The sequence below is a fragment of the Argiope bruennichi genome, chromosome 10 (assembly GCF_947563725.1).
Source record: "Argiope bruennichi chromosome 10, qqArgBrue1.1, whole genome shotgun sequence".
In the NCBI taxonomy this organism is placed as follows: Eukaryota; Metazoa; Arthropoda; class Arachnida; order Araneae; family Araneidae; genus Argiope; species Argiope bruennichi.
The window spans coordinates 117,351,798-117,473,693 of record NC_079160.1 but is presented as its reverse complement, the minus strand read 5'-3'; the positions used below and the strand labels follow the sequence as shown (position 1 = coordinate 117,473,693).

Sequence of the window (121,896 nt, the reverse complement as noted above, 5' to 3'; positions counted from 1 at the left end):
TATTAAATTATTATTAACATCTTTAGCACGTATACTGAAAATTTACAGATCTTCAATGATGAACAATTGACCGGAATTCCAAAGGGCACGCCTGTAGTTTCAGGAAGCTTTATGACAATTCAGAAAATGCATTTGTATAAATATTAAATTGAACTGAGACAAGAAAATGCCATACTTCTCAAATAAATTACATTGTGAATGTTGTAAAAATAGATAATTTTCTAAACCATATGGTTTTCTAAATTCTCGTCTCTATCTTCGACATATTCGAATAAAACTATGTCAACTTTCTTTCTCTTCCTTTGGTATTACTGGTTTAAAATTGTGGCAATGTTTAAGCTCATTATTTCCTATTAAGCTTTTTATGCAACAAAAAAAGATTTAAAAAAAGAGACATTTTATTCCATGCACAGGATTTAATGATCGTGTCTTCGAATGCTTTTGTCAACAATTTTCAGTGCTAAAATGTGTTTTACACCAGAGAAAATATGCTGCTCTAGAGTGACAAGTGTTCAACCTTTCCAAATATACCGTTAGGAATTTAAACACTATGGATCTTTTATTATTTAAAATTATTATACTTAGAATTCTATTCTTTTATTTCTCAGTGTTCAATTATTATGAAAAGACCAAGAAAAAAAGTCACTGAAAAGTGTGAAATTGAACAAAAGTTCGTCAGACAGAAAACGAAAGCAACTTCAACTACTACGTTTCTTGTTAAGTATCTCCAGTTATTTTATAAATTTTGAAGTTTGAGAAATTGTTTGTTCGATAATATTTTTGTGACAGTTTTTTTTAAAAAAAAAATCTCCTTGTGATTGACTATTCTTGCATCATTAAAAAGTGGTATGTGACAAATATTTATTATATTTGCATTGTGTTTTATCACTGACCGGTAAAAGCTTTCTTCCTTCCGGTAAACACTGACGTTTTCCTCTGGCTTTACAGCAGGCTATCGATTCTTTTTTATGATGCATCTGTCATAAAATTTAGTAAAGATTGCTTCGACTCCTATGAAATGTATATTAAACACGATCTCAAAATTTTTCGTTTTTCACATGAACTTTTAAATATAAAAATTTCGCTTTGTTGCTTGTTAAATGGTATATTAAAATGCTTCGAAAAATATTTCCATATTTATACTTCAAGTTTCATAATTTAATTGCTTTCCATTCTAATACAAATTTTGATTTAACATTAGTGCTATTTGAATAGCTGATATGTTATGTCGTAATTTTTTTCGTAAATTCCAAGATCGTATTTATTTTTTTCCACTAAATTATGGCATTATAATTGTACATTTCATTTTAAAACGATTCATAAACTTAAAATTAATGAGCCTGAAGTTAGTTAAGTTAGATAATGCACTCAATATGCATTTAAAGGAATCAAATCTATGAAAGAAACATTAAAAGTGTTTATAATAATATAGACAAAGTCTATTCTAAAAATGCATGTGTTTTTTTGTGTGGGGGTATATGTGTTTTTCAATATTAATAGCTACTTGTTCTGATAAAGAAGTTATAGTTAAACCAGTTATATTTTTGTTTTTAATATTTTAAATTAAACTGATGTGATACGTAATTATTCTGATATTTATTTTAATGTTCTCTAATAATTGATATTTATAATGTGACTAGAATTTTGTATCATTTATTGAAATGCAAGTTATAATATTGATATGCTGATAAAGTAATGAAGTTTTTAGGCACTCTACAATGTTTTATATTTTCCATTAAAATAAAAAATATATGATTTTTGAATATTGATTGTATAGTATTCTCTCGCTCTCTCTCTTTTTTTAATGTTAAAGTTTGACTCATTTTGCATTTTTAATTATTTTAGAATTTGCAATTTTAATTTTTCTGTGGATTGCAATAATTTTTTTCGTAATTTCTTTAATGTCTCATCGAAGCATAGGGCTATAACTAAAAATTTGGAAGTCTTTGGACAACAGATAATAATGAAAAACTTATTTAACATTTTTTTTTTTTTTTCAAATTGTGATTGATTATTTTCTAAATAATTAAATATGCTGAATTATATATATAAGAATTTACATTTCTGCTTAATTTATATATCAATTTCATACTTATCTTTAGTATTTACTTTGAAATAATTTTGAGTCTATAAACATTTTTTTTTATCTTCCAATTAGTAAAAAATAGATTTATATCAATTTCAAGTATATTTGGCAATTTCTAGCAAAATAAGATTTTTTATATTAAACCACACACTCTGATTAAATAAGTTTTCAACACAAGACTATACTGCTCATTTTTTGAGAATGATCTGATGTTTGAAATAGGATTTCATTTTATAGTCATATCTCTAATTAAATTTTCTTTTTTAACTTTTAATTTTGCAGCTATTGTACTATTTAAATTGTTAAAAGTGATGATTTCCTTCCATTAAATTTATAAAACTTCTCTTGATTATTCCAGATAATGTTATATAATTATATTCCAAAAAATGCAACTTAATAAATTTTGTAAATTCTTGATCATTTCTTGCTTACTCATGGTAATTTGCTTATGGTTTCGTTATCTAATAATATTTATTACCTACCTGTTTCTGGCATTTGAAACGATAATCAGATAAAATCCTTAATAAATATTATATTTTGATTGCTTTAAAATAAGATAAATTTTTTAATATAATTTTTAAACAAAATATTAATATACTTTTTTTTTTTAATTATCAGCATATGGCTATTCATATGTAAAATTATAATGAATTCTAAAAGTATATACATTCAAAAATATGTTCATTTTGGCTTTTTTTTTTTTTAAATTTGAGCTTAATTGCTTTTAAAATTACTGATTTAAGTGATGAAAAAATTTAATGCATATTAATATAAACTTAGTGAGAAGTTTTATTTTTTGTTAGTATTAGCAATTTATATTTTTAAAAATAACTTTAAAAAATTAAATTGTAACTGTAAGTTTAGATTTATAATTACCATGGATAGATACTTGATAATATTAAATTTAAAAATCTAACTGGCTTAAAGAAAGCAGCTGAAATTTAAATGGGATACTAGAAGATTTTTTTTTTAAGTTGATGCATACATCTATAAAAATTAGCAACTAATTGGATAGAATATATAAAAAATTTGCAATCCATTATTTTATTTGTAATTTATTATTTGCAATTCATCATTTTAATGAATATTGACTATAAAAAATTTGTGAAAAATATTCCAGACATGTATTTTGCCTTCTTTCATGATATTTTGTGGGGAAACTTGCTAGATTAAAATCTGTTAATATGACAAATGACATACAAATGCTCACATTGACTTTAGTAATTATTGTTTTAAATTTTATAGTATTTCTGTTAAAAAGTGAATATTCCTGATGTAAACATACTGGTTGAAAATTTGTATATTGTTATGCATAAAATAAGTTCTCATAGAAATTTTATTACTATTTTTTTATACACTGGGAAAAGAAAGAATAATTTTAAGAGTGAAGAATGGAAATGTTTAAAACTGGGTTTCTTAAACTATAGGTCACTCACAACTGGTAAATTTCTCATCGATTATTGGAGGGCTACATATAAATCTTGAAAGTATTTTTATCCTTCCGCAACTTGCAAATATGTGACGTAGATTTCAAATCTTCATTAAACCATTAGTAAAAAAACATAATAGAAAGAAATACATAAACATTAAAAAACAAGTTATTTTGAATGCATACAACTCTTTCCACAACTTCAAATATGTGGAGAGACCTAAAACCTTCATTAAGCTTTATGATAAAAAGAAATACACTAAAAGTTAGGATCAGACTACTCGAGTTTGCTTAAAACTTGCCCTCCTAATCAAAAACTCCTTTTCACTATAAATATTCAATTTAATTTACATGCACATTTCAGAATGTTTCATTGTTAGTTGTGTAAAAATTTATTGTATTTAATAATATATGTTTTTCCTATAATGGAAGATTCTCTTTGGGCCATAAAACTTTTGTAAAGAATTTGTGCCCCTTGTTCAAAATTGATAATAACAATTGCACTGAGGATGAAGTGGTTCAATGTAAAATCCATCTTTGAAAATTGGATCACAATGTTTTAAAGTTTGGGAATCCTTGTTTTGGACTATTTAAAATCCTCTCATTGTATTTATTTTTGATGAAAAAAAATTTGATACTCTTCTATGACTGGAACCTTATTCTCTTCCGATCTTGACTGATGGCATTATTCCAAAAGCACCCATTTTCATGATTAAATTTTTAGCTAGCGCCATGCTAACAAAAAAGTATGGAACACTTAAATAAATATCAATTTGTTTCAAAGAATGACTAGCAACTCAAATATATAATTAAAGAAAGTTTTTGGTTCTTATTGTCGAAAGGACAATAGAGTATATTTTATTATTTGGAAAATTTGTAGCGTAAAATATTGTTGTGCAATGAAAATAGAAAGACAAATATTAATGAATATTTTCAGTTGAATAAGTTGCAGAAAATGCTTACATACTTGATTTTTAAAAATTTGTTGGAGTACCTAACAATTATTAGGTACATTAGATTTTATGGAAAATTGTGTAGAGGCCATATTAAGTATTTTGATATCTGTTTTTGCTAACAGCTCTTATTATGTGTGAATAATAGAACTTGAATGTAGTTATTTATAACAACATGTATACTATTAATTGCATCTAAAAACATCAAAAGTATCAATATAACAAGTATTTCTAGCATTTATACTAAATGTTACTAAATTGAATGCATCTCAAATTCAAAATATGATAAGTTGTATCTTGGCAAATGTTGTGCTGAAATTAACATGAAATTGGGTCTTAAAAATTACTATATTAAGAAAAATTAATTTTGTAATCATTATTATTATTTGGTGAGAGGCATATAAAACAGTTTTAGATGTCCTAATAATTGCATCCTCAAATATATATTTTTTACTCAAAACCTTTTTTTATCATAATTATTAATTTTCATTATTTGTATAATTTTCATTCAGTTTGATGGCTGGTTGATATTTATTATATTTTATTTAATGTATTTTTAATTGCATTGTGAAATTATTTTATTTTTCATTTTTAAAATTTACACAATACCCCAAAATGTTTGTATGTATTTAAATTTTGTAATTCAGATTGTTGCTAATTAAAGTTCTCCAAAATTTTTACATAAATACAAATCTTTCTTTTCCTAAAATTTCTATGAGTTTGCCAAGTATTTTGAAAGAATTACTGTTTCTTTAATTTTTTTAAAATTTTTACTGATTTCATCAATTTTTTTTTCATTGCTTTTTCAATACTACCATACTATTTTTTTAAACCTATATTTTTAAAAGTCTGTTTGAAGTCATCAAATGGAATTCAAATCTATTTCTAAAAGATAAATATAAAATATTATTGTATAAAAAATAATGATAAGGAAATATTCTTATATCACAGAATTGTAGATTGCCTGTTCATCAGTAAATCTTTAAAAAAAAAAAAAAAAAGTTTCATATCAAAAATTGGATTATAGTTGAATTTTAAAATGAAAACTATGTGATTTTATTTATTTATTTTTGAATTTTTTATAAACCTGTGATCATTTATTAATTTATTGATTAAATGAAGCACATTTCATAAATTGTCATTTTTTTAAATTCTATTTGAAACACTTTATATTAATAAGGCTATCATTCTTGGTAGGGCAAATTCTGAAATTTTTTTAGATTGCATTGAAATTATTGACTACGTCATTTTTAGGTTCTGTATCTTTTATTATATAAATATGTACATGTTAAAAATGATTGATTTTTCTACCTTCTTTTATTTATGAATTTTACTGGAAGTAGTTGAGACTTAGGCAGAATTATATGATAATCAATTAATATAGATAGGATGTTGATGCTATGCTTAAAGAGTGTTTTTTTTTTTGGAGGAGGAGGGGGAAATGTTATATGCATCTTATAACCATTCTAAGAATTATTTTAAAATTCACCAGACCATGCTTTTTAAAAACAGATTTTTTAATCTTCACTTTTTATAATTTGCAATTTAAATATTTCAGATTATTTTGTTCCTGTTTAATATAGATTTTTTATTTATAATGCATAAAATTTTTTTTCTATAAATGCAGAATTTTAATTTCAAATTTCTTTTTACATAAAGTTATGTGAGGTTTTTGAAATATAAATTTTCGGAACATTTTTTTTTTTTTTTTACGACCAGCTAATTCATTGTTTTTGCTATGTTTAATTGAGCATTCACTTGAATTAATTTTTGAAATTTTATTTTAATCATTTACATTATGAATTTTTTTTTCAAAATCTTGAATTTGCATGTTATTTTTTATCTGTTTATATTATTAAATGCCTATAAAAATTAATGAATATATTTTATCATAATGAATGTATTTAATTCAAATATTTATTCTTTTTCTGTTGGATTATCAAAAAATCATATGGTAATTTAGAAATTGGCCAATTGTTCTATATTTTAAAAAATTTTAGAAGATGATTATAATACTTTAGTCATAAGTCTTTTTGACTAAAAATACTTTAGTATACTTTAGAAGTGAAATAATAAATATTATTTCACAAATACATAATTCTTTTTTTATATATATAATATTGATGGTTTCACATAAAGTTGTAGATTTACTTTATCTATGTCAACCCCTAAAAATATCCAATCTTTTCTTTTATCCATGCAGTTCAGTGAAGATAAACTCAAGTGCCATCATGTTTTCAACTAAATTATGCTTATCTGACTGATAAGACAAGACATTCTGATATGTAACAAGTCTTAAGATTTCAACAAACTGATTTATGTTAATTCTTCTGTTTTAAAGCTTGGGAGGGGAGGGAATCTAAGTTTAAAACACTTGCTAGGCTCCTATTGTAATAAAGCATCATTTTTGTTATTATCAGTAAAATTATTTTTGTTGTTAAATTGAATTACTTTTTCAAAATAAAATTGTTCCTTAATCCCATAAAGAACAAATTAATAAAACAAGGATTTTCCCCTCCTTCTGGAGTATTGCAGTTTCTATCAATGTTTTCCACAGTATTCCCATATTTATTAACTTGAATAACAACTTTAAAAACTTTCTGATTAAAATAGAATTATTTATTTAGAATGAAATGAATATGTATCTTGTAATTATCTTTCTCATATGGCAGTTCAATGGAATAACATAAATATCTTTATAAAGATTTGTTGTGTTATTTATTTATTGAGGGGTGGCGGTGGAATTGTTATGAAAAAATAATTGTTTCATGTAAAATAAACCAGTATTCTTATTGTGAACATCTCCAGATTTTTTTCTCTTTAGCTTTTAATTTGAACTGGTTGAATTTATTTAAATTAACTATACCATATCCCATTGCTCAATCTTTTAAATTTTTTCATGCATTAAAAAATATGATGTAGAGTTTTTTTTATTCTTTTTATAGATATACTGACCATAGTGATATTTAAGATACTTTTCCAACCAGAATTTTTGTACATATAAAGAGATACCTTAAAGTTAAAACAACAGCATAAATAAGCAGTTGTGGTTATAAAAGCAGATTATCTATGAATTTATTCATTTATTGTCTTAATTGCTATATTATATCCAACTGCATGTTTCTTCTGCTCCTATACTAAGGCATAATCTTCTGTCGTGCAGTAAATTTATCTTCAAATATTTTCTGAATCTTGATCAGTTTCTTTGAAATCTATTAGATTAATGTTATGTCAAATATTTTTGAACTATTGTTTAGCTATTTCAAGACTTTGATATTCTTAAATTATGTGCATGAAAATGCTTTTTTACTAAGCTTTCTTATTGAAATGCAACTGTTGATTCTTTGATTTAAAAAATTATTATGAAAAGTTATAGAAATCATAATTAAACATAATAGAGAAATAAGTAAATTGATTTTGTCTGCTTTTCTTTTAGGTGCTCAATCAGCTTATGGTGAATAATACTTTTTTTTTTTTTTTTGTAAAGTATTCATTGGAATTAAAATTATTTCAAATCTCCATCCCCTTGCTTGTTTGGTTAGGATTAAACATATCTTTGATTTTTATTTCTTTCAGTACTTATTCCTTTATATATCCTGTAGTTTTTTCTATACTATAAAATTTTTAAATATATACTTTTAATTTGAAAATGTGCAAATCGAGCATTAAAAAAACAGTTTATTATAATTAAAGGTAAAAATGGCGGGAATAAAAGGAAAAGAGGATTATATATATCCTCTAATTTAACAATTAAAACAAATTTGTTTTTATAAGCAATTTTTATCATTATTATAATGATTCTTATTTTTTAAAATCCCTTTATTATTAATATTAAAACTTTTTTTTGTATTAATTACATCCTTTCTGAAGAGATTAAATATTTGTAATAATATAGTGAATTGTTGTTTCATTGATCTTTGAATGACAGTAATATTAGTTTAATTAATGCCAACAAATATTTCATGAATTTATATTTGCGTAATACAAGATATTCCTTATATTAATTATATCATTACTAAGGAGATAATTAAATTAAGAAAGAAAAAGATTTATTATATTTATCTGTTAGGTTCTGAAAAATAAAATAGTGAAATCTACTCTCTCTGCAGAAAAAAAGCCGGCCGAAATTTATTACACTTTTATAAAAGCCAATGTATAGAATTTATTTTAAATTCTTCACACAGTATTTGATATACTTTTTCTAATTTGTCACATTTTATTGTAATGTTCTTGGAATTTGAATAATTTTTATAATAGTTTTTTTAAACCTATAGATTAAAGTATGGGGAATGTAGGAATCCCACCGAAAGATCGTATTAATCTAATTTTCTTCTCCATTACAAAATTTTTATTGAAGAAGTGGTTTTGGATGAAGAAAGTTGGAGCCACTATCGCATTGTATCAATTGTGCGAATCATCTATAGGGCATCCTTTTAGGCAGATAGATACTTTTTATTATTTAAACTACCCACCTTTTGCGACCAGCCGGTTCGCCAATCTTTTAATGCTCGTTAAAATTTTAATAATTAAATATTTTATATAATTCCAACTTTAATAGATTATTCATCAAAATATATTAAAACTTCAAATTTTGATAGTCATATAATTCACTCATAATATTATAAAGGCCTTCATTCACAACGTAATATGTATCTCTCTAATTTTGTTACCTCTCTTAGAATTTATGCTTTAAATTAAAATGGAAAGAATTAATCTGCAATTAACATAATAATATTTTTTACTGAAACAAAGCATTTTTTTATATGATTACTGAAAACAGAGTCACTGAACATTTAAGCCTTATGGACACTAAAGAATATCTTTTTCAATTTATGTAATGTCTCAAGAATTTGTTAACAAAGTTTTCTCAGATTCATCATGAGCAGATCGATTCATTAATAATGTTTCATTTTAAATGCATCAAACACTAAGAAAATAAACATAATCGTTTAAAATAATCGGTCGAAAACAGGTTAAAAAAAAAAAACTACTTAAAAACGATGTTCTTTAAACTATAAGCATATACAAAAAATATATAACTAACACAAATTCAATTTAATTACAAAAGCATACAACTAACCTAAAAATAATTTAAATGAAGTCCGCCGTTGAAAATAGTTGTCAACAATCAGAACACAATGCGCATGCGTGAATTTTCAACGCGTTATGGTAACGCAAATGCGTGAATTTTTCTACGCCAGTTGGGCTAACGCTATGCAGATTAGAAATTTTTAATTTCCTTTATTCTGTTTTATTTTAATTCCAAAGTACTTCAAAATGAATCTGAAAGATCGATTCATTAGCAATGTTTAATTTTAAATGCACCAGACATTAAGAAAATTAACAGAATCGTTTCAAATAATGGATCGAAAAATTTCAAGCCTAGCCTCATTAGCGTGGGGAAAAAAACTGAAGCCTTACTCATTTGGCGGTGGAGAATTGAAGATTTTTTTGGCGGGAAAGTTGGTTATGAATTAATACTTAAAATTCTAATTAAAAATTTAAAAAAAAAGGGACCCTATGTGCACATTCTTGACCTCCAAGCTATGCGTGTACCAAATTTGGTAGCTTAGGTCAAACGGTCTGGTCTGTAGAGCGCCAATGCCCACACACACACATTGAGCTTTATTATAAGTATAGATCAAACCTTACTTAATCCAAATAACATATATAAAATTAAAATTTAAATGAAATCTACGATCGCAAATTTCATCATTTGAGAACATTGTTATTTTTAAGTCATTATTTGTCTTAATTCATTTAAGTCATTAACCAGTTTAAACCGGTTTGAAACAATCACAAGACTTCTATATCGGTCTCTTTCTCTCTCTCTCTCTCTCTCTCTCTCTCTATATATATATATATATATATATATATATATATATATATATATATATATAATATATATTCATTTTTTTTTAAACTTTCATTTTCATTTTTTCTAGTTGGCAAACAAAGTTTTGGAGTTCGACTGATTTTGAGATGAAATAACAGCTATGATGTCATAATTGGCTGGTGAACCTTTTAAAAACACATCTGCTTTCAAAGAAGCATACATAATAATAAAGCAATACTGGTAAAAGAAGATAAAAAAAAAATATATGTGATTAAAAGATGATGATGTTGAAAATTGCCATTTATACTTTATTCATTGCTTACGCGATTTCGAGATCAATATTCATTGTCTACGCGATTTCGAGCTTCAAAACCCCCTAACCAAAACAACTTCATGTTGTCACATGATAATAAATAAATGCTGTCGGTTTTTGAGCTTATTGTTAATATTAAGTTTTTGTAATATTTAGATTACAATAAGTTCATAAATTTTGTTTTAATTTTTGAACTAGAAAGAGAAATTTTGAATCAGTTATTTGAGAATAATCCCTACTAATAATAAAGGAGATTATATCTACAAGGTACTGCGTTTGATTTAGAGCCATCGGACTTAACAATAATGTGCTTTAAAAAATGAAAATGTGCAACTCGTCGCCTTTTTTTTTTTTTTTTGAAATTTCAATTTAAAACTAAGCGAAATTTTTGCTTTTCGCTATAACTCCTAAAATTTCTATTCTGTGAAATTGATTTTTAAACATTTTTAATTTAAAAAAAAAAAAAAAAATGTCCTCTTATTTTACCGTGCTTACCTTTGAAACTTCCTAAATCAGCAAAACTTAGATCCTTTTTCCTAGTCTTTTTTCCAACCCAGTAATATATTTCAATACTTACTATTAAGTAAAATTGTCTAATATTGGAACTCATGATGATTGTGTAAACTGCATATTCGGAAGTGTCTAATAGAATTTTATAAAAGTCCTGGTCCAAGTTTGTCAATGCAGGTTCCGTCCCACCTGTGAATGATTCCTGAATAGCGATCAGAAACAGGGATGTGATATTGCCGCGTTTTTCCGCTTTTTTAAAATAAAAGAAAAATTTCAGCAGTTTATCACACGGTAGGAACCTTTTTACCTCTTAGAGAAAACTGAAGTTCTTCCTTTCTTGATGCGCTTCCCTCTACACCCTATCTGACAAAGCTATGAAACTGCAGAGAAATATTCATCCGAAAAAATAAAGTACCAGGTATCAGAAATTTCTGCAACATCTGTATCTTGTGCACAAAAGGAAGCTGTTTGCGCCAGTGTGACTGATGTTCTAAAGTTAACCTTGAAACTCCATCGAGTCATGCCGATAAAAACCGAAAAAGGCAGTAATGTGTTCGAAATATGCCTCAAAGGTTCATTGAGCATTACAGAAATGTTTACTAAAATATACTAAAGTACAAGCTTTCCCCTCATATTTTTTATCCCATAGACATACAATTTAAATTTGTCCTGACAGTACACTTATTAAAGTGTTTGGAGGGAAATCATATGCTATGGATTTCTTACTTTTATAAATATTTTAAAATGAATATAAAAGCCAGTTGAACTATAGTTTTGATCATTTTTCTCTGTACATTAACTATTTAATTCAGAATTTCTGCATCTTTTTCTATCGTGCGTTGTGTCGTGTCACATTTCTGGATTTCCTCCATTTTGCCTTTTGGGTTAATCTCGTCCCTTCAGAAAAAACTAGATCATAAATATTTCTTCGTAGAGAAATGCACCAGGATAAAATTTAAAAACTTAAAATCCCATGTGCTTGCTGCATTGCTCTGTAAATTGTAAAATTAAGATTTTGTTGCTTATTATATAATTCGGATCAGAAAAAAAGGATGATGTACGCTGAAACATACACACAAACACAACTGAGTGCAAAACATGATTACAGTTGGATGAGATTTTTTTTAATATTGAAAATATAGCTGTTGGTTACTAAGCATTTATTTTAAAGATATTGCTCAAATGGCTTCTATTCGTTAAAGAGAAAGAAAATTATGGTGGCATTTTAAAGGGCAGATTGTTTTACCTTTAAATATCGGATTCGGTGCAATTATTCTTTGGAAGATAGAAATGTGAAACCCGCGGTGATTTTAAAAAAAAAATTAATTAATTTTAAAAAAGCAAAACTAGACGTCCCCCCCCCTTATAACTTCCAAAAATAATGTTGCGCGAAAATGATTTTTACTTTTTGTTCAATGAAACCAAAGTAGTTGTACTATTTTTTCGCGATTTTTATGAAATATTTTTAATTTGCGAAATTTATTTTACTTTGGAATCCAATTCGAATAGCTTTCATTATTTATTCAAATATTTAATCACTTGCTTTTTCCATTGTTAAAAACTATTGAAGGAATAATCAGTTTACATTTTCGTATTCTTTAAGAATGTCGTAATGATTTTTTAAAATTATTTTCGTTTTGTAGGTTATCTATAAACAAAGCTTACCATGATATAAATATACTAGGAAATAAATCTATAGTATTGAATATTGTACTTTTTATTCTTTAATTTTATAGCGGCATGTTTCTTTTATTAACAATCTGTTTAATGTAGTTACAAAATATATGTGGAATTCGTGGTACCAGTTGATGTTGAACATTAGAAATAAAAAACGTGCAAATAGTTGTTGGATAATGGAATGCGACTTCACTTCATTAAAATGATTCATTCTTAAAAAGAATAACAGAGCGGGTGTGAGATTACTTAAATAACCCTTTTTTAAATCCCTATCTCAATTTGAAGTTTCAGAACACTTCATGGAAGGAACCATGAGTGAAAAAGAGATTTTAATTAAAAGTAAAGACAATCAATATTTCAGATTGACCAGTTGGTCGTCAAAGGCTGCTAGTTAAATAATATACATGTATTGAGGAAAGCTTTGTCGTGGAAAGGCTCACACATCAAAATCAAATCAAATCTTGTGTAACATTTCAGAAAACACTGGATTTGAAATCCGGTAGAAATCGAATTTAAGCCATTGAACTTGAAATGGAATTGCATTCCATTTGGATGTCCCCGTCCTTTTTTCTGTTTAAGAAGATTTAGAATAATGCAGTATCGATTTTGTATCGGCTCGAAAAGCTCGTACCTTGGGAACAACCCTACGGGTTTTTATGGGTAAAGAGTATAAGACTTTTTTATTTCAATTTGCCAGAAATCCTATCATCTGCATGTTTTAAATTTTTACAAAATCGTATTATTCTTCAATGTTTCGTTAAAAAGAGAGAGAGACGAAGGTAAAAGGAAAAGAAGTTCACCATTTTTTTTATTTTCTTGTACACAAAGAAAAAATATTGTAATTGTCAAAAATATTCGAATTCGAGACTCTTGCGAATCTCCATTTTTTAGACCACCCTGAATCCGAAAAACATCTTTTTGAAATTTCATCTGTCTGAGAACACGATAACTCAAAAACGCTTAGACTCAAACAGATGGAATGAGGTATGTTGTCTTTATACTAAATTTATAGATTTCTGTCAAACTTGGTGCGAAATCTATTCAGAAGTACGTCTCACCGGGCTGAGGCAGACCGAATATGTTAATTCAGTAATTGCTGAAAGAAGAGAACTAAATAGATAGAATTTGATACACAACTTTTTATAATTGAAAGTGTAGATATTCATTAAAATTGGAACTAAATCTGTAAAGAGATTGACCGTTTATCGGTCTATGCTTTAACAAAATGCTGTTGTTTCTAATGGCACTTGTCATAGATAAGTCCACTGACTTTAGAAGTCGGTGATTTTAAGCCAAGGGTGCGTCTCCTGTTTTTCAGTAGCGCCATCTAGGGCCAAGAGTACGATTTAACTACATGTACGTCACAACCCTTTTTGCGGAGCGGACTTCATTCATGCATTTCATTCATTCATCCACAGAGCGTAATTTAGACCTGAATCAGAGAACGATCAGCCCTGATCCAGTACCCCTAGTGGTATTGCTCTCGACATGTAGGTCTTTGTGACCACGACAGATTTATGCGTGCTCCAGCCACCACACAGACACACGAGGAGTCTTCGGCCGGCGGGGTTCGAACTCGCAACCCAAGGGACGCGAATCCAACCGCCCTACCAACCAGGCTATCCCGGCCCTTAACAAAATGTAATCGTGATAACTAAAAAATGTTATAGCTTAGACAAATGAAAATGAGTACCTTTTTACATCTAATTCTTATCAAATTTCAAATTAAATCTATCTAAGGATTGGCCGTCGGTCGGTCTTTACTTTTTACGCATGCAAAATTTATAATGAAAAATGCAGCAATCTGAATAAACACAATTTGGAATTGGAATGATGAATTTTACTAAAATTATAAAGCTTAGGTCGTTGTGAAATTTTGATTGAAATCTGCAAAGGGCTCGCCGTCAGTCCATCTATACATTCTCATGTATATAGTTCAAAAAAGCAGCAATTTAGATACATGAAATTTGGTTTGTTGTCTTGTTAATAAAACAGTAATCATGTATCAAATTTTGTTTTCATTCGGTCGAAAAAAAAATGACATCCAAAATCTATACTTTATTTCCTTCGCTATATTGCAAAGCGTGGAACGCTTAATGTGTGAGGCTCTGAAATAGCACTCATGATTCGCTCGACACGAATTACCAACCTCCCATAAGAAGTGTGGATATTATCCTGTGTTCACATTTCTTATTGAAGCGGGGAGGGGGGCATTATACCTTTATTTATGGAATATACGATGAAGCTTCGAAGAGACTACGTCCATGGTTTCGCGTGAGTTAGATTTCTTCATTTCAGCCAGAGTAGATGAATCATTATGCATAAATTCAGATTTCTTAAATATATTTTTCTAAAAAAAAGAATGGTATTAGGAACATTTTTCGAAATATAATTCATCCAGAGCTTTTTTTAAAATTTCACATTACCTTAGAAAAAAAAATATCAGGGGTGAACTTTCCAATTGCTGAAGTCATAGAGAATTCATAATCAAATAAATACCTTAAGATCTAATGGCTGGTCTTCCCTAAAGATTGATCTGTTTTATCAATTTCTTAATAAATGAAAGTGTCTCAGTTATTCACAATGGCATTCTGAATGATGAAATTAAAATGTTTTATCGATTATTTGTCTACCAGCAACAATTTCGTATTCTAAAACAGGGATGAGCATTAAGTCGATCGCGATCAACCGATGGACCACCAAGACATTTTGGCGTGACCGCCTTTACTAAGACCTAAGACGCGCACACTAAAAGAAACATATGTATGGAATATTATATCTATATAGGAAAAAGAAATTTTTATCTTTCAAAATAACATAACTTTTAAAGCACGTAATTCAAAACCTAACTAGGGGAAGGCACGAGGTTGAAAATTAAGTTCGGGATGAGATTTAGTTTAAAGGTAGTATACATTTAGAATGTTCACTCATGAAAATATTAAAGCGCAATAACCAGTCAATTTTGAGAAAATGGCCCTGAAATTTTCGGCATAGCTTATATACTAATAATGTGTCGCCGTTGCCGTTTAGCGAATAGTATAGTGGTTAAGACACTGGCATAACAAACAGGAGACCCGAGTTCAATCCTAAGCTAGCATTTTTAACTTTTTTTTTCTAATTTATTTCAAATTAATTTTACAATTTAAGTTTTTTCATTTTTTATGCAAAAATAAATATTTATTCCCTTAATTCCTAGATTACAATTAATTTAATTTAAATAGCTAGTAAAAAAAAATGCTAGGGCAGGTTCGAACTCGGGTCTCCTGTTTGCTATGCCAGTGTCTTAACTACTATACTATTGGCGCCACGGCAACGGCGACACATTATTAGTATATAAACTGTGTAGAAGGTTTCAGGGCCATTTTCTCGAAATTGACTGGCTGTTGCGCTTTAATATTTTCGTGAAGGAATATTCTAAATGCATACTATATCATTATACTAAATCTCATCCCGAACTGAATTTTCAACCTCGTGCCCTCCGCTTGTAAGAATAACTTTTGGAATTTAATGGTTGAAGTGAAGTATCCTAATTTTTTAAAAAAAGTTGCATATCATTTAACATCGTTCTTTGACTCTATTATCTGGTGAATTGGCATTTTCAACCATGAATATAAATAAGGCAACATATCGTTCCTGTCTCACTGACGACCACTTAGAGTCCAGTGCAAATGTAGCAGTTAGTTATTACATACCGAGATATTCAAGATTGGCAGAAAATGAGCAAACTTAGTTTTCTACTAACTATAACAACTAGAACTAACTTTAGATGAAAATGATTTATTCTTTAATGTGTTTTGAACTGTGTGATATAAATCGCATTTGATAGTATTATATTTGAGGCTATTATTGTTGTTTTGTATCTTGCCATTATTATTATGTCTGTAGTTATGTAAGTAAGAACATATTCCGTATTTATTATTAAGTTGTAATAAATATTGTAAACCTACGCCACTAAATGGACCGCAACACCTTGAAAAAATTAGAAGTAGCCCGTAACCTAGAAAAGTCTGTCCATCACTGGTCTAAAACAATCGAAATTTCATGTTAATTGATCTTCTATTCATATAAAATGCTATATGTAAAACGATATTCAACTTTCCGCTAATTAATGAAGGTGAAAAGTATTATTAGAAATGCTCTGCGTGAGACTCACTAAAAACTTTATTCTCTCAAAAGGAAAAAGATTGAAAAGAAATAGGCGGCAAGCAAAGTTTGATTGAGCGCGAAAGTAGACTTGACCATTTACATATAAGCAATCGCTCTGTGGAAATTGATGGTCATATCTTCCAAAACTATTATCTCACAAAAATGATTTTTGCATTATCTTAACTCAAAAAATTACCGTTTTAGTGATATCAAATTCCATTTCTGTGTAATGTTTTCTTTATTATTTTTTTTTCTGATGCACGATATGTAGCACTTAATTTTTAATACCATGAAATTCAAAATCATCCGTTAAGATATTCAATTTCGTGCTTTGCCGCTGTTAAGATTTAAAAACGTTTTTCACTTCCGTTTTTATTGGATACTATATACACTTTTTAATTTGAGCGTGTTATAATTTGTTTTGACATATTTAATTAAATTCATGATTTTTAGATATTGTTAAATAAGGTGAATTGTTTTTTAAAACGAGCTCAAAAAGGAAATAATTTGGACGAACAAGCTGGTCGTAAAAGGCGACTATTTCTCTTGGAACTTATCACCTAGCTTGTAAACACTTTTCTTTAATAAGGCGTCTTTTTAAAGAAAAGTGGGAAATAATCCGAATGATTCTTTTTGCTTTTCAAAGGACGATCGAAGTGAACGCAGCTCGTTGTGAATGATGAGGAGGCACATTGTGACGCATTTTAAACCTGCCACGTGCCACTGACGTCTGTCACTTCTTTTTTAACGAGCTCATTGAATTCCGTTGACGACAGAAGGTCGGTGCGAATACTTCTTTCATTCAACTTTTCAGGCCTTCATATAATAGAGCTCTGGGCTGACATTTACGAGCTGAGGATCGGTTTCCGTCAGTGAATTTGACCCAGTGCCTCCGCCTTTTAATAGATTGCAGGTGTATTAAGAGCTATTTATAAATGACCTTAAAAAATGGTAGGATAGTTTTGTTTTGAAACATAAATATAACAAACCGATACCTTTATCTTTTGTTTGTATTTTATAAACAAAATGAAAGAGTATATTTGTGGAAAATGACGCAGAAAAAAATATTGTTATTGTTTTTTTAAAAATTTGACCTCTAGCCATTTGTGAATATCAGCGGTTTAATATGTTCGTCACCGTGGTTTACACCTTATGATTCGTATCATATACATTCGATTCTTTGCTACCACTTAACTATAGTAAAGATGGCGTCATCCAATTAGATTGTAGGTGTGGGCTAATTAGATTGCAGATGTGTATCACAGGCAAGTCACGCGGCAGCCAATGGATTAAATTTCCCCGAGTTTGAAAAGACATATTTCTTTCTTTCATGCGTAGTATAGAGAAACTATAAAAACCGTCAAAAAATTGGAACATGAGATGAAGTCGAATCTTTACCCTGAATTCGAAAAAACACATTTTTTGGGAAATGTGCGTTTATCTGTCTGTGACAAAGATAACTCAGAAACGCTTTCATATAGACGGAAGAAAATTTGGTATTCGATGCTTATACCAAATTTGTAGATTTCTATCAAATTTTGAATGTAGATTAAAAAAAAAATTTATCAATTAAGTGGATTTTTTCAAAAATCCGCTTAGAATCAAAGTCTGTCTGACAAGCTGTTAGCTCTCTTTGTCTTGTAATAGTTTAATACGACCATTACAAGACAAAGAGAGCTAGATAGATAAAATTCGACACAAAATTAACATCTGTAGTCCTGACATCTACCAAATTTTGAGCGTATGCAACAAGGGATTGACTGTCTACTTATCTAAATATTTAGAAACATATAATCATTAACTCGAAGGCGCAATGACTTAAATATATCAAACTTGGTATGCGATTTTGTAACTACACATGTAGTTGTGTTAAATTTTGGTTTCAGTCATTTGGAAAAAACGCATCTAAAACACAAATTCGATTTCCGGATATTATTAACCGCATGCGAGAGCTTAATCGTCAAATAACTCGCCAAGGATGACGCGTAGAATCAGTAAAAATACTAAATTCACGCTAAAGGTCAATATTTCGTAACTATTGTACGCCAATACTATGCAGGGCGTTCTCTGGGATAATATCTTTGTGACAATATATGCGAGAAGGTTAGGAGAGCTGTTTTCATTGTGTGTCGGATCTATCTGTGAACAAGACATTTCAAAAACATAACTGAGTAGATAAATGAAATTTGGTGTGTGATGTTAACACTGATGGTGTATATATGTATCGAATCCAGGCAAGATTGAAAGGGGAAATGGCCAAATGGCGTATTCAATTTTCCCTTGTGAACTACGAAACTAAACGCAAAACGGGAAAGTCGAGAGAAGAAACTTCAGGTAGCTTTTACTTTATGTGCTGTTCGTGATCTAAGCATTAAATATTTATTTTAATAAAAGTTTGTTCTTGAAAGCCATTTTTAAATGATTACATTACCTTAAAATTGTGTTCTGTTGATATTCAAAAGTAAACGAGAATGTGTCGAGATTCGTTAAGTCTAATCTGGTTTTCTAATAAGTTCTCATTTTGTTATGTTCCTTAATTCATTAATATATTGCGTTTATTATTGATAAATATGATTAAAGCAAACAAAAAATATTATCGACATATAAGTATTAACAAAAAAAAGTAATTTAAAAAATCATGTTAAAATCTTAATGTTGCTTAGCACGATAGTACCTATAAATTGTTCTGCTTCAGAGTCGTCTGCGCTAAATTGAAAAATAAAATAATGTTGATTTATAAAATTACAGAAATCAAACTGATATCTTAAAAAGATAAAATTATGAATTCTAAGATGGTATAAAAGTATATTATCTGAGATAATTTTCTCCTTTTTTTTTTTTTTTTTTTTCTGAGATAATTCTCTCTTTCTATAGAAAACAGATTAAGTTTTGATTATTCTTGATAAACTAAAACTGCGGTTGTCATTGAATATCTTTTTTTATTTTCTGGTAAAAACATTACATTTTCTGCCTTCGTTTGACCAATTGATTTATAGTTGCTTTTGGACAACTTAAATCACTAATTCAATACCATTTAAACTGTTGTCAAAAGATATGTATAAAATAAAAGAGAAATTAAAAAAAATAATAATAATAGAGTAGTTCAAAATCTTAACATTGTCCAACAAAGGAGTGTCTACAAATATTGTTTCAAAATCTGCAACAATTTTGCTAACGATTAATAATTGATAACACTAAAAGATTAATAACAGTTGAAAGAAAAATTCTATAAAAAAGAAATTGCTATCATTAAAACGATAATTTTTTGAATTTTATGATGATTTTTATTTATTTATTTTTTGAAATAATTTTCTCCGAAGTTTCTTATGTAAAAGAGGCAAGCTATGGGTTCATTTCTCATTACCTGAAACTGCTGCAGTCAGCCTACATCTGTTTCGCTTGTTCGCGAGCAGTTTGTTTTCCTTCCTTGCTTCGTTTGAGCGATTGACTTATGTTTGCTTTTAAATGAAACAAATAGTTGTCGACGCGCATTGACTTTAATTCGTTACAATGTATTCTTTTTAAAACTTATATTAACTGAAAAAAAAAAGTAACAGTTGAAAGAAAAATTCTATAAAAAAGAAATTGCTATCATTAAAACGATAATTTTTTGAATTTTATGATGATTTTTATTTATTTATTTTTTCAAATAATTTTCTCCGAAGTTTCTTATGTAAAAGAGGCAAGCTATGGGTTCATTTCTCATTACCTGAAACTGCTGCAGTCAGCCTACATCTGTTTCGCTTGTTCGCGAGCAGTTTGTTTTCCTTCCTTGCTTCGTTTGAGCGATTGACTTATGTTTGCTTTTAAATGAAACAAATAGTTGTCGACGCGCATTGACTTTAATTCGTTACAATGTATTCTTTTTAAAACTTACTTTTTTTTTTCAGTTAATATAACAGTTGAATGAAATATTGTATGAAAATGGAATTGATATGGATGATAAAATTTAGAAATTTAAGAGAATATTAAAATATTTTGTGTAAGATTATTTGCTTCGAAATCACTGCTGAAAAACGTCAAACTTTCTGTTAATCTTCTAATTAATTGAATATTTAATTAAATGTTGCGCTTTGAAAAAATGTGAATGTTTTTTTCTTTTGCCTTAAAATATAAATGTGCAAAGTTTGGTTGGAATCAGCCGAATCCTTTAGAAGATGAGGGACTGCATACATAGGTGCATATATATAGCCACAAAGATTTATATATATACAGTACACTCCCGATTATCCGCGGAATTGGGTGGCGCGGCCGCCGCGGATAACAAAAATCGCGGATAATCCGAAAAAAGCTAAAAAAGGGTATAACAAAAGAGAAAACAGTCATTCCAACATTGAAACATCGTTTTATGTACAATAAAACGTAAAATAAACAGCAGGAAATGTTTAACTAACGCTTAATATTTTAGTATATCACTCAAAACTAACCTAAAATGCATTTTGTTAATGAAAACAGAAAAGTGCTTTGTACTTACGAGAGGCGTCAAGGATACACAGAAAAATTAATACATATGTACTGTCTTAATACTGTGATGTATTATGTAATTACAAAAGCATAACTGTAAAACGACACCTTTTTGAAGAAATCAGACATTTGTGTTTGCTTCTTGCTTTGGAAGCATTTTCTCTTTGCTTAAAAGCAAAAAAAAAAAAAAAAAAAAAAAAAATTAGTGCGGCAGGCGCGGATAAACGGGAGTCTACTGTATATTAAGATATCATATCCTATTAGTATTATTCATGAGCAAGTTTCTCTAAGGGCTTACGAATATTTTCATTCATTTTCTGGAAAGTAAAATGAAAATTCAAAACCGTCTTTACAATTCTGTGATATAAAATAAATTGGTTTATTTATTTGTAAATGGAGCAATAGAATATTTCAGATTTATTGTTGTGATTGAAATAATAATTATTTTACAGTAATTGCGTAATACGCTATTGCGCTTTTCTTAAATTTAAGAAATAAAAAGTAGAAAAACTGTTAATATTTTTGTTCACAAAAAATCTAATATTACGGCAAAACAATATTTCGCCCAACTGTTGTTTTGAAATTGAAAAGGTAAACTGATAATTGAGTAAAACCAGGTGAATATTTTTTTTTTTTTTTTTTTTTTTTTTTTTTACAAATAGTAATAATAGAATACAAATTTGAGCTCAGAACTTTATTCAAACATTTTTCTCATTGTGAAATTTCTTTCTAAATAGTCCTTAAATGTTTCTGAAAAGTTTTTAATCCTTCGTTCTTGTTTAATTTTTTTTTTTTATTCCAGAAATATTTTTATTTCAACTACCTCATTTCCATTTTAACTTCAGTAATCGGGTGACCGTTTTTTTCTTCCAACCAAGGGTTGTTTGAGACCCGAGCTCACAGAGAATCCTCGATGTGTACGGAACTGCAGCTCGTTCATTCTAAAAAGAATCAAATGTGATCTCCTTAGTGTAGTATTGAAATTTGGAGCAGGGTGTTCTGCTTCAAGATTTATACTCGTCGTCTGATCATGGTCCAGTGATAAAGGCCAATCCAAACTGTTATTTTGAAAGTGGACATTAGCATTACTAAGATCACCACTGCATTAAACGTTCCTTTGTTTAAAGTCCTGGTCCTCTGTTTATTTAAAAGAACAATAATGAATAAAAGTATGAAGAACTGTTAATCCGCGCCTTTTCCATTTTGTTCCCCGAATTTGATATATTCTGTTTTAAAATTTTCTCTTCACTTCTGTCTCTCTTCACTCTATAAAGAAAAAAGTGTAATTGTTTAAAAGGGGAGGGGATGGAGAGAAATGTAAAAAAAAATAACTAAAATTTTTTCATTTGATGATTCTAGATGCTTTAAAACTTTAAACGTCCTGGGAAAAAAGGGGGTAAATTATGTCTGTTTGTCCATATATACAGTGATGGCCAAAAGTGTGGACATTTTATGAAAGTTTCATGTTTTTCAACTTTGCGTGCTTGTAGAATATATTAATTTTTACTTAAATACAAATGTTTGTATATCAAATTGAAGGTAATTTAATGTAGAATTTAATAAAAAAAAACAATATTACAATATCTGTATTACAAAAAAAAGTTACGTTCATTTTAATAAGATCTATCTTAGAATTGCATTTTTTTAAAGTGATACTTACACAACCAATACTTAGTAGGATAACCCTTATTTTTTAAGACAGCTTCACAGCGTCTTTTCATCGAGTGAACGAGTGTTTGGAGTTATCTTTCGTAATCATATGGTGCCAAGAATCACTTATAGATTCAATAAGTTGTCTTTTATTGGATGGACGTTTTTTTCGTACAAGAATTTTCAAACGTCGCCACAAATTTTCAATTGGATTGAGATCAGGGCTGTTTCCTGGCCGTGGTAATACATCTATGCCTTTATTTTGAAACCATGCTTTGCATACTTTTGGTGTATGGCATGGAGCTGAATCCTGCTGAAAAATAAATGGTGCTTTGTTGGGGAAGAAATCCCTGATGGAAGGTATCAATTTTGGTTCCAGGACAGTTTCGATGTATTTTTTGGCATTCAGGATGCCATCAATCACTTGAATTCGGCCCACACCATCTGCAGACATACATGCACAAATCATGGCATTTGTTGTTGTTTTTATAGTTGCTTCAATGCAATCAAGATGAAGCGCTTCACCTACTCTACGTCTCACGTATTTTCTACCATCACTACCAAAGAGCGATATTTTAGTCTCATCGCTCCAGATTACTTGCTTCCATTGATTTTCTGACCATTTAATGTGTTTTTTTGCCCACTTAACTCGTTTTCCGCGTTGCTTTTGATTTAAATATGAATTTTTTCTTGAAATTCTAGCTTGTAGTCTAAATTCTGAGAACCTTTTTCTTATTGTTCTTGAACCTACTGCAATACCCGCTGCATTCATTTCACATCTAATGGCATCTGATGAAATTTTTCTATCTTGAAGGCACAGCCGTTTAAATTTTCTATCGGCAGTAGCACTTGTGCATTTTTTTTCGGCCTGAAGTGGCCTTATTTTCCACTGATTTCGTTTTTTCATAACGTAAACAGAACTTTCGTACACCAGAACAAGTCACTGAACCACCAACTTGTCTTGCAATTTCAGCATAAGAGAGGACAATTTCTCTCAATATGACAATTCGGCTTCTTTTTGTAGATGTCCAATCAGTTCTTGTTGGTGACATTGTTTAAAATTAGTTTAATTAGAAAAAAGGACTTAAAATATTCAAAAACAGCAATACTCTATTTAATTGTACTTGTATGCATCATTCCGGAAAATATTTCCACAACAATAACTATTTTACATACCAAATAACCTAAACTATAGTTACAGACATTTGATGGGTCCTCAAAACAGTGTTTGTGATTGGCAAGTACGCTTTTATTACAAAACATGTCATTATTCAAAACGATTTGAGTTTGCTTGTTCTACTAAAATGAGCGTAACTTTTTTTCTAATACAGATATTGTAATTCTACTTTTTTTCTTAAATTTTACATTAAATTACCTTCAATTTGATATATAAACATTTGCATTTAAGTGAAAATTAATATATTCTACAAGCACGCAAAGTTGAAAAACATGAAACTTTCAAAAAATGTCTACACTTTTGGCCACCACTGTATGTAAAATTGATGTCTCGGGAATGTAACGAACTTGCATTTGGTACTACACCTTTATTGTGTGTCTGTATCAAATTTTAGGTAAGATCCGCCAGCAGGAAATGGATTGTTTCCTACTTACATATGCAGTCATCTCTAATTTATGACGGAGTTAAACTGAAACCACACCATATTGTCACAAATGTTAAGACGCTTGAGGGGGGGGGGTAGAGAAGCACTTAAAACTCGAAGGTCTTTGATCTTCCACTTGGAATTGAAATGTAACGGTTAGTGACATAATATATGACTTCTGTCTAAGTTATCCGTCGTGGGGGGGGGGGGGCTCCCCAAGACATTCTCGCATCCTCTCTAATAAAAGTGTTATCCCAGCTACGCCAATGCCATACAAGACATGGCATTGGCGTATAAAAGTTACGAAATATTACCTTTGGCGTGTATTTAGCATTTTTACTGAATCTATTGTGTTATCCGTGACGAGTTTTTTGGCGATTAATCCTTGGCATACGGCTAGTAGTATACGAAAGTCGAATTTTGTTTTAGACGCGTTTTTCAAAACGATTAAAACAAAAATTTTACAAAAAAAAAAAAACAAAAAAAAACACATTTATATTCACAAAATTCCATACCAAATTTCATATATTTAATTCCGTTTTTGAGGTATCGCGTTTACATCTATTTGAAAGTACAGACCGACAGACGGTCACCTATTGTTGTATTTGGCTCAAAGTTTGATAAATGTCTACATAATAGATGTGAAATCTGTCTACCGAATTTTATCCATCTAGATCTCTTCGTTTTGTAATTATCGTTTTAATTTATATTCAGACAGCCAAACAGATAGATTTCTCCTGAACGGATTTTATTCAAAATTTTGATAGAAATCGACGAATTTGTTGTCAAGACCGTATACAAATTTCAACTATCTAGCTCAAAGCGTTTTTTTTTTAGTTATCTTTATCGCAGACTAGCGGACATTTTCCAAAAATGTTTTTTTAGAACTCGGGGGTGTAAAATGTGGAAATTCATCAAAATCTCGAGTTCGATTTCTTTTTTTTTTTTTGACAATTATTATATTTCTCTATAAGAATATGAAAGAGGACAGAAAGATAAAAATGCAAATGGTTAAATTAGATGAGATATTTGTTTAAATAAGAAAGGAAATGGATAAGAGTGCATTCCCAGTTGTTAAAGAATTACAAAGGAATAAATGAAGGCCAGAGGCGTTTTCTAAGAGATTCAATGTATCTATGATAAACAGGCACCAATACTGGATATTTGCCAACGAATGTCATGGTTGGTCTACGCAGATTACTGGAAGTAATTTTGACGATCTTCTTTTGAAAGCACATAAATATATTTTAGTAGAAAAGTAAAGGATATCACATGCATTAGATAATGAATTCTTTAGCTGCATCATTTCAAACTCATCAGGGTATCTGAATGAAATATTAATTTATAACAGCGGAGAAAATAATTACTGTGAAATCTTTTGTAGATTATTTGAATGCTGTTTATGTAACTAAACGGGGATAAATGTCTTGCAATCATTCGGTCCACTAATCACTGCGTTTTTCGACCATGAAAAGCTTCAGTGAAAAAATATTCATGTGTGAATAAGTGCAATTCATTGTAAAAACTTTTTATGTTTCTTTTGATTGCTTGTAATTCTGTTGATATCTTGCAAGATTTTTTTTTCTTTTTTTATTTATGGTGGATTTTTAATAAAGCTATGGTCAACCGAGCAATTTTTTTTAGATTTTCGTATCTTTGCAAATGTTGATAAAAATTTTATTATTTTTAATTTTAAAGTAAAATTTGTATTGATAGGAGGCAATCTTAATGCAAATATAAATCATTATGTTTGTATCTTTCGCATCTCCTCTTAAACAACTGGGTCCAATTCAACCATATTTTGCACAATTTGACAGTCATCCTCTTCGTCTTATTTAGATATGTCGTCAAAATACTGTCAAAAATTTAAAACACAAAAATTAAACATTCATTTAATTAGAAATTAATAGGTTTTTTTTTTTTTTACTTTCTCGAATATTTAGTATAGACAAAGTATAGTAATCATCAAACGATTCGAACTCCGAATTTTGACGAATAACAACATTTTTAAACTTTCCCGAGTTCAGAAAACACATTTTGATGAACGTCCATCTTTCTGTCTGCTATCTCTGAAAAGGATAACTCAACAACGCTTTGAGCTAAATGATTGTCTTTACACCAGTTTTGTAGATTTCTATTAAATGTTGAGTAAAATCTGTCCTGAGGGAGTCCGTCTGTCCGGTGGTATGTATTCGGCAAAATGAAGAGAGCTAGATAGATAAAATTAGATACACAGATATGACATCTATAATGTAGACATCTACCAAATTTTGAGCCAAATCCAACGACGAGTTGACTGTCTGTCGATCTGTACATTCAGAAACATGTAAAAGCGATAATTTAAAGCTGTATCTCATATTAAATATATAAAATTTTATATGAGATTTTGCGACTACAAGTGCATGGTTTTAAAAAAAAACGTGTCTAAAGCAGAAATTCGATTTTTGGATACTATTCTCTGTTGCCAGAGGTTGATCGCCAAAGATGACACGATCGAATCAGTGAAAATACTAAATTCACGCTAAAAGTTAACATTTCGTAACTATTGTACGCTAATGTCATGTAAGGGGTTCTTTGGCACTATATATATATATATTTTTAATTTCTTTTTTTTTAAAATACGTCTTGACAATGCTTATAAAGGTATGAAAGTAGGGATTTAACCATGCTTAAAACCAAGTTTAAGTCAAGCGGTCAAACTCAACCGTTTGTATCCTTCAATATTTGTGAATAAAATTTGCAGTACTAATGAAACAAATATTCATAACTAATTGGAGAAGATTAGCAATTGGCTGTTTTCTAAAATCGTCTGATTCAATTGTTATTGAGATTTTATTTTAAGTAAAAATGTTTTAAATTATAAAACGATTTTGCATATAATAATATTTTATACAAAAATAGTTTCTACGTTAAAAATATTATACATGAAAGAATTTTATTCCTGAGCAAAGCGGAATATATCGTCCTTATTGATATCTATTGTATCAAGAATATATCAAAGCGGAATCATAAATCTAAAGAGCCGGTATCTTTTGCCTTTCATCTATTTAATCATACGAAATTTATTATTTACTGTGAGATGGTATAAATGACATGATAAATGTGTACATTTAGTCCTTATTATGACAGTGTTTTGCTTAGCAATAGTTCTTAAATTATTTAGTGGAATAAATGTTTTCTTTTTTTATGTAATTAATTGCTTGTAACTTGATTCGGCTCGCTTATTTTAAATCATTGCTCAAGATTATTCTCTTTTTGTGCGGAAAGCAAATTTTAAGAAAGCAGATCTACATATCAGTACAGTAGCAGCAGTGAAGAAATAGCAATTTGAGGAGTAGCTCAGAAAATTGCTCAATTTTTGTGGTTTATTTATTTTTTTATGTAGTTATATTGCTAGAAGTCTACCTGTCGTTTTCAATGGTTGACAAAACTTTCTTGCCCTAAATATGCATATTCTATTCTCCAATTTGTTTCATTTGGAAATAGCATCGGATTTCTGAGCATTAGTATAATATTTAAATGAAAAAGAAAGAAAGAAATCGTTTGAAGCGCGGCTATGAAATACAGCTCAGCCGTGTGTTACTGGAAATCGTGTGTTTCAAAAATGAAATTATGTTTGGAAAGATGTTTCCTTGAATTTTCATTTTTGATTTTAAAGCTTGTGCGAGATTCATTTTATTCCATTTCATACATAACCATTTTCATTATGAAGTCATTTTGCGTGACTTACTTTCTTACTTTCTCGTGTGCGTTATTTAGAGAAAATATAGTTATGGTCAAAAAATGTGAACTCGAGATTTGGACGAGTCTTCACGTTTTAGACCTTCCTGAGTTCGAAAAACAGATTTTTTGAAAATGTCCGTCTATCTCTCTGTAACAAAGATAACTCAAAAACGATTTGAGTTAAAGCGGTTGGAACTTGATATTGGGTCTTTATATCAAATTTGCAGATTTCTATTAAATTTTAAATAAAATCAATTTATACGAAGTCTGTCTGTCTAACTGTTCGAAAATAAGTTACAAAACGAAAAGAGTTAGATATAAAATATTTGGTACATACCAGATATAAATATTTGGTATTTTGTGACTACAATTGTAATTCCGTGTCACATTTTTGTTTCGGTCGGTTGGGAAAAACACACCTAAAACACAAATTCGATTTTCGGATATTATAAACCGCATGCCAGGGATTTTTTTTTTTTATCATGTGACTATTTTAAGCCAAATTTTTTACTGTAGCTTCTGAGGATAAAGACTCCTGAGCACCCTGGGACAGAAGTCTGACTTCTAGCTCAAATGAAGATAGTACACACATACTCGCTTGCACAACCCCTTTTTACAGGGGGGCTCATTCACACACCTCACAGAGAACACAAGGAAGAGAACAACCAGGTCTTAAACCCAGGACGCGCTACCCCTAGGCCAGGACGTCGGCGCATGGCTGGGATGAATTATCAAATAGCGCACCAAGAATTACCAGATAGATTCGAAAAATTGCTATATTCACGCTATTTGCTATTTCGTGACCGTTGTGCGCCAGTGACATGCAAGATGTTCTCTGAAATAACATCTTTCTTAGAGTGTATGTGAGAAAGTTTTCGGGAGACCACTTCCCATGGTTTCAGATACGTTTAACTGATTATGTTTGATAACATTCAACTGCGTATTATCTAAGTATTTTGTAAGTTCCTATTGTAAGCTGTACAGTGGGTCCTATAATGAAAAAATGCCGCTTAATTTGATATGTATATCATAATCATGAATTGCTACTATTATGTCTTTTTCCACATTTCATGCAATACGACAAAATATACCTCCATCAATTGGTGGCTATGTCCTTGTTTCTTGAATGGACATTTCTAGGTTCGAAGCTCGATTCCACGAAAGTTCAGCTGTGTATGTGGATTTAATGGCATTTTACATCAAAATGCCATCAAATAATAAACCCTCTTTTTTTTATATGGCGTGGAGATCTGGAAAAGGAAGAGTACCATATCAGATGCTGTCCTCGTCATTTGACTTCTTTGCAGAATTACATAGTTCGTATCCCAAAGCAATTATGTATGACTTCGGAAGCATGGCTATAAGATTCAAACTCTACATCAGTTTGTTTCAAGTTGTGATCAAAATTATTAATCTATTCAAATTTTTATCCATCGCCATTCTCACAAAATCGAATATTCGGGGGACTTCGCATCGTTTGCGCTCTAAAATGCATTTCTTAATCCATTTTTCATTATAGAAACATAAAGAATTAATATTTTATTTAACATTAAAAAAATTCCATAAATCTTGAGACTTCAGGCTTAAAAAACATGAATTTTAATGAGAATTCTAAGTCATAAAATTTAATCATTCGTAGCAAATTTTATTGGGCGAATTTAATATTCAGCTTCGAACTCATTATTTTGAATATTCAATAAACGAAAATGTGGAATTTAAATAAATGCCATATAAGTATAAGAATATGTAATAGTACCAAGAGAGCACTCGATAGTTAATGAAAAATATGCGCGTTCGAATACTAACAACGACAACAAAAAAAAAAAATCTTACTCTTTATTTTCTCGTGAATAATGCAATATTTTCTCTAGTTTTAGCATTAATGGCGAGGGAAACAAAACTAGTCCGTTTCATAATTAAATTATTTTTTACAGTTGATACTAATGGAAGTATCCCGAAGTATTAAATATAAGGGATTTTTAAAATATGAATTATTTATTTTATTTTATTAAAACTTTCAATTAAGTATTACTGTAACATTTCAATTGTTGTAGGTATAAAGAAAAATTTAAAACTTAAGCCAGTATTAGAAATATCAACGGAAGTGGTATTTGCGAAACTTTCTCTCATTTCTCTTAATAAATGCATTACCTTCCTCCACATAAAATTTGGTTTCTTTAGGTAAGGCAAGGTAAGGTAATAAGGTTAGATAACAAAACGAGTGTTCCTATTTTAATTCCCAGAATCCCGCGCATGAACGCTTTGTGCTTCATAGTAAAACTGGTATGCATTTTGGAAGCATTTGTTTTAATCGGCGGGTACAAAATTTGGCCCAAAATGCAATTAAAATTAGAAAGTCATATACCAGATTTCATGTATCGAACTTGTTACGTTTTTGAGTTTTCGCATTTACAAACATGCAAATGTACATGCTGATAGCCGGCCAATTCTTGGTGAATTTGGTTTAAAATGTGTACAATTTAAATGCTAAATCTCTGTGCCAAATTTTATCCATCTAACTCTTTATATTTAGTAACTATCGTGCTCTCTTCCACTCGTACCGACAGGTATATTTTCTGTGTATAGATTTTGTTCAAAATAAGACAGGTGTCTCCACATTTGGTGTAAAGATCACATACCAAGTTTCATGCATCTACTTTAATATGTTTTTGAATTATCGTGTTCACAAATATATATAGTTTCAAAAATGTGCTATCTAGACTCGCAGTACTCTGAAACGTGATAGTTTTTCAAATAGCCTAGATTTTTTTTTTTTTTTCATCCCCTTTTCGACGATTACAATACTTTCTCTTAGTATTTAAATAAGAAAGTAAAGGCAAATACACTTCTTTTCTTACTTTATTAACTTATAGCCTTTTTTCTTTTTTCCATACTTGCGGTAAATTCATCAATATCTAATCTCATTTCTTCAGTTGACGCTTCAGACGATCCATCATTTTTGGAAAAATAATTGTGATGATGGATGTGTACTTAACTGTGACTTTTTGCACTGAATTCTATAGTGATGAACGGAAATTTCAGTAGCGAGCCATTTCTCTTATGAATATCTTTTTGGGTAATACATTACACACGTTATGTAATATATATTATAATGCAAATTTTTTTGTGTCATTTCGATGCTTTGTAGTACAATTAAACAGAGCATGCGATTTGTGAAACTAGAGAAAATCATCTCTTCAAGAATTTCTTATATTCTTCTTAATAAGATATAATTCTCCCTTGGTAAAATTTTGAGCAAATCTTGGACAAGGACGTGAATGTTAAAAGTGCTCATATTTTTATTTCCAAAATCCCGCACATGAGCGTTTTGGGCTTCGTATTATAGGAAAGAAAACTGAATGTGTATTTTGGACTGTGTTTTTTCATACAAATATTATTCAGCAACGATATAGTATACCAAATTTCATTTATATTAGATCTTTGTATTTTTACAAAAATTTAAAATATATAGACTGACAGGCGATCCATTCTTTGGCGGATTCGATACAAAAAAAAAAAAATAATAATAATAATGATAGAGACGTTAAAATTGTATACTGAAGTTCATATATTTAAGTCATGAGTTTTTCAATTATATCACGTTTACATGTGTGCAAAAATGCAAATCAACAGATGATTATTTCTCTGTCGGATTTAGTTGAAAATTTGTTACGATCTGCACTTTCATGGCTAAATCTGTGTACCAAATTTTGTCTGTCTAGCCCTTTGCGGTTTTTATTTATTTTGTTCGATTTGGACAACGAGATAGCTTGGGGAAATGTTTAAGAAATCTATAAATATGGCATAAAGACCACATGCAAAATTTCATCGTTCTAGCTAAAAGTGCTTTTGAATTATCGTGTTCGCAGACAGATAGGATTCCAAAAATGGGTTTTATCGGACTTCTATCGGAATCATGAAAATTCGTCAAAATTTCGAGATCTGATTATGAGATTACAATTTATTTATTTTTGTATGCTTCGTATACGAGAAAGTGAAAAAAAAAAAAAAACTGAAATATAATTAAGTAAAATATTTATCTGAGCACAAATACTTATATCGCAAATGTTAGCATAGATATCACAAACACTTAAAATGACTCATTACAATAGTAACATCATTAATCGCCTTAGTTATATACTCGCTCTACGAAATATCCCTAATAATCCAGAAATATCTCACTGTTGCATTTTAATATTCATATTGCAGACAAAGGTATTTCTTGCATTTTTTGTAAAAAGGTATTGGGTTGGCAATTAAGTAATTGCGGATTTCACTCATAAATGGCTTCAGTTGAATTTTTAGGTTTGCAGACGTAGTAAAAATGTAAAACACATTTTGTTATTTGATAGTTGGTAATTCAGCTGTCAATCAGTAAAAAAAGTTTTTTGATCGGTTGTGTAGTTTTCGTTTGGCGTTCGTTGAAAAATGGAAAATCAAAAGGAACATTTTCGTCATATTTTGCTTTTTTATTTCCGTTAAGGGAAAAACGCAACGCCAGCTCATAAAAAGTTATGTGCTGTTTATGGTGACGAAGCCTTAAAAGAACGGCAGTGTCAAAATTGGTTTGCCGAGTTTCGTTCTGGTGATTTTTCACTCAAAGATGAAAAACGCTCTGGTCGTCCGGTTGAAGTTGATGACGACCTAATCAAAGCAATAATCGATTCGGATCGTCACAGTACATCACGTGAGATTGCAGAGAAGCTTCATGTATCACATACATGCATTGAAAATCACTTAAAACAACTTAGCTATGTTCAAAAACTCGATACATGGGTTACTCACGAACTGAAAGAAACGCATTTAACGCAACGCATTAACAGCTGCGATTTGCTAAAGAAACGTAATGAAAATGATCCATTTTTAAAACGACTGATAACTGGCGATGAAAAATGGGTTGTTTCAACAATATCAAGCGGAAAAGATCGTATAGCAGGCCAGGTGAACCAACTCAAACAACATCAAAAGAAGGTTTTGTTATCAGTTTGGTGGGATTACAAAGGAATTGTCTACTTTGAACTCTTACCACCCAACCGAACGATCAATTCTGATGTCTACATTGAACAACTAACGAAATTAAACAATGCAGTTGAAGAAAAGCGGCCCGAATTGACAAATCGAAAAGGTGTTGTATTCCATCAAGACAATGCAAGGCCACACACATCATTGGTCACTCGGCAAAAATTATTGGAGCTTGGTTGGGTTGTTTTGCACATCCACCATATAATCGTGACCTTGCACCATCTGATTACTTTTTGTTCCGATCTTTACAAAACTCCTTGAATGGTAAAAATTTCAATAATGATGATGATGTCAAATCGTACCTGATTCAGTTTTTTGCTAATAAAAACCAGAAGTCTTATGAACGTGGGATTATGATGCTGCCTGAAAGATGGCAAAAGGTCATTGATCAAAATGGGCAATACATTAAAGAATAAAGTTATTTAGTTCCATGAAAAAATTGTCTTTGATTTTCTAAAAAAAATCCGCAATTACTTAGTTGCCAGCCCAATATTAAGATTTGGTTTAAAACCGTGAAATTAGTTAACAAAGTCTCGGCATTCTAAATTTTGCTCGGTGTTTTTCCCCATAAAAAAATATGTATTCAATATATCCTGTAATAAATTTTAAACACATAATCGACTATTTACACAACAAACTAAAAAATGCATTTCTTCAAAACAAATCTATATATTTAAAGAAATTGCCAAAATCAAAAAACAGCCACCCAAATCCTACTTCTATACTGATTTTACCTTTTTGAAAATGGTTTGAATTTTATTGTAACAATGAAAAATACAAAGTATGCATTATTTTTTTTAATTACCAACATCAGAGAGAAAAATCGTAGCATAATTAAAATCATCTTTAAAAAAGCAATTTTTTGAACTTAAAAATGATGTAAAAAGAAAATTGTATAATGTCACTAGAAATTAATCGCAAAAAATGATAAAATTTCACGTTATTTTAATTAATTAAAAATCGAATAAATATTTCTAAAAAAATCTGAAACGCATTTTTCTATCTCATTATGTGCCAAGTTCATGTCAGATGATCTACGATGTAAAATGTCTGGAAACGCACACACACATTTTCCTTTATTTTTAGTAGAAATTCACTCTCTCTCTCTGAGTTTCACTGATTTCCTTTGCCAGTACTTTTTTAGAATTCAGCAACTAAACGTTGTATAAAAGATCCTTTTTTGTTTAAAAATTTTTTAGCCTCTATTAAAGCTTAACGACGCTATCATATAAGACGATGTCTCTTGTTAACGTCGTCAACGAAATCAGAAGCAGATTTCATGCCAGAATCATAAGAATAGAGAGATGGATCCACAGAATTTATCACTAGTAAAGGAAATAAAAATGGAGCAATCCACTCAAAGTTTTATAATAAGAATGATATAAAAAAAGTATTCTAGCGAACTAGAGAAAGCAATAAAATGACCAGACGTAACATGAAAAAGCACTTCAACGGTTATTACAAATACAACAATAGTACTTTTCCTAGGAATGGCAACTATCAAAACAGCCATTCAGGCTGAAGTTCTTCGTTCGTCTTATTTTAAAAAGGTTCGTTTTTCTTTCTTGTTCTGACTGAAAATAATGATGACTTTCTAACATGAATAATATTATTGAAAGAATGGATTGCCTTCATTACTATTTTAGAAATTTGACCCTTCAACTCGTGATAGATGTGTCTTGTTGCTCTATTTATAAAATTAAATTGAAAATATACAAAGGTAAACAAAGCGAAGTTTTTTCTTAATATTTCTTAAATTTTATTTGTAATTTTATAGAATTTATTTTTAGTATCATGTAATTTTCATACTTTTTTTTTTTTTTTTTTTTTACTTACGGTAAAACTCTAATGGTAACTCCAGTGATATTTTGAATTATTAAATTTATTAATAACTGCTATTTGAATAAAAGGCAGAAATTCATTAGCGGTTGTAAGTTATTCTCTAATGATAGCATTTCCAAATTCGAGCCTTGAATTAAAGTTTGTGTAGTTATTTCATGAATATTTAAAATAAGAAATAATAAGTAATATAGGAAGTGATGCTTAGTTATGAAGTTTTTCATTTAAGCTTGTAATATAATTTTTAACAATAAACAAAAATAACTCTAAAATGAATTTATTTTGAAATTGGGAAAAAGATGCCATTGCTATTTTTATAATAAATAGAATTTAACAGTTAAAGTACAATTATTGAAGATTAATTATCTTTTAAAAAATAATGTAAAAATCTGATTTACATGATGCAGGAAAGCGTTTAACATTTTCAGGAATTACTGCAAGTATTTAAATAATTAATTTTTTAAAATTCGCAACGACTTTTTATAAACTATATATTTGGTATGCGAACTACCATCTGTATGTTTCTCTTGAAATGATACATTTTGATATTTAAGTTCAGTTTCTTCGTGATTCTAGAAAGTACTATAAATCACATTTCACGAACAAAATGCAGAACGCGTAAAATGGATTCTCCAACTAGCCGCTTTTGCCGACCACCTTGTTCTTCTTGTTCCGTTTTTTTACGTCTCTGGTTTTACAGTAACGCCATCTAAGGCCAAAAGTACGATTTAGCTACTCAAGCGTCACAACCCTTTTTACAGGGTGGACTTCATTCATTCAACCACAGATCGTAATTTAGACATGAACCAGAGAATGATCACTTCTGATCCAGTACCCCCAGTGGTATTACTATCGATATGGAGGAATCTGTGACCACGATAGATTTATACGTGCGCCAGCCACCACCATACACGACGAGTCTTCGGCTGCCGGGTTTGAACTCACAACCCAAGGGATGCGAATCCAACGCCCTACCAATCAGGCTATCGCGGCCCATTGCCATATGTTATAAGAACGGTTTCTTTCCGTCACGTACGTGAGCATTATATTTTTAAAAATGTTGGAAGTCTATCTCTGGATTTATTCATAATAATGGCAAATGTAACGACAACAAAATCATCCACTAAAGTTCACAATAAAGCCGAAAAGTAACACAAAAAATTTTAAAAAAATACTTTCTAGTATTCAAAGAAAAACGTTTTGTAGTTATGAAAAGAAATTAGACCTCAAAATTTTGATGATCCAAGTCCGAAAAACTTATTTTTGTAATAATGCTTGTCTATGAATACGATAATTTACGAACGCATTCAGAAATGAAATTTGTGCATAGAATTTTTGTCAAATTTTAAACGGAATCCGTCAAAGGGGAGTATCCCCCAGATCTTGTGATCTTAATCATTCAAAAATGCTAAAAGGTAGATAAATGAAATTTAATATAAGATTTTATCACCAAGAATGTAAACGGGTATTAAATTTTCGATCAAATTCATTAAGAGTTGAACACGATCACTCAAAAACAGAAATAGTTAAAGGATAATTGGTTTGCCATTTTATGACCAAAATTGCAGATCTATATTAAAATTTGCACCCTATTATTCAAAAGGAAACTGTTCAAAATTTATAATTATTTTTCTTCATTATATTACAAAACGCTTGGTACTGAATTACAATATGCAGAAATCGATTAAAGGAAAAAGAATTCATTTTTGCTGACTTGCCGTGACCTTAAAGGGTTTGCTGCCTATCTTCACTTGCAATCATGATACGTTTAAGAATATCAGACTTTTATAAGGAGAACCGAATATATATATATATATATATATATATATATATATATATATATATATATAATATGTATTTTGTAAATATGTGAGAAAGTGGGACAATAATTTAGGTGGTTTGTATTAAATGTGGGCACCTTCTAAAAGTATTTGTCACACTTAGCAATATTTGTCTTTTATTCTTTGTTGTCCCATGTCTCTGGAACATAAAGCGGATCTATAAGGTGATGACAAAATTTTCGTTTCTAGACTATATGTGAATTTTGACCCGGCATGAAAGCACGCTCAATATCCTAAATGAATATTTAGTGATTTTTGCGGCAGTGATGAAGATTTGATGACACCAAAATTACGCAAAAGATCATACACAAAGATCAAAGAATATCTAAGAATATATATATATATATAGAGAGAGAGAGAGAGAGAGATTTATTATTATTAGAGTAATGGTTTATTGAAATATCAATAAAATTCTTTCATTCTTCTCTTAAACGTTTTCATGTACTTCTGATATTCTTTCGTCAAAAGTGCGCCGATAATCGAATTTACAGGTCGATTAAGTGAATCCAGGGGTGAAATATTCAAAATGCAATATTCCGATGTCAGATCTATTAAAGGTTGTGAGATTTTTGATATTGAGCTGTCAAATCTAGAAAAATCATGAGGTTTTTTTAGAATTTTTATTATTATTATTATTATTATTAATGCATAGAATTTGGTATGGGCTATATTATATTTCATTTCAATGACTGAAAAACATTTATCTATCAAAATACGCTGACCCAGATCCATTCCAATCGGAGTCTCAGCACGGCATTAGAGCCAAACCGAATTCCTGTCAATCCATTTCCGATTCAACCGCTGATAACTCCCTCATAAAAATATTTGCAAAAAAGAAAGGGACAAAGCATTCCATTCTACCTCTTTAATAGAGCGACTTCCATTTTTCAGTAGCGGATATGAGATAGTATGACTGGAATAAAGCAGGGGAGGGGGAAAAAATCTCGTAGCACCACCCGACACCGATCGATCCACGCTGTTTATCACCTCCTCCCGAATTGTCGATCCTCTTTTTGAAGCTGCCGCCGAGGTCATCCTCTCTCTACAGACGCCGCCGCGCTGCAGTGAGTACCCGGCTACAGCGCTGCCGCAGTGCTTCGCCAGCCTTCGATCGATCCGGGACCAGCGCGCTCTTAGGATAACCGAAATACCTTTACCCTAACCTAAAAGCTAGAATTCCATTTATCGCTTTACTTTTTCTCTACTGCACACGATTCTTATTTTTACACGCTGGTCCACCCCTCAACGATCGCAGCGTCGTCCCCGACGGATGCGATGCTCCTGTGACCGCACGTCGCCGTCGAATGGGCCCGGGACGGCACCGATGGGGTAAGTTCCGCAGTTCTTGCCATCCATCTTCCTAGGGATGATACGCGTTTGCGTGCTAAAATCCAGTGCGCGAGTTTATCTCGAATGTTTTTGGGGGTGCGATGTCGAAATTGAATTCGGAATCATTCTGATATTGATTTGCATGGTACGAGATCCTAAGCGGTCCGTTCCCGATTGGCGGTGTATGTGTCGAGAAAAGCTCGCACATTTCTCTGATACGCTGGAAGTAGCATTTGCGTGTTTGAGGTAGGATTTAAACTCTTCGAAAATCGGAATTGTGTTATGTATTTTTGCAAGCAGTGAGTTCGCCGAATGTATAAGTAAGCGTTAAACTGGTTATTCAATCCGGTGAAGATATAAATTTTCATTGATATCTGTCTTCTTTTATAATCAGATTCTCTCTCTCTCTCTCTTTTTTTCAATCTGAAGTATTATATTCCTATGTCTTTTTAAAAGGCCTGCTATATTTGCAGATCAATAATTTAGAAATGATATACTCTGTATTGTTTTGCGGATGGATAATGATGGATTGGCAAAACCAGATAAATAATAATTTGATGCTAATTTTTTTTTATTTTATTCTGATGCAAATTAAATGACCAATTTGTCTATAAAAGGCAATATTTAAGACTGAAGCTGTATTGTTACAGTTAATTAGGTTAAGTGACGACTTGATCACTTCATTGTAATATTATTGTATAAAGTGTATTGTGTCACATTTAATAGTAATATATTTCTTAACCCGATTTATTTCACTAACTGCCTTTTAGTTACCGCGACATATTATCATACTAAATATATAGGATTGCCTCCAAAATTCCTTTTATTTAAAAAAAAAAAAAAGGAAAGTAAACTCTGAAAAATTAAATCAATTTGGCTTGCTCGTAATAGCTGTTTGTCATGTTTAGCCTTGATTTAATGGCTCTTGAAATTTCACTATTACTGTATCATTGTGAAATAGCCGACACTTCTATATAAAAAAAGAATCATAACTGTTATTAATCCTTAGAGCTGTACTTATTTCGCCATTCATCTAATTTCTCTTATTGAATAATACTAGCCGAAGAGAAAAGAACATATTACCATTAATTACCATTTTAATATTTATGAATATCTTTTAATTGCAGAATATCGTTATTAAAAGAAAAAATTTCCATTCGGATTCAGCGTTATTTTACAACTTTCGTTTTGTTATAATGATTTTAATAGCACGTTAGAATTATGCTATGACTCTATGTCTTTGATATCCAAAATATATAAATACTTAGATGCTCTGTTTAGTTTGAATTATAAAATTAAATGTTGCAATGATAATTGAATGCCTAAATATGCCCAGGATCATCCAATATTTATCACTGATTTCATAGTATATTCTATTAGTGTTGATCGAATTGAAAGTATTTGATAGCTACCATAAAAATTTTCTGAAGGTCATATCATAAGGCTCAGAAATGGTCTTGAATTAAAAATAAGATTTCTCTTCTTTATTGTTTGAATTCAGATAATGTTGTATTTTGTCAATGTAACTTTGATCTTGAATAAATCTTTTTCCTGCTTCAAATTCTTTTAAATTATTGGTGATAAAATTTATTAATTAAATTATGACTTACTTCCTGTATGGGAAAAAATTTATATTCGTATTCTTATTTAGAACATTATTTATTGGCAGCCTTAAAGTTAACCTGCATTGAACGAAACAAACAAACAAAAAAAAAAAGGTTTTCCATTCATTGTTTTAGCGATTTATTAATATTAATTCAAATAATAACGTTAATAAGTTTTCGATTGTATGTGTTTTAAGTCTCCTGTGTTAAAATTTATCACACATATTTAACAGAGTTTTGTCAAAGATTTAAAATGAAAATTTCATGAAATGATTGAGAAAATTTTAAAATTATTTCAATATAGTATTGTCGTGCATTTGCGTTTCTTTCTTGTCTTCCTTGTTTATATCCCTCGGCTTAAGTGGCAATTAACATAAATAATTTTCCACGATTTTATTTTAAACTTAAGTTTATTTAAAAGAAGAATATAAATGGATTCCCTTTAATATTTCCTAAGGTTATTTTTTTGCGCAAGAGTTGTTACGCTAACAGTACTGCGCCTAACTAAACTGTAAGAAATGATAAAGGCATAATTTAAAAAATAAGTTAAAACCGATGCGAGTTTTTAGTCTAAACTGAACAAAACCTGTATAAAATGATAAAATTCTATTTATTTTTAAAATGCATAAAGATGAACTTGTGGAGATTTCCCAATTAATACAGATAATGGAATTGAAGTAGATTTGCAAAAACAAGCTATGGGCATTAAATTTCGGGCACAGTATGTGGAGAACAGATATAGGACATTTGTAGTGTGAGCACACTGGTGCTTGTTCTCCAGGAAATAAATGGCTGTAAATAAATTTTGTTTATCCCACCCATAACCGAGTTAAAATAGTATCAACTTTTCTGTTTGTTAGAGACGGCGAAAACTACATCACAGGTGTGACAGACTGACTTTATTTTTCAGCTCTACGTACCACTATTTTTGTTATTTGGAGTATAAGAACAAATTAATGTTCTTTTTTAAATCATTAATCGAAAAAAATCGTTTGTAGACGCTGTAACTGACTTCTCTAAATTAACGAATATATGACAACTATTCCGCATTCTATTAAAATAGCGTTTAAAAGATACGGTATGCTGGCATTTCATTAAAATTAAACTTTTTTTCTAAAATATAATTATACATTGTATAAACACCGAAATAATTTTCTTATATTTTTAATTGGTAAATTGACATTCAATTCAAAATAAAACTTTTCTAAAAATCACTGTCCTATCTTGCGAATAAAAAAAAGCATTTGTCCATAATTGTTGCATTCCAGTCATTATGAGTAGTCCTTGAATGTAATGTAACATTTTAGTTTTGAGATTTTTTTTTTTATTTTGAAACCACATCATAATTAGGCCACGTTGAAGATATTAAATCATCAACTATTTAATCACATCCCCTTATCTCTTATTCAAAAAAATGTCCTCTAATTTCGAGCCTATAATCCGAAATATCGCAGCTTTATAGCGTTTTAAGCTGGATTCTTCATTATATTCAGCGTAATTTTCGTATTTTAACTTTTACATTCCACGATTTATAGAAAAAATACCAAGCAAAATCTTTCATGTAAATAAAAACGAAAATAAAAATTGTGCTTAATTGAATTGTTCTAAGAAGGCTTTTTGTTATTATAATTTGGCAAAAAGCGCACCAGTAGAAAATGTGATGAAACATTCAAATTGATTTCCTCAATAACAAATAAAAGCATTGTTACAATTTCTTTTACAATTGCTTAGAAAAGAAAACGATAATTTTTTAAGTCTTTTTATTATTATTATTATTATTAGCGTTCCTACATAAAAAGTTACAACCTGTCATATTTGATAATTCTAGATCATACGAAACGTCACACTCTGCATATAACAATTTTCGCATCACACAGTTTGTGGGTGATACACCAGTCTAAAAATATTATAACAATGCTAATAGATTGTTGTAAATTAAATAAAATACTTATACGTAAGTAATGATTGAATCACGTACGCGACGATTTCGGTTTTAAAAATAAAACACATGTTTTTACTGTCACGACGTGAAAGTTATTAAATCAAAATCATAACGCCATTAATGTCTTTAAAATTTCGATTATTAATTTATCGCCATTATAAATTCTAATTAATTAGGTGCCATATTAACTTGTATCTGCTTAGGTAATTAACGAGTGATCCATATTCTTGAAGTTTACTAAAAATAAGAGCGCTCCTCTGTTAAAACGCCTGAAAATGGCCATTCTGTGTCACAATTAAAGTTCCATCTTTGTCTTTGACGGGAATTTTTTTTATCATCACTCATTAGCTGTTTACAGAGAGCCTGCCGTTCTCCAGTCGTGGGCGTGTTAATCATGCCATTAACTCAAAACGGAAGTTTGAGGAGACACGCTGTCAGACCGTAAAATAAGTCCCATTTATTAAGTTCGCCCATCTTCGGTGAAATATCGGGAATTTTAAACCTTTTCCGATTGTTAATAATGTGTAAAGAAATCGTAACTCGCTCTCTTTATGATTGTATTTTGATAGGCGCATGTTTTATGTTAATATTTTGTCATTGGGGATAGTGGAGTTTTCATTCGTCCGTCATCTTCGTGAAAGTGAGTAGAATTTGATTTCCTTGATAAGTGCAGTTTGTTTTCTTTCTTATATTTTGTTATTTCGCATTCGCTATGCTCTTTTTTATTTTATTTTTTAATTTGTGTTTTATAATGCATATTTTTTTTCTGTTACAAATTTTCATTTTAATAACGGGATATAAAACCCCTGGTAGTAATTAAGTTGTTTGTTCTAGCTAAGAGTTAAAAGATGTTTTGTATTAAGTTTGTGAAAAATGTTTGCATTCTTTTTTCTCCGATTAAAACATCAATCTTGGAAAAAAATCTTAACTTTTATGTGCATTATATTTCCCATTTTGTTTGATAACAATGCTTTTCATTATCCCACATTTTCAGAGATTTTACTTCTTATCAGCAGGAAAACTGGACCAAGTACTTTCTCAAGCACAACATTATTTTTGTGGCTGTTACTATTCAAATAGTTTTGCAAAAGCTTTAAATTAATAATTTGAGGGCGTAAAGTTTAGGTTTCAAAAAGGTTGAATGTAACATCTCATCTAAACTGCAATTTTACGAGTCACTTAAGTTGGGCATCACTTTTCGTTGTGATTGAGAAATATGGGTTCCGAGATTTGTTAATCGTTACTCTTTCCTTTGATTGTTTCGTCTAATGTCATTTGTTTTAGATAGTATCTTTAAACTAACAGTTAGATGGAAACTCAAAATACACAACTGTTTGCATATTTTGGAGTTTCTTTAATGACTCATTCTACGGGTTTGTAGCAACACACATTGGAAGCAACTAAAAAAATTTTGGTACATTTGTAATTTCACTAAACTTTTAAGCACAATCTTTTAGATAGTATATTTGAACTAATCTTTACATAGCAACTCAAAATACTTGATACATTTGTAATTTTATCAAACTTTTAGAGCAAACCTTCGTTTGAGAAATTTCAAATCTTGATTCGGTTTGTGCTAGCTTATCAACATTTCTCCTGGATCTTTTCATTTAATATTCTAGCAAACAATTCAGTTTTTATACCTTTTTTAAAAACGAGCCGTTTTTATTAAGTTTAAGGTGAAAGCTGCTGATTTGAAACGATATATTCATTACAACTCAACTCAAATTTCGAACTTTTTAAAAATCCCAACTTTTAGAAATGCCTGTAGATCACTGTTTTTGAAATTTATGTAACTGTATGATTCATAAATACAATCTAACAAGACGACGTTAATGCCTGAGATCACGTGTTGTAAAATAATGTTATTTAAACAATCATTGCTATTTTTATTTTATTTTTTAAATTTAATTTAGCAAATTTCTGTACTTACTAATTATTCTGTTATACCCATAAAAAAAAAATTTATACCTATAGGAATACATCCTAGTTCTTTGATTATTTCTTAGCATTGAGCCGATTATGCGATGTGTAAATAATGATTTTTAGCATACATTATATTTGAAATGAAGTGAACCTTCGTACCAGATTTGCAGTATCGCAGCGATACTATTTTTTATTAACTCAAAATCTCGAATTGTAGTAAACTGGCAGTGATTTTGTGACGTCGATAACTGCATTTTCCCGCAGCTGTTTGGCATGTGTTATCAAAATGTTTTTCTGTAACAGATGTTTTCCAGTTTTGATTCTCCACCCACATTAAAGCGATTCTCTTCTTTTAAAGACGTGGGCATTCAGAATTTGAAAGAACTGCTGCTAAAAACAGCTCTTATTATAATATCTTTCTTTTATCTCGTGTGAATAAAAGGATAAAACCGATTTCTTGGGAAAATTTTGTCCTCGCAACTATCCCCTTTTTATTGATCTGAGTAAAGAATGCTTTGGCGGTTTTTAATTTAATTTGTAAGGATTTTAATTCATCAATGTTGTTTATTTTATTCTTTAAAAAATACTTTATGTCACAGCTACTGCAAGAAAATGAAATATAGTCTCAACTGTAAAAATAAAAACTGTAAAATAAAAGAAAACTGTTGTATTTGGAATTCAGAAAATGACTTCTTGCATTAAATAAGATTAATTATTCTTTTTTTTTTTTACGCTCATTCTTTTGTAACAGAAACAGTTTTTAAAGAAAACTAAGAATTCTGAATGAAATGTATATGCATAGTATAAAGACTATTTTTTTTATTTCGGTTACAGAGCTTTTCAGATTATTCCTTTTGAGTATCAAATTAATAAAATTCGGGGGAGAAAAAAAAATCTGTCATATCGATTTTTTCCGCTATCCCTCTATCCCAAATGAATCATAAATCTAATAAAAAGGAGAAAAAAATATTAATTTTTATAAGCTGGGTATCTTTTTAAATTAAAACAGCTTTGCAAGATGATTTTTATTCATTAAACAAGTAATTAGCCATCCTTCAAGCGTATACTCTTTCTCTTATTTTCTCTCTCTTTGATTTTCCCTAAATTCTATAATTTTTGTTTGTTATCAAAGTTTTTTTAATTTCTGGTTAGTGTAAATTTTGTTCAATACATTTCTAAATGAATAATAATTTTGAAATTCAGAACAGTTTGTGATTTAAATTATAAAGAATTGCAGAAAGACCTAGTCAAAATTTTATAAAGTAGTAAAATTAGTTCATTAAAAACATCCTGATTTTATTATTATGTCTGAATTGAATCTTTGGTGCTGTGCACGTTTTTGTTTGTTTTGAAGCACGGAATGATCATCTTAAGGTATGAGATAATTATGACCTGAATAACGCTCTACAATTATTTCCTGTTATATTTTCAGTTATGTTACATTCTGAACAGAATTATGATTATTACTATTTCATTACAGTTCGTTCGCATTTAAAAGCGTGACTAGAATTTCGTGTTTTGAAAACTCATTTGATACTGAAATTCTAATTCATAATAGCATTTACTATTACCTAGGTTAATAAAGATGTTACACTCCTTCCACCGCACAAGGCCGCGGTGGCCTGGTGGTAAGGTCTCGGCTTCGGAACCGGAGGGTTTCAGGTTTGAGACCCGATTCCACCGAAGAACCGTCGTGTAAGCGGGTCTAGTGCACGTTAAACGTCCTCTCGCTGGTGTGGTGTAGAGAGGGGGGTGCCAGCTCAGGTGTCGTAAATCAGGTGATTACGACACCTCGCAGATCAGGTGTTTTTAAATGGTATAGAATTCATTTTTGTGCGTTAATATGTTTAACTTAGTATAAGCGATAATATGTTTAACTTAGTATATGCGATAATATGTTTAACTTAGTATATGAGATAATATGTTTAACTTAGTATATGCGATAATATGTTTAACTTTTTTCTGAGGTAACTTAATTTGCAATGAATTAAAATTCAAATTTAAAAGTTTCTTCTACTTCGAAATGTATGTTTTTTTTTTCCTCCAAAGAATATACATGTGCCAAATTTAGTAGCTGTAAGTCAAGTGGTTTGGCCTGTAGAGCGCCAACATAGACACACGCACACATTCATTTTTATTACTAGTACAGATAATAATTATGAAATGTGCCACTTTTTATCACTCCATTACGTTGATAGTATCTAGGTCATGCATTGATAGCACATGAGTAATTTTAAATGAAGGACATGTAAACACAGATATTTATAGATGAAATGCTTTGAAAGGTAAATAATTGTAATTTCGAATCAATTCTGTTTAGTGAAAATCTACATGAAAGTCTAAACTGTCTATTACAATGAATATCTCTTTTGTATCGTGCAGTTTCTTGCTGCCACGCCTAAGTCATTCATTTCGTAAATTAAATGCAGTTGATGAGTCGAACTCTGTTAGAAGTGAAAACATTTTAACAACAAAGTAAATCTTTTAGAAACATGTTTTCATATGCCTGTGTTGAAATTAATTAAAATGAATCGATTAGTTGAGTGAATTCACTGGAACTCTTTACATTATTCATGTGTATATACGTGTAGGTAATTATAGAATATTAATTTATGATGTGGCTTATAACACACATACATATGTATTTCTGTTCAGGTGTATTTTATTTTACTTTTTTTTTTCTTTCGCGTAGGATGTAAGCAAAGAGAAATATTAAAATTTCCAATTTTCGGGATCTTGAAGAATTTTCCAGTTTCCGTGTATCCGAAAAACACATTAAATTAGGCGTAGTCTATTGCATTGCGTCATAAAAAAATACAAATTGTTGAATAATATACATACATATAATGTGTATGTATGTATAAATTTTGGTCAAATAGTGTTTTGACATTCAGGAATTGAGAACAGGAAAGTTTACTCCTCTGAAAGAAGAAACTACCTGTAATATTTCGAAGAAATCTAATGTTAAAGCGGTTATATTTTGCTATAGAATAAGTTACATTTTTGATAACTCGGAAGTATAGGTAATTAATTATTCTGTACATTATTACATTAGATTAAAACTTATATCTGGCATATTTTTCCTGTAATTATATATTTTACATCAAAATACGAATACAATCTGAGATTTTTCTATGATTTTTTTTATTGAAATACATCTAATAAAAATTTAACTAAACTGTGAAATTTGAAATGTAAAAATGTAAATACTATTTAGTTAAATGTTCGAAATGTTTTACTACTTTATGCTTTGATTTACCAATGATGCTCTTTTTAAAACAAAAAGGAATGAACTTTTTATATGTGGGCGTACTTGTGCTCTCCATTTTGAAAAAGAAAAACATGTTGGAGATTTGAAATTGAATTTCTCTAAACACCAAGCAATGCAGAATCTTCTGTTAAGATACATTTGAACTTTTAAATTAAAAATTCATAACTCTTCTAAGTGTGAAAAATCAAATATATTGCACTTCAATCTATCAATCTATAGTTCTTTTTATTTAAAAATACAGTAGTCATTAATTCTTTTCTAACTAGATGATTTTGTTGTTGTTCTGTTTGTAAAATATAATTGTCATTGTCTTTTCCATCAATCTATATTGCTTTTATATTAGGACGATTTCAGTACTTCTTTCAAATACTTATAAAATGCACACTATCTTTGTTCCATAAACTTTGTTGCGTCTACTGGTAGTAGAGATACTTCTTTAGCTGTTTTTAATTCTTTAGTAGAGTATCTGAACATCAATGATTTGTACATTAACTTCCATTTCCTGCCAATGGATTTAAATTACATCCCTACCATGGTAAATTGTACAACAGAAATTTTGATGTGATTGGAAGGGGCAACAACAGCATTCGCCTGATCTTCTGGTTTTTTAAAACAGTCATATTTCTTTTAATTTAACTTTTCTTTTTTTGTAATATTGTTCAGTGCAATGATGAGCCTATTTTTCTCTTACAATATCGCTATAAATAGAATTTTAACTATTGAAAATTTCATTTATATCTCACAGATATTCTAACTGAAAAAAAAAAATGTACTTCTTACAGTTTTTCACTTCTCGTAGAACCCTGAAATTGTGTCACAAGAAATGACCACATGAAGGAACAGAAATGAACTCGTGGCTATCACTCGGAATATTAAAATTCTAATAAACTGCAGAATCGTAAAAAATAACATTGTCAGAGATTTTTACCTTTACCTTTTCTGTGCATAGAAATATCTATGTCTTTCAGAGTAACAGCATAAAGTAAAACAGAAAGAACAATGTCTTTGCTAATGACAACCTCTTTCTCATTCTTCTCATATGTTTCTCTTGTAACACGGATAATAAGTACATCAGCATTTTCTGAGTACTTGTGGGTTAGAACTGCGACCAAAATTCCGCCAATTTGGCGATTGAGTATATTTTTATAATTTGGCGAAATGTTTTCTTGGTGCTTTTTGGTGCCATTAAAACTGAATTGTACCATTTTCTGTTACGTAATGTGTACATGTAATAACTAGGTAACTGGTGAATTGTAAATTGAAGTACTCTTTATTAGCAGAACTGCTCGAGAAAGATTCCTATGAGTCAAAAAGAACAAGAAAGCTTTTTCTTTTTTTTTCCCCTTCTTCTTTTTAAATACGCTTTATCGGGCTCCCTTCCAATTTTAAAGCTTAGGTGCTACACGATTCATTCGTCAGAAACAATTGTTACTTCTATCCCGCAGTAATTCTTGATCTAAGATGTATACAAGTTCTATCAACACGACCGTTGGTTTCTTCCTTTGGATAAAGTACTACTGGTACATCTCCATAAGAACGAGATGCAGGTTGTCAGTGCTACCAATTAAAAGTTTTGGAGCTATGCTCAAAGCGCTCTTTCTTTGTCTTCCTCACTACCCACTGTCTTCAATAAAGTCATGGGTACTGTTGCTAGCTCGAATAAAACCTCACCAAAAAAAACTTATAAATTGTTGGGTGAATAAACAATGTACACTATTCTTTAGAGAAGCTGCTTAGCATTAAATATTATTGTACTGATTGAGAAAACCAGATTTTAGACAATGGGCCAAGAGTTTTTGCAAAAATGCAACTTCGTAGTAGTTTGAATTTCTTGCAGCATATTTCGCCGTTGTAAGTTTTTTAATTCAATATGCTTATTACTATTAATTAAGGCGTATTTTAAATGTTTCATAAACATGTTGGGTACAAATTGCAAACCTACTTATTAAGAAAGTTATCATAGAAACTTCTCTCCTTTGTATAACACTGCCAGCGTTTTTAAAGTTTTTCTTTGGCATTTCAGCACCATGTAAGGGCAAAACTGCGCTCTTTCATTTTTAAGCGGCAAATTGTGAAAAAGTTAGTCTGCTTAAGTTTTAAAAATATATAATATTTCTTTTCTTCTATTTCGCTTAACTCTTCTTTGCATGATGATGGAAATGTCCATCATAACATTTAGTGAACAAAAAATTGTACTCAAAACAGGTATACTGTTAATTGGTTGCTACTGACAACTTTTTTCACGATTATTGCCTGTCAATCATTATAGCGGGTTTGGACTTGTCATTCCGCTGTTTGTTGTGGTTGGAAGAAACGTGCGATTTCTTGAATGTTTTTTATAACTAAGGTGAGATTTATTTATTTATTTTGTTAATAAAAGCGATAATGAGTGAAGAAATTTAGAAGAGAGGGACATTGAAGGTTTTGTACTGAGCTTAACATGTAAATTTGCATGATGATGGATATTTCCATCACACTTTATTTAATTATTTTAATTTATATATATGTACTAGGATTTTTTCAAAACATTTTTCTAGAGCATGAATTATATCACCCTGATTTATTTCACAAAAAAATATCGTGCAAAGAAGGGTTAAATGCAATAGACTAGCGAAGGTAATTCCATTTTGACGCTTAACAAGTTGCATCACTTGTCTCGGTTTTTCGAATGTTACAAGAGGAAGCAAAAAACACATTTTTTCAAAACCAATAAAGATTTTTCTTTCTCTCTTTTTTTTCCCTCACATCTGGTGTGACCGAATATTCAGTCTCTAAATGTGACACATTTCCGTAGAAATGCGGATTTCTGCATTTTCGGGATCGAATTTATCATTCTTGAGATCCATTAGTTTTCTTATTACGCAATAATTCTACAATATTTTTTAATATTTCAAACACTTTTTGTATAAATTTGTTCATTTTATTGCTCAATTAATCATGATTGTCATTTTATTTCTCGTGGTTTTTTGTCTGTCCCAATCTATTTGTTTCAAATCTGAGACGTGACTGAGTCCAGTCTGTCGTATTCATATAATTCGTTATTCAATATTCGTTAGCGGAAGGGAAATTTTAAAATTTTCCTTTCGCGGTGGTGGTGCTTATTAAATGACGATTTATTTTATTTATATATCATGGTGATCATTTTTAAATCTCATGAGTTTTTCTTATTTACTTCCAGACATTTCTATGAAATTTATAAAATGCTTTTAATCGAATTAATTATTTTAATAACGAATATTCTAAAATGTCTTTTTTGCTTTTTAATCGGTTTTTCGAAAAACGAGTTAAAAAAAATGCAGATCAAAGTGAATTCAAGGACTGTTTAAAACCTCAAAACGCCAAAGGAAATGGAAAATTCAGCTCATGTATTGAATTTTCCAAATGGCCATATGGAATATGGGGCCAAATTCATTGGTTCTGCGGAAAATCAGAACATTCGAATTAGTCTCCTTGTAAGAACTAGACGAAGGACATTTTCATTTCGTATTTTAACACACTTCTTTTTTTCCTCTTTTCTTCCTGCATGATTATTGTATCCGGTGTACGAGATAACATTGGGCTAATGTCCCAGAAAGTTCTTTCAGGAGGAAATTCGTATTGAAAGGGGAGGATCGCGGACTGGACCGGGAGCTTCAATGATAACATTAACGAAGAATTGAGCAAGATCCGTGCATGTAGAGGTTGATATTCGATAAAATGGGTGCAAACCCTCCAATGGAATGTCCCTTGAAAGAGAAAATCCATTGTTACATGTAAGCTTATAATTGCTTTAGTGTATTTTTTATCGTGCGCAGGTTTGGATTTCCCTTTGTGTCGAGGTTTGGTGATTTCAAGTATAGAAAGAGAAAAGGAAACATGTAAATTGTATCTTTTCACTACAAAGATACAATTTACGTGTTCTGGCCTAGAAGTTTCTAGGGCCAGAATGAAAATTCGAATGAAAAAAAATACTCAAAAAACTGGGTTTAAAAATGAGTGCAGTAGGTGAAAATGGCAATTAGTAGTAAATATTTAAGTATTTTGCAATATTTTCAAATAATAAATTGTGTGTGTGTGTGTGATATCGAAATTAAATTCTAATTAATTTCCTAATTTTTATCTTAATTTAACCCATATTAACTTAAATCTAAAGTGCTCTCTTATTTCTTGATCCAATTCCACCTTTTTTATTTAATTAATGGTACACGAGCTGTTTAAAAATGCTTAAATCAGCAGCTCTCACTCTCCGGGCGAAGGGATAAAATCTGTCAAGCTCAACAAATTCTTTTAAAAGATACCTATAATTAATTCCCTTGCGTAAATCGGCAAGTGTAAATAAATCCCTCTCAGAATTTCATAGTATAAAAACACCGGAAAAAATATTTCTGTCTCTCTTGTGCCGTGCTGTAGATTGATGTATCTCGTCGCTTCTTGCTTGTACATAAATTATGCCTCCTGGGATGGAATAAAGCGAAGTTTAAAATTCAAAAGTGTCTTATTTCTTTCTTCAGCTACGAAGCTGGTCGTATATATATATATATATATATATATATATATAAGTGTATAATTTAAAAATTTAATAAGTTTGCATAAACAAGTGATTGTACAATGAAATAACAAAATAAACATTAAAAATCACATTCAATACTTTCCATATGAAAGTCCTTAAAAAAATCGATATGCTTTGGGAGAAAGAATTTTTTAATATCATCATTTACTTAATCAGTTTTTCTTTATTTAAAGAAGGGGGAAAAAATTACTTTGCTGGCATAATGATGGTTTTTTCGTAATTATGATGAACTTCATCCATTCGTCTGTTTTGTACAATCGTTTTCCAGTTTAAATCCGTAATAAGATATTCTTAATAAAATTCTTTAATTACTTAAAACTATCATATTTTGGGAAATTTTCAATCTTTTTCTGCCAATTAATTAAAAAAATATTGTAGTAAACGATAAAGCTATTTTGCATTGAATTTAAATAAACAAATTCGTCAGTCAACTGTTATGATTTTTTGCTAATACTTTGTGTCTGTGTGTGATCTATTTAAACTTGCGAAAAATAAAAATGGCCGATAAATAAAATCTGAGCGGGAATTTTATGACGTTTATTCAGTCCATTGTTTGAAATAAAATGTTCTTTTTTTTTTTTTTTTTTACGCAATTGTCTTGTACAGAAATAGTCTAAACCTCTGAAATTCTGAATCAATTCTTAGAAGTCTTTATAGAAACCTCACCCATTTATATAGTTATTATAATAAGTTTTAGTTGATCTTATTATGTTGTATTAGTCAAAGGTCCTTTGATTACAAAATTTCACGCTAATCCTTTACATATTAACAGTGGATTGTTATAATGTAATTATGAGCAATTATCCTGTCATAAGAGATGTATGATTTGTAGACATAATGTTATCGAAAAGCTTAAAATGATAGACTTCAAAGGAATACTCGAAATAGAAAACAGTATTGCAATGCATCATCACATACACAATAAGCCTATTACATGAATAAATTATGTTTACCGAGCAAGACCATTCGTTGCAATTAAGCATGGGATGGAAATAAACTATTCAACTCCTTTGGGAATGTTTCGTTTAGAAGCCTCCCATGGTGTTCAGATTCAGGCATTCTTGGATCATTCGAATGTTTTACATTCACTACAGGTACTTTAACATAATTCTGATCTACCTTATATTTATTCAAGATTTTCACCAACTGTTACTCAAGTTTCATCTAATGGTGCTACTTTAATTTACAGTTTACATTTCTTTATTTAATGACGCAAATTTCCCACCTTTTCATTAATCAGTTCAACTTGCACGTTTTGATGAATTCTTTCGTTTTAAAATAGCGTTGCCCTCCCCAATGCCATTTTTGAAATTATGCTTATGTATCGGCCTGTCCATCCGTCTGTATGTGAGCATAGTAACTCAAATTTCCTGCATAAATAGATATATTAAATCTATATGTGGTCCTTACAGTTAAGTATTGTCATTGTTGAAATAAAATGCTATTAATTATTGCCATTATTTGAATGCGCGTTGACATTCTTTCTGATAAATATAATACATTCATTTGTATATAAGAGCCATCATGGTTGTGACTGAAAAAAAAAAAAATCTTTAAAAGGACAGTGAATTTTATTAGGCAGTTCTGCGAATTTTTCACTGAGGTTTATGAAATTTTCTATGCATATATTTTAACATATAAATATGTCAAATAACTTTTTTTAAAAACTCCTTAAACTGAAATATATTATTTAAAAAATTAAAAAATATAAATTTTAAAATATTCGGGAATTTAATGTATAATTTTTTATATCATTTTTCCTTATTATCCAATATAAAAATTCTTAACAAAACTATGTATGACTTTGTAATTTCAATTAAATGTCAATTCCTTAGAAATATTTATTTGCCCACGCATTAAATTTCCATAATAATTTTTTTCTGAACTAAAATTAACTTTTAACTATCTAAAAGAACTCGAAATATAAAGTGCATATCCAGTATTCTTTTAGTGTTTAATCGAAATCTTCATAATCAACTTTATTTATTTTTCTGGAAAATTAAAACACCTCAAACATAAAGATATTCAAATCTAATTGGAATATCGGTTGAGAAAAGTCATTAAATCATTTTTTTTCCCTTTAGACCGTTCAAATATTCATTTTACTAAACGATATATTTTATAATGATACTTTAGTTGAATATAAACATATATTTTAATAATGAAATAATAAAAGGAGAATTTCATATTTTCATCCATTTTTGCTTATTTCAAAATCTATTGTCTCTTTAAGTGTGGGAATCAAAGAAATATACGAGTATGAAAGTTTCTTTATTAATTGGATATTAATTTTGAATTTTAAGATTTCTCTTTTGTTATTATTTTCTGAAGTTATTACTAGAAAAAATACAAAATTTTACAATGTAAAATACATCTTCACTGCTTCAAAGTTTTTTCCGTTAAAATACTTTTTTTTATAGCATTCATTATTATTTCGTGTAAAGTTTAGTTTTCTCTGTTTTATTAATTTCAATTATCACTATGGTGTTGATAAATATTTGTTTGCGTATTTTTTTGCTGTACAGTAAAATTAATTAGATAATAAACAACTGTATCGGTGCAAATAATTTTTCTTTAAAAATATAAAGAAGGTTTTATTGTATCCTTTATCAATAAGCTTTACAAGCGAAAGGATTAATATGTCATAAAAATCAATATTTGGCAAAATTATTAACTGTGGAAAGGAATATTATAGCGAATATGCGCTTCGTCGTTGCGAAAAATGGAACTTAACTGTTTGATGATTAAATATTAACCTGCACCCATAAAAAATGTATTCCTTGCCTGTTGGTTAATGTATCATTTACAAGGATACTTTCTTTTTTTGTATCGAATGTTCCACGTTTGTATTCATTTACTGCCTACATAGAGACTGTTCTGGAAAAATCGATAATTAAAAAAAGTATCACTGCAGTCTCTTTCTCAAATCGACAGTGTCACGCAGCTTGGCATTTTATTCATTATATTTCATGGATATGAAACTTTTTATTATCTGGAAGCAAACACACTTCAAAATCGTCTTTAAACTTCACGCAACTTTTACGGGGTATATTTTTATTCTCGTTCTTGACAGTCTACTCCATTATCAAAAGGCCAACTTGTCATTCGTCCATTTCATTTGAGAAAGATCACGAACTCATTAATTTTCAACGTTTCATTGTAACAACCGTGCCATTAATACTATTTTCGACTTTTTTTTTTTTTTTTTTCTTTTTTGATGTTTTGCTTTTGATGATAATGGTCCTACTACTGCTATTTTAATTCTAGTTTTTCTGGTGCTATGAAGGAATTTTTTTTTTCATTTTTTTGATACTATATGCTTATTATTTTTATGAATTTTCGTATCAGTAATTTAATTTCTGCAGTGAATCATATTTTCGAGATTAAATTACTTCGTCTTTAAAAAAAAGTTTTTTAATTTTGATGCATTTCTGAAGTTATGTTATAAGACATTTGAATTTAACGTTCAGATACTGAACCAAATCTAAATTTTTTTTAAAAAATTCACAATAACACACATTTTTTTAATTGTGTAAAATATCAGATTTTTTTTGTTTGAATTGTTTTCTACTTTAAAAAAATTGTTTCTTTAACTCACTACTATGTGTTATAACTACTTCGGAATCAAAATTTGATTAATATTTAATTTATAAATAAATTCGAAAAATATTAAAGTATTGTATTGTCCCCGAGAATATGTATATATATTAAATCTAAAACATCAATAAATGAGTGAAAAATTGATTACAAGATTTCATCTTTCAAATATAAAACAATTCATATAGGGCCTTTCGGAAAAATTGAAATTTTAACTTTATATAATTTAATATAAACTTTTTGTGAACATATAACTATTAAAATGTTCATATTTACTTGTCTTAAATATGATCACAATTCACTCCCCATTTTATTTCAAATTAAATTTTAACTCTTATCAATATCAACCAGTATAATAACCGGTGGAAATGTTTCCCTCGAAACTTCTCGCAAATCTTCTAAAGAAGGTCATGTTCCCCTTCTCTAGCGTAAAAATTGGAAATCTCGGGTGAGGCCGTGAACACCGTTAGTGCTCAAAATTGTATTATCAGGCTCCAACAAATGAGCGTTTTCTGTTTCGTGATATAGCAAAGAAAAATCAAGTATACATCTTTACCACAGAATTACAATTATCTTAAGGTCACATACCAATTTTATTCATCTAAATCTTCGTGTTTTTGAGTTACCACATTTGCTTGTATGCAAATGTACAGGCCCACAGACGGTCATTGACAAATTTGGTTAAATATTTAACATGAATCACCACCGAAAAAAATTAAATTATTGTTGTTTTCATGATTACACAATAATTTATTTGATAGTGAAGATTGTTGCATGGGTGAAATGACTTGAAGACACATGTTGTCTTTTATGTGGTTTACTGGTAACATCAACAACAAAAGGCACATGAATACGCCATGATGTAGTGGACCTAGAGAACTACACATAAAATTTATCGGAAGAGAGAGAGAGAGCCGAGATCACCCCCCCCCTAGTACAGAAGTCAAATTCCCTTCTGCTAGAAAAAAAGTATACTAACATCAACAGGGAGACCACATGATATTTACATGATAGGCAGCTAGCTCCGCCCAGGAAGACCACGTGGTTAACTGAATTCTTAACAACCACTTTAGATATTAAAATTGTGTATTAAATTTCATCCATAGATAGCTAGTTATAATTGCTAAATTAAATGCTTTGTAATTATAAACCCTTATTTTCCAGTAGTGTTGTTCCTTTACACTCGGACAGATAGACAAATTTCCAATGAATGGACTTCATTCAAACTTTGATGAATATCTTTCAATTTGGCTTTAAAAAAACCATTCACCAAATTTCATCCGTCTATTTCAAAGCTTTTTTATATTCATCGTGTTCAGAAACTATGATTCCAAACACTCAGTCTGAAACGTAGCGATTCATCAAAATAGCAAGATGGATTTTTTTTCCTTGATTGCAGTACTTTATCTCTGCGTACTTCGTACACAAGAAATTAAAAAGGACTGTTTTAAATTGTATGTGGATGTGCAGTTATATTTCATATCCAACAGGAACTCTGTTACTTAATTGATCCCAAATTTCTCATTTGTATGATCATTTCTTAGCGATAGTCTTGCTAATAATTCTGGTGAATAGATAAATATGATTTTTTTAAAATCGTGATCACAATGAGTCGATTCATACTGACGTGTTACACGTCATATTCGCTTCTCCAATTTAATTTTTAAATTTACTATGTATCCTGCGGGAGGTAAATAAGGACGTTACGTCACAGCATAGTGTAAAATGACGTAATGCTATTTATCTTTTCTGTGATACATAGCATGTGATAGATGCAAAAATAATTTATCATATGGCTGCCATTACGTGAATTGATTTCATGGAATTTTTAAGATGGAAATAATATAGAACTTTTTGGAGCTGATGTTTTTTCTTCCGCTATTAATATACTATATAATGGTATTAATCATATTAATATTTTTTGGAGAAAGATATTCATTTTAAAATGTATATCTTTGACAAAATATTAAAAAAATTTATCAATTCGTTAAATTTCATCTTCAGTTGTTTGTACTGCTTTCAGCATTTTAATTTAAACGGTAGGGTTTTTTAAATATCGGAACTTTTTTTTTAATAAGTTGGTTTTTTTCTGTGATAACTCCTAGGCGTTTTCCATGGTAAAAAATTCTGTTCTGGTGAAATCTTTGGTTAGTTTGCTTTAAAAAAAATTACTCTCGCTTTATATCGATGGAATATTGTTTAACTGTATCAGATCGATTCCTTGCCGGTTTATTAATACTTCCCTGCAATCCATCTTTAATTTGGCAGCTTGCAATCTTTGACTTTGACTTCAGCTTCGCAAATTTTGATCATAATGCTCTTATTAAATTATGGGCAACTGTATAAAATGCAACTTATATTTTACTGTCTCAAAATTTATGTCACGATAATATGTAAATAGGCTAATAATAAAGTACAGAAAAATAACTTCTTTATTATTGTTTAGCAGATGTTGATTTTGTTAATGTATATTGCTCAGATTAGGGAAGTCAGTAATTCGATGTCCCATCTATTTGCTTGTATTCAGCATAGTATAATCCTAAAGTAAATATATTATGCTTTTTTTTTTTTTTTTTTTTGTTGTTGTTAAAAATCGCAAAAATTGCATTACATTACCTTCAATTTAAGGGGAGTTTTTGCAAAAGTTTCTTAATGTATTATTGAGACGAGATTACAATGTGCCTAAAAAACAGATTATCTCTCGAATAACTTATTTGTGAGAATCAATACCATGAAGGTGAAAGTAAATAAGAAAGGAAAAAATAAGTTGAAAAGTATCAGTTTCCGATAGAATGCAATTACTTGTTCACTGAATTTCGAAAAACCCTGTAGTTGCTGGTGCATAAGCTTTTTTTTATACTATTTATTTAACGACAGAAAGTAAGTAACATTATTGCCATAGCAACAATCCGAAAAAAAAATGGTGTAAAACTTTTGAAAGAAGGTTGAAAACTGCATTAAGTGTGTTTACAAATATTTTGAAGATATTTGCTTTTTATTAGCCTTTCGTAAAGGTATTGACGTGAATTATAAAATGTTGCTTTTTAATTGCTTTTGTCATACCAGCCGCCTTTGGCGACCAGCTTGTTCGCCCAGAATGTTGACTTTTTAAGCTGTTAAATATTAATGTTAAAGAATAATTTTAAAAAAAAATTCACCTTGTTTGATAAGATTGGCACTCGTGATTTAATAGAATAAGTCAAAACAAATTAAAAATTTTATATACTGTGAAATAAAACAGAAGAGAAAACTACTTCGGAACTCATATTCAAAGAAAGCATTTTCTTTTAATGTTAACATTGGCAAAAGCACGCGATTGAATGTTTTGATGGATGAATTTCAACTTCATAATATTAAAAATGAATTTTTACAAAACTGTGTATTGCATTTAAAAAATTATTAAAAATAAAGAACATATTGTACAGGAAAGAATTTGATATCGTTAAAAAATAACGTTGTGAGTTTCAAGACAATGCAAAAATTATTTTTGTTAAGTAATAGCTTTGAAAGATATGTGCATCAATTTCCATTAGTAAATCATAGCAGTTTTCCACCTAGCAACGGTTAAGCCTATTTATGCGCTCCATTAAAATTTGACTCGTGATTCCTTTTACATCTTTCCTCTAAGTGAATATAGATTTTGATGAACTCTATCCAGAGCATTTCTAATAAGATTTTGCAGCTTCATTTAATAGCGCTCGGTGAATTATGCTGTAAAAACGTTCTTGGAGCAGTCTAAAACGTTAGTGTTTTGCATTTGATTGTGTCGTTCGAGAATATGTAATATGAACAGTTTAATATTCTGCAGATCGTAAAACAATAAAGAAAACCCGGAATCCTGTTTTTTGATAGAAATTAAATTTTTTAAAATTTCTATAAAATATACTTTTTAATTATGTAATTATTAAACTGTACAGTATTAATGTATTTGATATAATCGCAATGCGCGTGTGTAAACCTAGTAACTAAAACAGTAAAAAGTATTGTTGTAAAATATTTTTAAATGTATTAAAATAAGAAGAAGAAAAAAGTGCTCAGAGATCAAATTGGTATCACTAAAAAGTTAGTGTTTTGAATTTTAAATTGAAATAAAAATGGTTTTTGTGTGATAATGCTCTAAAGTTATTGAGGGTAGATGTTAAAATTTCGATACTTTAATTAAGAATTTTGAAAATGATAGTCATAAAGACAGTCTATTAAAGAAGTAACTGCTTGGTAGTTTGGTAGGTCTATATCCAACGGTCCTTCTAAAACATTTAGACCGATTTTTTCATGGCGCCGCACACACGATACATTTTACAAGATAGTATTCAAAATATAATTAGCATGCTAAAATGATATGAAAAATAACCGCTATCTTTCATAAGATCGAGTACAGTGGCCTTAAAAAATGAGCATCGTACTATAAAACCATTCATCAATAGATGGTACGACCTCTTATTTGCAATATAGTCAAGTACTATATTGCGAGTTGACTCGAACCTAACTCTAAATACCATTGAATTCTTAATCACATGATCGCATGTTCCCGTGTGTGGTTAGAATTTCAAAATTTCAAGTCGAGATTTTTATTTTTTACTGCAACAGAGAAACATTTGCTGTAGGAAATCCGATCAGCCACCAGTATTTGACGAAAGCTATTAATTTGGAATGAAAATCCGAAATTGGTTCAAGAATACGTTATTAATACAAAGATCTTGGTTCTTTACAAATTATACATTTTCCTATCTTTTCTTCCTCTGTCACACGCAATGTCTCATGCACATTTGTAATCGGTAAAGAATGTTCTCCACTCACATGAAGTGCTTTAATCTCTTACATCTCTATTCCATTACTACTTTAATTCGTTTTATCATGTGTCTCATTGTGTTTATTTGTCAAAGTCCCTGTGGCTTCAATATACAGCTACATGGTTGATTCATATTGAATTGAACAAAAAGAATAGCATAATATGAATTCGATAATTGATTTATTTAGCTGAAACAAATTTATTCTGTAACTACAATTATTAGAGTTTTATCTGGCACACAGAGAAAGTTCTTCCAGTAACAAAATCGCTGCTAGAATCCGCTAGGAGAAAGAGGTCGTCGCCATTGTTATCAAAATTGCGTCATCCCTGTAAAAGAAAGCAATCTGTGTTTTGGAATATACGAAAACATTTTCATTGGTCGTCGTTCAAAGAGATTTTCACACTGAATTTGGAACAATCACATCGTCACAACATCTAATAGTAGATGAAGAAGTTTCAGGACACAGTGTTCTTAAGTAAGAAAACCAGCCTGGAATGAACCCCGCCAAAACTAAAGATATTGAAAAAATTCGTGAAACAGTTTCAAAAATCAATGCTTCGTGCAAGTGCAGAAGAGAATGTGCCTCAAACATCGATGTGGCATGTGTTAACTGATGTAACAGGTGATATTCTATTACGAGTGTAACTGGAACTGGAATTCCGCTTAGATATTTGCCTGGTCAGCGGAGGAGTATAATAAAAACAATAAGAAAACTTGGAGAAAACGCCTTGCATAACACTAGCATACAATAGCTATGAAATATTAATTTTTTGGCATGAATTTAGCATTTTTACTGAATCTTGGCGAATTTTTGCGGTTAATCTTTGGTATTTGGTTAATAGTATACAAAATCGATTTTTATTCATTTTACCAACTGAATGAAATTAAAATTCGACTCGGAACTAGAATTGGAGTTATCAAATCCCATATCAAATTTGATATATCTAAGTCATTGCGTTTACATGTTTTGAAAATAAAGATCCATAGGCACTCAACCCCTTTTTGGATTTGGCTAAAAATTTGGCAAGTGTCTACAATGTAGATGTTAAATCTGTGTACCGAATTTTATCTATTTGTCTCGATTCTGTAGCTATCGTATGAATATATATTCGAATAACTGTACAAACAGACTTCATCAGAATAGATTTTGCGAAAATTTGAACGAAATCTCCAAATTTGGTTTAAAGACTGTATACCAATTTTATCCGCAGAGCTTAAAACGTTTCTGAGTTATCTTTGTCGCAGACAGATAGACATTTTTTAATTTAGGGAGCTCTAAATGCGGAGATTTGCCAAAATCTGGAGTTCGAATATTTTGACGCTCAAAATACTTTTACAATACAATAGAGGAGATACGATACTTTTACAATACAATAGTGAAGTATAGAGTCGATAATCGTGTGAATAATTATTGGATAATCCTAAAATAAAATAGGAGTAAGAAAGCCAATATGTGGGAATTGTAAATTCAAATCTGTTACATTATGCATAATTCAGTACGATATTAAATAGGACAAGTCTGGCAAATTGCAAAGAATGTCTTTTTATTATTATTATTACTTAAATTTATATACACGAAACATAAAATTTGGTTGCGTAGTGTAGTTACTTTAGGGAAAAAAGAAAAAAAAAAAAAAAAAAAAAAAAACGGCAGCCATGAAAATGCAGAAATTTTAGATATTTATTTTAATTAATGCAGGTTTTAATAAGAATTTAAAAAATATTTTAGATGATAATCCAAAGACGACGTGAGCAGTACATTCATAATAGTTTTTAAGCATGAGAGAGCTGGCAAAGCGTCCAAACCTTATCTGAACTTGTTTAGAAAGTGAAATTAAAAATTGCTTGGACAATAATATAATACAATTAAATTTAAAACAGTTCTATTAGGACGAGTGTCAAAACCCAAACCATGCGACTGAGAAGTTACAGTACTTTAATATTAGAATTACAGTGTCGAGAAAAAGAATCAATTTTAAAAGTGGAGATAAATTGAATTCTCCCAAATATAAATTTAGAATTTTATCAAATAGCACTGTTCCGTTAACTAAAGCTACGGGTTGAAATTCAAAAAATTCATATTACTAAAGTCAAAATAATTTCTGCAAATCATGACAACTGCTACAAAAATTCATTGCAAATAATAGGGCCACGATGGCTTGGTGGTAAAGTCTCGTCTTCGGAACAGAGGGTTTCAGGTTCGTGTCTCGATTCCACCGAAGAACCATCGTGTAAGCGGGTCTGGTGCACATTAAATCAGTCCGGATCAAACGTCCACCCGCTAGTGTGACGTGGTGTGGAGAGAACGGGGTGTCGGCTCAGGTGTCGCCCTCGTCATCTGGCCGCTGTTCAAATTACGAGGTCCGTCCCCAAATAACCCTAGTGTTGCTTTAAAATGGGACGTTAATATAACTAAACTAAATCATTGCAAACCAAACTATTTAATAAAGCTTGCATTTTGCTTGCAGGCGTAAATCTTGGAATTTCCCAAGAATGCTCGCTTTCTCTCCTTTTTCTTTAAATTCTAAAACCGCAACAATTTCATTGAACAAGATTTACGAACAGCAGAAAGTTTCTGCTTTCGTTACCTCAAAGTCGCTTACTCAGACAAAACATTAAAGAAACAGACAAAACATATTCGTTGCGGTTGGTACAGTCAGAGCTATTAGGGAGTCCGTCAAGTTCCTGAATCTTTATAGATTGATAATTTTAACTTTTGAAATTTTGGTTTGGCAGAGAGTGCAGCAAAACCAAGGAAAGAGCGAGGCGAATTTCCCTGCTCATTTTCGACTTGTTGAATGATTCATCCCATTTCTCAGGCGGCGGCGTTTTCTTTAATTGAAAGGTCTAGTCGAGGATAAACGCAATTTCTTAGAGCAACAAACAACATCTATCACTAGTATAAGGCCTTGTACATACGACCATAGGTTTTTAACTATTTTTGTGAATTTAGGAGACAAATTATATTATTGTTGAACATTTGGACAATGGTAAGAATATCCAAGTTAAATAATAATTGGTATTGACTATATCAATATCATTAATTGTTTCTTAATTCACATTATCTTATCTTATTTGTGATTATATTCGCAGATAAATACATAATTCACAATTAAATATATTATTAATGTCTTATGAATTCACAATGGCAGAATAAGCTAATATGTCTCGGACAATTTATCCTAGTTTTTAATTACATTTTTATATACTTGCACGATTTTATGAATAAAATAGCTGCTGTACCCGCAGCTCCACCCGTATCTATTTGTTCTATATGCATACAAGAAAAGATAAACACACATCTCTTCGAAGTTTTTATATTCAATCTATAAAAGATTTTTACAACCCTAATTAGTTATTGCTCTAAAGAATCCGAAAAAAAAAATTACTGTCAGCTTTTGATGCAAATATAATATATCCACCCCTCTAGATTCTTGCTACACATAATTGGACATGGAAGAAACAAAGAATTTCCAGGTTTATAACAGCCTTTTTAAGAGATTAAATTTTAACTTAAGACTTTAACAGTATAAGGAGAAAGTAACGTAAAACTCTTTAAGTTCATTTACTTAATATTCTTATTACTTAATATTAATATTTACTTAATATTTTTTTCTTCTTTTAATATATTAATTGGGATCTGTAAGGATAAAAGACGAGATGCTAATGCCAAGAAACCAAAAATAACGTAAGCCTTCTTCAGTGATCGAATTTGCAGATAACGTTTATTAAAAACTTTTTTCTGGGGGAAAATTTTGACAGACGATATTAATCTGTGTTTATGTTTGTTCCATGACTTAAATATTTCAAACAGATCGAAGGAAATATCATCAATGTTCTTTTTATAGTTACAAGATTATCAGTAAGGGTTGTCATAAGGTCCAAATTTATTTAGTAGGGTCATAGTAATAACCATATGTGTAATTACAATTCCTTCTTTTTATTCTTAAATCATAGAATAAGTGCGGCTAAAGTAGAAGAAATATCCACTTGAGTTTCTTAGTACTTACTATTTTGATAAGTTTGGTGTATACATTAAAGAAAGACTTTCAAACTGCAGTCCTTTCAAAGCACAGGTTCAATTCTGTGATCGTTTTTGTGAGGGATTTCATCGTTTTATTCCAAAAAATACTCCTAAATTTCAAATCATTTCGATTTTTTTTTAAGTTTTGCTCTGATCAAAACTTTTTAAAACTATTCTGTGATTAGTTCGCGGTGATTTGAAAAATAAACTTTTCAAAGCTCGAAGAACAGAGAAACTGCTTATCCGCAACAGTCATTTTCTTTTTCTGTTTCTGCAACTGAGATGTCATTAGTAACTTGATGGATCACTGAAGATTCGGACATAGGATGGAATGAATGGGATGAATTCAGTAAGAGAAAGTTCGAACATTAAGACATGTTTTTTCACTGGTTATACATTTTCATATTAGCGATTGCCAAATTTTGATAACTCGCAAATACATAGCTTTCATGGAGTAAGAAGCTATATGAGTTTTGACAATGTCAATGCATATAAAAAACATATATTTTGAAAATATTTTCATTGTGTTCATATATTTTAAAATGTATTTCTATTCAATAAATTAAAGACAAAAACCAGTTAAGAAAAGATTTATGGTTATCTCATTGAGGGCATCAGAATTTTATTATTATTAAAATATGAGACAAAGTGAGGTCAAACAGTTTTAAAAATTGGAATAATTTTAAAAGATAAGTTTTAAATCAGTTACAAATGGAACTCAAATGCGATTTAAAAAAGCTGCGACGCAAAAGCAAAGGTAAAACTGTCCAAAGAAAATGACTTCATCGTGTGGAAAATTTGCACGAGCTATGCAATTAAAAAGCAAAGTAGGTTTAAAATTTAATTGGGGACTGGGAAGAGGCATTGTTAGAAAATGTTTTAAATTAATATTTACAAAGTTGATTTAAATGAGAGAAATAGCTATTAAGAAATAAAAAATTTATGGCACGAGAATGAAAAACAAAAAATCATTTTTTTTTTCTGTGTTCTTTCAAAAAAAATGTGTGTGTGCGTGCATACGCGCAATGATTTGTTTAGAAATTATGGTGGAAAGGTGTAAAATCTTTCACCCTCTTAAGAGAATCGTCGAAAAGTTTTAATAGTACGATAAATACTTCTATGTGTTAAGGAACATTGTACCAAATTTCTGCATCCGTTAAGAGGTATGGATACGTATAAAGTGCAAAGATACATTTTTAATTTCGCCACTAGGGATTGAATCTCCGAAGGAATCACATAAAACGCAGTTATTTTTGCCTAGTATTTTGAGATCAAAGTTTACAATCTCTCATTTCAACAAAATCGCTTTACTATACGGCTTTTCGTATGCACTACCATGAAAGACAGAGAGAGAAAGGTTCTACATTTATGGTTTTATCCACCTCTACATATCGGAATTACCTTCGCCTTTAGACATCAAAATTTAAGAATAATGCATTATTGAATGGAAGGAAAAAAAAGCAATCCTATGAACGCTGCAATTATTTTATTTTGATGAATCAAATTTACCATAAAACCATAATTATCCTCAAGGTCCGCAATTTTTAGCGAGGGGTAGGGACTAACAACTTTATTAGACAGTATACGAGAAAGTTTTGTCGAAACTTCACTTCCTGATTTACATCTGAAAGCATAACTGTTTTATGCCGTATGAATTCATACCCGTGATGTTTACTGATTTTTCTTTTCGTAAATTTCCTTGAGAGACGTGAATGTGATTTGCATTATACTAATAAGAATTATTCTGGTAACTATCTGATGTTTATTTTTACATATTCAATGAGAATTTTGCGTGCCGTCGAAAGCAGCTTCCATTTAAAAAATTCAGAAATGAATGATTCTTTAGAGGACACTGCTATATGCAAAAGCAAACCTAGAAAATTCAAAGCACATTCGTACTTATTAGATAAACAAAACAAAAAAAAACAAAAAAAAGTAAATGTTTATTTCTAATTTCGTGCTCTTCAAGATGTTAGTTTATGTGATCATTTCGCCATTTCTGGATTGACATCGTTGCTTAAAAGTGGATGCCACCCAGCGTTCGTAATGTTCTGCCGTATGTACTCATAAATGGTATTGTATATTTGTATTCATATCGTGTTGAATTTTTATTTAAAATCTTTAGTTAAAAAGGCCATATGAAATATTTTATTTGAACTCTCTTTAGAAAGAATTAAATGATTGACAGTAAGATGTGCAGTACTTGTTATTTTTTAGGTCCAAGAATTGTAGCTTCAAGATTATATTTTACTTAAGATCTCCTGCATAATAGCAAATATCAGCTTTCGATTTTTTTAAATATTTTAATTTGCTTTTTTGGGGCGATGACTATTTTGTTTGCTTTATATAAAAACGAAAGATATGGAATTCAAAACTCAAATTAAAAACACATTTCGTTAAGTATTTCTCAGTTGCTTTATCTAACTATTTAGCAATTAAACTGGAAATCAAAATCGTTACATTTTTATTGTTAAATATATTTTATAATCAAAATCGTTACATTTTTATTGTTAAATATATTTTATACTATTCATGAAAAACGTCTCTGAATTCCACTATATATATATATATATATATATATATATATATATATGAATTTTAAAAATTTGTGCTGCTTTAGTTGTGCTTATCTACATTTTCATTACTTTATATTTGTGTACTCGAAATAAAAAATGCCAATTCCATTTCTAATTTCTATTTAAATAAATCATATAAAATTATTTGCATTTTGCCATTCCTTCGTTGTAATCATATATAATTTAACATTATTAACTAAATGAGTTTTAACCTTAAATGTGTTTGTTGTTTTAATTGCTTTTTATTCACTTAAATGGGATTTTTTTTATGTGAAGAATAAAAGTAATGAAAATTGTGGGAAAAGCGACTTATTTTGAAACAATGTAAAGAAACTAAGAATGTCACTTTAGGAATCTGTTTTCATCAGCATTGTTTCTAATTTATTCATTTTGGCACCTGTCCATACCTTAAAGAACTAAATTCCTAACCATATTTGGTGAATTCTCCCTAAATGTTTTATTAAAATACCAAAATATTTTTAAAGCTTGCATTTGCATTTTGGCAACCAATATGGCAAAGGTGGAAATGAAGTTCCAAAATAGACTACTTCAGTCACGCATTGTACTTAATGTTTTTAACCTGCTACTTTTCCATAAAAAATATTCTGTATAGTAATAAATTTTTCATTTATTAGGCAAATGAAAACCATTTAATCCTTATTTTGGAATATTCATTTCTTTGTTTTTTGTGACGCGATTCCGTGTAGGAAATTATATTATTATCTGGCGGAAACACACTATTTCCATCACGTCATGGACGGTCAAATAGATTAAAACAGAAAAAAAAAGTTTTAATTGACTTTCAAACTTAATTAACCTCTAGAAGAGCCATTTTGTGTCTTGGGTAATGTTTTGAAATGGGGGAATTCTTTGCCTTAAGCGTGCTTTCTTCCTATTTCGCATGTAATTTCCGGTTTGTTCTTTATTTTAGTTTCTTCTGTTTTTTGCTATCACCAATTCATTTCGCATGTACAATTTGAATCCTGCAAATATCATCGTGTTTTTTTAACTATTTTCTCTGAAATACAAAATTGTGTTTTTCATAACTGATTAAAAATTCAATAATTATCACCCCAAGTTAAGCGAAAACGTAAAATAAAATTCTGAACGTTATAATATCGAAATAACTCCCCCCTACTTGTTTAATAAATAGCTTATTTAAACTCTCTGGAAATGCCTAATTCCATTGAGCTATTTTTAATTACAATGCCATTTGAAATTTATTGAACTTTATTTTTTATTTCAATTTTGTTGTCAAATCAACTCTTTCAGTTATTTTTATTCAAAAAAAAAGTCGTTCAATGGTTTCTCAAAGTTTGCTGGAAAACAACAAATAAGTGTTTTTTTTTTTTTTTTAACTTGTGTACTACTTCATTGCTTGAATCTTATTTTAACAATTATTTAAACAATATATATTTTTATTTTAACGTTTTAATTTAACAATAATTAACTATTCATTTAAAAATCATGAGCATTAAAAGTTTTTATTCTTCTTGATTTTGTTGTTGTTATTGAATCACTGCAAAATGTTTTTTTTAAATGTCAGATTCCTCTTGTATTTAGTGTTAATCAGTGTTTCAAATATTTTGAATTTAAACTTGGAGATAAATTTCTAGAATGACTTCCGTTTTTTTTTATTTATTATTATTATTAATTAATTTATTTATTTATTTAATTTTTTTTATTATTATTATTAACCTTCTGTTTTTGATTTGAAGTACATTATTCAAGAGTTAAAGTACTTCCAATTTTAATTCATTAATTGAGCAATTTTACATTTCTAATCGGCGCAACTCTCGTAAAACGTTTTTTTTATATATATATATATATATATATATATATATAACAAAATATCTAAAGTGAGCAATGTATACAAAGATCAGTTCTTTATATTTAAAAAAAATTAATGCACGAATTATTGATCATATTAATATTGGCAATTGAATATTCTAAATCCAATGAATAGCGTAGTAGCTCGTGGTAAATTAAATGCGCATCGGCTTGAAAATAAAAGCACGTGTATGTCATTAATTTTCTTTTGAGATTGGAATTAAATATATCATTTGAGTTTGGTACTTCTCTTCGACAAAGTAAGCAGTAGTCATTTTGATTAATAACCTTTGAATTCGTTTGTAATTAATTCCATTTTGTTTTTGTTTTTTCACCGATAACAATGATTAATCCTATTCTCATTACATTCTTAATAGTTATAATTATACATATTGCTATTAATCAGTGGAAAATGGTCCCAGCTGAAGTACTTAAAAGTAGAGGGGGAAATGTCTTTTAGCTTTGTGAATCTGAATATTAAAAATTACTTCAAAAATTTTGTAAGAGGATTTATTGTCAGTGGCGATCTTGTGTGAAGTTTAATCAAATCATTTAATCATTTCGGGTTACGATAATTATTATGATTATGTAAAATTCTCATGGTCGTTCTTCTGATCTTGCTATCACTAGATCCTTTATGCATTCATATTTTTCACTTCAATTGTCTGTGCAATCTCTATCCGAATCATACACTTTTCCTTTTTTGCGACTAGCGAATGTGAAATTTAAAGGATGATAATCAGTTTTGTATCACCATTTAAGTGATGTTATTGTTAAATTTCGATTAGTTTGGCATCTATGAAATTAATACCAAATGATGATCTGTGAAATTGAATGTAGTTCTGGCTTAATGCTTGAAATTTAAAATATTGTATACCAGCTTTTGCAAAGCATGACAATCATCTTGTTTCGGTGACATCGGTAAAAATTTTAACTTAATTTTGAAATCCAATTGCAACTTTGAGAACACATTACTGTTACCAGGCTTAAATTTTTTTCCTATGATAATTCGCCAAATTTGGCGTTAATTTAACACGGATAAGACTTAAAATATTTTGAACTTGGCTAAGAAATTAAACTGTGGTCTCGAGTCTAAACTTTATTTTTTGCCTAAGGTTCTACATATCATTATACACAATTTTGTATTAATTAATAATAATGTATGCATTTATGTTTTACTTTTGCACTTGTCACAGACAAGCCCGCTGACGAAATCAGCGATTTAAGCCCAGTTTGTGCCCAGAGCACCCGAGGGCAGAAGTCTGACTTCCAGCTCATATGAAGATGACACTCACTCAATCGCTTGCACAACCCCTTTTTACAGGGGGGAGGAACAATCAAGCCAGAGCCGGGACTCGAACCCGGGACGCTTTGATCACGGGGAAGACGCGCTGCTAAATCATGTTTAACTATTATCTCGTTTAAACTTTTGAAAATGTTTCAAAAATGATTCGAATATTTCATTTTTTTTAAATTTATTTATTATAGAAGAGCAAAAGTTTGAATCCATGTTTTACTGAAATGCATCATTTAGAGGAGGATTTGATGTACCAGTTTTTGTTAGAATATGAAGTTTCTTCTCTAATAGAAAAATATTTAAGATCCTTTACAATTTTACAAGAATACAATATTAATTTCAAAAATATGTTGAATTTTCTTTCTTTTTATTTGCTGAAGTATGAAGTATTCAAAAGAAGAAAACGTTAATTTATTCTTAGCATGTAATTAATGACCAAATAGCGCCCAGCTGAAACGAAAACAACTTGGATTTTGACCTCGTTTCGATGGTACCTTAGAAAAAAAGTATGGCCGAGAGAGTGTGCAATTCTTTTTTCTGAGTACTTTAGTGAATCCATCAATGCATAAAATATTAATTCCTCCCAGTTACACCCTCTCTGTATCGTTGCCATTCCCAGGAAATTTGCAGCGAATGTTTAATGACAAACGCTTTGGCAATGGTTCAAACATTCCAAAGGTCTGCTTCCCATGCAGTGCACTATACTATAGTGGAAGCCAACGACATGATTATGAGTTGCAGTTTATGATTCATTAGAAACGTCTTCACTAAATGATCGTTAACCTTCACCTATGGGGAATGTTTCCCTCTGTCGGGCATGTAGATTTAGTACGGAATTGAGCGATGGCATCTCGCTTCTCAAGGCCGTTCTTGTTTCTATGACGACCTTTAAACACCAGCTATTCATCATCTATTTCGAGTGTTCCCGACGCTTGGTTTGTTTTTTCTTCCCTTGCATGAAGCGGGCTTCCCTTGTGTTGCATACACGTTAACTCACCGCAAGTATGTATGCTTGGGGGGGGGGGGATTTACCACACCTTCGTGCATTTGGTTTGACCTTGATGAATAAAAAAAAAAACGCTTTTATAATATTAAATATATATATTCTTATTGATTAAAAGTATACTTGGTTACCATATTTTTATCTTATTAATTTTTTGAAAAGAAAAAAAAAGTTGACTTGGTGAAGTAGATTTTAATTCGCGATGATTACCATGATGCATAGCTAATGAAGAGCTGCATCAAATCGGATTGGAGAATAGAAGCTGGTTGATTAGCCAATGGTGGCTGCAATCCAAACTGAAAATAATTCTAAGTTATCATTTTAATTTAATTGAAAATACTAATCATTCATTTTGTACTTTTGTCTCTCGACTGGAATCTAGCGTTCATTCAGTTCCGGATTTTCAGCGAAATGTCATCGAATGTTTATATATTTTAGTAATAATTCATACTGAAAAAATTTTAATTTAACATGAATTAGTTCTTTCTAACTTTAGCTATTAATGAAATGAATATATAAAAGTTGGGAATTAATCTGCTGATAATTCAATGGGAGTGAATGAGTATTTTGTATTTTTGCACTCTATTTATTTATTTTTACTTACTTTTCGTATTTGAAAAAAATGTTTGTTTATTCAAAAACATTTGAGGATATGCTGGATTTTGCGTCATTCGATGTTCTAGACCCCCCCCCCTCCCTCCTATTCCATCTTCTCAATTTATGTTATGATTCCAGACTTTCGAGTGTCCAGGTTGCTGTTCAATCCTAATGCCAGTGTGTTTTCTTTTCTTAGTGAAATTCAACTTTTTAAAATGATCTAATTTTAAGTATATAATTTTTTAATTTTTATTATGATCTAAAAACTAACGAATGTATGTCTAAGTATGACCAAACTGACCCTTATGTCATTAAACCAAACCAGACCAGACCAGGTTGTTGTTCAAAAAATCTGATGTTAGTGAAATTAGAGAGTTCCTTTCTCATTTTTGCACTAAACACTTTTTTTTCTGTTAGCCGTCATGTGAAACCGAAGAATGATAATTCATAGTTATATTTTCAGTTCTACATTTCGGAAATAAACTATACTGATGTCCGTATCTACAGGCCAAATTTGTAATTTATTTAATTTATTCAACAATAGAATTTTCTCTGAAAATCTTGGAAATAGTGACAGAAGATTATCTTTTTATTTTAATATTTATAATTGCTTTTATACGAATTGTATGCTACACATATGTAGTTACAAATTTCAGCCACTTTAAATAGATAATAATTAGAGTTTCGAATAATAATAGATTACTCGGAACTCTAAAAAGATTCTTTTCTTCTGATAAATAGTGAAATGCACGGAAGATTGCGATTACGAAACGTGGAATTGCATTAATCTAATAAGTGCGTGACTGCTGCGAGTTAATTAAAGACGTAACAGTACTTATTTGAAAGCATGAGAGAGATTTTAAATAAAACTTAAAGGTACCCTAACGTTATTAAGTGTTGTTAATCAAAGGTAAACGTTTCATGAAGAGAAATTAATAAATAAAGTGTGGATAAAAACTTACATTCTTTATTGTGTTCTTGGTGGAACATGAACATTTTGGTATAACGGAAATCTTCAGGTGCCGTTCTTTTGTGTTTGAGGTAATAAAAATTCATCCAATCTTATATTTTGTTTTTCGGTGTAAATATTTGTAATCCCTTACAAATAAATACTTTCCTATTGAAACAAAGTAGGGTTTTCGAGTACGTCGAATTATTTATAATCTTGAAACAAATGTTATCTATTAATGAATTTCATAAAAGTTATATTCGAGTTATATTCATGTTGTGTTCATGGAGTCATGTGAATGGACTCCATTTAAATGTTATCTTCTCTTTTGTAATAAATTCTATAGAATTTGCAATCTGTAGGTTCACTAGATGTAAATTTTGTGTCTATTATCCATTAACCTATCATCAAGCAAATTCATTACTTGCTTCATTTAAAACAGCGGTTCCGAAACTTTTAAACATTACGTCACATTTTTTTATGAATCGGATTTAAATAGATTCATTTCATGTTCACAGTAATATATAAAATATAATATTGAGACGATCAGGTTGGGTTACTTGGAAGAAAAAAGTTTTATTAATCTAGAAGAAACTTCAGTTAAGATTTTGGTTTTTGGTTTTGGTTATATTAACGTCCCGTTTGAAGCAACACTAGGGCTATTTTGGGACGGACCTCGTAATTTTGAACCGCGGTCAGATGACGAGGACGACACCTGAGCTGGCACCCCCCTCTCCACACCAGCAGGAGGACGTTTGGTCATGACGGATTTAACGTGCAACTGACCCCCTTACACGACGGTTCTTAGGTGGAATCGGGTCACGAACCTGAAACCCTCCGGTTCCGAAGCCGAGACCTTACCACCAGGCCACCGCGGCCCCTTCAGTTAAGGAAAACGGTTTATAGTGAAATATAATGAATGTTACATGATTGATAACAAATTGCTTCAAATAGCGAAAAGGAAGATTGAGCTGACACAAATCAATTATTTTGCCGGGGGGGGGATTAAAATATATATTTGTCTCTCTATGGCTCGATGAAGATTTTAAATCAACTTCATATTTCTGCTAATTGTGGAAAAATGCATATAAATGTCCCAAAATGAACGTAAAATTTTAATTTGCCATCATTCGTGCAGTAAAGTGTTGGTAAGCCTATTAAAATAAAACATTTGACAGCTGAGATTTAGGTTTTCTAAAAATGGAGCGTTACAAGATGGAACAACGTGTTAACGCGAGATTTGAATTAAATAAAAAACATAGTTTTTTTTCTCTGTCTCTCTCTCTCTTTCTCTCCTTTAAATTGTTATATTTTTATTGAATCGTAAAGTACACAAAATAGGGTTATGTATGGAATAACACAAAGAGGAAATGGCCCCCACGGCTTTGCTGACACATACGCACTCTTTTGTCGGAATTTTCATGACAATTTTGTATAAAAGTGGCTGAATTTCGTTGATGTCGCGTGAAGATGAATTTCATCTTCTAATGTACGCGTGCTTGTGGACTTGTTGACATAAACCTTTGACTTCAAATAACTCCATAAAAAGAAATCCTATGATATTAAATCACACGTTCTAGGAGGTCAATACTCAACTTTTCGAACTGTGTCCGCCAGACTTTCATTATTTTTGAAATATTGTTCAACAATGAAAACACGTTGTTCTATCGTGCAACGTTCCATTTTTACTAACCCTAAACTATCAGCTGTCAAATGTTGTTGTTTTTAATAGAGTTGTCAACATTTATTTTTCCGCACGAATGGTGGCAAATTCAAATCTAGTGTTTGTTTTTTTTTAAAGGGGGGGGGGAAAACTGTAATTTTTGTAACACATAATTTTCTTGCTCTACGAAATCGTCCCCAATTTGTAATCCTGTCCTACATGTGATTAAATTAGCAGTATCATCTCTATAGTGGATATAAAGTCAAAAGTAATTGCATCGCCAGTAAAGATATAAATTTCTTCGTAATGTAACTAAAGACTAGAAATAACTCAAATTAAATGCTTTTGTCTCAAATGTAAAACTATTTTATTATGCCAAATATTGATTAATAATATTTGAAAGTTGATTTTCTATAAAAATATGTTATATTGATAAGACTTGATAACATTTTTGCTATCGTCAGACTGGTGACACTTTCAATACTCTTTATGATGGCCACCATTGTAATGATTTTCGTCGTAATGTTGTTTCTAAGTTTATGCGTATAAAATTCAGAATTATTGAGCTGAGAATAGTAATAATAAACCTCGTGAGCTTTTATTTAAACATTTTATTTTAGCTGTTATTGTCTATGTCATCTTATTTTCTGATTTCAATTATTTATTTTGCTTATGAGTAAAAAGCAAATGACCGGTTGCATTTTTTTAAAACTCGTATTCAAATTTTTATTACAAGAGGTTTTAATTTCGATTATAGCATTTTGTATATACATATTTTGCATTCTAAAAATTGTCTTTCTCAGAATAGTTAATAAATTTATTTATATACAAATTTTTTTATCATTTTTTAATTATTAATTTTAATTTTCAGATTTTTGAATACTTGACGACAATTTTTTTGGTCTACAATAGGACTTGGTATGTATCCTCTAAAACTCTGCTTCTTATGCAATTTGATGCTTAGTATTTTGTAATTAACTAATGTTGCTCTTTTTTGTTGTGTATTATTTTGATGTTAAATCTATATCTTTTGATATTGCATGATATAATAGCATTTTTCATAATATCACCCATTTTCATGTCCCCTCTCTAAATTTAAATCTTCTGTATAATATGATATTTAAGCATTGTTCTGTTTATCACAGTCCTAGAAATGAGGGTAAGTCCAATCATCGTTGTAAATTATTTCAATCTAACACATACCGAGATCAAATTCCCCGAACAATATGTAACAAGAAAATAAAAGCCTATGAAATACCTTTGTGTAATCATCGCCGGGCATATTGATTATCTTTTATTCTAAGAAGTTGAACACTCAAAAAAGCTTAAAGAAAACTGATGTTGGATTTCCTACTTGGCAAAAATCTGGGACGATATGGCAGATGGGGAGCCGCAAGCAACAGGATTTAAAATTACTGTTTATTACTTGGTGAGAATTTTCTACCACGGTCAGAAAATAAAAGTTCTTTCTTTTTTGCTGCATGTTTTTCTGCATACTATCTAGCAAAGCCCTCAAATTGCAGATAACTATTCATCAGAAAATATGAAGTTCCAGGTTCAAAGAATCACATCCCTGTTAATAAATAAAATTTTATTTTTCATAAATCTATTTGGCAATTAAGTTTTTAAGATAATAATATCTTGTATACAAAAATGAAGCTGCTTGTTGTATCAGTGTGACTGAAGCTCAAAACAAATTATTAAACGCCTATTAAATCATGCCAAAGAAAGATATTGTTACGAATCTGTGAGGCGGCTTCCCAGCATAGTTGGGTTCCATGGGAGGTCCCAGAGCTTGGCGACTTTGGCGCCAAAATAGATTATACCTGAAACATCGAGAATTTTCCTGATCCGTCCAGTAGGAACGGAGATACGCCTCGAACATTCCTGATTGGTTGAGAGGCTTCTAGCCCCGTCTCCTGAGACCTATAAAAGGAAGCACCCGCAGCTGCCGGGCAGTGGTGAGTCTAGTGGTGAATTGAGTAGTCGGAAGCGACAGAGAAGAGTGGTGTGGACCAGTGGAGTCGAAAAGTAGTCGGAAGCGACGGTGAAGAACTCGTCTTCCAGGGACTAGCGGAGCAGCGACGGAGTAGAGCTGCTGTGTATACTGTTGTATGCTGCACGTCTCGGCTGAAGATAATCGTCTTCTGTGCTGTATATAGTTGTCGTCTTTGTGCTGTCCTGTGTGTCTTCGTGTAAATAAACGTCGTTGTTTTATTTTCTACTGCCGCCTGCTGATTGAGTGTTCTCCACACCATATAACATCCACTATCCAAACGAACCCCGGGAAGATTTCGTAACAATATGTACAAAAAAAAAGGGGAGGGGAGTTGATTATGTATTTGAGATATCCCTCAAAGGTCCATTGATTATTTTAAAAAAATATTTGCTAAAATATACTTGTGAGGTATATTTACTATGAAATATTGACTTTCCCCTCATATCTGTTTTCCTATGTGCATGCATTTAAATTTGTCCTGGCAATTTACTTCCTGAAGCAAAATCATATGCAGTTTTTGGCAAAATTGTTTGCTATTGATTTCTTACTTTTAAGAATATTTTGAAATAAATATAAAAGCCAATTGAGCTGTAGTTTTGATAATTTTTTCTGTAGATTGATTATTTAATTTATATTTTTTGTACATTTATCCATCGCCCTTTGTTTCTTGTCGCCTTTTTAGATTTCCTCTTTTTTTGCGTCTTGTTTAATCACATTTCAGTATTAATTATATAGACAGTACTAATACTATATCAAATATAATTGGTCAGATTCCTGTTTGTTTCTTTATGGTTATTTAGTTATTTCAGTATTTATAAGCATAGAACATCTGATTAAATAATATTGAGTACAGTTGTAGATATTGCGCGGGCATGAGTAATAATGAAATAAAAAAAAAAACAAATGCAAACATTTTTACAAAGTTCCTGATACAAAGAATTAGACTAAAAATGAATAAAATAATTTCTACGCATTTTTTTAATATTGAATAAATTAAAAAATATGTAGAAAAGTGGAAGTAAATTTATTATAAACAGAAACTTCATAATGCGCCTTACCTAGGGTTGCAAAATGCCTAAATCTGCCACTGAAAAATACTAGCAACTATAAAGATCCCTTTTTTGAAGAAAGCACATAATGTAAGAATGAACAATGAGAATGTACACCAGCATATTATAACATTTTATCGGCTGAAATCAAGTACGGAGCATCATGATACATTCTTTTAAAAGGCCGTTAATTAATAGATAAATGTGTCTTCTTTTGCTGGAAATTTCTTTAATAAAGATATTTCTCTTAAAGAAGAATCTAATTTTTTAATATTATTTACGAGTCGCTTTTGATGACCAGCTGGTTCTCTCAGTTTTCTCCTCTGCTTCTAAAATATGATGCCTTTTGTGCTTAGCCTTTCCTTTTAGTGAAGGGAATTGGATACGCATTTTGAAAAGTGCCAATTGTCGTTTACCGAAACGGGTAAAAATTATGTTCGGAACTACCATTTTAATGTAAAAACCACATCCCAAATTTCATTCATATATCTTGTTGTGGCTTTGAATTATTGCGTTTCACATACACATATTAACTGGTATATTAACTTAGATTGTATGATTTTCAGTCATAAAACTGTTAATCAGTGGTCTTTTGACAACTGATTGAAATACTGATAAGAATCATGTTATCTATAAACGAGATTTTGGCGAAATTTGTCATAGTTTTTAATAAAATATTAATCTTAATAATTTCTACATTGTATTTTATGAAATATTTTTCAATGAATTAACACAAAAAAAAAAATGTACGAACATAATCAAAAGCAAATGATGCTTCTCCTATGTTGCACCTACAAAGAAACACTAAACATTTCTTCTATAATTTAACTAGCATTTCAACTATCACTTCATTATTTTATTGAAATATAACAACTTCATTTATCCAAAGCTATTGAATTTTATTAGTTTTTGCTATATTTCTTCTAGATCCATTCGCTTAATTTAATTAGCGCGAAACACAAAAATATATACTATTTTATTACGACTACATAAAAAAAAAGTGGGGTTTTTTTTTAAAAAAAAACTTGAAATATAGTTAGGTGAAGTTAGTTATTTTGGAATGATTTAAAAGAAGGAGGTAAAAGAAATGCAATAAATAACTAGTGCAATAAATAATGAAATACAATAAATAGTTTGAGAAAAATCCAAATACAGATTTTAGGCTTTCGTGAGAGGGCATGTTAAACCAGTTTCAAAATATAAAAGTATGCTGTCACAAATTTAAACCTTTCTGTTTTCTTTACACATAGAATTTAAATGGCTTTAATTTTGTAGCTTGATTAAGAGAAATTATTTGTTGGTTATAAAATTTTTCATTTCGTATATTAAAAATTGTAAGTACAGAGTACATAATAAATGAGAGCCCACTGAAACAGAAATATATTAATATTTTGCTAACTGACCATTTGCTGTGATGAAAATCTGATAGATATTAGCTGAATTTAAGCTGTAAGCTGAGATTTGCTGTTCATTTTTTCTTCTCAATGGGCTATTAATTAATAATTGAAATCTACTGCCAAAAAATGAAAAATGAAAAAAAAAAATTAATTGTACATCATAACATGTAGTAAATATTTTTCATGAATTTTTTTAAAAACTTTAACGATCTTTCTTATAATCAAAAATCACCATGAATGAAGTTCTGATTACACTTTAATAATATACATTTACAGTTTTACTATATTTTTGTTTATTCATTTGCTATATTTTTTCAAGGCTTAAAGAACAAGAGATCTGATAAAATTACTGAAGTCCAGTTTCTTGAATTTTTAAACTGTTAATATGGAGTGCATTATATATATATATATATATGTATATGTATTGTTGCAAAAAAAATTTTCTACAAATACCGCCAATCAATCGTAATAACGAAGCGCATTTAATCGCTAGTTCAGCAGCTTGCTTGCTGTCTAATCCTCCAAATTTTTACTTGTCGGCGACTCCGACTACTGTCATACACGACTTCTCTGCAGCTTCAGAGTGCCTGTCTTTTATAGTTCCGGGAGGCGAGACTAGAATCTTCCAGACCAATCAGGGCGTATTTGAGTGTATCTTGGTTCCTACTGGATGGATCGTGAAACTTCGCGAACTTTCCAGTATGATCCATTTTGTCGCCAAATTCATCGTCAAGCCGCCAAGCTCTGAGGTCATTGACGCGACACCCGCTCAGCATGCACAGGACAGGTCGTACAACGGTCTTTCTTACGATGACACTATTCGTAACGGGTAGCAAAATTACAGATTTGTAACTATATATATATATATATAATATGGAGTGCATTATATAACACAAAATTTTTGGAGCACAGTCGTGGCCAAAGTCAGAGAAGACATTTTGAATTTTTAACTTCGTTTTATTTCCATCCCGGGAAACATGGCAGCGAAGAGCACGACACAAAACGAAATGAGGAAAAGCTAAAAGAGAGGAAAAATACTTTTCCCAGTGCTTAAATACTATCTTTGTTATTTGATGCGACTGAAAAGCAGAAGTCACAAATTAAAAGTTTATATGCTACGAAATACAGACAGACATGAAAATCTTTTTTGGAGTTAAAACATAATTACCTTTGATTTTAAAATCGACAAAAGCCTACGATTGAACATTTTGGTGAAAGAATTTGAATTTCATAAGATTAAAAATTAATTTTTACAAAACTATCCATTACTATTAAAAATAAAGGACATATGATATATAGAAAGAAAATTGATATCATTAAAAAAGCAACGTTTTGAGTTTTAAGAAATGCAAAAACTATTTTTGTGAAGTAATAATTTTGGAAGATATGCGCATAAATTTCCATAAGTAAGTCATGGCAATTGCTCATGTAGCAACGATTAAGAAATATTTACATACTGGAATAAACTTTCTGTTTGATGTTTTACATTTTGTTTCCTTTGACTTAATGGAGTTTGAGCTTTCCCCTGAGCCTTTCTGAGAATAATTCGAATCTTTCTTCATTTGAGGAACGATCGATTAAGTGTAGTTATAAAAACGTTCAATAGAGCAATCTGAAGCGTTCATTAGCGATTTGTCCACGTTTGATTGCTGCCATCCGACAATAAGTAATAAAAACTATTTGTGCTACGTTGCTATTTCTGAGATAAAAACGATTTCTTTATGTTTAAATGTCCGAATTTAGTTCAAACACCAATGCATTCCTCATTGCACCTATTCGTGAGATATTCTTGCTTCAATAAATATGTTTAGCAAACTTAAACTAACAGTCCCCGGCTTCTCATTTCAATGAGCTATGGATGTTTTATAGGACGTTTATGACCCGTACACAAGAATTCCAATACCGTTTATCCTTTTACACGCTCTAATATAAAATTTGATTCAGTTTTTGCCAATTTCATGTGAAAACCCACTTGTCAACTTACCTTTATTTAGCTCGTTTTGTTTTTGAATTATGTTTACTTAGATACACAAAAGCAGTCATATTGATGAATTTGATTCAAAATCTGAAAGTGATTTATTATTTTGGTGTAAAAAAATCATAAAATGAATCTCATCTGTCTGGCTAGTTCCATTTATGACTTAACATGTTCAAGTACATTAACAATAATACTATTACATAAATCCAACTTTAGAACCGAAGAGTTGTCTAGAGGATATACACAGAAGAAACAGCAGCAGCAATTATCAAATGAAACGCGAATTATTAAGCTAAAACTATTATTTTGTAATATAGTTTTACGTTAATACTTGTATAATGATATATTACTAATATTATATTATTTTTTTATTCCTCTTAAGTCAAAAAGAATGTGAAATTCAAAGCTATTTGGTTCCACACAGTAATGTAAGAAGGTGCGTAGCGTTCTAAAAAGTGCTTAAATTTCTAAACCGTTTTTAAGCACCTTATAAATGTTTAATATTGAAAAAAGCACCTTATACATATATTCTGGGAATTAATTTTCCCAGAAGTGCGAAGAAAGATTTTGTTTTGTTTACCCGCACGTAGAAAAGCATTCGAAAGCATTGCTGTAAAGGTTGTAAAAAAAATCAGCAAAAGAGAAGAATTCCAGGTTGAAATAGGTCCAGGGGTTCCAACACATATTAATATAACGCTTAATGAGCATTACCGTTTATTGAAATACTGTAACAGTTATCCAGAATACGATGTGCCATTCGTGTTATGATTCGAAAAATGTTCGAACTTCAATTTTTAGTGTTTTGCATGTTAAAGAAATTATTTAAGTTGTGCATGAAGATAATGTTTCTTTTATTTATTGTTAAAGAAGAATACATAGATTGGTCCGATCAACGGCAATAAGAATACAGCAGAATGAATTTGATACGCGAAAGAGATATATTAAACATTTAAAAAAACATTTACTGTGAAGCAATGCAATATATTGATCGGCCATCCATCTTTTTCCTTCATATTTCGCATTAAATCCTAGCATCGCTCAGAAGCCTTCACCTGGGTCGGGATAGCCTGATTAGTCGAGCGTTGGATTCGCACCTCTTGGATTGTGAGTTCGAATCCGCCAGCCGAAGACTCTCCGTGTGTGGTGGTGGCGGCTGGCGCGCGTATAAATCTGTCGTGGCCACAAAGTCATCTATGTCGAGACAGTACCGCTGGGAGTACTGGTTCAGAGATGATCGTTCCCTGATTCAGATCTAAATTACGATCTGTGAATGAGATGCTGGAATGAAGTCCGCCCCGTAAAATGGGTTCTTGCGCTTGAGTAGCTAAGTCGTACTCTTGGCCCTAGATGGCGCTACTGAAGCAAAGAGACGCTCTCTCGGTTTAAAATTGCTGACTTCGTCAGCGGGCTTGTCTATGACAAGTGTCATAAGAAACAACAACAACCTTTCGTCTAAACTACTTTGTATCGGGATGCCATCTAGGGTCAAGTAATCTAATTACTCAACGTGTATTCGCATATTTTTTATTAAAAATGGAGTTTATTTCTAATTAGGTAAGTCGTGCCTTTGATTGAAAAATGGAAATATATTTTTCCACTTATAGTTATCTTCACTTAACCAAGGACACTGCCCCCAAAGGTAGTTACAGCTCTAGTGTAAATAGAAATAGTTATTTCTTTGAAGAAATTGATTTTATAATATTGAATATTTTTCCATTGCATTATTTAAATGCATTTACCAGATATCTTCCACTTTTATGTTTCATTTCATTGCAGATTTCTGAATTATAAAGGATTCTTCTAGAATGAAAGTCTGTTCCTTATAATAATAGCCACATTAGATTTGCATTATGGGAAAGCAGAACAGCAAGCTCAAACCAGAAGTTCTTGAAGACCTTCGCCAAAACACAGAATTTACGGATGCAGAGATTCAAGAATGGTACAAAGGTTTCCTCAAGGACTGTCCCACAGGACATCTCTCAATTGAAGAGTTCAAAAAAATTTATGGGAACTTTTTTCCGTATGGCGACGCGTCAAAGTTTGCGGAGCATGTGTTCCGCACATTTGATGCCAATGGTGATGGAACAATTGATTTCAGGGAATTTTTATGTGCTTTAAGTGTTACGTCTCGGGGAAAACTGGAGCAGAAGTTGAAATGGGCATTCAGTATGTATGATTTGGATGGAAATGGATATATATCTCGTCAAGAAATGTTAGAAATTGTTACAGTGAGTTTCTTTCTCCTATATAATAATTATGTAACTATGAATTTATTCATTGATATTTAAATTTTTTAAGCTGCCTGTGTTTAATTTAAAGATAATATAAATTTATTTAAGATATAGTTTATTTATCTATCTTGAAAGTATAAATCATTGAAGGTTAATAATGTTAAGGCCTGATAATGTTAATTTGCATCTGTGAATTACATCATATGACATGAGAGATGTTTTCTAAACATCCAAGGTACTGTACAAGGCACATTGACGGCCCTAAGTGTATAAAACACCATACAAGGCACTTTATTTCCCTAAGGCTACAAAATATGGCATATATTATTTATTTATTTATTTTTGAATAACAAGTACTCATTAAGAAATGGTTTTTAAAAATTTTAATTTTATTTTCAATCAAAATGTTAACTTTTTACCCTTAAAAATTTCAGGGCACATTTTTGCATAAAAGTTATTTTTACACTTCTTTTAGATTCTTTTTTTAGTGATTGATATATCACTAAAAATAATATATCATTTTCCTGCTTTTTATAAAAAAAAATTTTTAGTATCTTTTGTAGCATGTCTTGTTGTTTTAATTATTATGTTTATACACTGGCAGGTGGCTATAAAATTTAATGCATTCATATTCATATTATTGTTACTACAACTAAGAGTAATTTTGTTATAAGGAGAGTATTTTGTTATAATTTATTTTTATATAATATAAGTAATAACAAATAAATTATAAACCATAAGCAGACTATGACGTTTCAAATTGGAGAGTCAAATCTCCTTTTCTTCCCTCCTTCTAAATAATAAAAGTATTAAACTTTATAGTAAAAACTTTAAAGTATTTTGTAAAAAAGTAAAAACTTTAAAGTATTTTGGAATGGATACTTGCAAAGACATGACTAATTTATTTATTGTAGCATAGCTTTTAAATCTCGCAAATATTAAATATTTTTTTATATCACATGCAATATAAATTTACTTTTTAATAAGTTGAAGAGTATAATATAATGGAGGCTTTCAAGAACAATATTATTATCATTGAAAAAATCTTTCTTATTCAAAATAAAAATTCTAATTTTTTTTTGCAAGAATTTATGAATTTGTTTAACAATATATATATTACACACTTTTTATAACCTAAAAGCTCTTAGTAAAATGTATTAACTTTACAATACAGTTAAACAATAATCAGTTTTTTTTTTTTTTTTTTTTTTTTTTTTTTGACACACTAGAAAGTTTTCTGTTTTGTTTTATTTTAAAAGAAGCAAAAGGACCTGAAAGTTGCATTTGAATCTTGAAGCATCTAAATTAACATCACTTGTATGGTAATTATGCAAGTATAAACCGGTTGTTTAGGAAACTGAAATTTAATGTATTACAACACAAAATAGGTTTAGTTAATGATAAAAGCATTGAGATACACTGAAATATTTTGTTTAGAGTCGATCATTCACGATTATTCCACATCATTCCATTTATAATCATATTCACTTGCGTTCTCTACCCACAAGTATTCCACTTCACATTAGTTTCACTCTAATCCTCTAGATGAATGCCTTGGTAGATTACACTTCATGCAACTATTCCAAAGGTGTGCTCAGAATCGATTAATATGAAATTTAGAAGGCTTGGATGTCCAATCCACACCATCCTAATTCTAACCTTTCACCCTCCTCCATTTGTTTGCATTGACAATCGATTTTAGAGTTCCACCACTCTATCAATATAGCATAGAGTGATCACAAATATCATTATAACAAATAATAGGTGTTTTTTTTTTTTTAAAGATTTTTTTTCCCTAATTTTTAAAAGAAAAAATATGTACTATTGCCTTTTTTTTATTGTCTTTTCAAGCAAGTGCATATTATTTTGATTAACTTCTAAGCATAATATTCATAAACTTACTTACAAAATTAATGAAGAAAATTAACTTCATTTCAACAGCATATTGATAAGGTATACAAGTACTATGCAAACTCATTTTGAAATGACTTCGCTCTTAATTTTCAAAGACAAATTAAATGCCCTATTACAAATATGGTAACCTGAAGCAGTAGTGATTCCTGTTTCATCATATTTCATTGAAAGGACATTGATATTTTATACTTGAACTATGGTTAAATATTAATCCTATGCTATTTTCAAATTCCAATTGTTTATCTCCACAGGCTATATACAAAATGGTTGGCTCTGTCATGAAAATGCCAGAGGATGAATCCACTCCAGAAAAGCGAACAGATAAAATTTTCAGGCAAATGGACAAAAATATGGATGGGAAACTCTCCCTTGATGAATTCATTGAAGGTGCCAAGAGTGACCCATCAATTGTAAGGCTGTTGCAGTGTGACCCCCAGTCATCACATTGACCTTGTCAAGCTAACTTGCATCCCATGATTCTTCACAGCCTGGCTGAGCTCACTTCTGGAAGTGCCCTCTCTATAATGCATTGCTATTGGTAGAGAGCAGTGCTGATTTGCCTTGCAGATCATTTTCGATAATAATGTAAGACTAAGATGATTTAATAAAAACAGATTTTAGTGATTCTGGAATTGTGGGATGGAAGTCTTCATTCTGTCTTATGAGATGATAATAATAAATCTTATTCTGCTGTTTAAAAGGGGCAATAGGGGAAAGTTGATTCTGTATACATTCTGAGTTACAATAAAGCTTTCTTTGAAGGCTCTTCTATACTCTGAAACTTGATAATAGGAGAAATTTGCACTTTTGTGATGTGTTTTGTAATTCACGATGTTTTATATAGTGTTTTGTTGTCACTGCCGGAAAAATAAAATTCTGTCTCCTTCTGCACAATGTCATTTTACCGCCTCAAATGTTTGCATTTTTTCCGATTTATGTCTGTGTGGAAACGAGCTTTTATCTATGAATATGTAATTAGAATATATCAAACTGTCTTGTGTTTTTCTTTGTAAATTTGTATGGTGTTAAATTTCTTTTCTAGAATAATTTTTTTTCTTTCCCCATTCAAATATACATATGTTAGTAATAAAATGTTTGATATATACTTCAAAAGCAATAAGAACTATTTAGATACCTTAGAAAGTCAACAACTGAAAGATAAAGCAAATAAAAAAAATTAGACTGAAATATTTATTTTATTGAAGAAATTGTATCTGCATGTAGTAACCTACGTAAACATAAACAAGAGTGATGACAATTTTAACAATAGATCTGAATGACAATAGTTATCTTATACATCTGGCTTTCCGCCTGTAATATATTTTGAAATCATACATTTCAAATATATAGCCGGTTTTATGAGTATATAAAAAAAAATCTAGAGATAGAACAAAATAGGTGCTAATGTTTGTGTTTGAAAGTTAAATGAAATTCTAAAAACATTTACATTTTTATTCGGGGTTTCAAAAATAGCTTTTGTTATTTGAAAACGATGAGTAAGAAAGATATCAATGCTAAGTATTTATTTTTAAATGTATGTCAGCTTTACATGATAAATTTATTCATGCTTTGAGACTGTCGACATATAATATGCCTGTTGTATGGCAAGGTTAAGCCAAAAATAATACAATACATTGTGCAAGCAAAAAAAAAAAAAAAACTTGTTGTAAGACAGATTATATGTTTTATGCTTTTTGTTATATCTAAAAACTACATGAAGTAAATTCAAAACCATTTTTCTGCATAAGGTATAAAGCAAATTATAATTTACATATGTGAAATAGCAATTCTTCCAAATTTTAAGAAGTCATTACTTGACAGCTTATAATTGCTTGCCTTAAATAGCCTGAATACGTTGATGAGTTCTAGAATAAAAGTTAGTTTCAGAAAAATAATTGTAAACTTGAATCATTCCATAGAAGCCTTCTCTAAGCTTCGTCATTAAAATTTTTCGTAGTTTGTATTGTGATTTGTTAAAAGTCATGAGACTAATTACTTCTTATATCATAATTGCATGAATGACCAAATAAGGCTTGTAGAATAGGTAATTTTTATACTCTGAAAACCGTACAATGAATGTGAAATTTTGTTAGGGTTTGCAAAAATATGTGATATGTGGGAGTCTATTGCATACTTTTTCCTCTTCGTCTCTTTAATCTTACACCTTGTATACTTTAATCTATTATTAAAAATACATGCTTATAGATTGTCACCTTTTAGTATAAAGTGAAATTACATATTTTAGAATCAAAAGCTCAGAGAAACAATGCATGACTTTTTATAAGCGTAAGGAAATACAAGGTATAAAAAGTTGCATAAATTTGAAGTGTACTCTAGAGACATTCCCTTGCCATGTATTTTTATAAAGTTGATTATGGATATTGAGATTGAAAACTATGCACATGAAAATGAAAGACAATCTACTTGAATGCCCAAACTTTGACTGGTACAAAATTAAATACCATATATCTTACTTAAATTATCAAAATGGAATAAAGTTACTTGTTTTGTACCAACTACTTACTTGACATTATTTAAATGTGTTTTTCTAAGAGATTTTCTGTATATATTTGTTATTAAAAATCTGTGTGGGTTCTACATGTTGAGAATACATTATCATGTCTTTGTGATTAATTAAAAAAAACTATGAAAATATTTCAGAGTTGTTCTTTTTTAATAATATAATTCCAATATTTGGATTATTGAATTGTGAGTTTTTAAAGAAAAACAAAATATAATGTCGTATGAAATATCAACGAAATTAAATTATATAGAAAAATGGATGACTTCTGCTATTTGCATATGTATGTGAATATTTCAGTGCCTGTCAAAAACAAAGTGAACTGGAGAGATGCCATTACTATGCAATTAGAATATAGTATGTTTACAGTAAGTCAATCTAATTTTGACTTTATCTTCAGATTCAGTGATAAATTCTGCCTATTGAAAATATTTCTGCTAAACTTTTATGGTTTTAGATGGATAAAAAAATATCTTATTCATAATGATATTAATTTATTATTTTAAAGTATTATGCATATTTGAATACTTCTGAAAATTCGGTGATTTTATTTTGCTTTTTTTTTAACATTTTTATAAGTGTTTTTGTGTTGGCTTTGTTGTGTATTCTAAATAAATCCTGACTTATCATCAACCCAGTGCTTTAAATATTTTTATCTTATGGTGTTTTGTGATTTGCTGGTTGAGGCAAAGCCAATGATTTTCAACTTCTTGTAATATATATATATTGATATATTGTGATTTAAAAACATATTTTTTTGGTTTTATGTAATTGTATATTGGAAAACTTTTTTTTTTTTTTTTTTTTTTTAGTTTTTATCTTATTAACTGGACAAACAAAATTATTTTGTGTATAATTTATACTTAGATTCTACTTGGAAACAATTTATTTTTTGTTACAGTTTTATTCTATCCTTTATATTACAAATTTGTTGCAAACTTTTTGATTTTATTTTCTTGCTTTATCAACTTAGGAATAAGTTTTCTTATATTCATTTTTGTGTTGTAAGTGTGAAAGCACAACTACAAATGAAGTTCTATTTTGTGGAGAGAAAAAAAGCTGTTAAAATAAATAAATAAATTTTGTATAATGTATTAAACATTTATTTCTTTTATATGTGGTAGTATTACTTTACATTGAAGTTGTTGTGTTTCTCTCACTGATTTCCTTCACACTTGTTCACAATTTTGTGTGTATATACATATTATCTGTAATAATTGCATCTTTCTGTCCATTCATCAATTGAAATAAAACTGTTCCTCCTTTCTTGCAATTTTGGTTTTCAATTTCCTTTTTTAATCAACATACATATTTATTTATTTTTTCATTTATATTTTACTGTTTCTGAAAATCTTTCGAGCATATGCTTTTTAAAAATTCTATATACTGTAAAATCTAAAGAATTCTCTGAATTAAAAACACACACACGTACACTGTACAAGATACTTATGTTTTCTTAAAACTGGGAACAATGTAGATGAAAAAAAATGGGTGAGAATATAGTTGAAAGACTTTCTAACAAGGTGTACCATTCATAAGTCAATCAGAGTTAGGATTGAAAATCATTTTTCAGCCCACAACTTTTAGTTAAAAACTTTCAGTACAAAAGTTGTTTATTAGGATAAGATCATAATTGGCTTCATATGAATTCCCTTTGTCATCAATTCTTTCGGGAATAGAGTGAAAAATGAAAGATTCAATCTCTTGCCCCCCCCCCCTCCTCCACACACACATCCTCTTTGAGTTCGATGATATATCTAAAGACTCAGCAAAGATTTTCAACCTCCTTAGTGCATTTTCTTTCCAAGTTTAATATTTTTCAGATTAATTAATAAAAAATTTTACAACCAGAATGTTGCATTCTGTTCAATGTAAAAATTGTTCATTGTCGTAGATCTGAATAATTTTCAAAATCCAACAAGAATTACTTCAGTTTTGATTTCTATATTAGTCAATGTACCCAGCATTATTGCTTAAGATGAAAATAATTATATTTCTTTTATTTATTAATTTTAAAAAATAATAATTTGGTTAAGCATCTTAAAGCATTCTGTGTGTCTTGATATTTTTGACTGAAATGTAAGGCATTTTAAAACATAAATACTTGTAATACATCAAAAGTCATCAGATAAATTGTTACCAGCAATATGCTTGTAAAAATCACATTATTTACAGTCTTTTCCAAATTGATATATATTTATATTAAATATTATAATCCAAAAAAAACTTTTAATTAAAAAGTTTGTTATGCTAAAGGATTTTGTTAAGAATGTTACAAAATTTAATTAAACATGGCAAGTGAAAACTAGTGACAAATAAAAGAATTTAAAGAAAATTTTAAATATATATAATAATTTCATGCAAGAGGATTGACATCACTAAAAATAAAATAATCTTTTATGCGTGGATTATTTTTTTTTAACTAAAACTAACTTATTATTTAATGAATTAACACACACACACGAAAAAAAAAAAAATCTTTAAAATTTGTTTTACATTGCACAATATTTGTGAAGAAAATCGATGGATAGTATGGACTTTTATATAGAACAAACTATTTATGAATTTCATTTTTATTCAAATGGATTTTATCAGATATAATTTTCATCAAATAATAGTAAGAACATGCAAAATTAATTGCATTATACAAAAAAAAGTAAAACCCTTAAATCTGATGAATTTCTAGAACCTGATTCACTCCTAAATTTCAAGTTTGTTAAAGAACTTTTTAAACACCCTGTACACCTAAAATATTAACAGCCGTCGGAGAGAAAGCAGCTTTATTATTAGTGAATCTGTTTTCAAAAATTGCTGCTTTACAACCATTTTTTGAAATCTATATACTCTTATAATAAATGAGCAGGAAGTAGATTTAAAAGGCAAATTACTATGCCAACCACAGAAACATGTGAAAAGAGAAACATTATTTGTTCTACTTCAAAAATTCTAAATACAATTTAAAAATTTATTTAAATAGAATACATTTTCCGGTACAATATATCTCAAGTAATAAAATAATTTTTATTAGCCAGTCTGCATAATTTTTTACTTCCCCCCCCCCTTAGAAAAATATGAACGTTTTGTTTAAAATCTTGGTTCTACTATTAAGATACCATTTAATGCATTAGTTCCTTTTCCCACTCAGAAGAAAAGTGTACATACTGTTAACTGACAACTTTAGCAGTATCCACAAATGTCTGAATTGATATAAAGTGGTATGTTAACTTAAATAGTGTGGTGACTAATACTACTCAGAACAAAATAAAATAAACAAGTAATTAAAATAACATTGTATTCTTTTGTATTATATAAATAACTACAGCTATGAGTAAAACAAAAAGAGAATACATCAAAGCAGTAGAAGATTTAAATGTTCTTGTTAATTTTTTTATTTCATTATTTAATGTTTTTGTTGGAACTGGCTCTCCTATCATGTAATGTTTTCCTGCTTTGGTTATTCGAACTGTGAGGAATTCTCCTAAGTATTCCTCTTTCTTTGGAACTAATACCTAAAAGAATATTCATAAATAAATCTAATTAACACATGAAGTAAATAAAAAAAAATCAATTGTTTAAATAAGAAAAGCAATATTTATTTCTTGTATAAAAATTTTAATACAAAGCTGGAATTTGAAGAATATTTAGCTTTGAAATAAAGCTAAAATATGTTCAGTTATGAATATATTTCTTTCACAAATTATCTAACAATACTTTACAGAACTCTGATTTACAAACTAATAACATAGGGCATTTTTTTTAAACTAATGATGACAATTGGATGATATATATTTGTTTGAGCTACAAGAATAGCTAAAAAAAACATTAATCCAATTGTTTAATCATAATTAGACTTCAAGTCTAAACACCACTACCCTTTCATGAGTTAAGTATTTTCTAAATTACACCAAGTTCCATCATACATTTTTGGATTTAAATTCGTAGAAATTTTCTTAGTAAAGAATAAGTATGTATTGTGTAGTTAAATTTAAAATATTTTTGTATCTAAATATCGATATTTTAATAAGAATGTAATTAATTTAAATTCAGCTTTAATGTTTTGGACTCAACAAATATTGTTCCTGCAATTTGTGATTCTACAAATATAATCTTATGCATTTTAAGCATATTGAATTGTGGAGTATGTGGATTTTTTTTTTTTTTGAATAAAACAAATGGATAAGAGATATTATGAATAAAACTAACAAGTTAAAAAAGAGAGGAGAGTGTTATTCTTTACATACACATTTCATTAAACATCAAATTCAGAATTTTAAAATTTAGTTTAATTAAATATTTTTTTTTTTTTTTTTTTTTTTTTTTTTTTAGAGATTACATTATTTTACATTAATAATTTTTGAACAAATTGTCTTAAATTTCCTAAAATCAAATGAAAAGCATATTTAAATGATCATTTACCACCCACAATTTTTAAAATTAATGGTAGATTTGCAGAATTTGATGTTTTTTTAAGTATAAGATCACAAAAAAATGGCCCATAGTTATGCTCTAAAAGGTGTTTATTACATTATAAAGTTTCTAAATTTATTTTTAAAAACCTAGCAATATTATTACACTTATTTATTTATTTATATTTTTGTTTGTTTTTAAAACAATTTAATAAGAGTATTTGCAAGACAGAAATGATGAAAAAATAATAATAAATGGAAAACTAATATTACTCACTGTTTCTTTTCAAGCATAAATTAAAAACCACATAAAATTTATAAAAAAAATATTAAGAATATTTGACATGGCTCAACATTTATAATTCAAAATCATAATGTAATATAATAAATAATTTTCTAATGAATCAAATTTTGACTATGAAACAAAACTTTTCTAGATTTAATACTTTTTAATGAAGCTTATCTTTCACAGAACTATAATCCTATCTAGAATTCATTCATAATAGTTGAAAATGAACTATTATTCATTTACAACTAATAAACAAATGTTGTCATAAATAGGATACCTACAACACTGTTCCAAGTTATTTGTTATTAGCTTCTGAAATAATATTTCAGTAACAGGAATTAATGTTTTTTAAATCAATAATGTAATTCAAAAAATAGTTTTACATAAAAAAAAAAGTTTGAATTGGCTATCATAGAAAAGATAATACGTTTAAAATGAAATGGCATTAAATTAACTAAACAGAATTTTCTTAGTTAAAAACCAATTAATATATTAATGATCAGCATTCAACAGTATATTTAAATCATTGAATGTATAAAATGTCAATTTCTAGAAGATAATTATAATTATTTTTTTACAGGAATATTAACCATTGAAACACAGATAGAAATTAAATTTAATGTATTCACAATTCCAAATCATAACATGCAATAAAAAAAAAAACTGTAATTTTTTTTTAATTTCTGAAAAAGAGAGTAAGAACAAAAAGAGTGTATAATAAAAGCGAAGGGGGAGAGGGTAATTGGTAAAGATGGTACAAAATTTATTACTTTGAAGAGGTTTTAAGTAATGAATTTTGATTATTAACATCTTTTAACATGGAAGTGAATTATTCATTTTTCACCCTAATTGCATAAAAATTCTAATTAAACTATTGAAAAAAAATTATAAAAGAAGCTATGATCATACCACTGACATGGGAATATGGTGATACATTGCTTTAAAAATGATGGTTTAAATGTGGTTTATGTTGGTTTAAATTTATGTATTTGGATTTAAATGTGCAATATAATCTGGAAGAATGGGAAGGGGAGATAGAAAGGAACAACAACAAAAGTAACTCATTTTATACTTATATTCATTTAACTTAATAACATATGTTTGTATAACAAATATTTTAATAAATTTCTCAGAATTATCAATTTAAAAACCATACTTTAAAAAAAAACAGATTAATTCCAACACTTTTGCAATAAACTTTTATAAATATTACATACTTATAGAATTGTGAGCCAAAAAGTTTCATTTTGTAGACATATAATTATATGCTGCAATTTTAAACATAATCCATCAAAAGATAATTACTCAATAAAGTTTCATCTTACCTGTTCATAAAATTTATTATGGCCTACATAGTGGTTCTTATCATGTGATACTTCAGTCACAAGAACTCTCTGAACAGTACCTACATTTTTGCCATAGCAAGTATAAGACTGAAAGTAATCACTTAAGGCTTTTGTTCGTTGTTTCACCTAGAAGATAAAAATGAAGGAAATTATCTTTAAATTTATGAAAATAATTATTGCCAAATGATTTCAATAGCAAAGATGTACTTAAATAAACTCATCAATACTCAACAGTCACATTTCACTTTTAGTTACTTTTTGTTTTGAATAACAAGTCTATATAATATTCGCAAACTCCTAAATGGTTTTTCAACAGGCATATACAACACATTGGCACGATAAATTTTATGCTTTTTGCTAAGATCAATATTTGAAGTAATGCAAAAGATCTGGAAATACATATTTATTACTATATTTTTGATATTTTATTGCATTGTTTAAATGTTTTGTTATATATGTATGAAAAGTTTCTTAAATGATTTTTTACTGATGTATTGAGAAAAAATTATTAAAAAAGGAGAATGAAAAAGCAGAATTTTAATTTAGTAATCTTGATATTCTTATAGTAATCTTTTAAAAAATAAACTGAAAGATATATTTTAAATTAAGTTAGGCATTAATGAACAAATTAATGTTTTTGAACAATATTATCATGCCATTAGGGATTGCAATACCGGTATACCGGGATACCGAATACCGGTATTTTGAGCCATTTGTACAATTCTGTAATACCGGTATTCACAAGTTTAAATACCGGTTTTTTGGTATTTACTAGAAATGGTCTCCACTATATGTTCAGAGATCGCGAACATAGCAAAATAGTATACATTTTTGTTTTTATGTCTCCTTAACGAGCGAAATTAATTAACTAATTAATGGCTTAAATATAAATTAGCGAAACATGGAAGAAAATATTGTATCCATAACGACTGATGGAGCAACAATTATGAAAAAAGTTGGAGAGTTGATTGGTGCAAATCAGCAGTTGTGCTATGCACATGGAATTCAATTAGGAGTAATACATGTATTATACCAAAAAAATAAAGAACAGAAGAATCCAAATACTGTGGATATAGAAACTTCGGATTCCAACTTTGAAGAGAGTAAAAGTGAGAGTGATATTGACAATGAAGATAATGACAATGTAATTGTTGAAGAAGATATTGCTAATGACGATGAAATATTAATCTATCAAGAATTGCTTCCTATAATTTATAAAGTTCGAAAAATTGTTAAGATATTTAAACGTTCCCCTATAAAAAAGGATATATTACTAACATATATACTAACTGAAAATAAAACAGAATATATGTTAATATTAGATTCTAAAACATGTTGGAACAATTTACTCCTAATGATGGAACGATTTTTGAAACTGAGAAATCCAATCCAAAAAGCAATAATCTACTTAAACCTGTAAATTATTTTTTCAGATAGTTAATTCGACTTAATATTCAGAACTATATCAGTTCTACTTCCAATAAAACTGATTATTGAGGCATTATGTGGAGAGATTCTAATAACAGCTAATGCAACAATAAATTTCATGTTGCAGTCACTGAAAGAACAGTACACATCACTATCTAAAGAATTATATATTACATTGAAAAATCGCACAGAAGAAAGGCATACCGAAATCGAAAATGTCTTATGATATTTACATAATTCTAATGATTTTAAAAATGAAAATGAAAAACAAGAAAAGAAAATAACCAATTCAAATCTGATTACGTTTAGAGTAAATTTTCTTAAAATTTTTTACCCACAAACCTATCTACATTCAGAAGAATTCGGTTCAATTATCGAAGATTATAATGTCACTACTGTCAATAGTGAAAAGGAATTGTCTCTTGAACAAAAATTAGAATTAGCGATAAATAAAAAAAATTTCAAAGAACCAAAATACAATACAGAAATCAGCTATATCCAAAACCATCCGACGAGAAATCTATTTATTTGAAGATGAGGGATTTAGAGGTAAATACTTGGAAAAAATATATCGCGCATTGCTAACAGTACCACCAGCTAGCGTAGATGCCGAAAGAGCGTTTCCGACAGCTGGTAATTTTTACACAAAATTACTTTTCAGGTTTAATGACAGTACAATTGATACATTATTTTTTTTTTAAGATCACATTTCAAAAATTTGTAATAGTATCCCAGACTGAATAGTGATATTTACACTTTTTTTGTGATTTAAATAAATAAGATGTTCCTTTACTTTTTTGTGATTATATACTGTTATAATTTATAAGTTACAAATTATTTTATGATATTTAGACTCTCTAACAAAACTGGCAAATAAAACAAAGAAACATCTGTGTTTTCTTTCTTTTTCTAAAATTTCTAATACCGGTATCCCGGTATTAAGATTTAAAAAATACCGAATACCGGTATTGAAATTTTGGTCCGGTATTGCAATCCCTACATGCCATATAATTTTAAAAATTAGTATTAAAAAATTTGAATAAAAATATTTATGAAATTTAGTCTACAATATTTGTAAATGGTAATTGATAATGAAAATTAAGCTATAAATGCTTTATATACTTATAAAAACTTCCGAGATTCTCAAATGACATTCAAACCTGATAGTACCAGTCTAAAATGCATATTTATTCATCATATAGAGATAATTGTCAAATTAGATAATATAACAAATTGAATTTAATATTATTTTCTACTTGCATACATTAAAAAATTTCCTTTACTGACTTAAAAGAATAATGATTTATCTTTTTTTTTTTTAATAAATGATCCAGATCTAAATTAATTTTTTTAATCAGTGGAATATCTTTATTTGAATGAATAATTTGTTACAAAGGAAATGATAGCAGAATGAAGTAAGTATACAATAATACTGTTGTAAAGGAAAGCTCTCACTTTTAAAGTAAAATGGCTAAAAGCAATAATATTAAACAAAAGAAAAATATATTAAAGACATGAACAAAAAAAAAGTAATAGTTGAAAGAACATCAAACTTATTTTGCAACGATACCAATTTCTAAGACAAATTTTAAGTGATTTAAACATTACTTCCTAATACTGGACAACTTTTTTTGCAATGTGCATTAAATGGCTTCTAATACTATTCTGTGCATTTTCCCGTCATTTCGTTATCACATATTCCCTACTTATTCCATCATTGTCCTTCTTCATCCTAGTTTATTTTCACTCTTATTTATCATCTAGATCTCTTCACAAAAGAAAATGTTACCAAAAACGTTTTAAAAATGCAGGTCTCTTTTAAGGTGGTTAGTAAAAAGTATAAATTAACCAGAGAAATTTTTATTTTGTGATAGAATGATGTATTCCAATACTTTCTCTCAGTGCCTATGACTAATTTTTTTATATTGGAATAATATTATTAGATTGTGGTACTTTTGTTAGACTACATAGAGATGCAGAACATTATTTCATTAAATAACAGATATTTACTTTGTAAGAGATAACTTTTTACTCTCTTTTTAATATCGTTTCAAATTAAAGTGTCAGTAATTTTAAAACATACAGTATTATTATTTCCATTTCAATATTTTAAAGTATAAATGTACAGTATTATATAGAAATACACTCATTCATAAAAAAGCAAAGTATACATGAAGTAATGGGAGAAATAAAACTTTTAAATTGTTTGCTGCAAAATTTCTCTTTTATAACATTGTCTTTTTTTTTATCACCAACATATATATATATATATATATATATAACAATGATGATCTTAGCAAATGAATTTTCAGCAAGATATATTTAATCAAGTATTATTATTATATGAAAGAATACATAAGGAAAAAAATATGACACTATTTTTTTCCTTACATCTTCTCTCTTTTTCTCTAAATGGTAAATGTTTCAGATTGGATTACTAATAACTTTGTATACCTCATTTCCGGGCACTCTCTTCATTTTTGCTGCTGGTGTTCCAGGTCGAGGAAAAAATTGATTTATAAATAACACAGGGAAATGATATTCTTTCACTAAATTCATGGTTTCTTGGAAATCCTAAAAAAAAATTATAACATATTTTTCAGCTTAAAAAATTCAAGTAAAAGTTATTTGGTATTTAAAACAATAAAGTTATAGAATTATTATATAATTATAATAGAAATAAATTTAGTATAGTATGAAATAAAAAAAAATCACAAAATATCATATATACGTTCCAGAAGTACAGACCATTCGTCAATATACTTTAAAAGACTTTCATTTCATCATTTTATTAATCATTAAATCATGATTATAAGCACTTTTCTATTATCAAATTTAAAATTCAAATTTAAACTAAATAAATATAAATATTGAATTTTTGTCATTTAATTGGTGGAATTCAAAGTAAAAGAGAAAAAAAATACCAAAATAACTACTTTGAAAATGCAATGGCATATTCATAAGTTTTTAAAATTATAAGTATTTCACTCTCCAACTACAATTTGAAACATTAAATGAATTTACTTTTTGAAGAAAATATATGTATATATTTTATATATTTATGTCTCTGAATTAAAGAAAAGAAATCCTAATCTTCTCTATCTTCTTTTCCTCAATTTTTTTCTTTGTATTTCTAAATATTAATAAACATTTTTTAATTGAATTCTTTAATATTAGTATCAACAAAAAAAGTTTTGAAAAAAAAAACTTTTTTTTTTTCCTTTCTTGTAACTTTTTATTAAGAAAAGCTAAAAAAAATCTTAAAATATTTCATTGAAGACTTCTTAAAATCAGAAATGTTGTCTTTACAATAAAGAATGCATTTAATTCCTTCAATATCAAGATGATTTTCTATTAAATAATAAAACAATTTGATTAAAAAGCTACACAATTTCTTAATTGTTACCTCAGCAGTTTCTGTAGGAAAACCACAAATTATATCAGTCGCTATGGTAATACCAGGAACTCTAAAACAAAATACAAATCCAATATATTATGGCACAAGCAAAATTTATTAGAAAAAATTGTTGCTTAGCATTAATGTACAACATAAAAGCCATGCAGGACTGAATCTAGAATCAATATTCATTCAAAATAAATAAGATAAGTCAATGTTGGATATCATTATCTAGTGCAATATCAAAATTTTAAAGCTAAAAGAGGATATAAATGATACAAGAAATTCATTTAGTATTTTTATAGATAGTGCACATTTTTGGAGGGATTTCCTCTCTAAATTCAAATAGAAAGCATAATTTAAGAAGGCATACCTTTCCCTCAGAAAGTTCACTACCATTTTGAAATCGTCTATGCAATACTCCCTCTTCATTTCACCCAAAACATAATCACTTCCAGATTGAACAGGAACATGTAGAAAAGAATAAACTCTAGGATGTGATAATATCTTGGCCATATCCTAAAATAATGTACAATTTGTAATAATGCAATGTACAATTTGTAATAATGCAGTGTACAATTAAAAACTTGACAGTAGTGTAACAAAAAGTGGAGAGGGGGGGGGGGATTTTGCCATTTTAAATTGGTCTCTGAAACAGTGCTTAAAACTGTAAGCCTGTGAACTTCAAAACTGTGAACTTCAAAATTTCTCAACAAAAATTGTTTAAAAAAACATTTGATTTGTCACATAGTTCAATTTTCTTTTTTTAATACTAATTTTTTTCTTCACTTTTGAAACTAGGAAGCAAGCATGCATGTATGTATGATGAAAGAGTGGTTACCCTTAATAGTATGAAGGGAATGAAAAGTGGTCTACAATGTATGTTTGTAAATAATAATTCAACACCTTTATATCAATTTTCTACATCTCAGGGTTTTTTTTTTTTTTTTTTTTTTTGCATCTCTTTACAGAAAAACCTTTTTAAAAAGTAACAAAATAAATAAATAAACCTAGTTCACTACAGCTTATTAATGAAACTTGGAAGGAAAATTAAGAGAAAGCAACAAGTTCTTTATAATTGGAATTAAAGTTGGGAAATAAAATTTTTAAAATATGCAAAATGAAAAATTACTCTAATTATATAAAAACAAAATAACAAGAAATTCTTTATTGGATAATGTGGCCATTAAAAAATGGTTTTGATATGGGATGATATCCTAATAAATATCATTGCTGTTAGTTAATCTGCTAAGTCAATAATTACTTAATCTGTCAGGCTACTCAATAAAGCTATAAATTTTGTAAATTCATTTAAATATAATATGGGTTTTAAAAAGTATATTAATGATGCTTCAGCATTAGCTATAATAACACAGAATTTCCTTTAAAAGGTACGGGGGGGTGTCCTTTTTTATCATGAATGTGTATATGAACAGACCAAAAATTCAAAACCAATTTTTAAATTCGAATTTAAGATAACTATAGATATTGCTTTATATTCTATTCACGAATAACCTAAATCCTTAAACAAAAGTGATATATTATTTAAATTTCTGAATTCATGAATATGCTGAAAAATGACTTCAAAAATCTGGTATAAATATTGATAATTTCTTACAAATATCTTATAGCAGTTAAGTACTTAAAGGTGTTATTAGTAATGATTTGAATTAATTTTGAACAAACCCATTAACAACAATATTAATTCTTTAATATATTTCAAATTTATTAAAGTAAGTTATTTAATATCATCATTTTCCAACTTTCCTGTAGCTTTAAAAGCATATTTAGTTTTACCCATCAATGTTGCAGCTGGCAAAAAGAAGTTTCCCTAAACTAAAAATTAATCCAATCTTGTTTAAAATAAACCAAGAGAAATTGAGTACTTTAGGTTTAATTACAATAGAGAAAGATTTATCAGTAGAAATTAATTTAAATAGCATTATTGGTGAGCTTCCTGATAATAAAAGAAGAATACAATTTAATATATATATATATATATATATATATATATTACTTTGTGGAATAACTGTAATGCATGTAATTTGATAATGAATGCCAACTTAAAAAATTGTTTCACTACCAAATTTTCATTAATTGGTTTAATTCTCATTTTTTTCTATCTTTTACGAATTTGATGTGGAGAAATAGAAATTTGTTAATTTCTGTATTTGCAAGAGCATAAGGCAACTTTATTTTCAAGAAAACTAAGCCTATAATTGAAACTTGCTTTATATTTTGAATTTTATTGATGATGTAAAGAATTTGACCGGAAAATTGCCAGAAGATAGATGGCAGCACCGTATTGATGTAGATCAAAAATGTGATGACATCACACCGGCAGTACGTTTGGCTGACGAGATTTTTTTCAGCGTGGTATTGTGCTATGTGAGTTTGTGTTGTGTTGAAAGTAAAAGGCCTTGATGCCTTGTGATGGTGTTCTATCTTGCGGATTAAGATATTGGTCATGGGAATGGATTTACAAATATTGTAATGTATGAATTTCCTATTTTTTATATGTTGTGAATGTTTTGTCCGACTGTGATGTTATAAATAAACAAATTTAAAATACAAATTTGGCCTATTCACTCGGCTCTACACTGATGACATCACAATGAATGAAAGCTGAAAGTGCTTCTTTAAATGAGTAAATCAAGTTTATTTCCACCAACAAATACTTTTTTCATTCTTTTTTTTTAATTAAAAAAAACTGTAAAACATTTCACATTAACAGATTTAGAAATATATCATAGGGGAAAGGTTGATTGAAATTCAATGGCCTGTCAGAGGGTTTGCTTATGGAACAGAAAAAAAATGCTATAGAACAACTTAAAATAAAGCATCTAATTTTGGAACAATTTATTCATCACAATCATACAATGACAGTTTAATGAGTCTAAAATTATACTGATATCTTCAAGAAACCAAGACTCTTAAAATTTTAAACAGATAAATTACATAAAATATAGAAGTAGACAATTTTTCCCCATAAAATTCTAAACAAGGTATATTAAACTGTGAGTTATAATCAAAATTGGGGTCAGAAAGAAAATTATTGAAGTTGTGAATTATTAAAATTATAAGCAAAATGCTTATAAGCAAAATCAGTATTACATTTATTTCAAAACTCACAAAGGAAATCATTTTGACTTAAAAGATTTCATTAAAATTTACTGGTAATAAAACTGATAACACTTAAAAAAGAATCTTAAATGGAGAAAAATTTCAAAGACTTATTTTGCAACACATAATAATGTAGAGAGATATACTTATTGAAATTTTATACAATAACAGTGTTTTGATTATAACTTTATTAAAACAGTGAGATTCTAAAAATGGACATTTTTAATGCTACAAACATTAACAAAATATAAAAATGGAAACTTTCTATTCAAAACTCTCTGAAAATTGTTTGATGCTGAATTATTTTAGAACAAAAATATTTTCAGATAGATTTGAACAGAGACAGATTTAGAGCCTTTTGCAGCACTTTTGTTACTAATTCTTATTATTAAAAAACTTTTCCATAAAATTAAAGTTGTAAGAAAATATCTTTAAAAAGCATACCTCTAAGTGTTCTAGAATATAAGGTGGGTTTGTCATTCCCAGACGAAGCATACAGTTTTCAGGTATAACTTCAACTAGCTGGTAAAGTAAATTTGGCAGTGTTTCCCCAATATCTCTTCCATATGCACCAGTATCTTCAGATGTTAACCAAAGCTCTTTTACTCCCTCTAGAAAGATTATCATGAAAAAAGTATTTACAAAACTACAAACATTTTATTTAATTCATTATATTTTCATTTCAAACACATGTCTGCTTTTAAATAAGCTGATAGTTTTAACTACTTTGAATTTAAATGTAGATACTACTGATAATAATAACGATTTTGCTTCAAAAATTTAGAAAGTGGAAACAGAAATAAATTATTATTATTATTATTATTTAGCAACACAGTGAAGCTGAAATATTATTTTTATACAGTAAAAGAAATCGAGCAAAAATTATCATAATAAAATAACCAGTTGCTTGCTTCCTTTATTTTTTTAATTAATAGAGAAAATGTATAGTTATTTCAAATTTACAGTTTCTTTAAATTTCTAGCTATTTCTAATATTAAGTTTTCTAAATCCTTAGTATTAAAAGAAACAAAAAAAATTATGCTTGATAAAACAATAAAAAAGTACACAAAATACCTGAGAATGCTTGTTCAGCACGCTGTATAATTTCTGATATTGGGTAACTGCCTAATTTTCCTCTAGCATGTTTTGTTTTACAATATGTACAATGGTTTAAACAACTGTCAGAAAAAATAATGAAATATAATTATAAAAGTATTTGAAAAAAATGTATTTGAAAAAAAAGAATAAATTCATGAAAACAGTCTATATCTGAAGAAATAATTAACATACCAAAGCATTTTTTTTTCTTTAGAATTTAAAATTTATTTTGAAGACAATATATTTTGTACACTTTGTATCAATTTGTGTCATGAATGCAAGTAATAATACTAAATAACAAGGCATCCAAAAATTCAAATTATTAAGTTAATTTAATTCAAAAACTCCTTTTTTATCAATACTGAATTTCATTAAAACTAAATACATATCGTGAAATCTCTCTATGGTGGCTACTGTTCATTAAAAAAAAAAAAAAATGGCTGTTCTAAAATCTTTTGGTATAATCATAAAATATGCATTTAAAAAAGACCTAATTTGTTATTTCTGACAAAATTAATTTTAATTTTAATTATTTGATAGATAAAGCACAATATCATATTGTGTATACATGAATACATTGATGAAATGGTGCATTAAAAAAACTTTTGATTGATTTTATTGCATTTTCAAACTATGATGGTAAGTGCTCTATAATACGCAAGCAAATAAGCTCAGCAAACATTAATCCTGAGTTGCATCAATCATGATCAACAATTCAAAAATCAGTTAATTCATGCAACACAATTCAGTTTTAAAGTCAGCATTCAAAGACAGCACCTGCTCTTTACAAAGTAAATAAATAAAAAATTAAATATACAGTAAATAAATGTGAAATTATACAAACCTATACAAAAAGAAATATGTTAGAAAACTTACCCAGTATTTATAGGTATGATTTCAATAAGCTCATTTCTTCTAACTTTTGGTAGCTGCAGGGAAGCACCTCCTTGTTTCTTCCCTGAAACTTTTTTGGTGCCCAAGAGTCGGACAGAATTTCCTATAACAACAAGTGTTCATAGTTTCAGAAAATAAAATCATCTGAATATTTGCATTCCAAAATGTAATAAATTACATAACATTTATATGAATATTCATGTAATATGCTTGATATGTAAATTGCAATAATATAATATATTACATTACTACAAGTCTGCATATTTGCCCTGTATTTGGTTTTAATTCCTAACATATTAATTTACTAAATAAGGTAAAATGTAAACATGAAAAATTTACTCCTGCACTAGTACAGTAGGGTATTTCAGTATTCCAATAACCTACATGAAACTAAATATAATATTATTTTATTTAATAAATAAAATTTTTAAACATTTTTGAACTAATAATACAGATAATTTTCAAAGTATACAGCTAATTTTAAATATGTTTAGCATCTAATAATTTAATATATTCTTGTTTTATAAAAAAAATTATGTTTATTTATATTTTGGAATATGCTTTTACCCTACTCCACTAATGGTTAAGATAAATAGCTGCACTTTCATAATGCTTACATTAATAAAATAAATATTTTAAAAACAATATTGGATCTTATAAGCAATATTGATTGTTTAGGAGTCTAAATTGATATCAATGATGCTTTTAAATCATTCTTCCTTCTCAGCTATAGTTGTCTTGACAGTAAAACAGAAACAACAATTAGCAGCTATGTAATTAGCGAAGTTTGATTTTAAAAACAATTTTATCAATAGCATAAGATTATTACAAAAAAATTATGTTTTATAAAGAGTTTTAACAGTGACCTTCAAATAATAATAAAGCATTAATCATTATTTATAAGCTATATGTAACACAGTTATTGTACTTAAGTTTTACATATATTTACTATGCAATAATTAAAGAATATCTTCACAATTTGAAGGGAAAGTTATTAATTTCATTTAAAAAATAAATTTCAAAATAATAAACAAAACTTGGTACAATGGAAACATATATATAATATATCTTATTCAGCAATTTCATATAGCTGTATTTTTCGATAAGCATAAATGAAATACAGCACCCTTCAAAATTATTTTAAATGATATTCTTATGTATTTAAGTAAAATTTCATTATATATAGAGCAATAAATCTGGCATATCTGTAAAAATTTTCTTTCGGTTCTTTTTTTTTTTTTTTAAATTTACAAAGCTTTGTTAGAAACTTTTATAATGAAAGAATGCTGACATTATTAAACAGAAAAGGCTATGACAATATATCATTATGCCAAGTTGGATAACCCTGAATATAATCCAATTACATTTAAAAATATTGATATATTTAAATAGAATTTAGTTCTAAACATTGATACATATTCTGTGTAATATAACTGCTTAAATAAACAAATGTTTAATGTCCGAGAATCATTTTTATAACTCTAAAATGCATAGAAATATACATCCCATTATGTTCATTGTTGTGACTCCGTTCCTTTTAGTCAAATCTAACTAATCAAGTCTATGAATCTTCAATTCTTTACAAAGGAGGAAGAGAGAAAAACTTTATTCTTAGAGTAATCTTAGAGATATCATTTCAAACAAAAATGTGACTTTAATTCCAATCTATGGAGGTAGATTACTTTCCTATAAAACTTTCAAATGAGAATGGCCCACATTTGTGTCACATCCAAAGCAAAACCTTTGATAACTCTATTTAGCTGTGAAGATTATTCATGATTTCTAGCTAATCAGCCAACTACAGTTAAAACTCACACAAAAATTTATTCATACCTTTCAAAGTTTCCTCTACAACTTCTACAACTCTGTCAATTTGCTGCACTCCAATCATGCTGAGTCCTTCCATGTAAGGTGTCTTTGGAGCAGCTTGGGATACACATCCAGCCACAACAACATATTTCCCATTCTTTCGCCCCTCCTCGATGGCATTTCGAAAGTGATCTTCAGCTGGATTCTTTACAGTACAGCTGTTTAAAAGCCAAATATCCGCTAATGAAGCATCATCTAAAAAGCAAATTACTCTGTACATTTTTTTTTCTTTTTAAAATCTAACTTTTTTTATGATATTCTATTGATAAGTTTCCTGAGTTATTATTTATCCATTAATTTCACTAAAGTTAAATGTTTTAAATTAATGAATTGGAAATTTTTAAAAAAATTGAAAGAAACATTTCTTTAGTTTCAAGTTTCCATATATAATGCAGATAAATAGAACTCAATACTGTAATTCTTTCAAAAAAATGAAAAAAGTTAAAATTAATATCCATCTGGATCAGTTTGATATTAATGTGATGTTTTGTGACAAAGTGTGATCAAGTGTGGACAAGAAAAAGAAAAAAAAAAAATTGGCTTAAAATCTTTCTCTGTTTGAATGAAAATAATTTATTGTTTATAAATTTGAAAGAAAAATAACATTTAAAGAAATCCCAGGTGATTTCAAAATAAGTATAATCTGTAAAAAAATACAGTTACATATCTATTCAATCTGATTCATAGAGCGTTCAATTTTGTCTTTAAAAAATGTCTTTTAGTTAAATCATATTTTTGAAAAATAAAGTCAAAGAATTAAATGAAATATATATAATTAATTGTATTTGGAATGTTCAAATAAATGAATATGACAATAATTCAATACCTTAAATATTATGGATTCACATGGAAATTGCTATCTTTTAAGTAACATATGAGAAATGACCTCTATTTTCTAAGAGAATACTGTTGGGAAGATGTTTGCAGAGAATTTGAAGGTGAAATATGTTTCAACCCCAAATAATGATAGCTTGGCTAAATACATGAGGTGATAAACACTTAAGAAAGATATATAATATGTAAATGGTAATAAAGTTGAAAGTTTAGAAATTAGGCTGACACCGAGAGTGAGTATTAAAATTCTTACAGAAAAGAATAAATCAGCAGTTAAGAGTATAGTAATATATAATATGAAAGGAAATAAAGCAAACTCATTCAAAGCAATAATACTAGTATCTTTGAATCTTTGCTACTGACAAACTCGCATATTCAACAGTTTAATTGAGCAAATAAGATTATTTTTACTGTCCATTTATCATACCCAAACACAAGATTATAAGCAGAATATATATGATATAGATTACTTATATAGTAATCAAGATGAGAAATTAGAAATGAGGGCTCTTTCATTAAAGGAGGCATTACATAGTTATAATAATATGAATACTTGTGTAAAAATTTTCAGACATAGATTATATAAATTTCTACATTTTCATTTAATTAGCATATGATATTATTTTGAGAGCAACTGAATTCTTAATAAGTTTTGGAAGTGTAACCACAAATATAATAAAGAAATCTATATATTTGAAAAAATTAACAAACCTGTAATATTATAACCATTTTCATTCAAAAGACCAGCCATATATTCACTGTCTGAACTATTGTGAGCACATCCCCATGTTTTGACATAAACATTCTGTGTTCCTAAAAAACAAAGCAATTAACTTCAAAATAATTAAAAGGTTCAGAGATGAAATATGAAATAACTTATTTCATTAAAAAATTATTACAAAGGAAAAAATATTTAAAATATTTTTTATAAATATTTAAATATTTATAAAATTATATATAATATTTAATATATTATATATAATATTTAATATATTATATATAATATTTAATATATTATATATAATATATATAATATTTAAAATATTTTTTTATAAAATATTTGCTGTAAAACAGCATAGTAATATCTCATGTTAGAATAACAATAAATTTTTAAATAATCAGAACATTTTATTCATTATGACCAGTGTTTACATCCAAAAGATAATATTTTAGAATGTTTGAAGATGTGACTTTAATGTCATGGAATGCATATTTATTTTAATGATACATACCAGGAATAATGCTATCAGCAACAACTTCAGGACCAGCTACATTTTTTCTTGTAACTTTAGGAACAGGTCCAGAAGCCTTCAACTGAGCTATTCGAGACACTTCAGGTGTTTCTCCTAAATCTTCAATGTCCTCAATTTCCTCATCATGTGGGTTTCCCATCCTAGAAAATAACATAACATAAAAGAATTGAAATGATAAATTATAAATAAATACTTTAAAGATAAAATGATTAATTCAATTTCAACATTATAATATAAATAAATAACTCAATTTGTAATTTCCATTCAAAACAATTATTAAGAAATAAATTATTTTATTTGATGAAAACTTTTAAGGTTTAATTTATAAAAGTTTTGTGTAAAAAGTAGTTATGAGAAGAAGAAAAAAATCTGTGCAATTTTGTACCCTTAACAGCTGATGCTAAAAAACAGCACAATTTTCTTATTCAACAAAATGAATTTAGGGATGTGACTGATCTAAAAGCAAAAAAGAGGAAATCCCAAAAGCAACATGAAACAACACGCAAAGGAAAAAACATGCAAAAATTATTAATTAAATAGTCAATATATAGAAAAAAAATTTATCAAAGCTATTACTCAATTAGCATATTTATTCATTTCAAATTATTTTTTAATGCAAGAAATCAATAGCATATTACTTTTCAGAAGACAACTTTAAGAAATATATTGTCCACAACAATTTTAAATGTATATAGGACAACAAATATGAGAGAAAAGTCAGTACTTTACTGCAAACATACTTGACTAGCATATTTTAGCAAACGCTTCTCTAATGGTCAAAAAAACTTTACAACTTATATTGAACACATTACTGGCCTTTTGTTTTTCCTACAGGTCTTTCGTGGGTACAACTCAATAGGCACGCCATAGTTTCCTTTTGAGCATCAGTCACATTGGTACAACAAGCAGTTTCATTTTGTGTAAAAAATTAAAATGTGGTAAAAAAAAGTTTTTTTAGACCTTAGTTTTTTTGACCTTCCATTGTGTCCATCATTTCTTAAGATGAAAATTTTTCTGCAATTGGTCAGCTTTGCCAGACACTTTCTTTCTTTTTACACTAACTTTTACCTTGGATTATTTTATCCTTGATTGTTTATCACAAAAAAAAATTTCTAAGAATGTTTGCTCTATAATTACTTGCTGCATGTTTTAAAGAGGTTTTTTTTAAATCTATTTTATATTTCAGATAATCTGCATACAATTAAATTACAGTTTTTTTAAACAAGGGGAAGGGGATATGAGAAATCTAACAAAAGCAAAAAACCACAGAAGAATCACATCCCTGTGGATCATAATTTTTTAATTTTTTTTTATTTGATGTTTGTCAATAGTATGCAGTTAAGCTAAAAGTTGGAAAAATGGCATATGATTAATGTGCAGATACTAAAGTCTCATAAACAGATGTGTCCATCATTAGAAATGGGACCATTTCTCAGTTAAATATCATTATTAGAAAGTCCGAATTTTTTTTAAAATTAAATTTAATAATCTAATATAATTTTTTTTCACTTTTTCTTTTGTTTGAGCCATTAAAAATTCTAAATAAACAAATGTTGAATAAAACTACATTATTAATGTAAATTAGTTTTCTTTTCTTTTTTAATGAAATATATTTCAAAGAAAATTACATTTCTTTTCTACCATAAATGCAATTAAGGACGAACTTTCCATTGAATTTGAAAAATACAATTAACAATTATTGTTCTAGTGTATTTTTTGAGAAATTATATTTTCTATAATTACATAAGCATACATATTTTCTCGTCCAAATTACTTATGCTTAAAATCTATGTTCAAAAATTACAGAAGAAATTCCAAATTTTTAGTGCTATCTGATAATCTAAATCTCTAACGAATATTTATTTAAAAAAGTATTTAACAAAAAAACATAAAATAATATTTGCTTATGTTATGCTTGTTATTGAAACTTCCATATCAAACCTTAAAATATATATTCATTTAATGCACTTCACCAGATACAAGTTGAGTTTCAATTCATTCAGTGGAGTGCATAACTATATTTTTACTAAAAAATTAGCATTTTTCTATTGTAAACATAAAAAAAAAAAAAATATTAAAGCTATGTTAATACTTAGTATTTATGAAATTATTTCAGAATCCTCTTTTTTAATGTATTCATTATTATTTTTCATTAATTCATTTATTTTTTTTTATAAAAATTATAGAATGATTCTAATAACGATCTCAGATTCATACAAAGAAATTGAAATAGCTTTAAATTCAGTAACTGTAAATCTTAGCTAAGAAAGAGTAATATGTTGTTCTCATTAAGGTTATAACATATTCTATGATTTGATGAATTTTACTCATTTTACTTTATTTCTAGTGTTTTAAACAAATAATTATAAATGCGTTAGAAGATTTTTTTTAAAAAATATAAGTTTCTTATTCTATGAATTATTACAACTTTTATTACCATTTAATTAACTAAATAAAATCAATATATCCACTAGAAACACTTAAAAAATTTAAATTTTATTAAATTAAAGACATTATACTGATGTTGGAATAATATTACCTTGAAAATGAAAATTAAAACCCTCCGCTGGAAATGACTTAGAAAGATAAATTTCTGTTTCGAAATTAATTTTAATAATAATAATATGCTGCTATTTTAAATAAAATAATATTTCTATAGTTAAACTTTTTCAATTTAATGCCGATCGTTTTCAGTACGTCATTAGAAAAATTCGACCATAAAAGTTTTCTTAATATCAGAAAAATTTCCCGTTTGAAAGAAAGGTAAAATTAAATGAATATTTTGCAAATAATAAATATGTAATCACCTTTTGTAAATTTATTTAAAGGGAATTCCACGTGTAAAATAAGAATTAGTCAAATATGTAAACACAGAAGTAAACAAACTTCAATTCAGTTCTGTTCGATTAGAAAACAGCGGGATTTTTTTTTTTTAACTGAAAGGAAGAAAGTCATGTGATATAAGTTTTAAAAGTTTGGTGGTATCCTTTAAAAAGGGAACACGGTGGTCACATGGTAAGATTTCTGCTGCAGAATTGGAAGTTTGTGAATGCAAAATTCTTCTTTACTGAACATCTCCTTGTAGGGACTGTGTTGTTGATCCAATCTCTTCTCACTTGAATGATGCAGAAATTTAAAAATAAATGTGGTTTCAGAAGTAGTTCTCGTCATATCACTGTGTATCTAAAATAGCCAAAACCATTCCAAAAAACAAAATCCTTGTGTAGCTTCAAAACGTAACCTTTACCTATTAAACCATAACTTTTTACAATGCATGAAATTCGATATTTTATCATAGACTGTTCCTTTTGTATCTTTCAAAAGTTAATAAACAGCGCAATACTGTCATAGTAATAGTGACTGAAAATGTTTGGTGATCATATGCTGCGATGATCACAAAACTCAAAATTCGAAGCAATTTTTATTCATGTATAAACAAATCAAATGCATCAGTTTAATTTTGGAAGCATGCAATCAGTTGCCTTATGAGATTCGCAATTACTTTAATCTTACTACTATGTTTTTATGCGAATTGAATCCATTCATTTTCTGTAAAGGAGAATCACATTATTTCAATAAAAGAAAATAAACTATAAAATTTTGATTTATTTAGCAAAACACAAATACACCAGATTAATAAAAATATCAAAGCAAGATATAAGGAAAGAATACAAAAAATGTAACCTTCAACTGTTAATTTGTTTACGACAGTGACCTTAGGGAGTAGTCTCGATTTCGGATTTTGATTTGATTTGTTTGGATTTTTCTGGCGCAAGGACTCCATTTCGGAATCAGAAGATAATAATTCGGAAATTGATTCTTCCAAAAATATTCTTTTGGTTATTCTTGTATTTGTATAGCAGATCTATTAAAAATTTTCATTCTGGTTTAAATATCTTTAAGTTCCTGTAGCTATAAATTTTTAGAATAGGATAACGACATAGTTGACATCCTCTTCATCCGACATTGAATACAGATTACGACTACCGTCATAAAATAATCTTTCTTTATTTCAAAATGAGATATAATCAAGCTAATATTATTGAAGACACAGTGATTCCGGTAATGATGGTTTCAGTTATAGGTTGAATACATGTAGCCGATTGCAGATTTCTTGTATTTTTCAAAGTAAGTTTATCGTTTTAATAATTAATGTTCAAAAAAATTCATTCCTTTTTTTAAAAAAGGGACATGTTAATTCACCGAAAAAAATGTCAATTTTTGTTGTTTATAATGGCACTTGCCATGCACAAGATTTTAAGCCAAGGGAACGTCTCTTGTTTTAGTAGCTCCAACTAGGGCCAAGAGTACGTCTTAGCTACTCACACATCTCATTCGCTTGCACAACCCCTTTTTACAAGGGGGCACATTCACACATCTCACGGCTAGAACTGAGGAAGAACAACCATGCCCGTACTGGGACTCGAACCCAGGAAGCCCAGAACACGGGGAAGAAGCGCTACCCCTATGCCAGGACGCCGGCACGTCAAGTTTTAGAATAAGCAATCAAAAGTCCGTGAACTCGCTAATTGGGTAGTTTTGAATATATAGCCAAAATATTTTAATTTCTTTTGCAGCTTATTTTGAACAAATTTAATTGAAAGCGTTTTCTAAGACAAACTTTTGTAAGTGCTATAAACAATAAAATGTTTTAATATGATTGTTTTCTAATTTTTAATTTTGACATCCATTTTTTCGCAAACTTACTGACATTTTCCAAAGATAGCGCAACAGATGTGAAATAAAAATTTAATTTAATGTATTGATTACTCGATAATTAAGTTTTAAAAGATTAAAATAGTTAATTTTTATTTGCAAAATTTTGAAACTCTAGTATATTAAGGAATAATTGGAAAAAAATGAAAAATTACAATTTTAAGAACATGAAACAATTTAAATGAAAGTGTTTAAAAAAAGAACAGATGGAAGAAAAAATAACAACATTTATTTTTTCAAGAACAAAGGTACAGAGCATTTCACTCGAGTCATGTAGGCATGAATTTGCTTAAACTCGTGATGAGATTAATCTGTCGGCAGTAGAGTATTCAAGATTGCAGTTTTTGGCAACGCATTTTCAAAAAAAAAAATTCAAATTTGAAATAGATTTTTGATTAAACAAAGGTAAGGAAATTTCGACACTTTTGCAGAGTTAATTAATTTGTCTAGTTATTTTATTTATTTGTTTTATGAATGAAGATTTAAGAATTAAAAGAAAAAGCTATTTTTATTAATTTTACAATATAGAAAAATATTTTGTAATCTTATTCATTTAGATACAATGCATTTTTTAATTAATTTTAGTATTTTTTATGAAATTACATGCTGTATCAATTTTTAATCAAATTCTATTGAAACAGATATTAAAACTTTTGAATTTTAAAGGTGTTCATTTTTTTTATTTATAGATTGAATTTCTTGTTTTAAGAGGACATTTGAAACACTATATTAGAAAATATTTTCACTTTGAAGTATTATGTTAATCTTTTATTTTATTAAACTGACAATTTTTGATTTTTTATAAATGTCATTGCTTGATTTATAAATTCTTAATCGAAATGTGTGAACCATCCCACTTTTTTAGTACACAAAAAGAATTTCGTATCGTAAAAAATTCGATTTCTAGACCGTATGCTTGTTTAGGTTAAGGGAGAAAAAGCCAAAAATATTCTTTATTAGTTGTGAAAAATTTATGGTTTTTCTTCCTCTTCTGAAATTTAAAAAATTGAAAAATATGACAAGTAATTTTAAACAAAGCGAGAATTAATTTTTTAATGAGTTGAATTTTGTTAAGTAATCAAAGCGTTAGATAAAAAGGTTGAAAATAGAACCAAATCTTATCCTTCTATCTCAAAGTATTTTTGAGTTATGTTTATCACAGAGGGACCAATATAATGCCAAAAATATGTTTTTCATACATGGAGGGGGGGGACATGCATATTCATCTAAAACTAGGGTTAGAATTCTTTAACGATTACAATATTTTTTCTGTGCTTCATATATGACAAAGTAAAAATGGCTCATTACCAAATAGTATGTTCTAACAGATGCGCAGAAATAGTGCTAGTGTCGGAGCAATGGTTGCTGAGTGTACAGTGGAGAGAGTCTACTGTACAGGATCTTAAGGCCTATTTGTAGTAATTTGACAAAACAAGACAGCTTGTGTCATTACAAAACTACGAATTTTTAAAAAGAAGCTGCCTTCAAATAACATCATGATCTAAATTGAAAGTTTTCTTACCTAAAATAAGATCTACAAGTGTTGTGTAATTTGCTTCTTCTAAACGTTTCTGTGCATTTCTGCTTTCGAATTCTTTAGATTTTCTCTAATACTGTTCATTTCAAAAGAGATATGAGCTGCGCTTACTGTTAAGGTCATGATTATCATACAGGAATTTATGAAAAGAGGAATATCTCGAGTAACATGTAACTTCTAATTTCTACTATATTTAGAATGTCATAAGTTAGTGTAAAAACACCTTGAATACGTTGAAAAGCGTACATGTTGAAAAAGTTTTCTGAATCCTTTCTATGTATTTGATTGCTGCAAAGTAATCATGCAACGAGTTTCTCAATTGAAGGATTGTAGAGCACATGAAATTTTAATGGCTATCTCATAATACAAAATTTTTGTTTCCAAGAAGTTTATTAATTTCGACTTTCAAATAAACTGAATTTTTTGAAATTTTATTTGTCTATTTCTACACTTTATTTAAATATTAAGCAAAAACTATATAATATTATATTTGCAGAAATAATGATAAGCTAAAATAATCAAACAATACTTAGTAAATCATTAAAATTATTTGAAATTCTACACTTTCGCATGTGTAGGTAGAGATGCATAATCCACTATTTTTTGAATAACAAATAATATTGCTATTGTTATTTTTAAATATGCGTTCCAAATATCTGTTATTTCAATCATATTATTAATTAAAAATTATTACTTAATATTAAATATAAAATTTATTCATTGTAATTAATACTTAATTTACTAATTTAGCGTGTGATTGAATTAATTTATCTGTTTCAGGTTACTTCTTAAATTTTATTTTTTTCTCAAAACTATTTATTTAATTTATTTATTAGAGGGAACCATTTTCTGGAAAAGGTGAGTTAAAAATATATGTAATTTCTTTAAAATGTTTACTTTAGTCCTATATTCTACCTATAAATGGCGCCAGCAGTAAACAGAATACATGTAATCAAAGTCAATCATGTCACGAGCAATTAAAAATGATCTGTATGGAATAGTGCATCATCAAATACGAATATCGGTGACTCCCGTAAAGTGGAGCGGTGACTTCGCTCTTTCCAGTGAAGCCTCGCACTTTCCGATGACATCACCGCTCCGATAAATTTCAGTGATATGCAATTCAATGATACGATACCATAATTCCAATAACCGGTCCGTTCACTTTTCAATCCAATCACAGATTTCTTTCGAGAGCTTCCATTGGACAGATCGTATCGATTGTTACTTTCCAGTGAAGTCACCGCTCCGGCAAATTTCAGTGATATCGTATTGATTGTTACTTTCTATCGCGATCCAAAACCTGTAATCGAAATATCACCAGTAAGATCGTATCAAGGATTTGAATCACACCCCTCTTTGAAAAGTATTGATCACTTGTATTTGTGACCTTTTGATATTGGTTACGTAATAACCGCTCTTAAAATATTCGTCATCCCTATGTGTAGGGAATAAACCTAAGATGCATTTTGCATCCAAAATATTAATAATAAATGCATTATCTAATACTGTATTTAATGCCTCAATTTTTTATCCCCTTTATTATTATATACAATATTATAATAATTACAATTACAGCGAATTAATTTTATGAAATTTGGGACTACTGTTATAAATACTGAGCACATAAACGTCTATTTAATAAAATTTAAACTACCACAAACGCTCCTTTTCTTGTTATAAAACAGAGAGTTCTTTATATACTATTTATAAAGAGAAGTAATTTGTGCAGCATATTTGTAAAATTAAATAGTTGCAGTCTTATAAATTATTTACTAGAAATTAAAATTCCTATTTCTCAGTAATTCCTGGTATTCTGTAAGTGACGTTATAAAGCCGGCAATTAAACTGTCTAGCTTGCCGTAAAGGTAGAGGCTCCCCTCCAACTCAAAAGCAACGACTAATAATAAAATATTATGACAATAGAAAGAGACAAAAGTAATAAAAATCAAGTTAATAGGAAATTCAAATTAAACCAAATAAAAAAAGAGAATCCGGTCTGAATTTGCGCTCTCTAAATACTATGATGTTTTTCCTGTTCCATTTTTGGTTTTAGTTTGAATAAGAAATAATTTCTAGTTGCGATTCCGAAACTATTTCGTTTCATTTTCGTTTTCAAAATATTTCTTGCTTTGATTGATTACTAATGACAAGAGAAAGAATTTTTTTTTTTTTTACTTTACTTTGATTTCATTTTTTTTTTTTTTGCCTCTAACGAAATATATATATATATATATATATATATATATATATATATATATATTTCATATTTTTACCTTACAAATGAAATTTGATTCACGAAATGCATGATAAATTATATTTAAATGCTATCGACGGTTTGAAATTTGCGAATGGGCCCTTCATGCAACATTTTTGAAGCAAAACAGAAAATTTAATTTAATATGGAAAAACTGCTCATAGGAAAGTATTGAATGTTTAAATACTCCCATAAAATGACCTTGTCCGTTTTATGCCTAAACTTAAATATGTCGTCAATTAAAATTTTTTAACTTTAATTTTGGAATTTCTTTCGTATTTTAGAATTTACTTTTTAATTACAAATGTATGTGCAAGATGCATAGAATACCTTATATTTTCATAACGGAAGGAGCTGTCAGTTATTATTGTTACTTATAGCACTTTACAAGCCCGCTGACAGATCTGTCAACGATTTAAGCCGAGTGAGGGTCTCTTGTTTTATCAACGGAGCCAATTAAGGCCAAGAGTACGACTTAGCTACTTCCTGCGTCACATTCACTTGCACAACCCCTTTTTTGCAGGGGGGGGTATTCACACACCTCACAGACAGAACACAGAAGAGAAACAACCATACCGGAATCGGGACTCGAACCCGGAACTCCCATATCACGGGGAAGACGCGCTACCCCTATGCCAGGATGCCGGCCTATATTTTAAGGCATGACTGAAAATTCAAAATTTTACTTTAACATAAGGTCAAAATTTTGTTAGCTCATACTTTTGAAACGAAAAGAACTGGACTAATAAAATTTGGTTTTCGGGAAGAATTTCAGTTGTAGTTTTGAAATTTGGTGAGAAAAATGAGTGTTACTGTTGGAAATTTCAAAGTTTGTTCTTATTTCAATGTGTTGACAAACGCTTATGAAATTTTTAATTCCAAAGCGTTTTAGAATACCTTAATTAGTTTCCAATAAATATACTTTCTCGTATACGTAGTAATAGAGAAAATATAGCAATCGTCAAAAAATTCGAACTCTAGATTTTAAAGAATCTCCACGTTTTAGAATCTCCCCGAGTTCGAAAAACGCATTTTTGGATACTGTCCGTCCGTCTGTCTGTCTGTAACAAAGATAACTGTAAAACGCTTTGAGCTAAATAGTTGAAATTTGGTATACAGCCTTAACACCAAATTTGCAGATTTCTATCAAATTTGGAATAAAATCAGTTCAAAGGAAGTCCGTCTGTTCAAACGTAAGTTAACACGAAAACTACAAAACGGGAGAGCTAGATAGATAAGATTTGGTACATAGATTCAATATCTGCAGTGTGGACACTTATTAAATTTTGAGCAAAATCCAACAAGAGATGGATCGTCTGTCTGTCAGTATTTTGAGATGCATGTAAATGCGATAATTCAAAAACGCAGTTACTTAAATATATAAAATTTGTCATGTTATTTTGTGACTACAAGTGCAGTTTTGTGTCAAATCTTTTTTCAGTCAATTGAGAAAAACGTGTCTAAAGCACACATTTGATTTTCGGATACTATTAATCGCATGCTAAGGATTAATCGCCAAAAAGACTCGCTAAGGATGGTACGATAGATTCAGTACAGATGCTGAATTCATGCCAAAAATTAATATTTCGTAACTATTGTACACCAATATCATGTAAGGCGTTTTTCTGGCATGGACATTTCGTTAAAGAGTATTCGAAGGAGTTTTGGGGAAAACATTCTCGCTGGTTTCTAATTAAATAAGAACCCAAAATAAGGCTTGGTAGCTCTTTCTTTTTTTCCGCAATAGGACGTAGAAATGTAATGCATTGTATTTATGTTGTCTAAAATAATGCACTACGTGCATTTATTATTTACGATATATTATGTACATTCTGCAACTTAACAATATATTACGTACTATGAACATAGTGTATAATAAATATATTGTGAGTTTTAAAACTTATGGACAAATGTAATATACAAAATCTCAGGTTTCTATAAATCGACTACTTCTATTTCAAAGAAACTTTTCCATCTATTTTTTTTTTCTTACTTTTCTTATCACTACACATAAATAGCACATTTAATAACCAAGTGCTCTCTGTCATTCGCGTGTTACTTTCCCCTTAATAACCTATTTCTGTCTCAGACGTCTGAGCCACTTCTGACCCAGAGCAAGCACATCCGGGGCTCTTTCGCCTGATTTCTGCCAATCGAGCGATAACAGATTTCCTCTCTCGATATTTATAAATCACCCCGATAACATTTCTTGACAGGCATGTTTTCAAACACGAGGGAACGTTGAAAGATGAATTGCGGTTTCAAGATGAAATCAGAAGACATTTTTCCCGAGAATTGGATCCTGGCCCTGAAACTATTCAGATTATTATACTAAAGATATTTAACTAAACATACTTTGAGGTAGTTAATTTAATCACGTGTGTGTTTGTCAGGGGCTCTTAAAACTGAGGTTCGAGGACTCCATAAGGTGCAAGGTGTGAAGATCTCTTGTATGCAAAATTCATTTTGCTTTTATTCACTTTGAAATGAGAGATTTCAGAAGTTATTAGCATGTTATTTGAAAGATTTTCAAGTATGCATGTGGAACACTAACTTATATGGCACAGAAATCGTTCTAATTACTTACTAGTCGACTTTGGGACCAGCTGATTTTCTAGAAATGCTGTTTAAAATTTTCATTTAAATATTTATGTACCTTGATCTCTTAAAGTATCTGACTAGGTTATAAAGAAACTTTTTCCAGAATAATGTGAAAAAAATTTTTATGATCTGAAAACAAAGTCCAAATTTCGTAGTCTTAAAACGGACTTTGTTTTTAATATATGTAAGACAGAACTATAGATACAGTAGTTTCAATAAGACACAGCAAATAAAAATGAAATCGAAAACAGTAGTATTTTTAAGCAAAAATGTCTGATTTATTTTATTTTTACTGTAAAATTCTCCAAATTAATATTCGATATGTTTATATAAACTCTCTACTTAGTCAGCTGTTTGTTTAGTTTTTGCATTTTTATTAAAAAAAGCGTGAAAACTACATTTTTTTTCAGCGCATTTAGATGAATTAATTTACGAGTACAATATCTAAACGCATTTTCTGAAGAATGAATATTTCACTTTGATTGATTCACGGAAAACAAGATATCACAAAATCAATGCAATAAAATTTCATGTAATTCTGTATGCATGCATCCAAACCCTTTAAAGGTGTGATAGACCCCGAATTTTAAGATAATTTCATTTAGGCATGTTTTACAGACACTTCAAGTTCAAAACATAGACAAATTTTGACAAAAAAATCATTAACGGCAATTTCAAATGCTCATGAAATTTTTATTTATTAAAATAAATTTTATCTTGTGGCTTGTTACATTTTATGTAGTTTGAACTATATATATATAAGTGAAATAAAAATTAAATATTTCTATTATTTTTTTTAACTTACACCGTTTTTCCTAACATTAAAAATTCGGCAAAAATTTCATTAAATAAACAGTTTTTTCCATCACAAAAACTAAAGGCAATGAGTATATTTTTTTTCTTCTAATAGTGATCTTTCAAGTCTTTTTAGCTCTTTGATACAATAAAAAACATTTATGTGTCATTTTTTAAAAATTCTTCTCCGAACCTAGTCGGATACTTTAATAGCTTCTTCATCCAAATACTTTTTAAACTTCAAATTTTGATAATCATATAACTTATACTATTATCGAAGCCTTGCGATATTTTGTACATCGTATTATATATATCTCCGATTTTCTACCAGTCTGTAAGATTTAATAAGATTTAAATTTGAATTTGAAATGAAATAGAATGAATTTGAAATTGAAATGAAATGAATAATTTGAATTTGAAATTGAAATGAAATGAATAATTTAAATTTGAAATTGAAATGAAATTAATAATTTGAAATTGAAATGAAATTAATAATTTAAATTTGAAATGAAATAAATTCGAAATAAATCTTCAATAAATATTAAAAAAAATTATGAAACCAAATATATTTGTTTAAAATGTATGGCAATATGAAATCGAATCCTTCAGCATTGCAATCTTATGTGCACCACAGAATATATTTTTTTATATAATTTATGCAATATTTCCAAAAATGATTCCATAAAAAATATGCTCATATATCATACAATTGAGCAAATTTAGCTTTAAAAATTTTTAAATATGGTAAATAATATTTTATTTTTTTCAATCAACAAATGTACTTCTGAAAACAATTATGAAGTCTAAATTTTATAACGTTCTTCGATCCAATAAAACATATTTAGTAAAATTATCTTGACAATCTAACGATTAAGTCTTCTGAAATCAACTCCGACCGAGTTATAAAGCTTTGAATATCATTATTTTAGGACAATCGACAATTACATCTTTTTAGACAATGAGTCCTGGGGAAAGTTCAAACCTTGAATGGCGTATTTGCTTCAAGATGATCGACGGATATGTCTAAAATCGCAAGTTCGCATAGAATAGAGACGATCCAATTTTCATAATTCAATCCAAAATCCAAATCCAAAAGAGTCGAACTTCTTTCCTTTAAAATATTAGTGTCTCAAAAATATTTTACTGAATATAACTTACGGAATAGATGATCTGTAAAAAAATTTAAACTTCTTAATTTATCTGAATATTTATTGATTCAAAATACATAAAATATAATTATTTATTTCATTAGACCATTTTTATTACATACTAGCCGCCTTTTGGCGACCAGCCGGTTCGCCAATCTTAATGTTCGTTAAAATTTTAATAATTAAATATTTTATGCAATTTCTACTTTAATAGCTTCTTCATCAAAATATTTTAAAACTTCAAATTTTGATTATCATATAATTCATTCATAATATTATAAAGGCCTTCAGTCATAACGTGATATGTATCTCTCTCATTTTCTGTTAGCACCCGTAGAATTTATGCTTTAAATTAAAGTGGAAAGAATTTATCTTCAATTAATATAATAATATTTTTTACTGAAACAAAGCATTTTTTTATAATCTGATTACTGAAAATAGAGTCACTCAGCGTTTAAACTTTATGGGCACTAAAGAATATCTTTTTAAATTTATGTAATATCTCAAGAGTTGGTCAACAAAATTTTCTTAGATTCATTATGAGCAGATCGATTCATTAACAATGTTTAAATTTAAATGCATCAAACACTAAGAAAATAAAACGAATCGTTTAAAATAAACGGTTGAAAACAGGTTTTAAAAAAACTACTTAAAAAACGATGTACTTAAAACTATAAGCATATACAAAAAATATATAACTAACATAAATACAATTTACTTACAAAAGCATGCAACTAACCCAAAAATAATTTAAATCATCCATTGATAACGTTGTCATGGCAACAATCAGAACAGAATGCGCATGCGTGAATTTTCTTCGCCGGTTACGTAACGCAAATACGTGATTTTTTTCTACGCCAGTTGGGGTAACGCTATGCGGATTAGAAATTTTTAATTTCCTTTATTCTGTTTTATTTTAATTCAAAAGTACTTCAGAATGAATCTGAAAGATTGATTCATTAACAATGTTTAATTTTAAATGCATCAAACATTAAGAAAATAAACAGAACCGATTGAAATAATCCGCCGAAAAATTTTAACCCTATCCTCATTACTGTTGGGAGAAAAAAAAACTGAAGCCTTTCTCGTTTGGCGCTGGGGATAATGGAAGATTTTTTTGGCGGAAAAGCTGGTGGTGGGGAAAATGGAAGATTTTTTTTGGCGGGAAAGTTAGTTTTTAATTAATAATTAAAATTCTAATTAAAAATTCGAAAAAAGAAACCCCAGGTGCACATTCCCAACCTCCAAGGTATACATGTACCAAATTTGGTAGCTGTATGTCAAACGGTCTGGCCTGTAGAGCGCCAACACACACACACACACACACACACACACACACACACACATTGAGCTTTATTATAAGTATAGATATAGATATAGATGTATTCCAATTAAGAAACTTTTAGAAATTAAATGTTGTATCCTAATTAGAGTGGATATCCTATAAGTATGAGACTATGTATACCTTAAATAAAACTGAGTTAATAATACAATTATTTTAAATCATCACAGAAAACTTGATCTCGTATTCATTCTTTTTGAAGAAAATATCTCATTTCATATTTATTCTATTTTGCACAAAGATGTGCTGAACATTACATTTTCCTAGGGTTAATTTACAGTGAGAGTTAACTTAATCTTTCAGTTTGAGCTTTTGTCAACGTGATGGCAACGCACTGATAAAAGTTAAATTTCCCCCAGCACTCATAACATACCCGTGCAGGCTAAATTTTATTTTCATTTTGTGTGAAATAAATTTTTGTAAAATATGATTAAAAT

At 29.0% G+C, this 121,896-nt stretch overlaps 2 protein-coding genes across 6 annotated transcripts; one reads left to right on the top strand and one right to left on the bottom strand.

Annotated features, from left to right (window-relative positions):
- The first annotated feature begins 709 nt into the window (after window positions 1–709).
- LOC129987975 (neurocalcin homolog) lies at window positions 710–88,393 on the top strand. 4 transcript variants are annotated; one of them, XM_056096026.1, is made up of 4 exons: window positions 710–846; window positions 74,909–74,955; window positions 82,237–82,688; window positions 84,857–88,393. In XM_056096026.1, exons 3-4 carry the CDS (start codon window positions 82,311–82,313, stop codon window positions 85,052–85,054), a joined length of 576 nt encoding a protein of 191 aa, XP_055952001.1. In that variant the 5' UTR covers window positions 710–846; window positions 74,909–74,955; window positions 82,237–82,310; the 3' UTR covers window positions 85,055–88,393. The 4 variants fall into 4 exon arrangements, with proteins under 4 accessions (XP_055952001.1, XP_055952000.1, XP_055952003.1 ...); XM_056096025.1 differs by lacking the exon at window positions 710–846 and adding an exon at window positions 38,133–38,419; XM_056096028.1 differs by lacking the exon at window positions 710–846 and adding an exon at window positions 38,585–38,665.
- A 2,008-nt stretch (window positions 88,394–90,401) lies between these two features.
- Window positions 90,402–109,964, bottom strand: LOC129987973 (threonylcarbamoyladenosine tRNA methylthiotransferase-like). 2 transcript variants are annotated; one of them, XM_056096024.1, is made up of 12 exons: window positions 109,871–109,964; window positions 107,043–107,203; window positions 106,522–106,623; window positions 104,941–105,171; window positions 103,090–103,210; window positions 102,190–102,293; window positions 101,560–101,726; window positions 98,366–98,511; window positions 98,002–98,062; window positions 97,050–97,169; window positions 93,147–93,293; window positions 90,402–90,635 (listed from the first exon to the last, which is right to left on the bottom strand). In XM_056096024.1, the coding sequence occupies exons 2-12, from the start codon at window positions 107,200–107,202 to the stop codon at window positions 90,405–90,407; spliced, it is 1,590 nt and encodes a 529-aa protein (XP_055951999.1). In that variant the 5' UTR covers window position 107,203; window positions 109,871–109,964; the 3' UTR covers window positions 90,402–90,404. The 2 variants fall into 2 exon arrangements, with proteins under 2 accessions (XP_055951999.1, XP_055951998.1); XM_056096023.1 differs by lacking the exon at window positions 109,871–109,964 and adding an exon at window positions 109,603–109,731.
- Between the last annotated feature and the right edge of the window lie 11,932 nt (window positions 109,965–121,896).

Excerpts from the sequence above, each read along its gene's own strand:
- LOC129987975 (XM_056096026.1), top strand. The coding sequence starts at position 82,311 with ATGGGAAAGCAGAACAGCAAGCTCAAACCAGAAGTTCTTGAAGACCTT. Across the intron at positions 82,689-84,856 it reads AAATGTTAGAAATTGTTACA|GCTATATACAAAATGGTTGG; the intron begins GTGAGTTTCTTT and ends TTATCTCCACAG.
- LOC129987973 (XM_056096024.1), bottom strand. The coding sequence starts at position 107,202 with ATGGGAAACCCACATGATGAGGAAATTGAGGACATTGAAGATTTAGGA. Across the intron at positions 101,727-102,189 it reads TGCTGAACAAGCATTCTCAG|AGGGAGTAAAAGAGCTTTGG; the intron begins GTATTTTGTGTA and ends TAATCTTTCTAG. Across the intron at positions 93,294-97,049 it reads AGAGAGTGCCCGGAAATGAG|GTGAAACAACGAACAAAAGC; the intron begins GTATACAAAGTT and ends TTTATCTTCTAG.